At 41.4% G+C, this 144,179-nt stretch overlaps 7 protein-coding genes across 12 annotated transcripts in view; 4 read left to right on the top strand and 3 right to left on the bottom strand.

The window, feature by feature from the left end:
- acat1 (acetyl-CoA acetyltransferase 1) overlaps positions 1–1,357 on the top strand; it is a 4,005-nt gene extending 2,648 nt beyond the window's left edge. Inside the window, exons 10-12 of the mRNA XM_028421315.1 lie at positions 232–296; positions 439–596; positions 798–1,357. Of these exons, the coding sequence (XP_028277116.1) occupies positions 232–296; positions 439–596; positions 798–918 (344 nt within the window). The 3' untranslated portion in view covers positions 919–1,357. The remainder of the gene's footprint in view (positions 1–231; positions 297–438; positions 597–797) is intronic.
- Positions 1,358–2,472: 1,115 nt separating this feature from the next.
- On the top strand, positions 2,473–7,367 carry tmprss2 (transmembrane serine protease 2). Its single transcript, XM_028421504.1, has 14 exons — positions 2,473–2,574; positions 2,729–2,777; positions 4,143–4,341; positions 4,908–5,000; positions 5,100–5,216; positions 5,300–5,429; positions 5,610–5,726; positions 5,807–5,847; positions 5,920–6,088; positions 6,184–6,353; positions 6,428–6,523; positions 6,592–6,734; positions 6,821–6,973; positions 7,262–7,367. Exons 2-14 carry the CDS (start codon positions 2,763–2,765, stop codon positions 7,271–7,273), a joined length of 1,455 nt encoding a protein of 484 aa, XP_028277305.1. The 5' UTR covers positions 2,473–2,574; positions 2,729–2,762; the 3' UTR covers positions 7,274–7,367.
- A 15,421-nt stretch (positions 7,368–22,788) lies between these two features.
- dscama (Down syndrome cell adhesion molecule a) lies at positions 22,789–89,742 on the top strand. 3 transcript variants are annotated; one of them, XM_028420975.1, is made up of 33 exons: positions 22,789–22,918; positions 37,533–37,850; positions 37,974–38,123; positions 66,853–66,999; positions 67,488–67,766; positions 67,886–68,161; positions 68,514–68,810; positions 70,078–70,353; positions 71,460–71,738; positions 71,894–72,013; positions 72,547–72,726; positions 78,790–78,986; positions 79,196–79,292; positions 79,407–79,535; positions 79,765–79,932; positions 80,452–80,522; positions 81,209–81,452; positions 81,765–81,911; positions 83,288–83,443; positions 83,802–83,935; positions 84,032–84,185; positions 84,666–84,783; positions 84,880–85,043; positions 85,133–85,231; positions 85,337–85,525; positions 85,608–85,898; positions 86,175–86,351; positions 86,438–86,468; positions 86,555–86,670; positions 86,747–86,905; positions 87,108–87,305; positions 87,450–87,752; positions 88,116–89,742. In XM_028420975.1, exons 1-33 carry the CDS (start codon positions 22,876–22,878, stop codon positions 88,493–88,495), a joined length of 6,087 nt encoding a protein of 2,028 aa, XP_028276776.1. In that variant the 5' UTR covers positions 22,789–22,875; the 3' UTR covers positions 88,496–89,742. The 3 variants fall into 3 exon arrangements, with proteins under 3 accessions (XP_028276776.1, XP_028276777.1, XP_028276778.1); XM_028420976.1 differs by having other exon boundaries at positions 86,747–86,896; positions 88,116–88,495; XM_028420977.1 differs by lacking the exon at positions 87,450–87,752.
- Positions 89,743–93,489: 3,747 nt separating this feature from the next.
- On the bottom strand, positions 93,490–108,603 carry pcp4a (Purkinje cell protein 4a). Of its 2 annotated transcripts, XM_028421857.1 has the most exons (4): positions 108,518–108,603; positions 98,413–98,461; positions 95,713–95,745; positions 93,490–94,263 (listed from the first exon to the last, which is right to left on the bottom strand). In XM_028421857.1, the coding sequence occupies exons 1-4, from the start codon at positions 108,524–108,526 to the stop codon at positions 94,133–94,135; spliced, it is 222 nt and encodes a 73-aa protein (XP_028277658.1). In that variant the 5' UTR covers positions 108,527–108,603; the 3' UTR covers positions 93,490–94,132. The 2 variants fall into 2 exon arrangements, with proteins under 2 accessions (XP_028277658.1, XP_028277659.1); XM_028421858.1 differs by lacking the exon at positions 95,713–95,745 and having other exon boundaries at positions 108,518–108,601.
- A 6,578-nt stretch (positions 108,604–115,181) lies between these two features.
- Positions 115,182–121,688, bottom strand: igsf5a (immunoglobulin superfamily, member 5a). Of its 2 annotated transcripts, none has more exons than XM_028421383.1 (9): positions 121,387–121,688; positions 121,192–121,273; positions 119,836–120,147; positions 118,380–118,670; positions 116,793–116,903; positions 116,695–116,719; positions 116,516–116,601; positions 116,367–116,407; positions 115,182–116,064 (listed from the first exon to the last, which is right to left on the bottom strand). In XM_028421383.1, exons 2-9 carry the CDS (start codon positions 121,256–121,258, stop codon positions 115,978–115,980), a joined length of 1,020 nt encoding a protein of 339 aa, XP_028277184.1. In that variant the 5' UTR covers positions 121,259–121,273; positions 121,387–121,688; the 3' UTR covers positions 115,182–115,977. The 2 variants fall into 2 exon arrangements, with proteins under 2 accessions (XP_028277184.1, XP_028277185.1); XM_028421384.1 differs by having other exon boundaries at positions 121,490–121,688.
- A 6,154-nt stretch (positions 121,689–127,842) lies between these two features.
- Positions 127,843–130,721, top strand: LOC114446750 (non-histone chromosomal protein HMG-14B-like). The gene is made up of 6 exons (XM_028422560.1): positions 127,843–128,040; positions 129,479–129,505; positions 129,650–129,679; positions 129,764–129,805; positions 129,896–130,003; positions 130,083–130,721. The coding sequence occupies exons 1-6, from the start codon at positions 128,023–128,025 to the stop codon at positions 130,128–130,130; spliced, it is 273 nt and encodes a 90-aa protein (XP_028278361.1). The 5' UTR covers positions 127,843–128,022; the 3' UTR covers positions 130,131–130,721.
- Positions 130,722–136,515: 5,794 nt separating this feature from the next.
- slc37a4b (solute carrier family 37 member 4b) lies at positions 136,516–142,198 on the bottom strand. Of its 2 annotated transcripts, XM_028421497.1 has the most exons (10): positions 141,970–142,198; positions 141,020–141,376; positions 140,005–140,237; positions 138,765–139,011; positions 138,169–138,321; positions 138,004–138,089; positions 137,813–137,926; positions 137,682–137,744; positions 137,470–137,608; positions 137,220–137,386 (listed from the first exon to the last, which is right to left on the bottom strand). In XM_028421497.1, exons 2-10 carry the CDS (start codon positions 141,165–141,167, stop codon positions 137,220–137,222), a joined length of 1,350 nt encoding a protein of 449 aa, XP_028277298.1. In that variant the 5' UTR covers positions 141,168–141,376; positions 141,970–142,198. The 2 variants fall into 2 exon arrangements, with proteins under 2 accessions (XP_028277299.1, XP_028277298.1); XM_028421498.1 differs by lacking the exon at positions 141,970–142,198 and having other exon boundaries at positions 136,516–137,386; positions 141,020–141,167.
- Between the last annotated feature and the right edge of the window lie 1,981 nt (positions 142,199–144,179).

Below are 144,179 nucleotides of genomic sequence, written 5' to 3'. Positions count from 1 at the left end.
CTGGTCTGCAAGGTCACATCACATTCCCTTCGACACATTGTGCCACATTACAAAGACAAATCAGTTAGATTTCTACAAACGTCAGGATAAATTTAAAAATATTTTAGCAGAAACACTCTCACTGCCTGAAGCGTTTAAAGAGTAGTCTGCATATTTGCTTTAATTTGCTTGTAGGTCTGTTAGTACACAGTCAGCTCAATAGTCTGTCTGTTTTTTGTTTGTTTTGTATAGCTTTTGCAGATGCAGCCGTTGCACCCATTGATTTCCCGATTGCTCCTGCATATGCTGTTCCAAAGGTGGGTATTGAGTGAGGATGTTAGGGGGCCTGTTGCTAGACAGACACTCTTCAAAAATAATCACAGAATGACATTGTTTCAGTATAATGTGGTATACTTATTTCTGTCTGATGTCTGATGTGTCTGTGTGCCTGTCTGCCAGGTGCTGGATGCAGCAGGCCTGAAGAAGGATGATATTGCTATGTGGGAGATCAACGAGGCCTTCAGTGTGGTTGCGTTGGCCAACATCAAGATGCTGGATATCGACCCAGCAAAAGTAAACATTAACGGGGGAGCTGTGTCACTGGGACACCCCATTGGGTAAGCAGCTGCAACACAAAGACGCTACACTTAAAACTGAAGGTCTTTAAAAAGCAGCAGTCGGATTTCAGTCAGCTGTCATGTACATATTCCTTCTTCAGTTCTTGGAAAGAGTAAGGACACCTAGGTTTTCTAAACACAAGTACCAGGACTATCCCTGAAATATCATATATTATAATTCATTTCTTTCTCATTTGTCAGGATGTCTGGGGCGAGAATTGTGGGTCACATGGTGCACAACTTGAAGCCGGGACAGTATGGTCTGGCAGGCATCTGCAATGGAGGTGGGGGAGCCTCCTCTATTCTGATCCAGAAGTTGTGAGACGACCTGATATGAAACCTAATTAGACATTCTGTGTTTAACTGTGTGGTGACTGGCTGCTGGTTCCAAATGGTGAAGACGTCTGTAAACACACACACTTTACTGTGAAGAATGCTTCTGTTACAAATGTAATACCAGTGGCCTTCACAAACGGCAAAGTACGACTGTACCGTCATGACCTCATGACTCCACCCTTTTGTTTGTTCAGTTCAAAAAAGATCAATATTTAACTCTGAACTCAGATGGTCAAATAAATAGTAATAGTAAATAAATAGTTTTTATGAAAGCAGTGTTTTGTTAATGGTCTTCTGTTATTGGGGGTTACTCTGGTTTTAAATGGGCCTCTAGATTAGCTGCAATTTCCCTTTTTATGTTGTGCCTATCTGTGTAGTAGATTCATTAACGTTAATTTAATAAAAAGTCTCTTTACATGCAAATAGATTTGGTTTTGGCGACTGAATGTTGTGAAATTTCTGCTGTTAAAAACCAATAGGCAAATATATGAAGTCTAGATTTTAAGATGAATATGTTGAAATCAAACTGTCACATCAATTATTATCAAAACATGAACTTTGTACCAATCTTTTTTTAGTAGTTAAGTCTTAACCCTGTAGTCATTGTTATCAAATTTAGTGTCACCTATGAAAAGGACTGTTATTCATTACCTGTTAATACAGTATGATCCTTAATGGGTACCCACAGGAGGATTTATCTGATCTGTTAACATTTGCTATTGTTTATTTATTGTTTTGAATTAATTACTTCCTCTGTTACTGTTCTGATTAAGCCACATACATCTCACTGTGTCACATCGACATGGCATGTATTCAGACATTGTTAAGCAATACAGAAAAATGTCCATAAAAACTCTGAACTGTCATTTCTTCTCCATATGTTTCCTATGAGTGTTCTGTGTTTCCTTTATGAGAGGCAGGTACGCTTATCCTAAAGTGTCATAAAGTGTCCAAGTGTCATGCTGATGTCACTAGCACATGATCTACGCCTTGATGATGTCTTCATCCCCTCTTTTTTTTCCCTGCTGCTTAACATCATACCAAACGCGGAGTTAAATATTGACAGGGTATGAAAGTCCTTCACTGATCATTGATTATTTTGTATCCATTCATTAGGAAGTTACTGATTAAACACATGAAGCACATCAAGAGGAGTGTTATAATGTAAAGACGTTAAATTAGAACTCTGATCTGACCTTCATTGTGCTTTGCTATGAATGTTCTGTAGGAGAATAGTGAATAGTATTGCTTGTATTCTGTTACAGGAAAGGGAAGCTTGTGTGCCATTTGGTTAAAGGGAACTTTGCATAGAGAGAGGAGATAGATGAGAAGTATATTTAAATGCTCTGTTTGCAGGGGACAATTACATGTACAAAATAATACGATGTGCACGATCGCACTGAATAATGTCCACACATTTATCAGAAACCCTGACGAGGTGTGTGAGCCTTTCGTCGATACCTGTCTGCATCTGCTGTTTGCCTGGTTCATTTTTAAGTGCTGTATAAATAAAGTGACCAACACAAGGCAGGGCGGTGCACACAGTGGGAAAGGTGTGGCCATGGCTGATGATTACGTGAGGCAGAGGGAGAATCGCAGCACACTGAATCAGAGTGAACAAGGAATCTGAGGGAATTTCAAGGTCGGTGGAAATCTTTCAAACAATCTGAGGTTGATGTTTGTGTGCTGAAGCACTTCTCTAACCGATTTATTTATTCAATTAGTCATTTTTGTTTATTGCTGCGAGTGTTATAGTGTGTCGAGTAGTGGAATTTATTTTGACCTTTTTTTAACAGGTTTGACCAGAGTCCTTCCTCAGGTAGTTTCACTATGAATTCTAAAGAGGTAAGCTCAGGTTCACACAGGGGCGTAGGAAGCATTAAAAATGTGTGGGGGGGGACACCTTCTGTGGGTGGGTGGTGAAAAAAGGTACATCAGTATATTATGAAATATAATATAATAATATGAAGTAGTTGCGATTTCCTGTGGATTTTAACAGGTTGTTAAACTATTTTAAGATTAAGATTAAGAAACCTTTATCAGTCCCACAATGGGGAAATTGCATACCCAATTTACCTAATTAATAATACCTAATTTCATATTATAATTTACCTACAGAAAGTAAACACTTAATGACTATTTCAGAGACAGATTCAACAAAAACTCGGTGACAAACAGAAACTAATTCCAAGTGAAACAACAGTTTTGTCAAACATACTGGTGCTACTACACTAACAGCCTCCATATCTGAGGCCTTCTCTCATTTACAGAGACAAAAAACTGGCAAATCCCATAGAAAAATGAACCAAACTGCTTAATGCAGATAATACTGAAACACTAAAAATACTAACTTACAAAAAGATGCATGTCTTTATCTTTATTTGCTTATAAAACTACTTAATTCACAACAAACCTTGTGGATGTGTTTATAATGATGCCCTGCCTCATCTGCTACATCAGTGTTTCCCTGTTCATATAATGCTCCACTGTGTCCTGACGGTCCATCACATGTGTTTTATTCTTGCTGATAAGAATAGGAGCAGGTGGCTATGTGCACTGGCTAGGCGAGGCTGAAGCTAGCAGGCTAACAGGGGCTAACCTGGCCTTATTACAATATGGGTTAATGCTGAAAACAACTCTAACTCTCAGTGTCTTTGTTGGAATCTACTCATGTCCATTGTGTGTGGGGAGGCAGCAGAAAAGGCAACAACATGTCGTCAGACAAATAAAACCTACTAATATCTACTGTAACTGGAAGTAAACAGCAGCTTCCTCCCAACTTTTCTAAGTTGATTTAACATCAACCTAACGTCTCCTGGGTCCATGTGACAAACAGTCAGGCTTCAGCATGAGCTGGACTTTGTGGGATGACACTGACGTCACCTCCTCCAGCTTCGACCACCGACGGTTCTCTTTACGGTGTTTTACGCTCGCTCGAAGAAAGCCACTGGCTTTGTTAGGTCCGTTACTATAGTAACGGTATTGCAGCGCTGTGGTAACCACAGGAAAACATGGAGTGGATTTTATTCTCTTATGAACCAAGTGGAACGGAGTTTTTCACGAGCAATCGAAACAGCGTTAAGTGGAGTTTCCTGCTCACTAAATGTGGACACGTCCCCCTCTGATATAATGGACGCCTATGGGTTCACACTTGAAAGACAACTTAACTCCATTTTACTCATCTGAAAATAATTTCTCCTCTTCCTTTAGGCCAGTATTCCCATGTATGACAATGTATGTTTTCGGCATGAAGAAGGCACAGCCCCACCCCCTCCGTACACTTCTCAGCAGGGGGTGTACCCTCACCTTCCTCAGCTGACCCCCAGCCATGTCACAGGGACCCCCGCAACCATCAACACCCACCACACGGGGATTCCTGGATCACCACATCCTGCAAGACACAGGAAAGGTACAGTGATGTTTGATTTAGTAGCAATTCTTTTTATTAGTTTATGTCCAGTTTTAATAAGCCTCTAAGAAAAGTAGAAAACAGACAAAACACACACAAGTTCTTTGTCAGGTGTGTGGGTTATGAGGGCTAAAATAGAAAATATAAAACTGCAGTTACAGCCAACGCTTCATGTCTCGTGAATCATAATTATATAGTAATAATAGAAGAAATTGAATACAGTTGTTGACCATCTGTACATCTCTCCATTGTCTTATCTGGGGTTGGGTCACTGGGGCAATGATGCCCAGACCTCCCCCTCCCAGGCCACTTCCTTGGGGAGATATTGAGGTGTTTGTTACCAGGCCAGGCCAGCGTGTCCTGGGTCTGCCCCAGGGTCTCTTCCTGGTTGGACATGGAGATGTAGTGTAGCCATTTGAATAAAATGTTGCTGTCATTCAGTACATCATGATTCAATATGTAAAAGTTTTCGTGTCATATGTAAAAATGTTTTAAATAGAATAGTAGTTTGCATGTTATTTTTGCTTATTGTTGTAAATACTCAACACTTTCCTCTTTCTCTACAGAGACGAAGACACGGCGGTGTAGATACACCCTGTGTGCTGTTCTTTGTGTGCTTGGTGTCCTGGTTGTGGTTGCGTTTTTGATCTGGTACTTCTGTAAGTGTGTGTGTGTAACACTGTTTTGCAGGACTTTAGTTGCCATAATACTAATAATAATAATGCCATAATACCTCACAGTAGTACTTGTGTTTGCAGTGTTCTACCAGTGTTTAACGGGAAAGTTGTGTAAACATGATGGGAAGTGTCTGAGCCTCTCTCAGTGGTGTGATGGTAACAGGGACTGTCCGGGTGGAGAGGATGAATCTCAGTGCTGTAAGACACTCACATCAAAAGCTTCTACGCACACATTAGCATTTGTGTTTTTTTCTTAAAGTGCTGTTTTCTTTGCTTTACAGTTCGCCTTCAGGGGACCACCTTCATACTGCTAGGATACTCATCTGACAGCCAGGCATGGATGCCTGTCTGCGCTGAGAACTGGGATAACAACTTTGGCAGAGCTGTGTGTGAGCAAATAGGCTACGAAAGGTGCTAATTGTGTAAATAATTCCAAAATTGAAAAATCTTCTCTTCTCCTCCCATAATGCATCCTTTCAAATCATTGTCATTTGATATTCAAATTTAACTTCAAAAGAATTATTGACAACAAATAAAATCTGTTTGGGTTGATTCAGAAGAAAATGTACTCACCAATAAAATCTCCCACAGGCAGGATTATGTGTCCTTCGGCCAAACCAGTGCCGGTTCTTTGGCCTCTGAAGGATACATGAAGCTGAAGCCTGGAAGTACAGCTGGATCACCAATACTGTCACAGTTTACTCACAGGTACACATCTGCACCCATCACTGCGGAAAGTGGACACAGTTCACAGTCTTAAATCATCTTTGTCATCCTTTCCTCTTCAGCTCACGGTGTTTAGCCAATGCGGTCAAACTCACCTGTATAGGTATGAGACTTAACGTTTGTTTTCTCTTTGACCTTTGAAATGACGACTGATGCTGATCTCCTCCACTCTCAGGCTGCGGCGTGAGTTCATTAGCTCCCAGTAGTCGTATCGTGGGTGGCACAAATGCTGTAAATGGAGCCTGGCCGTGGCAGGTCAGTCTCCAGGTTAATTTCCGCCATGTCTGTGGAGGCTCCATAATCAGCCCATACTGGATCCTGTCTGCTGCACACTGCTTCCAAAAGTGAGCCCTGCACCTTCACAGCTGTTTCTTTAGAACTACTACTTAAAGGGACAGTTTACTCCAAAATAATTAGTTCAATCTTCTGTTTTCCATAGTGCGTTGTCCGACCCCACATTATGGAGGGTGGGCTATGGTGATGTGAACATGGCCAGACTGAACTTTGCCAATAGTGTTTCCAGAATCATCAATCATGAAAAGTTTGACCCAGACACGAACGATAATGACATTGCACTCATGAAGCTCAACACTCCTCTGACTTTTACAAGTAAGTTACATTACATGTAGTGTTTTACATAATTTAGTGACCACAGTTGAAACTCATACATGTTTATATCTCAGGCAGCGTGAAGCCGGTGTGTCTGCCAAACATTGGTGTCAACCTTTCTGAGGGACGTTCGGCCTGGATCACAGGATGGGGAAGACTAAGCTCAAATGGTGAGCAGAAATGCTCACAGAGAATAGTGCTCTTAATACTGGACTGTATTAACTGTTTCTTTCCTCAGGGCCATTACCTAACATACTAAATCAAGCCCCGGTGACCATTTACAGCAGAGAGACCTGCAACATACCTCAGGTGTTAAATGGACATGTCACTGAGACCATGATCTGTGCAGGCAAGCTGCAGGGAGGAGTGGACACCTGCCAGGTTAGCCTGAGCCTGTCACAGTCTCAGACATGTGCAAACACATGCGCACGCTGACATGAGATATTTCTCTCTGTCATGTGTTGCAGGGGGACAGTGGAGGACCCCTGGTGGTTAAAGAAGGAGACGTATGGTGGCTGGCAGGAGACACTAGCTGGGGTATTGGATGTGCTTTGCGGAACAAGCCAGGGGTCTATGGCAATGTGACCTACTTCATCAACTGGATACACAGACAAATGCAGGTACAGTATGCGCTAATGTATTCATCTGTGCAAAAAAAATATGGATGGATATAGCCTGGTGTTTTGACATGCGGCATCTGACATGGTGGTAATAGTAGTCTCAAAGAGGTGATGAATAGAAGGACTGCATCTCTAGTGTGTCAACACCTGAAGACTGTCACCTGATTGTGTGTGTGTGTGTGTGTGAGAGAAAAATAGCAGTGTAGGTAGTTTGGGCCATGTCTTCAAAATAGAAAAGTTGGAATTGTCATCTTGATAAAATGTGTTTTTTCTCTTTAATCTCCACAGAATGACTGGTGATGGTGTTCCTATGCTGTATTACACTTTGCACTTTGAATCTTAAATTTTGATCAGTAAGATTTTCTTACAAAATAAAACCCAACCATATTTTTAACTCCTTTTTTTATTCTGTATTTGAATAAAATGAAGATCTTTATTTGTGGAAAATAAACAAATAGTATGATCAAAAACACTGGACTGACTTCTTATTTGAGCTAATGTGACAAACATGGTCCTGTTGTGTTGTGCCTTTTGGCTGATATTTCAGTTTAGTCATTGCACTGCTGAGGACGGACCAGCAAGCTCAGAACACTGACTGAACATTGACTGTGAGTCACTTATGACCTAACCAACAGCTAGCCTGAAACTCTACTTTATTATGGCAGGAATCATGTCTATGTAGGTTAGTTACTGACAATATGGAGTCAGCCATGGGTGTGTCTGCACGCACCAGGAAGCAATCACCTGCTAATAAACATGGCATGCTTTACCGTCACTGACCCATTTCCTCAAACTGTTTCTTCAGACTGAAAAACCTCTAACCTGTATGTTTTTAGTACTCTCTACATGATAAAAACACTTTATTGTTTTACTCTTTGATGCGTTATTTCTGAAAAGAAACTTTATTAGTGCAGTATAACATAATAATTAATGTGATGTTTATGATCAACAATACCGGAGTACTCTGTATTTGAAGGGAAAATGACTGTGATAAAGAGTCAGGTGAACACTGTCGGCTCACAATATAACAACAAAATGAAATCTCAAGCCAGGTTCAGGATAAGGGCTCAAAAATAGGCCAATCACATGTGATTACATCTGATTACACTCACTACCAGTAAGTAGTCACAATCAAGTAATAATAAAAAAACATAGATAGATATGGATAAGCTCAACGCGCAGGCTTCTCATCAGCCATATCATTTTACTCGTTTTCCATGTGTCATGGTTTAACTGTTCGTTGTTTATAAAACAACGAACAGTTAAACAGTATATTTGCTTTGGAATAATGACTACACAGAAGCTATTGGTTTTTAAACAGGAAATAAAAGAGGAATATATATATATATATATATTTCCCTTTCCAGAGATGTTTCATATTACCTTTACATTTAAGGGGAAGGGAAGCATATTATGATTGCATTCCATTTTAACTTAGACGTACTGTTGTTTTCAAATCTCTCTTTGAGCAGCTTGGTTGCAGCACCTCTTACAGTGCTTTTCCAAAATGACTCTCACAGTAGTTCTAGTTCTTGTCATAAAAAACACAAGATTATCGGAATAACATTTCCAAGTTCCTCATGACTCAGATAGGTTCTTATCAAGGTTCCAGATGCCAGGATAAGGTGTGTACATATGCACAACATAATCAAGACACTGTAAAAACTCTTTTATAACTATGACACACACACACACACAATTAAAAGTTTGCAGTTCTCATTGGAATATTTAATCAAACAATATATTTAAACACACAGTGAGGTGTCACCACTTTTGTACTGACCAGATTTGTATGACATAAACTTGCTTTATGTTCCACCATTTTATATACATTTTCCATTTTAGAAATAAATAAAGAAACATAAATGGGAAAACACTGTCCAGTTTATGTAATTCACATTCTGTCACATTCACAGATTTAAGAATCTACTTGTAGTACGTGTAAACCACCAGCAGGTGTCAGTGTCGCAGTGAGGGCAGTGTGACCATATCGCCTTAGAAACAAACAAGTTAATGCGCGCGACATCAAGCCGAAGCTGCGTGCAGGAGCAATGGCTGAAACACTGCCCTCTACTTAGAGGTAAGGTGTTTAACATGACTGTTTACATGTTTGAACCCATGTTGCATTCTTCATACTGTATGTTTTGAGGACACAACTTTTTCAACTGTTAGCAAGCTAGCAAACAAGTGTGGTCACTAGTAGCATTGGTGGAAAAACCTTTCCATGGCAGACATGTTGATTACAGGATATGTTGTGAATGCTAATCAGAATTGCCTTAAAAACATGACAAATGTTAATAAACAAAATACCACACAGCATTTTTAATAAAAAAAAATAAAAAAAGTAAGTGTTTAATTACCCTGCACACTGACACAGGTGTTTTAATTAAACCTGGCTGATTAGAGCACAGGTGGATTTGATTTTTGCTTTAACTATGGTTCACTTCCGTTTAGATGTTACCGTGTTGCTGTGCTAGCTTACTGGCTAACACAAGTGAATTGAACAGCACCAGGTTTGTAAAGTTATTATTATTATATCCCCATTTGCTGTGACAAGCTTCAAATGTTTGCTGTAAGTGTAGGTGCAGCTCATGAACTAAATACATTCATTATGTGTAAATGTGTGTGACATTGATCTATTAAGAGGTAGGAGTTATGCCATATGTAGATTTTAAATCATGAAATTAATGGACTAAACAAGCCAGCATTAACGAAATTATTTTTTTTGTTTCACAGGGAGGATTATGAGTGCTGTGGTGTAACTTCAGGATAATGCTCAGTTAAAACCCGAGCCAGCAGACCTACGATGACAAGCCTGAACTCCTCTCCGTGTGACCTGAGGTGTGTTGCACGATAGACCGGTAGGAATTCTACATTTTTTTGTGTAATGATTTTATTCACTTCAGCATTTACTCATCCCAGATTGTGTAGTTCAGTTGACAGTTTCTACAATTATTCTATAGCTATTCTATGATAGCTAGGATATTTTGCACAGGCATTTATTTTACTCAAAAGAAGACCAGACAAATAATGATATATTTCTAGAAAATGATCACAGTAGTTGTGTTGTGGCTGTATGTTTTTTTTTAAATAATCAGGAATGTACACAGGATGCAGCAGGATTTTTCATTTCAATTCCAAACACTGAGCTGTTACTTTTGGATTCACTTCAGATTTAGATTCAGTGATGCAGGCTTAAACTCGTTCATTCCAAGTGCAGTCATAGTTACCAGCAGTTTTTGTAGATTTTCGGCATACTGTGATTAGTACACTATACCTGGGGCAAGAGCACAAACTTAAGGAGAAGGTGTTGAAGAATGGCACATGTGCATGTTTGTCAGATATTACTGCTGTAAGTTTGACACACAAACCACTGCCTTCGGACAATATACGATTGTTCTTAAGCCCTGTGGTCTATACAAGGAGCATGCTGAGCATGAGATGTTTTCTTTTAGTGGCTGAAAAATATGTGTCAGTAAGCACTTCCCCCACTAGTGATCTTGAGTGTTGTTGTTTTTGAACTGAAAGTGCAGTAAAAGTGGTATTGGCACAGCTGTTGTCTCTGTAGTACCAGCAATTTGCCAGCAGATGTCAGCTAAGCTGTGCATCATAATTACAGTAACAAACTCCCTAATATGACATGGGCTTTTTTTGGAGTGACAGTGCTACAGCTAGCATAAAAAAGTACCATTTGTTGTTGTTGGTTTTTGTTTGTTTTTTTTGCTTGCAGTGTGTAACATCCTCATCCAAAACAGAATGGACAAACAGCAAACACTGGATCACAGTGGCAATTGAAAGGAAATTATAATAAAAAACTTATATTTTGTATGGGAATTGTTTCAGATTTTTGACTTCTGTTAGAGAAGAGGTTCAGATATAAAATACTCAGCTAGTATTATCAGCCAGAACCAAGTTAGCACACAAGTTCTTTTATGTAATTTTTTTTTCTTTATATATATATTTGTGTTCTGAGTCGTTGCAACACCCCTGATGTCAATGTATGTTTTATTTTTCACATATGGCAGCTCCTCTCTTCTCCCCTCCATGCTCCTCTCCATCCGCTTGGCTGTCTAATCACTGTTTGGAGGTTGGCTCAGTAGTTGGCAGATGCTCAATCCCAGAGCCTGCATCTGCTACCTGTTTGTACCAATTAACAGGCCCGTGATACTGCTCTGACACCTCTTCAATGGGTTAACAGATGCCACAATTAGCCACTCATTTGAATAGCTGCCTGCTTAGCATGAGGACCCTTGTTGCATCATCTCCAACTGTGGGGAACCGCCTTTCATCTATTCGCCTTTTTTCTTGTTCCCTCTCAAATGAGGCGTGGGAAGGCCAGGGAACCCCGGTGTGTTGAGCAAACAGTCTTTTCACTAGATCCCTAAATTAGCTCTCCAGACTCACTGTTGTAGCTAAAGGGTTGACTTTGCATGGCAAAATGCACAGCCTAGGTTACAGAAGAGGGGGTGCTCTCAAAATTGAACCATTTTCAGGTTGTTGGACTTGTTGAGAACGGGAAGCCAGTGTCCGGCTCAGGAGATGTTGCCAAGTGTGTGTTTACCAGGACACGTGTATCAGGCATGGCTGTTCAAACATGGGATGTTTGGTCAACCTAACATTACATGTTAGCTGTTAAGAGATTTTTTCATTGTATACAGAATGACACAGATCCTTGAAAAACCTGTCTTCAAAAATACTTTCACATTCAGAAAATATTTTTGTTTATTATTTATCAGCTTGTATTTGAAGTATCCCCTACAGTATTAAAGGTGATGATAAAGTTTAATTGCACTTCATCACATTTGGTCACATCAGCCAAAACTGAAAACATCATGTGTTGTTTCTGATTATTGATTAACTTTGATTGATTTTAGTGTGAATCTCATTTGCTCCAGATTTTTCTTACCTTTTGGAAGTGGATATGGCATGCACATATATGTTTTACAATCTATGAGTTTAAAAATATTTATGCATCTCATTTTGAAGATGAAGGCTTCAGATTTCTCATGTTCAGTAAGTAGAAGTAGTACATTGTACAAATTGTCTGCAATAGAATATACACACAGTATGGGTCATGTACAATGATAGATGATGGGACATAACATCTCTCTGCAAGTCAATGTAAAATGTTTTAATTGGTATGATTTAAGATTTTTTTCACAAGTCATTTTTAGGTAAAACGGAATTATTAATCCATTTTGAGATGTGTCAAGAGTAACAAGATGTTTGGATAATGATGGCTGCCAGCCTTTTGTTTTTTTTTGAAAATCTCTGCCTAATTAATTAATTTAAACCATGGCCTATGTGCTGCTGTGAAAAGCAGCTAGTGACTGAAGAGGAAAAGTGTTGACATTAAGTATGAACCATGGTGGGTGACGTGTAACAACAAAATGACAGCAGTGTTACTAGGGGCTAAGTGCTAATCTTGGGTGGGGAAAGAAATGAATTCACAGAGGATAGTTAACTAAAAAAAGAGGCTTACTGGTGTGATTCTGCCCTAGTTCTCACCAACACTTCGTTAGTGTGCGAATGTGATTTGTAATTCTGTGTGTGTGAGGGTGTGTGTGCCTGTGCACGTCTAAGCTTAGAAGTGCAGATGTGTACTGCTGTGTATGTGAGCATGTTACTGTAATCCTGCCTGTGTGTGTGGATCAAACCACATGTGTCAGTTCTGCACAAAGAGTATGATCAATGCAACATTCTTGTGCAGCCAATGAGAAGAGAGCCCTTGTTACTGGGCAGTTATATGTTTATTCTCCCCTCCTCCTGTTCTTTCGCGAGGTCGATGTCATGCGTCAAGCCTTATAGACTCTCAGATCAGCATGAGTCTTTACGACACACCAGGGTTCTGCGGTTGTGATGAACATCAGCACTCTCACTGGTTTTGTAGGTCAACCAGTATTGAACTACAGGTGCAGCTGCTTTTTTTTCACACAGAGCAAAGGTCGTATAGAAATTTCTGTTTCTGTTTGATTCCTATACTTCTAAAGAAAGTGTTTTATTAGCATTACTGTGTGAGTGGGATCCAATAAAGTGGATGAATGCCCCAAAGTTTGTACTGCTTATAAAAGTACTTATAAAAGTCATATCGTTGTATTTTGAATGCCCTTGCTGGATCCCACCCATCTTAAAACATGTAAACATGTCTTTTCCAGTATTATGTTTAATCTCCCATTAATAAACACTATGTTAACTTAATTATTACAAAGCTTACAAAGCACGTCATGTGCTTTCACTAAAGGCAACCACAGCGTCCCCTGTGACCACTGCAAACCCTTTCCACCATTTTCGCTTCATTTATTGTTTATCAAAAAATATATCAATGAGTTTTTAACTTCAGTTTTATGTTTTGTATAGCTCTCCAATGCATTACCTTGACAAATCTAAACCATGGAATTAATACTGCAGTATTATTATCAGAAAACCAGAGGTGACAATACGCCTCACAGTTACAGTACTTAAGTACTGCAGTTTTCAAGTGGCTAACAGTATCGTAACAGGCCCACAGCCGCTGCCATGCTTTTCAGTTTGTAGTTTTAACTTGTATGTTGTGAAAACAATTTTTCATTCAATATTAAAATACACTTTCTTTTTACTACGATTTGTATCTAAATTTTGTGTGAACAAAAACACAGCCTGGTTTCAACAGTCCTGGTATCGACTGGTTTTACATTCCACCACATGGGGGCATCAGTCCTCACTGACTCAGCTAATGAATTCTGCATTACTGATGAGCTAAATGTTGAGAAATCCTCTTTACTAGAAGGGTTAACGTTAATCTTAACAATCTCTTTTCACCCTTTATGGAAAAACCATACATGAAAAACAGTAAGGATAAAAACATCTGTCTGAATGGTTCAGACTATACACAAGATGCATAACAAAAGGATTTACAAGTAAGACAGCTAGTTACTGATACCAGCATCTTCTGCATAGTAAAAACATGTCTGTCTTATCCTTATCTTATCCATTCAGTAAGCCACAGATTTTTTTTTGTTGTGAAATGTTAAGGGAAACATTTAATCTGCCTTCGGAGATGTGGATTCCCAGTTGTAATATTTCAACTAGAGCAGTTTTTCCTGAGATAAACGTTTGTTTCCCAAGTGTTCTCTTTTGGTTGGTCAGTGTAGTATTGCTGTTGACAATTTTGTATTTAGGTCAGTGTGGCCCCCTCAGGGTCTGACAAACCACTTTCTCCCGAGTCCCCATGATTGACACTTTTTCTTATAGCAAATGAAGTCCTTCTCCTCCGGTTTTAAATTCTTGATGAGTAACATGTTCTAAAATACAACACTAAATGCTGCCGTTTGTGCACTCTCATTTGGATATTCCTGTATACCATTTAGTTACTCCTGAATACCACTAATAATACTATTAATAATAATGAGTACAGTAAACTACTAATCTGCAAGTCTGTGTTGTATGTATCTATTTATTCCCTGAATGTAAATCCTTTCTTTGTCTAATGTACTACAAACAGACATATGTCCCCTCTGGGTATGTAAGATCTTGGAGACTGCAGCATCACATGACCCAGCCAGCAGAGAGGCTACCTGTTGTCCTCTGTGCTTCTTTCTCTCCTCACCACTTCTAGACAGCATGGTTTTAATCAGCAGCCAAGCAAAAAGCAGAATTACCAGGACATCCTCTAAGAACATAATGCCTGTCTTAGACACTGGGCATCTGGTGGCATTTCTTCGTGGTATGGTGGCTACAGGGGAGGGGGTCGAGGTGTGGGGAGGAAGAGGAGGAGGGGTAAGGAAGGGAGTGGGAAGTGAGCTTTAGGCCAGGATTAAAGGGGAGCTGTGAATAGGGGGAAGAGCAGGAGCAGAGATGACCTGACCACATGCTCCATCCGTAAAGCGCTTTTCTTCTGTGCTGGCCCGCTGCCCTGGACATCCAGTCCAGGTCAAACTTAGAGCCCCCACTGAGCGATGCCCCATGCTGCTGTCAACAGCCATTGTGTGATCTGCAGGTCTGCTCAGTCAGCCAGTCTGATGTTTCATTCAGGGGAAGGTCTTGGCCAATCTTCAACTTAATTCTTGACTCAGCAGTAAAATGTTGTCATAATTATAAACAAAGTGCATTTTCTGTGACCAGTAAACTAAGCAGACATGTACAGTAGCTACTGCCAGTGGTGGAGCATCACTACTAAAGCTGGGGCCACAATGTTAAAATCTGTTGGTGTGTGAGGGGTACAGACCCGACCAGCCTCAGTTGCATTCATTTAAACATGTTTGAATTTTTTTCGGGCCGAGTTTTGATGCAGTCGTGTGTTATCACCGACGCAAGTGCAAACGTGTTGTCAACAGCCAATGAAAATAGAGAGTGAGACACGGGAGACACCGTCAGAAGATGACAGGAAGTAGCAGGAATATCAAAACAACGATTGACTCCTCCACTACTTGATCCAAACCCATTTTTTCTTCTTGATGTTTTTCGAGCAGATAGCTGCACAGACAACAGCAGCAGCGAGCCAGCTGTCGTCAGTGTTTGTTTATTTCTTTTTCTTTGAGTTTTGACGGTTAGCAAACAACAAATTAACGCATTACCGCCACCAGCTGACAGTAGGATGTGCTTGCTGCGTTCAGTTGGCTTTAGTTGGTTTGATCAAATATCTGTGATCCCTCATCAGGAGCAGTTGTTCAGTGTGTGACCCCCATCATACAAACCTGCTGAAGCCAGTCTGTTAGTGTGTCCTCCTAGTCTTTTCAAAATCTGTTAAAGGTAGGGTAGGAGATTTGGAAAACTCAGTGAGAGTCAGCCAGATTTCAAAAGTAAACACACACCCCTTTCTCTCGGAGCTCACCCCAAAGCCACGCCTCCAATCACATGGACCTAAAGAGAAGCTGCGGTCTGTGACTTCGGCCATCATGCATGTAACTCTGGTGCGCGCAGAGCAGGAAGAGAGTGACAAGCAGCCAATACTCCGCGCAGGGTCATCCTGGAGGATTGGCTGATGATTAATATTCTTCGTTTTATGTGAAACTGCCAAACTAATCGGTTGCTATCGGATTGTGAAGAGAAGTTACACTAATTTAACAAAAAGTGCATCAGAATGAAATCTCCTACCCTACCTTTAAGACTGAGGAAGTCAAGTAGTGTGTCCCTAGCTTAAGTTGTAATCCTTACTGATTTTTGAGATTTTCATCAATGCAATGTATGAAAGAAAATAATTGCTTTTTAGACTTGCAACAATGTCACAATCGAAAATAACTGTTTTCACAATTAGTAATACTAATTACTACTATACTACAGTCATCCTTGCCCATCACTATGCACTATGATGTGAAAAAATAGGTTTTAGAATTAGACACATTTTAATATCTTACTGTGTATAACAGTAATTCTTGCCTACTTTCTATATTCAAGGAAAAAAATTGGACAAATTCTGATTGCTCTTTAAATCTCAGTGCCTTACCTCAAACCCACATTTTCTTTGGCTTTTTCTTCTGTCTGATTGAAGTTATGACAACACAGCTGATTAGATTAACCATCCATGACCTTTTCATTTAACCTATTCACAGTCAGGCTAAAAATTGGGGAAAAGCATTTCAATTAATTAATTCCCTTTGCTTTGTATCTACACTGTCTTTTGAAACTAGTATAGACTGCAGTGTTTAAAACCCCATCACTGTCTCCCATTTTCCTCTAAAAACTCAGAGTACAAGATTTTGCACAAGGTGACTCTCGACTCCTGACAGGCTTTCTGTTAAGGAAACATTGACGATGCCCTGGGGCAGATCGCCAGCACCATGGCCAGATGGGAGCCCCAGTCTCTACCTGCCATCCCCCTCCACCCGATGCCAGTCCCCTGACAACCCCCTGCCATCTGTGCCGACCTGCCCCTAGCTGTCAACAGCTCAAGAGCAGGTTGTGGTGCTTTAGCTGACAACACAGCTGTGCAGATGTTGTCAAGGCAAAAAGATCACAATGGCAGCAGCACCAAGGCTAACATCTGTGCTCCCCATGGGAAGAACAGAGCATCACTTTACAAGAAGGCAAGTTTTTCTGATATTGTGTCACAATGAATTGACAGACGGGCCACTTAACATCCTGTGTGGAGTCATCACTGCTACTCCTGGCTCATAAAGGCCATGGAAAACCCTCACACACAGCCCCCATTGCATAATAACGTGTCATTTCAATAAATATGTTATGTGGATTAACTCCAGATTAAGACACTGTAAACTAGACTAAGCAGATCAAAGAGATTTGATCCTGAAAGCAGCCGAAACGCATAATCCAAATATTTTTGTTTCTTATACCAGCATCCTTTACATTTTTTAATCTTTATTGGAAGTGAACCTGCTTTTACACTTGACTCCTCTGCTGTTTCCCTGTGTAGATTTTTTATGATTCTCCTGTCACATGATGCTAACCCCCACCTTACCCTTCTCGTGTTGCTTGATGCTTTCTCTGGCATGTGTCAGGTGTAGCCCTTCATTACCACCCTGCTGCTTCTTCTGAATTGTGTTGCACGCTCACATGTGTGTGTGTGTGTGTGCATGAGAGAGAGAGAGACCACTGCGAAGAAGGGAAAATGAATAGAAGGACTTCATACATTTTTATGACCACACCGATAAGGTCAGTCATGTGCTGTGGTTACTAAGCAACACTGCCACCCCTTGTTGGACAGTTACGGACCAGAAGAGTCAAACTCAGAGATGTTTACTATTGCTCTGTCATCCATTCTCTGGGTTCTGTGGTCAGTGTAATATCACAGCCACTGCAAACAAACATTGCATCATATTATGGAAGCCTTTATGGTTTAAAGCTCTTCTGATAATTCTGTTGCGACAGATTCTTCCAGCATGTTTGGATAATAAGTGCATATTAATACAAAACATTGATTAAGAGTTTATGATATTTGTGATGGAAATCATCTTAACAATGTTGATAAAATATCGTTTGACCTTTACTGATGTTAGCAAAAAAGCTATGAAATCCATGTTATACAGCAGGAATGATATATCCAGCACTGAGTGTTTAGGAGCAAATGTAAAGGGGTGAAACTCAGGATGATTGATTGAATGTTGTGGTGTGTCCCAGGCTGATAAGCCCAGCATAATGAGGTGACTTGTAAATGTGAAAGATATCTTGTTTAAGTATTTAAAAGGTTTTAGCAAAATAAAATTCTCTTGAATTGTTGGAAACAGTTTCAATTCTGATGCACGGACACAACAGGAATGTCTTGTACTATGATAAGGATTTCAATCTTGTGAATCTTAAATGATCAGTTACATTTCTGCTACATAAAATTAAGACCCTAGAATAACCTCTGGATGACCCCGCTGTCCACTCAATTAGCACTTGACAAGAAAGCATTGAGCCATAAAGTGCAAAGTAGTCAATGAGTGGAATCAGGGAATGGATCTGTTAAGGTATGCCATCAAGAAACTCTGCTCTGTCCACTCAATTGGTCTCTATCTTAAGGCAAGATGTTTACAGGAACCAATAAGTGAGACTTGGTGTTTTTCAACATGTTTACCAGGGAGGCATGAGTTATTTTGGTCCTGTGTTCTTTGAACCAGCTACAATACAAAGAATAACTAGCTAAAGCGAATTAAATGCCTGTCTGATTGATTAGTACTGCAAGAATCAATTAACATGAGAAGAACATTTTTGGTTGTGGAACATTGCACATTTAAGGGATAGTTTTATTAATGTTTTTACATGAAAATGATTTTAAACTGGATATTTTTCTCTTTTTTTCCTTTCATTTCTAAGTTCATAATTTATAGTAACCTCAGTGGAGTATATTGCATCCTAAGCTGATCGTACTGTTTTTGTGTGTGTGTTCATCAGCAGCATCAACCGATTGATATCAACAATTTCTGTCTGTCTGTCTGTCTTGATGCTTGTATTTGTTCTTAGTTGCTTTTACCGTTGAGAACTTTCTTGTGTAACCCACACTGGGGTGCTTATGGCACATGTCTTTTAAGCAGACACAGCATTTTCCACTCTTAATGGCAAGAATAACTCTCAAAGGAAACATGATTTCCCCATTTCTTCATTCTGCAGACATGTCGACTCATTAAACTTGGATTGTGACTTTGTCTCATGTTCTGTTCAAAATTTATGGACGGTGAGTAGGATTCAAAGATAATCTAATAAAATAGGTCTCAGGATGTATATTAGACTGCTGTTCTCCATTTCTACCTCATAACATGGTTTGAATTATTCAGCAGTCTGACCCAGTCTGCAAAGATACCTCATTCCTTTTGAGTAGCAGACCAAGATGACCCTACCATCACAGGCCATCTTGAAGAAATTATCAAACATATGTTCTGTTGGGTTAGTTAATCAGACTCAAATCGATCTCTAAAGACATTTGGACTTAAAAATAATTTTACATTTAAACTCTTTATTCAGTAATTGTTGATTAAACGCTAGGCAAATCTCTTTTTCAGAGTGTACCATTGCCTGTAACATTACTGTGCTGGTGCTGACCCTTATTATGTTCTCTAGCAATGACTGTTTTGCAAAAGCTGCAAAGGGGAACTACTTGTGAGAGAGATGGAGTAGACGATAAGGACACATGTTATGATACTAGCTCTGGAAAGTTCCAGACTTGTGTTTTAGAAACAGTAATGAAAAGATTTTAATGTAGAATAGATGTCAATACCATGTACAGCCCAAATTATAATATGCAACCTGTTTTGATAGCAAAATCTAAACGACAGAAGGGTTTAAGGAGGATTATACCTTTTATTTGACCCTAACCTCACAACATATCATGGAGTTAAAGCCGGGATTAGAGCAATAAGGACTGAGCTTTTATTACAGCCAGCAATTTTAAGCCAATCTCTGTACACAAATCATCTGTGGGATAAACACTAAAGACAATTATTTAACATATGACTGGATGATTAGACAAAGCAAGTCAGTGTCATATACCATTGTGTTGCTACAATAGTCTATGTTTTGTTTACAAGTGTGATAATAATAATATTAGCATATGGCATATACACTCCTACACACTTATGCAGCCCAACAATCCTGCCATGTTCAAACCTTTGCGGTCTTGAAAGTGTGAATGTCTGACAGATACTGACATGAAAACCAGATTTTTGTGCAGATTCTGATTTTTAAAGGCTATGGTCCTAACATTTTGATCAGCCTTTATCAGTTTAAATGAAATAAATTACCTACTAGATTTTGTTTCACTTGCTCCTGTTTCTCCTCTTCTTGAAACCTGGTTTCAATCCAAAATACTTGTAATTTTTTATTGGTCGTAAGATTTTGATCAGGAATGTATTTTGGTGCTAGGATTATACTTTTTTTTAAAGAAAAGTCAAATTTGTCTCTTAGCTGTTATTTACTTTGTGTTGGTGAAAGTTCCTGGTCATCCAGGTCATTTTTATCCAAGAGTCTGATGCAAGGCAGCTGGACATGTTAGAGTTCTTTGAAGATGTTTTGCTCGTCCTCCACGCAGCCTTATCCTAATCAGTTCTGTTTATTCCAGGCACATCAAATAATGGTTTAATGAAAGTGAGCAAATTGTGATAAGTTGGAATTCATTTGACTTTTACTGAAATCACTGCAATGTAAAAACAAAAACTAACAAACTAACAAACACTAAACCAACAGAGGCAGAGAGTGAGAACTTTGTCTGTTTCTCTGGCTACTAAGAGACATGGATAAGGAAATGTAGTTCACATATTTTCAGACACACATCTTCCTCAGTAATAATCTATTTGAAAAGGGCAGTGGGCAGTTAAAAGTGCCAGACTGCAGATCAGTGCTGCGAAGGAGCAGGTAGAGGAAGAGAGGAAGAGGAGGTATTCACATTACAGTGAACACAACACCATAATTGGATGAACAACAAACCCCTCCTTGCTGCTAGAGGCCCAGGAGACTGACAGGAAGGGGATTAGGGAAATCCACAAACAAACAAAAATACTTAGTATACAGTGTGTGAGGAATAGGGCATGTTTTCCTCCCTGTTATCTTATTTTGGATGGCTGGAGTCAGTGAGAATAGTCGGTTTTATTTTGGGGATGCCTAGCTGCAAGCACATGCAGTGGCCAGACAGGCAGTGACAGGTCCTGTATTCCTGGTGCAGAACATGTTCATGTGCAGGTCTGATGTGAATGCTTAGTCTAAGAGACAGATACTATATCTGGGTGGAGGCCTAAACCCTAGATTTCCTTGGAACGTAAATGGGCCACGCTAAATTTACAGTCACATGGCATTAAATGTCACTGCAGCTACTATTGTCTCAGTGTCTCAAAAAATCATTTCACATTTAATGCATTATACCAATGTCACTTTCTTATCATAGCACCATGTTTGAAAACAGAAAAAAATAAAACAGGAAAATATGTATCATTTGTACATTCCCTTTTCATCTCAAGATAGTGATCATTTATTAACGTTATCATTGTCAAGCATTTTTTTCTCCCCACAGCAGATGCTTTTTTTTTAAACATTATCATCTTAAAGATATGTGCTCTGAGCTTTTCTTCCTCCCATAGACAAAGTTTAGTCCCACTCGGTTTGAATCGAAGTGGACCCATGCAGGGTGCTGTGGATCTCTGACATGGCTGCTGTTTGATGCCCCCTGGTGCATCACTGTGTCTGTGTGGGGAGGGAAGGGGTTAGTACTTATATTTGTCAAGGTCAGTTAATGAATGCAAGGAAAAGGCTGGCAGGGTCCCCAAAATGCCCTTGGGGCTCATAAATTATACACAAAACACATTAAAAGACACGATTTGATCTCCTCCAATTAAGATAATTTAGCTTTTTCCCCTTCACCAAATGCCTACATTGCATCCAGTCAGGTGTAGCCTACATCATTCCCCCTCCCTGCCTCCATCCTCCAGCCTGCACCACAGCTGTGCCAGAAAACCAAACCATAAGGATGTCCATTGGTTAATTCTGTCTTGCTTATGTTAATGTACAGTTGTCCCACTCTGAGTTGGGAACCTTGATCCGTGATCTCTGTGATACAAAAGAAAGAAGGATTTTTAACGCTCCTTCAGAGGCTCAGCTGTGCCCCCCAACCACCCACCCACCTCTGCACCTTTAAGGCAATGGGGAGGAAGAAAAGCGGATGCGGAGAAGGAGGCGAGGGTTTATTCCACAGTGCTCTGAGGCAGGGCAGGTTATAAGCGCAGGGACCAGTGTGCGCAGTTTGTGTGTGCGGCTGCGGGGGGAAGATGCGTGTGCTTGTTGCTCGCCGGACGGAGAGAGGCGGCGAAGAGAGAATGAGTTACCAGCGCAGCTAACAATCAACCCATGCGCTCTTTAATCCACGAAAAAAATCCAACTTTTACGCATTTTTTTCCTATATACCTGAGATGACCCGATTGGCCGTTTCCCCTGCATAGACTTATTTATTATTTATTAATTATTTTCTTTATCTAGATTTTGGAGGCTTTTTGTTTTTTTGTTTTGTTTTGTTGTTTTACTGAGCCGAGAGTTGTTTGTGCTCATTAGCAGTTTGTCCTATGCGTCTCCAGCCTCTGACTCAGCAGCAGCAGCAGCAGCAGCGGCACAGCTCACCTGGACCGGAGCGCACCGAGCCGAGCTTCCTCATGTTCCACTCACAGCAGCGCTCCGATACGGGGGGACGGCTGCACTGAGGCCCGGTGCGGTGCGGTCAGTCCAAAAGGGAGGGTAGACGCACAGTTGTGGATCATACACTCCCGCTGTACCAGGAGACAATCAGCAGCAGGAAGAAGCTCAAACCTCCTCCTCTTCATCTTCTTTCCAACGTGAAGGATTGAGAGAGCGAGAGAGAGGGAGCGAGAGAGAGGGGGGGAGAGATATTTGCAAGCTCCCTTTTCTTTCATTGCAATTGACTTGTGAGGAAATAAAAGGGAGAAATAATAAGAAGAAAGAGTGCAGGAGAGAAGAAGAAAAAGCATAAGCTTGGATATTGAACGGTTCGGGGCATGTGGATATTGGCTCTTATCTTTTCCCAGTGCATCTTGAATGGTAAGTGATGCATTTGCGCACATCCAACTTCAACTTTATGTTAATTATCCTCCTGGACCGAGCGTACATAAAATGTTCTGAGTAATGTGGGAGCATTTCTGCATTGAAGACGTGGTTTATTTATTTATTTATTGTCCTGAAGAATTGAACGGAGAACAGGCTGTTGCTATGTCCTGTCACAGGCAGTGAGGTTTGTGGTGGGGGGTTGATAAATGCACACTAACCTTAACAAAGCTAAAGTAAAAACGTTTAACCACTCATGCATATCTATTATTTAAGAATAACCTTCTATAAATAGAGAAAAAGAGATAAAAAAAAGAGGGGGGACGTATGTTGAATGGTGGGTGCAGCAGACACTGCATAAAAAACAAGGAGATTTTATTAATATTATTTTTTTATATTAGTTTAGCTACAAAAATTTGTATGGAATCCTTTGCTTAAAAAACCTCAGTTATTTTGCTTTATTGTCAGAGGCTTGTTCTCTTTCACTGAACTGCATTGGGCCTCAGTATAGGAGCATTTTTCTTCACCTCCTTCATTTTAAAATACCTAATATGCATATTATTAGTTTTCAATCACACTATTGCTTATGAAAAAATACATTTTAGTTAATAGTTTTGTGATAAATAAATGTTTACATGTTCACCTGGTGTAATCAGCATTTGTTGGTTTAAATCTCAAACCTGCCAGTGAATTGGATTATACCATCTGAAAAATAATTTCCTTAATGAAACTTAAATATTTTATTATAAACATAAACATTGATTTTCATTTTCAGAAATCCTCTCATAAACCACAAAGTATATTGACTAAAATGTGATTTTTTTGAATTTATTTTTAAATAAATATATTTTAATATTTTTAGTTTTAATAGAAACAACATATAAGTGTATGTTTGGGAGCCTTCAGGTACATGCATTGAGTATTTCCTCGAAAAAGGATTAAAACGGTTGGTTGTGTTTTTTCCGGCATTGCACCCGCCATATTAGAAGCACAGACATGGAGTCATTTTGGATAGGGAAAAAAAAGAGACAAGCCCTTATCACCCTTGCCCAAGTGCACATCTCAAAAAATGCAGCCAGATCCTGTTTTGTACACCGAGAAATCCTCAAAAGATAGGCTTAATAGATGGCGTTTGTGTCTTTTTGGACTGAGGGTGAATTTTTACAGCGAATACAAGAAGTGAGGAAGGGTGGGGGGGTGACAGAGAGGAGGACAAGGGGCTGTGGGGTAGGGGGTGGGATATGCTCGTGTTGGAGGGCAGAAATCAGCTTGAAAGAAAATTGAGGTATTTTTAAGATCTTCTGAACAGCAGACAGAAGTAAAAGGGTTAAAAAAATCTAAAGTGGACACAATGTGAACTGAGAATAGAGGCTGATGCGTCAAGCAAAGATGACAGGAAAACCATTTTGTGGCCATGCTGAAAGGGTTAGTAAAGGCAGGGGTTATTTATAGGGGAGGAGAGAGTAAAAGCAAATACTCTTGGAGCTGAGGCAACACAATTTCCAGAAACAGACAGGACACTGATGTTGATTTCAAATCTCTCTCAATGCTGTGCTGTAATCTCTGTTTGCTTAGCGCGATTCATCGCTTTGCTTGTGAATGGCTTTTTTCTGTGTCTTTGGTCCAGGCAACAGCGTTGCAAAATGGCTGCTGCTAGAGACATCTACATGGAAACTTTGAATGGCAGCAACAGCACTTGTTATTGTGATGAATACATTTGTGTCTGCTGCTGATGCAGTGCTCTTCGTATCAAGAGACTCTGTTGATTTGACCGAGACCTTTTCTATTGATTCAAAGCTTTGTGGCAGAAATTACAATTATGTTATGACAGTCCTCTCTTTATATATTTCTTTTTTTCTGTACCATACTAAATTCACAGAGACGGAGAGTAAAAGGACTGTGATTGTTGATCTTAGGCAGTGTTGTGTCTGCTGCATGTGTGTTTTCAATGATTCAAACTACCAAAATAAGACTTAATGAGCAGCTTACATTGGAATGGCACATTTTGCACCTCTTTTAGACATAAATATGTAGCTTCCTGAAATAAAGGCTTTTAGAGCTCTGGTCCAGTACAGGCTGCCGAGGTTGTCTCTATGGAGACCTGGGTAATGAGTGTTGCTGCAGTGTGGGCTTTGGGCTTGAGAAACACTGCACTGTGTTCAGGTGACCCAGGCAGTCCTTCCTGATAGATCGTAGGCGGTCAGTGTTTTCTGATAATAGATGTGTGAGTGCAGCACTTGATCCGTTCGAAAGGCCTAATCATTGAAATATCTGGTAATTTAACTTTTTATCACTAGATGCTGATATAGATTTTTACATGTGGACAGAAAAATATTCAAAGATTACAACTAGAACCCATCTGTTCAGCACTGCAGATACAGCTTTCCTGTCATCATTTAGGAAATGTATGTAAGGCATTTTGCTCTGAATTGCCATTTGCCAGTTTGAGGACACATTTGCAAGCTCATCAACAGTAGATATAAACAATTCACTGCTGTAGAGAGTCAAATCTGCCATAGAGTTCACTCAGTGGTACTTGAGCTTATAAAGTGCTCTTACAAAAGTGTCTATTAAAATCTAAATGGAACAGGAACAACATTTTCCAGTTATGAAGAGATAAAATTAGGGAAATGGCATAATGTTGTTTTTGCTGGCAGGGGGGATCTGCCACATGCTCAATTGGACACTAATAAGCTGTGTATATTTACAGGAAAGCTCCTCCGTTGGGTCTTAGTCTCACTATGTACATTTTTTTTTAGTTTACACCATCATAACAGCAGATTGAGCTCAGCAAACTGCTGGATCCTTCACACTGAATAAGAAGTTAGGAGAATTAGAAGATACAAAACATCAACCCAGGCACAGTATTAACATTGATAATGTGAGATTGTAGTGGTGTGTATGTATATATATATATATATATATATATATATATATATATATATATATATATATATATATATATATATATATAGAGCTCATAGCACTGCAGCTACATAAAAAACATACAAACACCAAATTAAGAAAAAGTTGTTATCCTAGTTTGTTGTTGATGATAATGTTTTGAGCTCTCTTGTACTGTGGCTATCCAGAATTCCATTTGTTTGAATCCTAAATATTGCAGAAATTAACAGCAGATATCGGAGGCTTTGCCCAGGGGGCTGCTGAGGTGGGCCTGTGACATGCTGTGTGGTTTGTTGTTGGTCTTCACAACAAAGACTGGACTATTTGGCTGTTCCAAAGCTACATTGGTACAATGTACCATGGTAGGTGGTACAATGGTACCATTTCTTTCTGGCTGAGATGGACAGAACAGAGCTGCACTGTGTTGTTTTTTAATTGCATATTTTTCTCCATTTGATGTTTACCATTTCTATCTGCAAACAAGGATCTATTTGATATTGGTACATTCTGAGAGTTTGTTTTTATTAAAGTGGATTTCAATTATTTGATGCTCCTGTGTGTGTAGGTTTTTTGACCAGTTATCACCAGTCAAAACAGCGTCTCTTGGAGGTCACATTAGGGCCAGTGGGAAACTAGGTCTGTGCAGACTCGTGTCTTTTTGGTATACATCTGTCACTTCACATAGAGCCAAGATGGGTTGACAGAGTCACAGCAACACACATCAGCAAACAACAACTGAGCTCACATCCTCGCACATTAATATCAGCACACCAGTCAGCACAATGTAGGCCATTGCAAACAAGGTTTTAAAATGCTGTGTGATAACGCTTTGTAAGAGTGTATTATAATTGTATAATGTTTAGTTCTGATCAGAGCTTCTCCAATTACTGATAAATATTTGTTTAATGACAGCATTTAGTTCATGTGTCTAATCTGATATTTCCAATGTGTGTAAAATATCCAGACATTTAGTCACCATAAAATTCAATATCTTCCAAAGGTCAGAGCATAGCTTTTTCCTTGACTTCATATTTTTTGTCATTATTATTACTACTTTGTTCCAATAATATATAAGCCATAGTACTGAAAGGTATTAGGGATCTGGTGTTTTTGTAAACTCTCTAATCACTCAGTCATTTGTCAGTGCCATTAGGGTCAAGATTTTTTTTTGTCGCTCCACTGTGTGTGCTTGCGCTAAGCTTGGCTGTTCAGATGAGGGTAGACTCAAGCATATGTTAATGGATGCACATTGAACTGTTAAAGGTTTCATTTAACCCAGACCAGAATGCTTAAGGAGATGATAGTGTGTAGTGAGGCAGAAAAAGAGGAGGAAGAGAGGGAAAAGAGGGACACAGAGTCGGCTTCTGTTATGTGGTATCTGAAGCTCAGTCATATCAAATCTGCAAGGTTTTCAATGCAGAAACAAGATATTCAAGGAAATTTCCAATATATTAAGCAGAAAACAGACTGAGTTTCTGTTTTTCAGTATATATTTATCACCACAATATATATTTACTGGTATAAGTGATTGAAGTTGCTTTAGCCCTTTGTACTCAAACTGTGTGATTAAAACTGTGATAATACAAATCTTCATGACACCTTTTCTCTGTTGAGACTGACGTGTAGGATTTTTAATGTCAGCAAAACATGAAGTTACATTTAATAAGGTCAGATCAAAAGGGTAATATTTTTTTTTAATTTGGATTGTAAATATTTATAGACAAATCAAAAATTGTTTTAAGTGCATATCCAAATCTGGCATTAACTTGCAGCATTTCTGCAGCATCAAATGGATGTCAGAATTACATATTAGTAAAAATTCATTTTGGATGTCACATCTGATTTTATTTCAATGTTGAGAAATCCTTATGATAGGCAAAAACATGCAGTTCACAGTCACATGGCACAGGCAAATTGGAAAAGCACCTTGCAACAAAAGACATCCTGAAAACAAAACAAAACTGAATTCAGAAAGTAGCACAAAAAGGACGCTGGGACACAAGTGTGAGAAGTTTTGCTAAAAAGGCAGATGATGACTATATATCTATAGAGAGGACATGGTTAGTGAGTCCAAGTCAGGTGACTATGGTTTTATTTATTAAGTTTATGTTAAGGTATGTGCTTAGAGTTTACGTAACATCTTTAGACTCACTTATTATTTATTTATTTATTTCTCTTTTTTAATCCACAAACCGAGGCTAAGTGCACTAAGTGCATCGGAATCAGGTTTGTAAGATTTGGGTCCAGTTGAAACAGTTCCTCCTGTTATATTTGTCTACAAGGAGTGCAATGAAGCGGATGTTTTTCTTGACTAATGTTTTGATTATTTGTCTGTGCTGATGTGCATTGAGCTTTCTGTGCTTTATATTAAAATGAGGATGGGATTGGCTGATGCATCACTAAAGCATCATGACAAAACATGTCGGTAACACAGCATTAGTGACAAGTAAACTAAGTAAGCATCGTGGTGTTCCCAGCTACATTGATGACTTAACAAGGCTGTGATTAGTTGTGTTATTTCTGTCTATAGCCTGTCATTATAAAATAGGGCAGTAGGTTAATGCTGTGATAAGGCAGGTACTTCAAGATGTGAGCTAACTTTTCCAAAAAGAGCTTTTTGCTCTTTGTTTCTTTTGGATCTCACTAACTGGGGCAGTTTTAGTGGTGGATAAAAACGGGCCGACTAGAATTAGTGTTGTTTCAGAGTACGGTAACTGAAATGCATGCACTACTGACTTTAATCCTGACCTATAACAATATGCATAGTATTCTACTCCAGTACTACCAGATGCATGGTTAATTCTTCATTCAAACCATCTAACTATGAAAGTCTGTGAGAAAATGCAATATCTGCTTTATAGTCTCTCTGCAGACTTCAGAGGTTATGATAAATGCACAGATATTAAAGTGTTGATAGAAGATTCTACAGAGATTTGTGCAGCTGTTGTTGTTGTTGTTGTTGGATTTGAAGATATTTGAAGCCAGTGAAACGGCCACAATATCATACTTTATGGAAGTGATTTCTGTTATAATTATATGTGACCAGAGTGTGGAGGTCAGAGGGGTTAAAGGATGTTTTCAGTCCGGAATTTGGTGTGAGCACTTGTCCTTTACACAGTTTAAATCACAATTTTATGTCTTTTTTTTTGTAAATAGAAACTGTTTATGTGAATTATTTGCACAAAGGCTGAATTGTATCAAGGTTAGTAGAATATTTCAGGTACAATACTACAACATTGCTAACTTTTCTAATACATTATAAAAATACAACAGTATTTTTTCTTTTTTTTGTAAATTATTTTAGCAATTTATTTCAGTATAAATAGGTTGAATTATAGTAAAGTAAACTAAAAAATAAAAACTAAAAACATATCTTTGAAGAAATATCAGCTCAGGGCCTCACTGGAAATTTCTTCCCTAGTGGCTGACTGTGAGACGAGTTCATTAGGCATAACCAGACTATGCTGATTAGCATTCAAACCAGCTCTGTTCCTCCAGCCCAAAATGTGTAACATTTTCAAACATTCTGGCAAATGTTTCATTAAAGTGTTGCTAGCCCCCAGCTCCATTCTGCTGCAGTCTTTACTCTATCAGGCCTTCCCCAGAAGCGATTATGCTAATTGCTGTTTGATCAGATGATTAAATTATAATTTGATTAATCCTGGGCACTAAATGCTCTGAATACATTGATGTGTATTTTTCTGCCTGGCTTGCTGGGGCCCCACTGTAACCAGGCTTCCCGTCTGATACACATGACCCAGGTACAAATGCAAGGCTGCATTGAGCAGTTTCCATGTTCATAAACATGTGTGATATTCTGTGTTGATGCACTATGGTCTAGTAATCATGAAAACATGATGTAAAAGTATGTGTGCTGACTGAGTGCAGCTCTAATGCAGATAGCTGCCTTTGCTATCTGCAACCAACCAATCAACCGTTGCCTGTTTCTGTTACACTCAATTGAGAGTGTATCCATCATCTGTGTAGTTGCGGACACAGCCAAAACCAAATGATTAGTCTTGTGTATCCTTACAACACAAGGGTGGCTCATTTAACTTGACTGTACTCAAGTATCTTCATTGAAAAATAATTAAGGTGGTGTTGCATGCAAAACAATATCCACATTTCAAATTGAAAATACACCCACACGTACATATTCATATCAAATAGACTGGTTAACTACCATCTGTTTGCATTGGAGGACTTTCTCCTGCAGTGTGGTTACTGAAAATAACATACTCAGAGAAAATGGTGGGCTGTGAGAGGAGTGGAGGAACGAATGAGGGAGAGAGTGTTGTGGGGGTATTTTTTTCTGTGGCACAAGAGAATGGCTGTAAGCAGAAAAGCAATGATGTCTAGTCATCTGACCCACAATCCCATTTAACCTCAGGACTTTGATTTGCCCTCCACCGTCAACTGCTAGCTCTTTGTTTCTCTGATGCAAATGGCATTCACTCACAAAGCAATTAAGCCATGTGTTTTTTTATTCAGTGTATATTAAACACATTAATGCATCAATTTAAAATATGTGTTTTAAATGAATACATTTGATTACGAACAGAGATGCTGAACATCCTGCTACTTAAGTAAAGATTTCCCACTCCTATCCTTGTTCTTTGATTGAATTACTTTCTGTATTGCTTTTTTAGCAATTTTCCAGTCTTACATAAACATGTTACTACTTGCCCCTAGTCATTAATAAAATTAAGTAGAATGTATTTATTAAACATGTGATTAAAAAAAGAGAGATGTCTATTTACGTGCATTACATGTTTTCTTCTCAGCATATTCTTTTTATTTACAGGGAGAATAAAGGTAACCCCTGTTGTAATCTTTCTGTATACAGTATATTCTCTATAGGCTCTTGAGCTGTGCCAAAGTGTATGTAATGTACAGTAGATGATCTTCAAGCTGTCTGGCTTCCTGCTCCAGCTAATCTCCTCGTCCATTCCTCCCTGCTGGGTTTAATGCCCTTCCTCTCAGCGTACCTGAGATCCACTCTCTTTGTCTGGCAGCTCAGTCAGAATTGTGTCGATGATATAGCAAGCAGAGGTTGGTGAAACACAAGTAAAACTACTTTTCGTAGTCTAAAAGCATGCACAGTGTACATCGTGCTGCAGTATATTACATGCAAAATTAGGTCAAGTACTGGAGAGCTGTGCAGAGATAGAAGTCTGTAAAAGGGCACAAGTAAATAGAAATCCTTTCAACGCTTCACAGTGTCAGCACCTTATTGAATTATGGTAAAAACCTGATGTCACCAAATTTTAACATGTAAACCCATTAACCACCTTTGTAATGTCAAAGACATTTAATGCCAATGTCAAACAATTGGACTGTTTTTGGAATACTGTATGTACAAGAAATACTTTTATTTGCATTCTTAGCATAGACCTAAGACTAAACTGGGCCTAACATTTCCAAAGGTTAAAAAATGCCTCTAAAACGTATTTGATTACCGGTGCGTGGTGTATCATATTTGCCATGTTTACCATTGGAAACCATTGGACTCTATATCAAAGACATAGATGATGGACTAACAGGCAGACCGTTGTCAGTAGTACTTGAGCAGAATACTATGCATATTGTTATAAATCAGGATTAAAGTCAGTAATGCAGAGCTTAAGTGGATGAAATATTGGTTTAGCATTAGCTAAACCTCAACAGTGCTAGATGAAAACTAGATTTTCCCTCTTGGGACCATGAAGGTATGTTGAAATTTCATGACTACCCATTTACTCGCAGTGGTCAGGTGGAAATGTTCCTGACTCCAAAACTCTGGGGAGTGACCTTTGTCTACATCAAGCTCTGATTCACACTTTGATGTTCATGTGGATTAATATTAGAAGTTTGGCACTTTGGGTAAATGCTGTTATTTCAGTGATGTGTTACTTAGGAGGTTAATGGAGCATTGAGAATGTCTCACACGATTGTTTCTTTTTCTCCTGCTTTTCAGATTAGTGTCAGTGGCAGCAATTTGTTTACTCACTAACAAGAGTTTCTCCTTTTTGCCATTGCTGTATTTCATTTGCTCTTGTCTCCACTATCTCAGTTGATTTGCTTTAGTTGTTCATTGCCAGCCTTGTGATGTAACTGATTAAGGTCTTTATTGTACCCAGTATGTGGGAACTCCCTCCTCTTGTGTTAGCGCTCATGTAAATGAGTGTTCATATGCATCAACTCTCCACTCCACAGTGACTATTTCTCACCCTCCAGAGAGTTGACATCAGAGGAGGATATCATTGGTTTTACATAGTGGCTGTGTGGCACTGAACACACTGCTCAACATTATTCATGAGGGCAAATTGGGCACCGGTGATTTGGGAGAATGAAGGGACTGTGTTCTTCGATCTGTGCATCTTGGCTCAACACAGCACTTCTCTTTATCGCTTATTGTGTAAGCCCCTAGGGCAACAGAGGAGGGGTTGAGGTAGCGAGGGTGGAGGGGGTGTTAGATGCTTACTCACTGTCATCATGAGGCCGTCCCGCCCTCCACCCCATCTCCACCCTTCCCTTTCCATCTCTCTTTCCATTCCCCCAGCCCCCACACTCCCCTCCCCAGGCGCTCTGCAGAGCTCCGCTTTAATTACCTGCATCGCCTGCCATGAGCTGTCAGTGTGGCTCAGTGCTTGTTTGCCCTGGTGGAGTTGCCCTAATGTCTTGATGCCCTGGTGCCCACTGTAGCACCACAGAGATCTCTGACCTGGTAAGGGCCACACTGTGGCTGAAAGCCAAACAGTCTCCATTGTTAAATACATCAGCAGCCTTGGGCAAGGCAGACATGTTGGGCCTAATGGCTAATTCAATGTGATAAAAAAACATGGGAGAAAGCACAAACAGGGTGTTGTTGCAAAGCCAGTCAAGCAGGATAACATGAAATAAAAAGAGCATCAATTCTTTTTTCATTTCAACACGAAACATAAAGCTTTTGTACACTTTCAGAATGGTTGATTAATGATGTTTGGTTGAGGTAAACACAGGCTAGGCAAAAATCCCCTGACACATCAATGGGCTAATGCATGAGCTAATGCATAGGCCTATTTATGTTGTGTGTTAGTGGGACCTTTATTGATCAGACATTTACTTAAATAAATTGCCTGGGTGATTCTGGAGGCAACCACTGATCTTCATTGTTAGAGTGAAGGGGTGTTACTGAGCACAGAAAACAGGAAATATCAAACGCTTTTAAATAAGTAAGGATCTGCTTTTTTTAGGTACTGGAGAGCCCCTTTTTTACCTGTATGTTGAATGTGTAAAAATAAATGTATTTCCACTATTTTTTTGTAATGGTGGCAGGCTTGTCTAGCCAAATTGCTGTCTGCATAGACTCTTTGCTGACTCGTCTGTCAACCAACCCATGTCAGACTCTATGTTCATAGGCTTCCAGACATTAACAACCCCCACCTCCCCTTACACACACACATCTTTCTGACATGCCAGCATGCACTCTCCTTGACCGAAGCATGTCTGGTGCCCTTGAGGTCCAAATGGAGTAGCAGTGGCTCCACAAAGAGATTGCATGAGGAGTCACCTGCAATCCACTATTAAACACTTCACCATGGCCTTTAACCAATAGCTGCTGACATCTAAGACTGTGTCGAGCATTATTTTACACACAAAGACAAAGACACCCAACAGGAACCCCCACACTCCTGCCCTCCTCTGAGAACTGCTAAGATAAGAAAGGAAAAAACAAAAAAAAGGGTCCATTTATTATACATGTCTGATTCATAATTAAGCAATATCACTTTTTCCTCTTTGTGGTTTGGCTCAGGGAAAACTGGTACGGCATGTGGTGGCTTTTAGCGAGAGCATGTGTATGTGTGGGCATGATGTGCAAGGGAGTGGGTTGGTGTTTCTTTAGAACAATATTGTAATAGTATTGGAAGCCAAGGGAACTGACGAATTAAAATTAAGAATATTTACAGTATAAGTGTTTTAGGTATTAAACTAAAAAACATCAGCATGTAATGTGGGGCAGGACATAAAATGATGAGAGAATAGTGTAACGGACCAATTACAATTTTTAGGTCTATTGAATCCACAGATAACGCAACATCTAAAGAATGCTATTTTAAAGATTGAAAGAAGACGCACTATCGACAGGGACAGAAATCCTATGAGATGTGGACCAAAGTGTTTCAGACTGCAGCCTTTATCTGACTGACTATCGATACGGTCCACATAAATCTTTCATCTCTCGTTCCAAGATTGAGCCTGCACTTGTTTTGATCTCAGTTACAGTATTATCAATAGATCCTCAAAAGCTTCAGCCCCTCTACAAAAACAATGTATTACAGTATCTCTGAGATGTGCATTTTTATGTGTTACATCTTACTGTTTTATGACAGGCGTTAATGAGATTATTTAACGGTGGTGTACACAAATACACTTGATGACAGCCAGCAGCCTCCCACATACCATCTCCCTTTGCTCACAAGCACACATTAATGCACTGTTAATTCACAACTGGATACTCAAATAATGTGGTCTAGAAATACAAATGATCTTTATGCAATTTTTCCTTTTATCAAATAATTAACATTGAGAAGTCAGAGAGGATTGTTGTCCAAGCAGGTTAAGAGGGATTTTCAAAGTAAACCAAAATAAATATCAAACCAACAATCCTCTTTACTCAATAACTAAGTAAGAATGTGTGTGTGTTTGTTGTTTTCTGTACATTTAACTGCGCCTCACTGCAGGCAAGGTCTGGTGCAGTGGATGATAAATACAGATCAAGAGAGGCGGTCAGTGAACAGCAGGCTCCATACATTGTGTGTGTGTTTTTTTTTCCTTTTTTTTGCACCTGTTTCTGTTTGTGAAGGTGGAGCAAGTCTGAATGTGAGAGGCAGGGTCAGAGCAGTGTGAAGGAGAGAGGAAGGTTAGTGAAGAATATTAACAGAGCTGGAAGTGAGGTGCAGAGAAAAATGGAGATGAGGAATAAAAAAGGAAAAATTAGTTCATATGAAGGAGGTTGTAAACTAAAGTGGGAGCATGCCTTTGACCTGTGTCATGGCATCTCTCCCTCTCTCTTTCTTTACATTGTCTTTTGATTTTTCTCTGCTAATAGCGGCCTGTGTGTCACCGTCTGAGTGCTTTCCAGTTTTCCTGCCTCCCCACTCAGCCCCTACCCTCGGTTTTCCCTAGCCTTGTGCTGAAAAATAAATGCATACCCACTGTATCTGTCTGAACCATTGGGATCTGGCAGTGTTTTACGTCCATCAGGCTTTCACATCTTATAGAACCAGGCACCCAGAAATAGGTGGTGGTGGAGGTGGTTGTGGCTGGAAGGGGGGAGTCCTCAATTTTTTATGAGTTGGTGCAAAGCAGATTGAAACAAAAGCAGTTAGGAAGCAGCCTCACCTTTTTTAATTACTCAGTCACCTTTAAAACATGCTCAGATCAGAGGCTGTTCTTATTTAGACAGTGATGTCTACCTAGGGAGGTGAATGAATATGGATACATTATTCAGATATGACTAGATGATACACTCTGAAAAACATCCAGGTTCCATCTGTTGTAATATTAGTTTTTTCCTTTTTTGACCTGTCACTGTGATTGACCATGCAAATGATAATACCGAACCTTATTGAACCGATATTTTGTTGCAGTAAAGGTTTAGATTATGTACCCCTCGATAATGCACTGCACTTTGTGTGTGTTTTCATAGAGCCGTGAGAACACACTGATATTTAGGAGATGATTATTAGAAATGCATGCAGCTGCTAAGCCAGTATGTCTGTTTTGGAAGCAAATTAACTGCACTGTGGTGAAACAGTCATCTACATAAAAAAGTCTAGCTCCCTGCTATTCATAACAGATGCTGAGATTTTATGATTATCTTGATGGCAGATTTCCTTTTTGAGAAAAGCACTGACAAGCTGTTACTCTGTGTGATTACATGGCTGTAAATTAACCCTTGAGAAGTTCCATGTATCAGTACAGGTGGGGAGCAATTGTAAATCATGTATTATGTTGGAATTACATGATTTTGGTCTGTCGTTATTTTCCTGTATGAACACTGGATTTATGACACTATATTAAAGCTGTTTTACGATGTGTCTATACTGTGTTGAAGAAATTATAATGAAAGCAAGAGGATTGGTGGATGCAAATGTGAGCCAAAGTGAGCAATCAAAAAGATGATTATGAAACTGAAACAGGGTTAGGGTTAGGATGATTAAAGTTAAATCTGAAAGTTGGCAACACAAACAGTGTTCTGAGGGAAACTTATGTTCAAATCTTTGCATGGCTAAACTGGCAATCGGTTAAAAAAAGATCCTTTACAACTGAGATGTGCATCATGGCTCTTCTGCCTTTTCCTGCCACCTCACGGATAAGCAACTAGTCTTGTAGCTGTCGACAACTAGAGTTGTTCCCCTTTCAACACCTCTAGGCTTGGCCCTCTGAGTACTGCATGTGTGAAGTGAGTGCAGCTAGAAATGTGCAGAAACATGTGTACACCACGTTGTTTGTTTGTCATAACAGGTTGAACGACCAGTGGGTGGAAGTGGCCGGTGACTTGAGAACGCTCATTAGGAATTTATGAAGCGCTAAAATGTTTGGTCTCTGGGGAGGGGGGATTGGCAGCTGTCGCACAGGCAGGCAGGCTCACAACAGGAAGAGGGATTCCGCATTAGCGAAGACCAGAGACTGTGGAGATGCCTGAAATATTTACAATAGGTGACTGACAGTGGCTGTTCATAAAATAGCATCACAGCATCGCTGAGTGTTTGTTCTTCACAGTGTGGAATTACTATTGCAAAATAGGAATTGTATATATGTTATTTTTTATGTTTATTTATGTTGTTCACCAACCTGATGTCTGGTAAGAAAATAATACATAAGTGCAATGGTCAGTGAATGGTTGTCAAACCTGATAAAACTGATCACAGTTTATTTTGCACTGGATATATTGAACAAGCCCTCTCCCCTTACTTGGGATCCAGCCAGTAAACATATCTTGGCTGTGTGCCTACAGTGTACGTTGTCCATTAGAGCACAGTGTTGCATTGACAATTTTTATCTGGAGCAGTAACTTACCTCATGGGAAGTGCATCACATCACATGGAATTGCTTTATCAGTTAAGATGACTAAAACATCTTCTGCTGCACACTATGTAAATGAACATGAAAAACGGACTGCAGACCAACTTTTTGGACTATGTATTTTACTCTAATATATCAATTTTAATTATAGAAACTGCTGTTTGACAGCACAGCAACTATATACTCATTATAATGATAAATCACTTATTTACTCTTTAAACATGTTCCAGGAAATGGAAGCTGTGACAGCTTTTAATTCTGTTGAGAGCATAGTGTAGATGCAGAATAATTTGTCATGATAGGAATGGTTTATTGCATTTTCAAGCAAATTTGTTTAAAATGAATTGATTATCAAAACAGCTGACAAGTGCTGTCAGTTTTAGTGTGTCTTTTACATCCTCTGCTCCTCTTAAAGGTCTTTGCTGCATTGTCCTCACAGACAACAGAAACACTCATGCAACCTCCCTGTACTGCAGTTGGCACGAGCATAGCAGTTAGCCCAGGGAAAACACACTCGGCCTAAATTCAAACAGACATGCAAAGAGAGAGAAAAACCCTCTGTCAAATGTAGCAGGAATCACATTCAAGCTTGATAGAATGTAAAAATATTGTAATTGTTTGACTGACACTTCTGTGTTATATCTTTTTCTCCTTGCAGTTTTCTGTGAAGATCTACGTTCCAGCTTATATTTTGTCAATGCATCTGTGCAAGAGGTAGTGTTTGCCAGCACCACAGGGACATCGGTGCCCTGTCCTGCCACAGGCGTGCCCCCTGTCTCACTGCGCTGGTACCTGGCCACTGGCGAGGAGATCTATGATGTGCCAGGGATCCGCCATGTGCACCCCAATGGCACCCTTCAGATCTTCCACATCCCCCCTTCCAGCTTCAGCAAACTCATCCATGATAACACCTACTATTGCACAGCTGAGAACCCCTCAGGGAGAATCAGGAGCCAAGATGTCCACATTAAGGCTGGTCAGTTTTTCTGCTCATTGTCCTTTGTAATTCTCCCATTTTTGAGGATTTTCTGGTCGTTGCTTTGTGCTAGTAGTTTTGCATCTTATACCCAACACACCTTTCTGTCTCCCTTCCTCCTAGTCCTACGAGAGCCCTACACTGTCCGAGTGGAGGACCAGAAAGCCATGAGAGGCAATGTGGCGGTCTTCAAGTGCATTATCCCTGCCTCAGTGGAGGCCTACATCACTGTTGTGTCCTGGGAGAAAGACACAATGTCAATCAACGCTGAAAGTAAGTCGTGGCATCTTTTTTTACTAGGTAACTAGCTTCAGTGAACTTAGTATATGGAAGTTTGATAGCAATGTCTTTTTCTTGTTTTGTGTTTGTGTAGAATTCTCATAGTACATTAACATCATATATTAACTTTGGTGCCTCAGTAAGACAAAGATTAACATTTCTCTTCCTTCCTTCATTATAATCTAACTGTGGTAGAAAACACCTTAAGTAAAGCTTATGGCACGAGCAGAAGCATGGGTGGTCAGATGACTAGCTTACCAGCTAACCAGGTCCACTCTGTATGTGCGAGTGTCTGCATTTCTGCATCTGTCTGACCCAATGACAGTGAGGTCCTGCTACTGTTCCTCTGCCCAGTCTTCTACGAGAGCACAGGCTGCCAGCCATGTCACTTAGTCTCAGTGTATTGACCCATTTCTCTGGCTGATAGGAGGCACTGCAGCACTCCGATCATTCAAATCACTTAAATGGAACGCTCGCCTGCGTGATTGTTTCCCAGCCCTGGGGGGCAAGTTCACTTTATGTGGGGCATTTAGCAAACTCAATAGACAAGAGCTAATGTCATTTTGCTTTTGGATGGAGGGCAAATGCTAGCCAGCAACTCCTTTATTGTTGACGTTTCACATTTGTCCGCTGAGGCGAAATTGGCCATGTTGAAATCTATAGCAATCTCTTAATTGTCCATAAATGGATTTGCTGCAAGCACATTTTTAGACATGGGCAAATACAAGGATTATAGTGTATGTTTTTTCACTTGGAAGCATCTGTGTTTTTTATACTTATCACAACTCTTTTAATTATAATACCGTTTGGCTACAGGTTTGAGGGCAGTAGCCATTTTTAATAATCTTTGATAGCCTTTTTCATTTGCTATTTGATCTTTAACAGAAAAGTTTCTGCACTGTCAAAACAAAGTGTTTATCTTCAGCCATAAAAATCATTCCATCTGTAGTCATCAGCCATGTAAACGCTGTCAGAAAAATCATCCAGCTACCAATCCACTGCTCTTCTCCATGCTAAATAATGGATGACGGAAGCCTATGAATCCATGAGCAAATGGTCTTTATTCACGTCTCAGTGCACGCATCCTACTGACGTACCGTCCATTCCCCTCTTTACACACATTTTAAGTGCACTTTGTGTGTGTGGAAGTTACTGTGTACACTGACTGCACAACGCAAGATGCTTTAACCCCTCATCTCGATGACCGACCTTCAGCATTTTAATATTTAATGAATAAAAATAATATCAACACTTGGGCTTGAAACAAAAAACTTTGTGAAATATAGCTTTTCTGTCTTTGACATGAATAATTAAGTGTGTGCTCTTCAGTGCGGAAGGTGAAGCATGGTGTGCAGTGCTGTCAGACAGGCCTTCTGCTGGTCTCTGGGCACTGGGCCTTTGTGAGTTGTTGCAGGGTAGACCAGCAAGCACCACTTACAGAGTCCTGGTGTCCATTAGAAAACAATGGTATTTTTTGATGAAAAATGCATTCCAGTCAGGATATTCAGTAATAGCAACAATGGAGTATAGTTGGCTGATGCAGTTACTATTTATTGCTGTGGGTGACATTTTAACAGAAATACTGCAGTCTCTTCAGGTTTCAGAGTCAATTTTTTAGTTTTACTGAAATGTATTGAAACTAAATGATACATTGAAGAACTGGCAATCAATTTAAAGCATTTTCAAAAAAATGAAGTTTATATTTCTGAATTTGGGAAATTTTTGCACCTACCTATTTATCGTTATAAGCATTATCAACATGGGTAGCAAAGAAATCCTTGGTCCTTTTCAAACAAAAGCTTCCAACTGTCTGGACTAAGTGAATTCCTGTTATTGTTCAGTGCAGGGAGCCAATCAGCTCCAACTCTGATGATTTATGGATGCACGAGAGAATTCTGCCAGTGCATAAAAAAGGCTCTTTAAAGAAGGCCCTGCTGGTCTTTGGTTTGTATATTGATACAAAAAAATGTTGTCACTTCCTTACTTCACTGGGAAGAACATATTTCTAGTATACTCAAATAAAGTGATTTTGTAAAAATTATAACAAATGTCACTATACTATTGTTAGTTATAGGTGCTACCATGCAAAGCCCATAAAGCGTGCTCAACCTGATTGTACATTCTACCCACCATTGTGTGCAGCTTCAGTGCTGGCAATGTTTTCCTCCCTTTTTTTAGATCCTAATATAGACATTCTAGGAATTAATAGATTTTTATATCATTAATTTATTTTTAGGGGGTTTAGTTATCACTAAAGGAAGGAGGATGTATATGGGAGAATAGAATAGAATAGAATAGAATATGCTAATGTGTCCCTGGGCAGGACACTTACAAGCTCTTTGCGTACATTTAAATAGGTAGAATAAAGTGCTATATAAATATACCGGTAGGTGTTTTTAGAATGGCTGGTGCCAGAGATGTGTGTTGATGTTGAATCAACTGTAATAATAGTCGGCCAGTATATGCCTGGGTTAAAATACATAAACGCAAGACGATCATGAAATCATCTTGAACCTGGCTTTTTGGATGTGCAGTATATCTAGTGGATACCTGCTTCCTGCAGGGTTCCTTTTGGGGATGTGTTGTGATTGACTGGGTCTGGCTGCAACTGTGTTGCTGTGCAGAGCCATTCCCCAGGTGCAGCCTGTGCTGCAGTCACTGAGGAGGCCTTGTAGTCATTTGCCTCGGTCTGATGCTGCCTGTTCTGCATTCAGCAACAGTAGGAATGAGAGGGGGCCGACCCCCCAGCACTATACTGCAGAGACTTACACACACACACACAAAAACACACCCACACGAGGGCTTTTTTTCATTCAGCACACGAGCTAAGCACAAGGGCCGTTGGCCATCACACAGATTCTCTTTGCTTTGCTCACCCCTCCCTGTTTTTTTTTTTAATTTGTCCCAGCTTATCACTTTCTCATACATAAGATTGTTAACATCTACTGTAATTGTTTGTTATATATCACATATATTATGCAATGCATTGAATATATAATATAATATATATTAACATTGCGCTCCTTTTGGATTTGGCTTAGTGTTGTAAATTTAAGATTATTGCAGATTGCACATTTTCAGTCTGGCTATTTGCTGAGCCATCTTGTACATTTCACAGTTTCTTTCATGTTTGTTGACATTTGAGATGTGTATTGGAGTTATTTCTGCAGCTAGTCTCAATCCCTGCACCCATTGCCGAGAGGGAAAGGAGCCAGCCACACTATGTTGGTTTAATTGGTTGTTTATAATGGGCCTTTGAAGTAAATATCAAGAGTTACTATCAAAAGGCTGCTGGACTTTATCATGCATTTCCACAGTGCCTACTGTTTTTCCTCTACTCCTCCATTTGAAGGCAGCTACAAAGCCTGGCTGGCATGAAGTCCAATAGACATATGTGAGTGTAGGGTCATTTGTTGATACAAGCAAAACTAAGTTGACCTGAACATCGATAGTGACAAGGAACTCATCCATTTTTCTATGGACACACTTGGATAACCCTGAGGTGTCCTTGGACACAGATGTGGGTGCCAACACACAATGTTAAAATATTTTCACGTTACATACATTTTTCATTGACATGCAGTTGGTAATATGTGATTTATGTACATTTAAATTATTTCCGAGTTTAGAGCCCCAGTGTTGTCCTACTGTAAACATTTGTGTAGACGGCAGGATTGGATTTAATCCCTTGCCATACTGTTTGTTGTAGCCTACAGGTATAGTGGTATAATGAGTAGAGAGCAGCCTTGTAGCTTGCTAGCTGTCAGTTTTGCCCTTTTTTTAGAATGCATGTAGGAAGTGCAGCCATTGGCGCAGTGCAACCTTGAGCTGGGGACTGGGGAAGGTGGTAATGGTTTTACTGGTCCCTGCATGGTGAACATGTAGACAGAGAAGGAGGGGAGGTAAGAAGAAGTGAGAGAAGCAAAGGATAACTGACTCTCTCTCTCTAGCTCTTTTCCTCTCCCCATTCCTCCCTCACTCTGTCGACAGGCAGGGTTGGGACTTTGACGTGTGACAGGCTGGATGTAGAGGCTTTTTTACAGCATTCGTCACTCTGTCTGCCCATGATTGGCTAGAGTATTGTTATTCACACAGAAAAATGGGTCAGGTGGCCTGTGGAGAATGGAGCGTTTGTATGGACGGATGGACGGACAACACAAACACACACATACCTACACATGCATCCCACACAGCAGGATTATACTCTGCTGCAGAGCAGTTCTGGCAGATAAATAACAGATAAATGAAAATAAATCCAGGTTATGTGGTAAGCGTCTCTCATGTTGAATTCACTGTGTCCTCTCACAAGCGGCGAGCTGGTTCTCTCCTCACACCCAGTGGCAGGGGCTTAGCGAGATAAATAAAGGGTTGCACTGAAGGGAAGAAAAATGGGAAGAAAATCAATACCTGTGTGCATGAATCTGGCTGCTGCTGCCACAAGGCATTATGGGAACACGACGGGAAGATATGCTTGGGCTGGGCAGTGTGCAGGCAACATGATAAGCTTGAAAAAGCTGATGAAGGTAGATAGATAGATAGATAGATAGATAGATAGATAGATAGATAGACAGACAGACAGACAGACAGACAGACAGACAGACAGACAGACAGACAGACAGACAGACAGACAGACAGACAGACAATTCATGTTACCTTACATTGCAGTGTAGCAATGTTATAAATGCCCTATCACAACATTACAGGTAGGAAATGTGGGTATATATACTAATAACACGCTTACGCTCTATGTGCTTACTACATCTCTCCACACAGTCTGCTGCTCCAGCCGTAGCCTGAGATTGACAGAGATATTAATTACATTGGCTGATGCCCTTTCTCTCTCTTCACTCCACTGGCGCTGCAGTGATCACACTCCCACCTCTGTACTGTGCTGTTTGCTCACCAATAACCGCAATTTGTTCCTTATTAAACTCTAGAGGTTTGGAACAGTTAGAGTGTTAGATGGAGGTGGTGGCATGTGTGCATGTGTGCATGTGTGCGTGTATGTGTATTCACACCCATGTATATTTGAGCGCAGGCAGGGAAGAGGAGGAGGAGGGTTCGTGAAGAGAACTAAACAGTGCCTAATCTTTGATAAACAGTGAGGTCTCCTTTGTGCCGCTTCAGTTTGGCACATCATCTCCAGGCTGCTCAGTGCTGTGCTGGGACAGCTCATGGCTGCTGCCTTTCCCGCTTCGGAACCTGGATTGGAGCCAGGTCATGCATGGCTCCCTGCCAGGGTACAGATTAGCTATAAGCGCAACATGAGCTAATCGTGGAAGGAGCCACCAATTAATTGGCATTTAGACATTCTGTGGACTGAATGGACCTGAGGCTGGATGTTATCAGTGGATCAAAGTGATTGCCATGGATGTCACTGGCAGTTAGATGTACTGTATGTCATATGCTGGAAAAGAAAGATTTGTATGTTAAATACATCTTTCTTATACTGTAAAGAAGTGTAAAAGCTGAAGGAGATGGATCAGGGTTGTTTGTGTATGCTCATTTGTTAGAATTTTAGTGCACTAAGGTCACTAAGATCACTGGGAAGATGTCAGGAATGATGCAATCCAGCCTTTTATTTCAGTTGACAAAATGCTTGTTGCAATTTTAGTGCAGAATGAATATCACAGCCAGTTTCACAGTGACACAAGTTTGTATACAATGAGGAGACATTAATTTGCTACAGGACAGTGATTTGCAGATCTTTAACACATCATTATTTTGTTGTAAGAACATCAGAGGCAACTAGAACATATCAAATCTGACTGAGGCAGCGGACATCGGAGTCATTCAGTGGAAAGCCTGTCTTACATTAGGCTCAGTAATTAAAAAAGGAAGATAAGGTGATTCCCTATACTTTTGCATCACAGAACATTTTTAAAAACAAAAAAATGTGTTTGATTGTTTACAAAGACTGCCTGAAATTGCAGTGCTGTAGGAACCTGCAGAGAGACTTGTGTGCATACAAACATTCGTGCTTGAGTGTGCATGTGGTGAAGAGAGAGAGAGAGAGCGAGAGAGAGGAAAAAAAGTGCATTGGTGTGTGTGTGTGTGTTGGTGTGTAGGAGTAGAAAAAGGGGGAGTTGGCTGTGAATGGTTGCTCTTATCGCGTGCATGCAGCTGCTGCAGTGTCTTTGAGAGACAGAGGGGCTGTCCATGCATGCCACTCACTCTGCCTATTCACAGACACCCTCCCTCTCTATATCCCTCACCCTCTCTTTTTCTATCCCAGTCTCTGCTGCATTTTATAGCGAGGAAGCAAACCAAAGGAAGAGGGTTAGAAAAAAACCATGACTTGGGCATTAATACAGACTCAGAATGCAGTGGCCCTCAGTTTCAAATTCTTGCTGTGAGTCTTATAACAAGGGACAGGCAAGAAATTAAATGTCATTGGACATCACTGCATTGCCTTAGCTGACGTGTAAATGTTTGGACAAATGCACACTGGTGTCCCCCCTTGTTGACACAAACGTTTCAGTAAATCAGGTCAGCTAGACTTACATGTAGCTTGTACTATTAAAGTAACATTATTCACAGCTTTCCTGAAAAGAAATTAACTTACACTAATGTTGTGAGCAAAGTAAAGTCATAAGAGATGCCAGTGTGGACAGGAATTTCCGAAACGAGCTGCCATGGGAAATCACCTTGACAGATGGCTGTCTTGGCAGCTGAAGTGATTTCCTCAAATAATACACATTATATGCACAGTGCATTCTGGGATTTGTAGACCCCAACGTTGATCACCTTCTACCTATCGTTGCCCAGATACCCTGTCATCTATCACTACATTCCTGCAGCAGTATTTTTTTAAAGGCTTTATGTAACCTTGACCCGGGTTAAGGAACGGTGCAGCAGATGGTGGGAAAAATGTTTAAGAATCAGTTTAGAGTTCAAGACTGGGGAAAGACACGTGCGTTTTATTTGTTTAAAGAGATTTTTAAAGAAAAAAGATTCTTCTTCAATGCAGTATTAGTTTAAATAATAAACTACTGCTAAACTGCATTATAATTACACCGAATTGTGAATACAAATGTGTATATACATTAAAGAAATAGTTGTACTAAATAAAATTTAGTAAAATAAATTATAATAGAATGCTCTTTTAGTTTTTTATTTGTATTTTTTATTTACTTTATTAATTTTTAATTCTCTGTAAAGGCATTGCGTTTCAATCAATACAATAAAATCTAAAAGAAAAAAAATGTAAAATATTATTGGATAAATATTTTATCCATTTTCCATTTCCAAAATTTTCTATGCCCTCAAACTTCCCATATCAAAAACATTAAAGTAGTATTTTCAGTTGGTACTGCCAACATCCAATGCTTTTTGTTTGTCAATGGTGAGAAAAACTAAACGCATGAAAAGTCATTTACATAATCCAAGTTAATCCATAATGTAGAATACAGACTGAGTTATCTAAAAATATCAGAAAGTGAAGGAAAAATGTTTAGTTAGCATGTCTGTTTTTTCCGCAGTTGTCAGTCTTAGAATTATTGTTACATATCTGCTTTTACTGGTGTTGCCCAACCCTAAGAACCCTAAAAAAATATAAAATGCAGCTAAAAATCAACAATTCTATTCTTTGTATGTCTAAAGACTGTCGAGTTTATATTTTTTGTGTGTGATTTGTTGGATGAGCAGGGAGGAACCCCAAATAGATTTTTCTCTTGCATACAGTAAATAGTCATGTTGTTGCTGAGGGCCTGAGTTGATGCTGTCAGCTGCACCTGATTGGCTGGAGCTTGCTATGACGCGCCATGTGCTGGGCCAATACGATTTGCTTGGGCTTTTTTTTCTCCACCCCAAATAAATTGCCTGGAGAAATTGAACAAAAAATTAGAGAAAGGGAGAGAGAGCCTTTCATCTAATTGAGGAGCTCACATTAGCTGTGGTGGGAAGATAAGCTCCTCTCTCTCAGCAGCTATTAAGTGCACTGTACGCTAGCCAGTTTCTTTTGTGTGTGTGTGTGTGTCATCAATGTTTCAAGTGTTTGTGAGGTGCATGCTAAAAAGTAACTGGTGTGTATTTTTGCGTGTCCCAGGTGTGTCTACCTCCAAAATGGAAACCAGGTCATGTGACCTTGAGCAGTAGGCATTTAGACGCACAGGGAAAGACGCACATCCATACCCACACACACATTTTGGTTTTGTTGACACCTTTTAAAACGAGCTTTGCATCGTCAAATACTCATACTCAGTTTTAAGCATGTATTGTCTGTGCACCATAATGTGAAATGACATTTTTATGTCTGTATAACAAATATATATCTACAAAACTCTACAAAAGCCCTGACACATGTTCTTTTATAATTAAGTTAACAAATCTCTCTCTAAGTAGTATCTATGTGTATAGTATAAATATAAAGTCAGTTGTCAGAGTGTTAACTAATGTGCAAGACATATGTTTTAATTGACATAGCTGCTAAACCTCTGCTTAGATTTCTCTTGTGGTCTGACTGTTAGGGTATACATATTCCTGCTGATTACTGTCTCCTCCTACCCCACCCCCAAACCAGGATTAGATTTCTACAATCTAATCCTGGTTTGGCGGCATGGAGGGGTGGGATGTGGGGTCATGCTGCAACCCCCAAATATGTCTTGGTGTGATGGTGATGTTGTGGGACTCTTGAAGGCGGTAGCAATTTAAGTGGTGTTGTACAGGCGATTTGTTAATCCTCTGTCAATAAGCATGAGGAAAAAGAGAGACCGGTAAAAGGTTTGCTCTGTCTAGGCTGCAGCTGCTGCTGCTCCTGCTGCTCTGCTTTACTGCCTCTTTCAGTCTGAGGCAGCCATTTTGTGTCAGGCTGTGTGGTAGAGCAGTGAAGGGTCTTGTTTCATATAAAAGAGAAGCTAATAATATAAACAAAAGAATTGTCCTTAGCTGAAGCATCTTTTCACAACATTTTGTAAAACCATACATTTTTAAGGTAGAAAAGGCCATTTAGATAGTGTACAGTAAAATTATGCAGAATGCTTGGGGTGCATCAGGTATTCCATATCATAATGTCACACTCCCAAAAGTGCAAAAGATGATAGATATAAAAGTTTAAGTTGTTTATTTTATGTTACAGTATTATGAGGTGAGCATAAGAGGGAACATATATATCCCCCCACACCTACCCACTCCAGAGGCCGGTGCGTTGCTCATCAGCTACAATCGTTCTCCTGGAGCTCAAACAGTTCCTTATCTGTGTGAAAATAGCAGTGCTGTAGTAGCAGTATTGTATGCCCATGTGAGGCCTGAACAAACACAGCATCTATGTAAGTGATCAGTTTGCCCATTCAGAGGCCCCATAATGGCCTGCTTCTTCTAGCCTTATTTGCTTTGTGTTTTGTGGGTTGGGTGTCTGGCAGATGGGCCATCAGGGATTATACCTGCTAACGAAAAGTGGGTGGAGGGATGGGTGGAAGTTATGATGTGACCATGCAGACGCCATTGACAATGGTCCAATAAAAGCATAGGACCTATGTGTTTTGATGTTTGGTTTGTCTTACTGAATAGGTTATTTGCTATTGACTGTATAGTTCCTGCCTCTGGCCATTCTTTGTTGTGAAGTTTATTAAATTGTATTGACTTTCAAGTTATGAGGACACAATGAAAGAATGACATAATAATGAATAAATGAAACAATTGTTCTAGCCATGTTTTATACCGTTATAGCCTGTTATTATACATATGTATACATTTGTATGTTTGACACACTTGACCTCATTCGGTAATTGGTCAAGAATAGGTTCAGTGGATGGACTGAGTTATATTTATTTTTCTCCAGTAATGTTGGCCAGGTACTGGTCAAAGATACGTAAGGACCAGCCTTTCCAGTGTGATTACACAAGGTCTTTGCCCAGACAGGATGTCTTAATCCCTGACCACCCTCCACCCCACCCACACCCAAACGCCACACACGCACTGCCCCCCTTCCTTCCCCCCTTAACATATGGAGATGGGAGGAATTAGCACAGTGGAAGAAAATAAATGAGTTAAACCAGCCAGCAGCTTAGATTCCACAATATTCGTTCCTGGGTGACCCTCTGAGTTTCTTAGAAGTGATGCACTTGTGTTGTTTGTCTTTAGTAAATAAAACACAGCAAAAACCAAGCCGTTTTTACATATGAATGCACACTTTAGTCTAATTTTATCATTCACAAGCCCTTAATCTACATGTATTTCTCTGGACACAGGCAAAGAATATTCTATTGTTTTTAAAATGAACAATGTTTGAGACTGCACCACCTAAAAAGCCAAGGCCTGACCCCGATGGGCTCCTCATGTGACCCCACCCCAGATTCAGCCCAGATCTTGTTAAATAGGATTAAGCTGGCTACCTGCCATTTAGTGGCTTGGACAGGACCTCTTATCTCCTGTCTTCAGATGGCTGCCAAGAACAACATAATGCACACCGACCTACATTAAACAATGCCACATGCAGGTTTTGTGCTAGGCCTATATCTCATGGCCATAGAAGGTATTGTCTTCCTTATGTTGATTTTAATGGCTAAGTGTAGGTTACTAGGCCACTTACATGCCTAATCGGGACCTAATGACTGGCCTCATGCTAAAAGGCATTGAGTCGCAAGCCAATTAAATGTTTTGATGCTGGCCATGGCCAGTCATGTGTGTAAGTTTGTGTGTAGCCATTGATCTTGCTAGTCTAGGTTCTTATCTATACTAGCATGCATATATGCTTTGTCTAACATGTCTTAACTCCCTGCCCCAGCACACCAACCTTTATTCTTATACACAAGGGTTGCATATCTATTCAGTAGGAGGGGACAGTGAGAGAGACACTAGAAAGCCATGGATACCATGTCCTCTACAGCACATAGTAACAAGTCTCTACCATCCACCCATACTCTCCCTCGAAGCAGAGACACCAATTCAGTGGCGTAAGAGGCTTTGTGTTCAAATCCCCAGTTGATCTTCATAAAGTTTGTGTCTTACAATTAAGTACAGATGGTTTGCAGCTGGTTGTAAGGCTAGTAAATAACTTGGGCCTCTATTTTCGCCAGGGATTTGATGCAGTAATCCCTCTCTCTGACAGTTTACCAGATTCAAATCAGTCTGGGCTTTGCTTTCCTTCCTCTACTCCTTCAACAGCCACCCCCCCCCCCCCCCCATTCCATCAAAAGCTTCTTATCCTCATTTCTATACGCTATCATTTAGTAGGAGCACAGAAATTACATGATTGTGTTTAAGAACGTTGTAAGAATGTTGGTGATGCAAGTCTCTTGCTCAGTTACCTCTTAAAACTGACTTAAAATAATTTAAGGACAGTGTGGGTCATAAGTCAATTGCTAATGGGGGTCCAGGAAAATAAACAAATGGCAGTTTGCCATTGCCATTTTGTTCATTCTTGTAAAGTCCATTGCTGGAAACAGAAGTCCAAGATACACTGTATTCATTTTTGGTATATTGCCTGCTTTGAGGTTCCAAGTAGAAAATGTATAGCTTAGCATTCTACTGTTTCTTCATTGCTGATATAATGCATGCCAGTCTGCATAGAAGACCCATGTAAAACAGATCTCTCTCCTGGGATGGTGCCGAGGCCCAGAGGAAGGCAAACTAATGAGGACGCAGTAGCGTCGCTCACACATTGCGGCAGAGCTGTGATCATCAGTTGGTATAAAGCAAACACTCCTGGAAACAGCTTGACCCTGGAAACCTTGTTTTCCCATCCCACCATTCCTATTATTCAAATATATGTGTATCTTTATATCATTATTTATCTGCTGTAAGTGGAAGGAACCAGCACAGCAACAGTGCATCTGCATAAAACAGTAGCTAACTGCCCTGGAAGCGCCTCGGGATACGAACAGATGGGAGTGTTTAGCAACCTTACCCTCTTACTCCTCCCACCCACAACACATACACACACAGACACACACACACAGTTACCAAAACCCACAGACACCACCCTCCCCTTCCCTATCTCTCCTCTACCCCTTTACTCCCCGTGCACCCCTACTACTTACTACCCCCTGCCAAATGTTCAGTTAACCTGTCAGTTCTCATTGCCCAAAATTTAAGATGCCATATGCCTCACTCTGACTTCTAACCCTCCACTGCCGCTCTTCCCTGTCTCCTTCATGGTGACATGAAAGTCCTCCTTGAAACACGAGGATGTCTCTACTCTGCTGTTTGATTCAGAATGCCTGCCTGAGATCACAGGGATTGCATGCGTAGCTTGTCTTGTATAATGAAAGCAGTCACTTAGCATTACATGACACAGCAGTAACATATTTACCACAGCCACACTGACAACAGTTTTGATGATGTATCTGAGTAAATACAACAAATATTGTTTGATGAAAATAAATGCTGTGCCATCCTTTGTTTGTAATATGCAGTGTTATGAAGGGGAAGAATGACTGATGTGTGCAAAATCTAACACAGAACTCATTTGGTCTCATCAGATGGATGCTAGATGAATGGAAAGGTTTTATTTCTCACTGAGAGTGACTGATTGTTTTAATGAATATTTCCAATAAACCAGCTAGCCCAAGCATTTCCTTCATATAACATCTCATAACAGTCTCCTCTGCACACTCTGGCTGTCCTGTCCAGTCAATTTCAGGCCATTTGCCCTTGCACAGAGGGCAGCTCCCAGCAGGCCTGGCCATAGTGACAGTTTGTTGTTGTTTATAAGGTCATCCCCACTATAGGGGGCAGCATATTCATTACACCCACCCCATGGCTCTGTTTGTCTCTGGCAGTCTGTTTCTCTGTGGGCTCCTGTCATAAGGTCAGAGGATACTTACTATCATCCCTCTCTTGTCTTCACAACAGGCCAGAAAAGTCACAGTGCCTCTGGAAAGAGTAAAAAGGTTAATTGGCATCATCAAAAAAAAGTTTACATTGAGAAATAGGGGAACACCTGTAATAAATGAACTGTCAGGAGTGCAGATAAAGCAAGATGTGCAGAGCAATGATTAATGGATAACTTTATTCACAGCAGTCAATCAGCATCTTTTTTTCATCACAATTTATGCCAAATGTTAAAGGAATTTGAAGCCAGCCATACACACAGTGTTCTTGTTAAAATGAAATGTTTGAAAGGGTAAAAAGGTTCCAGCATTAAATTGGTAAATCTAGCTTTGATGTCTCTTATACTGTTACTGTTAACATTTGCCATCATAAGTAGTGCCTGCTAGACAAAATAATATGGATTAAGTTTCAGGTTGTATTGGGATCATTTTAAAGCTCAGGTCATTGGCCAGGTCACATAATATCAGTTATAAAATTCCACCAGCAACAGACCTGAGCATGCGGTGTGTTTTGAAAGCGAGACAGAGCATGAGAGAGACACAGAGTAAGGAAGTGTCTGGGAGTGGGAGCAGCAAGCTAAGTGCGGTTGTTAGGAGGAAACGCTGACAGTCCAATCCAGCACAGCGACCATTCAAAAGACAGCTCCTTTTGTTTCTGCCTCTCTTTCTTCTGCCAGGGTAGAAAAAAAGATGCATCCCTCTGTGCACAGTAACCCACTGACACCTCCCTCTGATCTGCCTCCTGCACTCTACCTCCTCCACCTCACCCTCCCCTCACCACCACCCTCCCTATCTTCTACTACATCGCTTCACCAGCACTCTCCACCTCCTCTCCCTCGCAGCTCTATCTTTCTCTCTTCCCCTCCCTATGCATATGCCAATGCCTAAGAGTCACTCTCCTGGTTGCCACAGTAACCAGCTCACCTCTCTTCCTCTCTCTGTGTCTTTCTCCCTCTCACAATGCACCTAAACAGGAGAATCTGTCTCAGTCTGAGACAAGAGAAATTTGGAGTCATATATATATATATATGCTGTTGCGCAATTGTCTTGTTTCTACAGTTTTTTTTTTTGTTTTTTTTTTTGCAAGCACACAGTACAGTGCAGACAAGGCAAGAGAGAAAGAGCGAGGAAAAAACAACAGTAGGAAATAAAGGCATGAAAAAAGAATACCACATGTGTACAAAGGAAGTGGCTCTAGAATGACAACCTATTTTTTTCCTCCTATATTTACAGCTCCAGTAGCACCACTGCTAGCCAGCAGTCTCCACCTGCTCTAGCCATATTGCCCCATCCCCCCTTTCATTTTAGTCCACCCACCTCCTTCACCCCCCTTTTCCTCTGCCTTGTCATTTGTGAGTGGTAGTCAGGTGGTGATGGTGGTGTTGGAGTGTCTGCCCGTAAAGCTTTCTGCTTTTGACCATTCATTCAGCACCTGAGCACCCCCCTCCTGTCTGCTTGTCTGTCTGTCACTGTGTCTCTGTCTCTATGTGCCCAATGCCCAATTACACTCTCATTACCTCCTAATTACTCTGGACACAACAGCAACTGGTAGCACAATCACAAAGAGAGCAGAATGTAAATCAGTTACATTCATTCTGACATTATTTGTGGGACTTTTTTTCTCTCGACTGGGTGGTGGCATGTTAAATGCTCCCCTGGTGATTGTGGTAATTTAGAGCAATATGGTAATAGGGGTGCTGATGGCTATTTCTCCTCTCACCAGCCACTGTTTTTATCCTTCCATGAACTGTTGTCAGCTAAATTACATTGAAGGTTTAATTGGGTATTTTAGATCACAAACATCACAGATGAATGACAAAATGATGAATGATAAAAATCAGCTCAGTGATCATTGATTATCACTTTTCAGAGAATGCATCATAAATTGGGGCCTTCATTGGCTCATGCAGTTTTAATGGTAAGCTAAATTAGAATAACAGAGGCGCTGTCTTTGATAGACGAGCCGTCACTGAAGGGCTTACATATCTTTTATTTGTTTGTTCAGTTTAAACATGCATAATAAATATATATTTATAGTTTAATCATGACCTGCATTTATTTTCTAGAAAGTTATTATAATTATTATTTTCATTTTCATATATCAAATATGGTAATTGCTATGTTAATATATTTATATTTCAGGCCTTTAGAAACTTTCTTTATTCTTAGTGACTAAACTGTACACATACTGAATCTGTATCTATATGGATGCTCAATATTTGACGTTAATTCTGGCATACCAAACACCAGATGTGTTACTGTAAGCAAATATGATTTAGGCCCCAAAAACAAACCTCAGTATCTTAGATTGATCTTATATATTTGTTACTAAGTAAGCTATTGGCAACATAACACACCAAAAAAAAGTATTGATAATGAGTTTACTCCTTTATTACAAGATTTAATGAGAGAGAAACATTAAGCCAAAGTATCCGCTCATTGTTTACTTTTTCCAGATATATTAAATGTGCATATTTGAGGTGAAATAAAATCTATTGATATTAACATTATGTAGATAATGTAGATAAACAAATCTGTCTATTTAGTCGCCTCACAGATTCTACCCAATGCCTCTGAAAACCTTCCTGATATGTTCAGATTTCTTCCTCAGTACCCTGATTTTTGTAAGGTTTTGTTTGTTTTTATCAAACAAATTGCAGCTTGTCTGCCCACACATTAGTGCTTGAATTGCATAGTTGATCATTTGCCAGACACAACCCACCTCTGTGGTGAGAACTGCACACCTTTATAAGTTGAGAAAAAGTAGCCATAAAAAATACATGGAAAGCTTTCTCCAGCTAAATCCATGTTTTTATCCTTCCTTGAAGCTATCATGCAGCCAAATTTCCTCCAATTTAGCTCTAATTTAGCTCAAATATTTTAGGATCTGGAAAGTAATATCAACTACAGACCTTTGCAATTACATTAGATTTAATAGACATTACCTCAATTCTCCCTGGATTGTGTTTGCTAAATAGTTTATTATAAATATAGTCATATATTCGAATGAAATTAGAAATCAAGTTCATTGCCCAATATAAGGAAGAGAAAAATATATATTTAATATATTTTTATTGAGATATTTAAAAATCATATTCCCATTTCTCTATCACATGTTCATGTCAGGAGTAAATGGGATAAGTATAATAGAATCTCCAGTGTAATGCAATGTAAATAGAAGTGGAGCACCTGTCCAAATTGTTCATTTAGTCTCCAAAACAGTGATCCTCCACTTGAGTGTGCTTCCATCCATCCCTCCTCCACCCTTGCAGGCTGGAGTCTGGTGTTTATGGGCTTCCTCAGCAGGCGGGGTTGTTTAACGAGGGCAGGGGGACAGTGTGGCACTAATTGCTGTGTGTGATTTATACCAGGCTGGGACCAGGCAGGAACACAGGCAGACGATGGTACTCTGAGAGCAGCTGCTTCGCCCAATATTTACTTAACCCTCCGCTGGCGGGCCTGGCACTAGTGCCACTGACGATGGGTCTGTGGGGAGTCATTTCACTGCTTAGCACTATGTACAGCAGCAGGGTTTGGGGACTGACTCAGAGTGAGATTGTTTGGAAGTGTATTGGAGCAATTAGAGGCAAGAATGTGATTGGTCTCCTGACAATTTAGCTAGGCGGAAGTGTTGCCAAGTGATATAATCACAACTATTTGCAAATACAATCTTCAAGACATCACTATTTTATTTTTATTGTGGATGATGTATTTGCAACTGCATTGCTGCTTAAATGTTTGTGACCTTTAGAAGACTGAACAGCCATGATGTGCTGTCACTGCTCTGCAAAAACAACACTGCTGCCCATCTGCAGTTTGCTGAAGCTCATGTAGATCAGAATCAGGGGAAATTCAGATAAACCTGCTGGGACTGCTGGGAAAACATTTTGTTGACAGATGAGATCATTATTTAGCTTAAATGAGAGACCCAATGCTAGGAGAAAGAATGACACTGCATTTCAGTTAGGGGAGGAACAATTCATAAAATCCACAGTTCGGAAGTCACGGTTTTTGGTTCGGTTCGATGTACATTGTTGAGGTGTTTTTCTACTTTTAACACTCTGGAAATACCATAGATCAGCATAAAATATATATCCTAATTATCCAACATTTATATATTTAAGAATCAGTTCAGTGTTTCCCCTACCATTATACAGGATTAGGAGGTCTATTTTATTTGACCAGCTCACAGTCACACCCACTGCTCGTTGAGAACAGTAACTGCATAACGAAAAGTCACCAAAACAAGTCACTAGATTTGTTGCTAGTTGCTTTTGAAAAAAAAAAAGATTCGGAAAGTTGCCAAATTTAGTGAGAGAGTCGCCAAGCTGGCAACAGTCGTCTCCTGCTGTGGTAAAGAAAATGCCTCCCTGCATTACTTGATGCAAACGCCCCGAACCGTGGCACATGTACCATCCCATGCCTAATTTCAGTATATATACTTATCCATCTGATGGTGGGGGTGGTAAAAGGTTTGGGCCTGTTCTGCTAAGTCTGTATCAGGATGATTTGCCAACACTGATGGAACAATGAATTCTGAATGATCCTGGTGAATTTGACAAGGAAATGTTTGTGAGCTCAAGGCAAAGTGGCTCATGCTGCAAGACAACAACAACCAAACAAGTTGTTCTACAAATGAATTGTTAAAGAAAAAGTTCATGCTCTGAAATGGTCGAGTCAAAGTTCTGACCTTATTCCAACTGAGATGTTGTGGAAGCACCTGAAACAAGCAGTTCATGTGAGAAACCTCCCAACATCTCAGACTGTAGCTGTTCTGTACTGAAGAACGGCTAAAATTCCACCAGGCCATGTTTATGACTGATCAGAACCTTTAAATGTTATTGCTGCACATGGGGACACTGATGATGCTGGAAGCCAAGGCTGACATACTTTTACTTACATTATGTGATGTTGCATCGCGGACTTAAGTACATAATAAAGTAACATGTTTCTGCCACATTTGTTTGATTGGGCTCTCTTTTTTACCACTATCAGGACTAAAATTTGGCTAATGTTTTGAGTCATATTTATGCAGAAATAAAGAAAATTCTACAAGGTTCATAAACGTTTGAGCAGCATTGAATATTATTAAAATAACGTTGACTAGTGGAACTTTGAATGTGATCCTATATTGAGCATTTGCACAGTTCTCACTCTTTTGTCATGTGTTAGCTATGATAGACATTTCCATCTCATGCCTGTCTGCCTGGCTCATCTGGAGTGATAGTCTGAGACATCTTGGGGTTTGCATTGGCAACTCAATTTGTCACACCTCAAATAAATTAGCAATGGAAGGTGTAAAAGTATGTTCTTGTAATCAGTTCAAAAACGTAAACACATTCTAAATAGTCACAGCTTTAATGAGACTGATGAGTCATTTACACTTTAGAGAAGCAAACAAACTCAGTCAATTAACAGCAACACGTGGGACCAAGAAGGAGAAAAAGGGTAGAAAATAAAAGAAGCAAGCCTGATTCTGTCTCCACAGCAACATTGATTGATATTCTTCAGGTGGAGCAGCTGTCAAGCGCCCTGACCACTGCAAGCTAATGCTCTGCAGGGAGAGGGGGAAGGGAGGCGAGGGAGGAAAGGGAAACACCAACAAAAAGGCACAAAATGAAAAGCAAGGAGACAGAGGGGACAGCGACAAAGAGGGAGATAGGCAGGGCAGGGATATAAATCTGAAATGTGATTATATAAGGGGAAAGAGGAAATGTTTTCTTACAATGATTTTGAGCCATTGTTGGAAAGGTGGAGGCTGCAGTGAAAATTTGATTACATGGTAGTCAAGCCATCTTGTAGGAAGGCTGTGACTCCATTCTTACATTGAAGGCATGGAAGGAGTGCACAGTGTGTGCAGTCAGGTAGTTAAAGACTGATGTTTGTTTACATTTACATTTTGGGACTAGGATATGTATCACAAAGTGTCATGTTCATTCAGTGAGAATGTGAATTTATCAGATCTTACACAGTCCTCACCTCCTACCCAATATCTGTCGGTCTCTGAAATCCAATGTGTGCCACAGTTTTGTGTCCAAATATGTCTGTGTGTGTACATTTTCTCTAAATGCATGCAGTTTAGCCCTAAACACCCAGCTACACTAATAAATGAATGTAAGTCTAGTGAATCAACCTTGTAATTTAATTGTTGTTACAGCACATTCGGAATCCTTTACAAGGATGGTAATCAAAACCTAGTCCTGCTGAGAGAAGAGTGTGCACCCACAGGCCTGCATCTTAGAGATCATGCCAAAAAAATAAATGTTCTGTGTTTCGTGTTTGAAGGATCATTTTTGTTCACCAGAAACATTGAAACAAGTAAACATGGCAAGCAGCGTTTGGATAATGAGCTTAGTAATCAGCTGTCATCTAGTAGTATAAGTGTAATGAAGGGCCTCTTCATTACTGCTAGCAGTGCTAGCACCCCAATCCATATAGGGAGCATGATTTGGTTGGTGTGGTCAAAGAATATTTGGTGTTGATAATAAAATACAACAACACAAAGTCACTGAATGTTATTATTGAATTGATTGGAACTTTTGCTGGTGGGTTGCTGTGCTGCCTGGGGGTTTAGGATGTAGGCCTTACCTGTAAAAAAAAAACCCAAAATAACAAAATATTTGCTAAATTAACTTTTGTAGCATATGATTGTACTATGTGTTGGTTTGTTTCATACAATAATTGAAATGTTCTAATTGATATGGTAGAGTGAATGATTGTGTGTTTGATCACGTTCCTTTTGGTTGTAGCCAGGTGTATCCAGGTGTAACAGTCAAAAGAGTCCTGCTGGAAGCAGCAGGTATTTAAAGTTCCAGGCCAGAGCATTCAGGGGAGTGTATTGGTTTGATGAGGTTTGTTTCTAGGGCTTGTAATTGGTCACAATCAAAGTTGCCAAGGATGAAATCAATTGAAATTCTCCCAAATAAAATGCACTCTGGGATGCACTTGTGGTAGCAAACTGTGGCTTGTACTATTGTATTGGTCTGAACAACTCCCCATAGAACACACCAAATACACCAAAATATCCAGCATCATACACATAGAACACTATGAATGGGACCATTCTGTATAATCAGTACTTTCCCTTCTTCACACATTTTCTTCACAGTACTCCCTTACTGTTTCTTTTTTTTATGCTCAGTATTGTGGCTTTTGAGTATTTGATTATTGGGTGTTTGATTTGACAAGGCATTTGACAAAACATTATTAGTCCTAATTGAAAACAAGCATTTTTAATTATAATGCAATAAGTTTCATATATTTGATATAGTTTTTATAAATGATACAGTCGGTACCAGGATAATGTCAGTTGATTAAATAAAATCTTAGACTAAGTTGATTTTCATTTGAGATTATTGAAATTATCCTACTCCATTGACAGAGTCTGACCCCCATTTTATGAAAAATGTGGTTTCACAGACTGGAAAGCAGAGTAAACGCCATGTCAAGATGTAGTTTCTACAGAGTTGTAGATGGAGGCTGTAGCTCGAGGCCATGATCAGACAGGGTGACTCATTAGAGAGCAGCATTCTGTCTCTTCACTTCCATCTGTATAATCACTGTAATGTGGTTTCCAGCTTTTTCATTTATAGACTTTCATGCTCACAGCTCATCAGAGAGATTTTAGCTTCCATGTTTTTTAACTAGTTACATTAGTAAGTAAAATTACAGCTTGATTCATTAATAGATCTATTCTCAATTCATATACAGTGCAAAGAAAGAATGTGCAAAAATATGTGTGCCAAATTGTCTTTATATTACTTCAGGTGTTTTGACAGCCTGTTTTCTGTCGTAGTATCTCCATTCACTGAGCCTGCACACAGGCTGCTTGTCGTTCATACACTGTTGTTTATGTTCAGTAGCCAGGTTCAGCACCATGGACAGCTCTACCCAACATGTTTATCAGGGGAACCAGGTTTTTGGGCTGGAGGAGATTTGAAATGCACATCTCTGACAATAAAGACTGGGATGCTGTCATTGCATTCCAGGGATCCATAATTATTATTTTTTTCAGGAATTAGAAATAGTAAAGGACATTGTGTACACACCTGAGTATCCAAATGTTGATGTTGTTTCGCTATAGATGCAAAAGCAAGTTAGCTGGTTCCAAACCTATATTACCAGCATTAGTTTAGAGCTAAATGTATCTACAACCTCTGTACGTATTCATTATTCATATTTAGCTTTGTGTCTGCTGTTATTTTCAACTGTGCGGTTTTCACATTCTGAATCATTCACTTTAACCACAGAGCATCCTAAGAGCAACGTGCCTTGGCTAGTAGCAAGATTTCCTTGATAAATTGATGAGAGGCAATTAGAAGTCATGCAGGCATGTTCCTGCTTATTTGCTTCATATAATATTAACAACATTATTAATGTAATACTTCTGCTTTACTAGTAATATGATATTTTACCACTTTTGCTGAAGTAAATGATCTTCCTGAGCCAGAGGCGACACTGCCAGTGAAATCTTCACCAGCTTTCCCTGAGTGCTCTTTTACTGACAGAATGACTGTGACAGATGATTTGTTTACATTACCTTTCCTATAGAGTTACAATACAATTATTGTTTAAATACTATACATTGTACAATTTAATAGTGCCTTGTCTCTGGTACTTATTATCCATATCTCAATCCTTTGATGAGAACATTGAGTCATTAACTTGCCCTCCATTTTTTGTTCACAGCGGGGGTAAAAGTGAATGTCTGTCCCATCCTTTATCAAGCAGTGACCACATACGCCATAGCATCCTCCCATTCTCTTTTTTCTACTCCTCTTTCTCCCATTGCCCCCTCCTTCCCGCCCCTCCTCAGTGTGGTTCCTGAATATTTAATAAGCCTGAATTACTGAGGCCCTCAACTGTAATGACGGGAAAATCAGACAATTAAAGCAGAAGGGCTCCGGCTTTAAGTCTCACCTCCCCCAGAGGAGCCAGAGATTATTTAAAGTGGCACACTGTTTGATTATCTAATCCTCCTCTTGGCCCCTCTGCTTTACTCGCAGAGCAGCATCATCGTCTGCTCCACTTGCCACTGCAAATTACCATAAAACACCAATGAGGGCCGTATTTAAGTCCTTTTCCATAAACACAAATGTGGTGCCATGAGATCTCAAGGGAATGGCACTATGGAACCAACTCTTTTAGTCAGGTTATCACAGGTTAGCAAGGGCTTTAAGGGTTGTCTTGTTCTCCCTAGGAAATATAGTTGTTAACATTGCTGAGACACAGTTTGAAAAACCTGTGTGTGAACAAATAAATGTGGATCAGTGATATATAATGTTTGTTGCAGTTGAATCATCTTCTCCTGGTGACAAAAAGGCTCAAACTTTCCTTTTTTTCCCTTTCAATCCCGAGCTTTCATCGAGGATGAGTAAAAGCAAAACAGAGAGAAAATATTGCACGGGACCTACCATGATAAACTTGACTTAGTGCATTGCTCTTTGAAGCTCCGGGTCTGGAGACAGGCTTGTTTTTTTTTTGTTTTTTTTTTTGCTTCTAACACAATGCCTGTTTTTGTTTGAGGTTGGCTGACACATAGAATTCTGACAGTTTCACTTATTATCCAGACACAGTGAAGAATTGTGATTGAGTAGATAGTAGCAGCTTCCTTAAAGCCTGCCAGTGTAACACACACACACAGTGGTTCTCACAGACACAGAGATGAATATTCATGATTGTACAGCTGAGGCTGAACACTGGCTCATTTAATGTTGGCCAGGGAGAGGCCAATGATAGCATTGTAAACACACGACCATCAGGGGTTTAATAGCTCAACTCCAGTACTGGCTAATTAAGCCACACACACACACAGATTCCCCTCTTTCAAAGAGTCTTACAAATTAACTCCAGTCTTTCACTGTTGATATTTAGATAAAAATATCTGTATGTGGAGCCAGTTTGCTGAGCATAGCAAAATTGAACAACATTGATGAAGATGCTGATAGCTGCTGCCACTGTTGCCTTTACATTAACTCGACATGACTGGTGTTCTACATATGCACATTCATCATTCCACTAACATTAAGACCAAATAAATATCCAGTATATTTCCATTAACAACACAAAATCTAATATAGGTGAAGAAGTACCCCGACACCTTGTGTCATAGATCACAAATGACCTCAATTTCTTGTAGTACAATATGCTGTAGACAATATCTAAAATCTCTGTGCCTTTTAACATGACAGAGGAATGTGGAGCAACGATGAGGCTAAACGCCTCGGGGTTAAGCTTCCCTGTTGCCTCCTGATTTGAATATCGTTCAATGTCCATTTGCATCTAGTTTTAATAGCGGTTTATTCAGTCAAGCAAAAGATAACATCTTTATCTGTGGTTGACATATGAGGCCGTTAGCCTGAGGCTAACGTGTGTCTAGTTAATGAGCAGAGGAATGCGCCCGCTGATTAGAACCGGCAATACAAAAACTCAGCCCCCTTCTCTGACTCAATTCTGTATCGGGCAGATCGGTCCTAGACCCAGATAGGCTGCTTCACGTTTGTATCCAGGTGTGAAGAGAAATTAGGGCAGGGGCTTGCTTTCTGTGTATATGTTCCAGTATTTATATAAGGCCAAATGTGAAAGAACCAAAAAGCACTTTAAGCTCTTTGTGGAAACAAACAAAACTTGGTATATATGTTGTGTGATTTAATGTGAAGGGTGTTAAGATGTAGCATGCCCAAAAACATAAACTTACATGCATATAGTTTTCTTATGCCCAATTTATTAACCAGTGACCAATGTTTTATTTTCATACTTTATGTCTATGAATGAATCAGTGTTATTCTACTGTAGTAACTCATCACCAGTGTGTTTCAAATGTCAGTATTACATTTGTTTTTAGTGGTGAAGGGCAAAACAAAACAAAATAGATAACAGAAAAACAACAACTAGATAACTAGATAATGGCAGAAAGGAGATTACAGTATTTTTCAAATATTCTTTTTCTATCATTGAACATTATTTATGTTTCTGTTTCATTCACAGCCATGAAGGATGGCTTAAGGTTTGTTTTAAATGCTGAAGTAGTTAAAGTCTATATATATATTGCTGTTGATGTTAGGCTTAGTGTTAGAGAAAGTAGTTGAAGATTTCCTCGGAGAGGAGCTAAAAATATTCAGGGTCTGCACCAAGCAGGGTGTTATTTATCACCACACACTGTGACATAAGTAGGAAAAGTCAAGTCTATCTTTTAGCCTGAAATCACAAATCACAGATTTACCTAAGGCACTTTGCAAACTATGAAATGTACATCCTGTATCCCTAAAGACCCTCAAAGACAAAGACACTTGAAGGAGGAGTGACACTTGCAATAAATGTCTGTGTAGAGCATCATAGTTAAATGATATTGTAAAATCAGACTGTTTGATTTGAGTGCACATAAATTCATTCTGTCTTCACATTGCAACATTTGACTGGAGAGTATGTGTCTGTGATTCCATCTCCACCATTTACAGTACTGGAAATATTGCTGTCTAAGCGAATGGTAGCCAGTGTGTTGCCATGGTAACTCCAGCAGCTGTCAGTGTGCCTCCTGTAAGAATGACAGATGATTTTTATTAGAGGAGCTGTAAATTGGTGGGGTCCCCCCTCTCCATAGAGATGCTTATCACAGTCTGATCAAACTGGAGTCACTCTGCCAATAACTGTGACCGGGCCTAATTACAACACAGGCCCTCCTGGGCTCATCATACACTCATTATTACTCACAGACTACACCAGCAATTCTGGCGCCAGTCACTGTGTGACATTCTCCTAGTGGGAAACGGTGAGGCAACACATATGGTGGCATTATGCCTGTTGTTTTAGTTTATTAAAAACACAAGAGTTTGTAGATTGTATTCTTACTGAAAGGGAATCAAATTGAATAGAACTGTGATATTACAACATTTACTGTGCAAACATATTGGTGCATGATGTTTAGCATTATCACTGAACTGGCCTTAGGTGTGTATGTAATGTAAGTACGTCCTTCTGTGAAAGACCTGTCCAGGGTGTCACCCTGTATTTGACAGCTGAGTTTCAGCACATGTGAAAATCTACAATATGAAATAGGCATAGCTAAGGGACAAATTCATTTTTAGGCTGAATGTAGGGCCCACATTAAAGACTTTAGCTATTGGTTGGTTGATTAGTCTGCAAGTGTGCAAGCAGCATGGATTATCTTTTTTGTTTAATTATTATTATTAAGCTGCATGACTTTGAATGGCCAAGGTTACAGTGACACCCCAGCTGTCTCCAGGGACCACACTCCACTCACTAATACACTCCAAGACAGTTGCACAGTGGGGACACTGCCAGCAGAGTGATGAGGAAGCAATTTTTGTCTGTGTTGTTTAGCTGACTCTATTGGTTTCTTGTAAGTGGCGTCCAGACTGGTGGTGTTGATCAGGTCAAATGATTCAAAGTTCTTCAAAGAAGCACAGGTTGAGGTCTTCAAGGTCAGAAGGGAAATTAATCTGACTGTTATCCATAGTTAACCAACGGGCATAACAGGATCTGTAGCATACATTTTCATAGGAAAAATGGCATATATGCAATATTTTGATTAAGGTTGTAAATATATTTTCAAGTCAGTATATACTTCATGTATATTTTTAGCCTATACCTTAGCAGCAGCAGATATAATATTATTAACATGAAAAAGACGGTGTAAGAAACAGAGTGGGAAGTGATGGGTTCTTGTTGAGATCTGTCAGACAGACAGGGCTGACACTTTTTTTGATAATTGCTCTGCCTAGCCATGATCTGAATTAGCATATGAAAGTTATGTCTTTTTTTTCCTTCACTGAGAGTGCAGAGCTCTAAGCTAATTTGTAAGTCATTTTAGATGACAGAGAGTGGTTGTATCCCAGAGGTGCTCTTTCCCTCTTGATCTTTTATTTTTTTTTCTCCCTGTTTCTTCACCCCCTCCTCATTCAGTCACATCTTTCTGCCACTCGTGTCTCAATTATTGTATATTGAAATGACTCAGGGAGCTAAGCTAACTCTCAGTTAAAGTGCATGTTTTGGCACAGATGGTCTCCCAGCAAGCACAGGTCAAAGTGCTTAACTATTTCTCCATGTCACCTCATCAGATATTCGTCTCTCAGTGGTACACATTTAGCCTAGAGTAAGTAAATGCCCTTGGTGGAAAGTGTGACAATATTTTAATATTAAATGATTCTCACTGTGTCTTTTGGTTTCAGATGATAAACTGCAAAGCCTCCCAGTTTGAATGAACAAAGAGTCTACTTGCAGACTCAGTGTGGCTTATATGGGGATTAATTCAAGCTATTGAGTGTGGGTCCACAGAAAGAGACTTGTGTTTGTAGCACCAATGATGCCAAAGCAGCTGGTTGGGCCTAGAAACGGAAGAGAAGACGACTAATGGTCTAGCAAGCCACCTGGCGTGAAGTGAAGCCATAGTTTCAGAAATATACACTAATTTGACCAGGTGTGGACACAGACACATGCTCATATATCTAGCATGCTTAAGTGCAAGAACAGTGGAGGCTGTCTCTCAGATGATGTTAGTATGCAGAAGGGGGAGCAGAGAGGAGCAGGGAAAAACGTAGTGGAGCGCCTCAGATCATTAATATTGACCGTTCCTCAATGCAGCTGTATGCAGCATAAACGCATTCACAACTGCTTACATGCACACATGCATAGAAACATGTATCCTCACACACACTCAAAGACCCCATACAGTGGAATAACTGCAGTGGTATAAGCATTCAATGTTGTTCATGCCAGCTTGGGATTTGGTACATGCAGCTTGCAGGCTTTCCATGTGCCTGTCGGGGTTTGATGCTTTGGCTTTGTCTAACCATCCAAACACATCTCATGTTAGGTTAACTGGTGACTCTAAAGGAAGCATAAATGGTGATTCACGTGAACACTATGTGTCTCTTGCTGGATATAGAGATTATATTATTTTAGCAAATAAGTTGTGCCTTTCTGTTTATTGCAAATGTAAAACTATGCCCCTTAGTAACAATAGAGTTTGCTAGTAAACCAGAGATGTGCACATGCTGGCATGAGTAAGTTAGATAACATAATCAGTGCGAATATGTGCCTGCATTTAAAGTACAGGCTCTTACGCCTGGCTTTTTGTTACAGTGACAGGAAGTCGGTTCTAATGAAAGCTCCTCTCATTCATAAGCCCGTCAGTTTTCGATGCTAGACAACTTTCAGAGGGAAAATAGAAATGGCAGCCTGCGGCCCCCCTTCCTTTCATATCTGCTGTCTCTAAATGGTTCATTTCCTTGAAAACAAACTGCATTTGCAACCAGGGAAATTTAAATTTGGTGTTTTGTGGCTTGCTCTGATGTTAAGTAATTAAGGACTACAAAAACAGACATGCACCTGCCCCATCTCTCTCATTATATTGCTGGTTGTCTGTCATATTAGACCATCGCAGCCATAAGATGGAATAAAAGGGCTTCTTCTGAATATCAAATCCATGGTCTCTCATTTCTAACTAGGTCAACACTTGTTACAGTAGCACCTTCACTGCCCTCCTCTGTGTATTCCTCCCTCTCCTTCTCAGTTTTCTCCCCAATTTCTCCTTGTCGTCTCATTCATGCCTTTCTTATTCCATCACCACTGTCTGCAACCATAAGACAATCATATGGTTTCCTTTATTGTAGTAAATGTTTTGTAATCCAACTTTGAAAAACTTTGTGTCACATTACTAATTACAGTGATGATTGAGCTGTAAGTTCAAGCTTCATTTTTCAACATTTTTCATGATTTGAGTCATGCACTGTGCATAGACCTGTACTAGCAGGCAGCTTGAGCAGTGTTTAGGTGTCATGGTGAGGCTAATTCAGATAATTTAACACCCCATAAAGTCTGCATTATGATAGCTCTAACAACACAGCTAGTATCCCCCCCCCCCCCCCCACCTTCAACAGCCTCATTTGATCCTGTCCTGGATAGGCTTCTCCATCATTTGTGACACAAAATACCTTGGAAGCCACCAACTACAGCAGCCATCACTTCTTATAAGCTCAGACTACCTCTCTCTACTTCCATGTGTTCACACAAATTAGCATTACATTAGCATGATATTAGCACATCCGACCTGCGCAGCCATGCCTTATCAAAGCGCTCTGTGATCCCTGGTTCCCTGCGCTTTAGTCTGGAGCATAAAAAAAAGAGAGAGAACCTGAGAGAGAGAGATAGAGAGTAGAGTATTACCCCCAAGAGATGCAGAGAGAGAGAGAAAAAAGAGAAGAGAGCGATGAGCTACATGATAACGAGCTGTGTTACACTGCTACACAACACACAGACTTGTCACTGCGCCTCAGAGCTGTGCAGAGCTAAATGGGCTGCAGCAGATGTTTGGTGACTACAATCACACAGAGCTGCGTACCTCACTTGACTTGCAAATATTTGCTAAGAGACTTCAATATTGGATTTTCTGTATTTCTTCATTTAGAATGTGTAAGATAGTGATTCTAGTGCATAAAAACGAATCCAGTCAAGTTTCTGCTCCACCACCTATGACTATAGTGTGGAAGTGTAAAAAATGTTAGTTAAATACTTTGGAAGAAATAAAGGGGCAAGTGACCCTATTTTTTTCACGTCTCAGTTTTTGTTGGTATTAAGAAAAGGTGCAGTTTAGTTAGTAGGAATACAGAGTAACATATTACACCACACTGGTATTTGTGTGTGTGTGTTAAGCATTTTATCATTAGCATGTGTATATGTTGGGCTAGTGTCTTTCACTATGCCAGGTAAAAGGGCTTTTCCAGATTACATTTTAGATTACATTGCTGATTGACCAGAAGCAATATACAGTACTTATAGGTCACATAAAGCTGACATATTTGGTAGGGCCCACAGGCAGTTGGAGCATTTGTGAGAGATATTATTTTAAAAGTATTCGTTAAGACTTGCACTGTAACCATTTTAATAGCTTTATATCAAGAATAGCTAATGAGTCTTATTTGTTGGTGTGTTTTCAGTGTCACGGTTTCTCATCACATCCACGGGTGCCCTGTATATCCTGGATGTGCAAATGGAGGATGGGCTGTATAACTACAGGTGTATGACACGCCATCGGTATACAGGAGAGACTCGACAGAGCAATAGCGCCCGCCTCATTGTCTCAGGTAAGAGGAACATCAGCGAATCCCGTTTTAAAAACAGTATATATCACCAGCCTTAATAAGAAAACCAAAATAATGACAGGAAACATGAAAAGACAGGAATCTGTTCAGTACAAAAATATGCAATTGGCTTTTAACTGTTATGCTGCTCAGTTCTGAAAAAAGAGAGTACATAACAGACCATATGGAGATAAATGTGTGCTTATAACAAACATTTAGGTCAACTGAATAAAATAGGGGATGACAGGACACACACTTGAATTAAAGGGAGGATGACATGTGATAAAGGTCACCAGAACTCTAGCAATTTGGGGGAGGGTTTCAAGACTGAAAATGTCCATATATTTTTCTTCAACTGTTTAAAAGGACATTCAACAGCAAGAAGTATGAAAGACATAGTCATCGTGTGTTATCCACAGACTTTATGGCAGTATTATTAGGATAAACAATACTTCTACACAATCCCCTCTCAAATTGTAACACCCCTGCAGATCCCACCAACTCAGCGCCCCACATTCTGGACAGCTTTGAGCGTCGTGAGGTGATGGCATCTCATCGAGTGGAGCTGCCCTGCAAGGCCTCTGGTCACCCTGCACCCAAATACCGTTGGCTAAAGGACAACCGGCCGCTGGAGCCAGACACTCGCTTCAGACAGAGTGTGACAGGCCTGCTGATAGAGAGAGCCCAGCCCAGTGACACAGGAACATATGTGTGTGAAGTGTGGAATGGCTACGGCAATGCTGAAGTGGTTGGCAGGTTACTGGTGAAAGGTCAGTACCCATGGGCTGGGAAAACTGTTTGCTGCTACAAACAAACATACAAACAGAAAACAACAAGATTAAAAATGTTTAATTAAAAGTATCCACTGATCGATTATGTTCCTATACAGAGCCCCTGAAAGTTGTGGTGAGTCCGCGGAAGGTAAAAGGCAGTGTGGGAAGCCAGGTTTCACTGTCCTGCAGTGTAACTGGCTCTGAGGAGTACCAGTTGTCCTGGTACCGCAATGGAGAGTTGATCTACCCCAGTAATAGTGTCCGCATGACAGGCCAAAACAGAGAGAACCTGGTCATGGCTGGTATGGCCAAAAGTGACGGAGGAGCCTATCAGTGCTTTGCGAGACATGGCAAAATGTCTGCCCAGGACTTTGTCCAAGTCATACTAGAAGGTAAGAACTCAGAGCTGTGTGATTTTAGCATTGTAAGAATGTTAAAAGAAATGGATTTTTGTGCAGGTTCAAACTCTGTGCCTCTGTGTATATAGAGGCTAGTCTATGTTTATTGAAGAGGCTCCAATAAAGGAATATTATTGCTGATCAGTCATGGAGCCAGCAAAAGAAGCTGTTTTAATCTGGTCCACATCCTGACTTTGTTTTTATTACAATAACATGTGTTCCTGCCTTTTAAAAAGATTTTTGTTTAAAATGCCTCAGATCAATTTTTATAATCATTCATTATGAGCATGATTATTGCAAGGTAATATAATATACAATGCCATGTGAATCTCATCCCTTTGTCCAGATGGCACCCCCAAGATCCTGGCTTCATTCAGCGAAAAAGTCTACAACATCAATGAGTTTGTATCGCTATCATGCACAGTTAAGGGCACACCAGAGCCCCGGGTAACGTGGACTCTGGACGATGAGCCGGTCGTACGAGACAGCCGCCACCGCATCTCCCATTACACCAATGCTGAAGGCCACGTGGTCAGCCATCTCAATATCAGCCAGACCCAGGTCCCTGATGGTGGGGTGTACCGCTGCATATGTAACAACTCAGCCGGGACAGTTTCCTACCAGGCGCGAATAAACGTAAGAGGTGCTTGTCAGATCAACTCTTCCAACACACCATCACATATACACATCAGCATGTCTTGAGTTATTCTGTTCTGATAAGTTTTTAATTGGCGACTTTAAAATGGGTCCAGATGTTGAAAGAGTGCCTGATTAAGTTTGTTGGGAGGTTTTCAGATTTTTTTTTTCAGATGATTGCTAGTTGTAGTTTCAGTCAGTTATTTTTTTCTCGGTATAGACAGGAACCTCCAGTAGCAGCTTCTCCTATCATCATTCCCTTGTGTCAGCACTATCTCATCTACCTCTGTGCTTCCTAACAAATGCCTGCTGATAGTTTACTGTTAGCACCACTGTTTGAGTGTCATTTGCTGTCTACAAGGATGTGGTTCGCTGGATGGCGTTGTCATGTGGCACTCTCATAGGGCACTCAGGCTTTCTCTGCTTGGTGTGTTGCCATTTGTATTTCTCTATTGCAGAGAGGGAATGGTACTTTCTGTACACTGATGGGTATAATTTGATTGTGTTCATTCGTGCATGTTGTTAGGCTAAATAGAGTGATCCTCTACCCCTTAAGCAAGGGTTCACAGATGCCGATTGCAGCCAAGCAATGAAGATAAATCTCCACAGGTGCCATTGCCGAGAAAGTGTAATGACTGTTTCTCACATCGTTGGCTCCCTAATCGTGCTAAAGAGTGTAGCAACCAGGATATGCTTGTGCTCAAAGTACACTAGAGAGCATAGTTAAACTGTCCTCTCCAGTGCTTTAAAGAGAAGCCTAATAGTCATTTCCCTGACAGACACTGAGCTATGGAAGCCCATTGGTTATTCTGTTGGTTTTCACAAGTGTGTGCGAAAGCCTGCAACATGAGTAATAGTTTTGATAATAGCTTCATGAGTAGAGGAAGGGAGTATTCTTTTCTAATGCTTGTTAGAGGCAATCACAACCAGTACCAAAGAAGTGGGAGCAGAAGGTAGTATTCACTAGTTTCAAACAAAAGGGTACATGGATCCCTGGTGCTGACGGGGAAAACTTAGTTGATGTAGAGGCAAACCGAGCAGATCACCTGCAACGATTCTGATCGTTTTTTTTTCTTTTTTTTGTTGTTTTTCTTTCTGTAACAAAACCTAATCAGGCAGTCTGAAAATCCCAGTCATTAACTGAAGAATGAATCAAGGCATGTTAACTTTGTGGTGTCTTGAAAACACACACAACGCAACACAACTATTTTTTGGACCACCCCCCTGCCTCAAAACCATTTTAAGAGAGTTGTCTCTCCAATGTGTCCTTCAAGGGCCTGCCAGCATCAGACCAATGAAAAACCTCACTGCCATCGCTGGGCGGGATATGTACATTCACTGTCGGGTCATTGGGTACCCCTACTACTCCATCAAGTGGTACAAGGACTCCAATTTGTTGCCATACAACCACCGGCAGCGGGCCTTCGAGAACAATGGCACCCTGAAGCTGTTTGATGTGCAGAAGGATGTGGATGAAGGAGAGTACACATGTAATGTGCTGGTGCAGCCACAGCTATCCACACACCAGAGTGTCTATGTTACTGTGAAAGGTATGTTTCAGTTATACAGCACATAGCCCACTGTTGTACAGTAAATAGCAGATAGATGCATAACCACAAATATTCCATTTTGATTAGCACTAATCTGTAATGTAAAGAAATCAGCTTAAGAGTTCTTTCACTGGTGCTTTATCCTTAATCTCTCACTCAGTCTGTAGGTATAAAACCTTTCCATGCAGTTCACATTTAGGTAGAGTACATTCAAAAGGTGCATTAAGTCATCACAGTAGTATCTTCCTTTCCTTGTTACAAAAGAGACAGATATGGGATATTTGTAGATCCCTCTGTAGAAAAAAAGTGATCTCAAAGGCATCACTGATAGCAAAGCACCATTTCCATCATCCTGGCCAGTTTATCTGGAGCTCATCTGAATATGCAGCGGCGCTGAGCTGAGCCAGATGATGATAACCTCAGATGGCTCTCTTTTTTCAGTGACGCTGCATAATTTGAAATGTCGGATGGGCAAATTCCCCCCCTCCTAGCGGGTCTTGACGTGCTAACAAGTGTGCGAGGGGGAAATCACACAGCGTAGACAAAGCTATGCCGCTATTGCGCCTCGACTAATTTGCCTCTCAGCTGCTTAGCATTCCACCGCTGCCGAGAGGGAATCCCCAGGAGCCTATTATGCCTATTTTGCTGTGAATTAAATAAGCGCTGAAGTGCTGCTTATTCCAATGTTATTTTAAATCATTAATTTTCCAAAGCATCTGGTTCTCACGATGACTACAGTGTCCCTAGAGAGCAAAAGAGAGAGTGAGCAAATGTGCAATATGCATGCTGTTTGAAAGAGAAATCAGCTGTTTCATGTGGAGAAAGGTAATAAAATATTTCTTGCATTCCTGCAAAATGACAGAAGAATGTTTTGACATGGGAAACAAGGTGATAAAGAGAGAGTTGTGACTAATGAGTTACTATGGGAGTGTTTTATGGAATAATTTAACAATGACACAGATGTCTTTTGTCAGTTCACATGCACATGAGTGAGAAAGGTTGTTGAGCAACATTTGCTAAAGTTAAACCTTGTTAATGGGCACATTACCTACATGCCTGAGGCAATATAACTGAGAGTGAAAATCATTTACATGTCTGTTTCACAGTCCCACCTACCATCCACCCATTTGAGTTTCCCCGGTTTTCAATCGGCCAGCGAGTGTTCATCCCCTGTGTGGTCATGTCTGGTGACCAGCCTGTCTTCATCACCTGGCAGAAGGATGGCCGGCCAATCCCAGCAAGTCTGGGCGTCACCATAGACAATATAGATTTTACCAGCTCGCTGCGTATCTCCAACCTCACACTGATGCACAATGGCAACTACACCTGCATTGCACGGAACCAGGCTGCCGCTGTGGAGCACCAGAGCCAGCTCATTGTCCGAGGTGAGGAGGGAGGAGATGGGTGAGAGAGGCAGTGCGAAGGTGATAAGGAGAGAACAGTTCTAGGGACCACACATGAATCTGAATACAATTATGAGATGACATATATTTGAATTTTAGATTACAAGTATAAATTAAATGGCTTCTTTACTTGGCAGTTCCTCCCAAATTTGTTGTGCAACCTAAGGACCAGGACGGAATCTATGGAAAAGCGGTGATACTAAACTGCTCGGCAGAAGGCTATCCTGTTCCTACAATACAGTGGGAGTACTCTAAAGGTAACACCTACATGTTACATACAACTATATACACAAATGTCCTTTAAGGATTATGTTTGATTGATGTTTTATTTTTTTTTAAATACTTTCTTTGTTTTTTACAATAATGCTGAATTGAAAGATGAGTTTGTTTGTTTATCCTACGGCAAGCTAAACCTCTCTGGTAGATAATAAAATATCAGCACAACGTAGTGTCCACAGCCTTAGGGTTGAATGCATAAAAACACCAACCTCATGTCCAAAGATGAATAACAGCAGCAGTTCAAGGAAGAGCTTTTTTTTATTTCTCTGGAAAAAGGAAATATGTGTAAAATTGTATAACTTCAACATCCCATACTGGACACCATGGGTTGTTTCCACACTAATTTGAGATCATCCGTTTTAGATTGGTTGCCATTCTTGATAAGAAAATAATGTAGATTTTGAGCTGTGTGTTTCTGTTTCTGTTTTTGTGATAGCTTAACACAATATTAACTTATGAGTGAAGCCATTTTTGGACAGTTTATAACTAATTAACCCTGTTTCTCTGGCAGGTGCTGGGGTCCCACAGTTTAAACCCATTCCCCTTAACTCAGGCTTTCGCATTGAAGTGTTGGTCAATGGCTCCCTGCTCATCAAGCACGTATTGGAGGAAGATAGTGGCTTCTACCTGTGTAGAGTCAGCAACGATGTTGGGGCTGATGTCAGCAAGTCCATGTATCTCAATGTCAAAAGTAAGTCACATGGGATCACACTTCCTATAAGAACATAATGATGTTCATGCTTGATTTTATCTTGTTGACTTTCCCTGCGCATGCACTGGCTGCTTGTACTATCAAGGAAAAAAAGTTGCCACACTAAAGCCCAAAGGTTACGTTAAGTTAAGGTTAAGAGTTGAACTGAAGCTGGCTTTTTCTGAGGTACTCAGGCCATCAGCAAGATGCATTCATGGTACTTGCTCTGAGCTTTCTGCTCGAATGAATCCCACAAAAGCATCGCACACACAGCCACTGTTGCTGCATCTCTTGGAGAAAGTGCAGCATTTATCTGCTGTTTAGCCCAGGACTTAGCTGCCCTCCATTAAGTCCTGAATTCTGCATGTAGGCAGGAGCTGCCATGTGGAAAAGAGGGCTGAGCAATGCAAGGCAAGTCGGAATAGGAATGGGTTATCCATGTCTATTCTCCTCATCTCCCTGCTTATCCGCCCTCTCTCTTCTCTTTAGGCTTCTGCATATATGCAGACATACACATTACATTTTATTATTATTATAAAGCATTTAACAAACCATCAAAGTAATATGTCTTATCCAAGTTAGAGATGCTAAGATGCTAAGATATATATATATATATATATATATATAAATCTGAGCTTTTTACAAAAATGTAAAGTTCTTTGAGCTGATGCAAGCAATTGCTGATTTGAATGTATGTGTGCACAGTCTGTGATCTCCAGTTGGTTTATTGTGGCTTGGTGCTCATTTTGATCAGTCGCTGCTAGATGAGGCTTATGCCCCTGTGGCTCTTATCAAGCCAGAACAGAGTACTCCCTGCTGAGTGTCTCACTGTCTGCCAGCCATAGCTAAATAAGCTAGCACTGCTTTAGAACCCTTCTGTCTGACTGCGGTCTGTCACACTCCTTCGTAGTCAATATATACTAGTATGTCTTTTAAACTGTCATTTGTAAAATCTCTACCTTTCACTTCCTTTCAGGTTTCAGCTGTAAAGCTAGTTTCTTAGTGGCATTTTTGCATTTTCAAGTCATCTTACTCATGTCAGTGATGGCATTGGCTTGGCTCATTGTTTATTGACTTGTTTATACACAGAAATTACAAAATTTAACAAAATTGTGTGTATTTCTGTTATCCCTCAGGTGCATGCTCTTGTTGTTGTGTCTGTGTCTCTTGTCTGTAAAAACCTCTATTTCCCTGGGTACCAGGAGAACCACACCTCATCTTATCTCCCCTGTGTGTGTGTGTGTGTGTGTGTGTGTGTGTGTGTGTGTGTGTGTGTGTGTGTGTGTGTGTCTGTGTGTGTGTGTGTGTGTGTGTGTGTGTGTGTGTGAATGTGAGTGCTCATTAACCCTTGAAGCTTCTCCCTGTGCCTTAGAGGTACACTGCAGTCCACTATAACAGTATAGTGTATGTCATGTTCTGTACACCCTGTGCTGTTTTTTATGTTGTTTATTCAGGCCAGCCTACACTACTTGAGTAGTAGCGGCTACTTAAGAGGCTTAGGAGCCAATTAGGAAGGCACACAAGCTGACGCATGCTGAAGTACTCACGTGATGGATAGTATGATCTTCGCTGTGTATTATTGGCTGTCCAAATGTGGCTTGATGTATCAGTAAACAAACGGTGAAAAATCAATTTTTTCAATCAGGATCTCCGAGATGTATAGTAAAGACACAATATTGTAAAGATACTATCAGGTCATATACGTGACACAGGTGAACAAACAAACTCATAAGCACATACAAAGACATACATTTCACACAAAGGCCTGCACACTTTAATGCAAAGACAAAATGTTAAGGCACAGATACAGTGCAGTGCAGTGCAGCCATTACAAAAGAATAATGGGCCAGGCAGCTAATGCAGTGCTTTAGAAAGATCCCACTCTGCCAGGCTATTGTGGTGGACTCCCTGGGAAATGAATTGCTGCTATTGTGATGTCCTAGCTTGGCACTTTCATTGTTATGGGTGTCTGTGCATAGGCTAATGTCTCGTCATAATACACCATGCATCATCCAGTATGAACAGCACCACTGCACTAACAGCCAGTCAAATTTGCTTTTACTCAGTGCACCAGGATTAAGCTGCACAGCTGTGCTCACATGGACTTTAATGTTTATTTTTCATTCATAAGCCTCCTTGTAGGAGTAGTACTCAGCTTTTGTCTCACACTGGTTGCAGGTGGATAATTAAAAAAAATGATTTTATGCAATTTTAAGTCAAGCACCTGTACCACCAAAACAGATGCAATTCAGTCAATTCATTACCAATCCACAGCGGATGCTATCAGAGACAGTCAACAGCCACTCAATGTTTATCAGGTCCAATTAAGACCAATCAAGCCTATTAGACATCATAATGTCTGCAGACACAGTGATGAGGGCAGAGGATATAATAAGGCTTCACTGAAGAGCAGTGCTAAATGGTCTTGTGGTCACTGAGTATGCTGCCAAGCACAACGTCCTTCATACAACCAGAAGGAAGTCCCCTTTATGTCTTTCATCTGAATTCCTTGTGTGTTTAGTCCATCTCTGCACAGAGCCCACCCAGTATGCAGGCATATATTTGGCATCATGCTTCATGTCCAAGTCAATTGTGCAGCAAAGAGAATTATTTCAGTACATTGCATGCAGCCAGTGAACCAGTCATCGTTGTGTGATCACCACAACCATCCTTCCTACCTCCCCCCACACCACCTTCACCCAGGCCATCTCTTCCCCAGAGCCCACTTACAGTGTGCCCCCAGGGCAAGAAGCTAGATGCGTCTTAGCTTGTTTTCTCTTGACTGGCCCTTGTGGCCTCACTGAGCTGGAGTGCCCTGTGTCTCACACTGGCCTGCATGGCAACCTGTGTACGTTCACTGAAATGGGTGGGACTATGGTGAAACCAGAGATGATAGACATAAACATAAATAAAATCAGAAAAGAGGTAAAATATTAGCAGCAGCAGTTTTTTGTTCTAACAGAAGGAAAACTGAGGACGTGGAGGATCAGTTTATCAAGAAGATAGTGCCCCCTAGAGAAATGTATACTTAACCAACGGAAAGGATGACGGCATTACAGTTGAAATACAAAGTGTTTGTTAAGTGCAGCACAAACAGAATATATCTCAAAGCAACAAACATGACACAATCAATTAGTAAAACAAAGAATATCAAAGATTTTCTAAAAGCACTGAATGATAGCATGGTTTTCTTTTTGCAACTTCTAGGGTGCAGTTTGATCTTTTAGTCCTTTTTGATTTGCTAATAGTAATTAATCCACCTTAAATGATGCCAGAATAAATGTATTCCATTTTCATCACCTCTCACATCTCATTGAACCTTTGAGATGGTCTGACTGCTTTCTTTCTTTGATCACAGATGAATAGCCCCACACTGAAGTAGCCATTCACCTATAATTATGTGTTATTACCATTCTCCTGACTCCACTATTTGGCTAATTTTGTTTTCCACATCACTAACACCACCAGTTAGAGACATTAGAAACATTTTCTTTTTGCCTTTACTTTTATTTCTGCATTGCGACATTCAGGGTGTGATTGTGTAATCATCATCATACTCCTGTGGAAATCAATGGCAGGTCCATGTTCTATTCCTGTCTACTAGAAATGGCCCTTTTTCGAAGAGTAGAGCCTAGAGAGAGAGAGAGAGAGAGAGAGAGAGAGAGAGGGAGAGAGAGGGAGGCGAGGTGGGGAGAGGAGAGGAGAAGAGAAACTGTCCAATGCTGGTTGGCATGGTAACCTGGCCAGGTGAAAGAGAGCCTGGGAGGAGGAAGGGAGGGAGTAGGGGGCTTTTGTCTCAGGGGAGTAGCCTATCAGCAGCCAGCCTATCCCCCACAATCCCCTGCAGGCTTAAGCGTATCATCACTGCCCTCTGGGTTGCTGTGGAGGAACAGGGTTCTCCTCACCTCCACATAAAAAGACACATTGTACTGTGTAGTAAACATGCACTATATGCTTTGCTGTGTCTTCTCTGGGTTTTCCAAAAGCTGATGTTTTCCTCCTCAGCAACATATTATATTTTACCGACACCTAAGTGTGAGTGTATTAGATTTGTTGTTCTTTGTTTCAGCATGCAGCTGCTTTTTAAATATACCTATCTACAGTCGTCTCTATACTGGACAAACAACTATAAGATGCATTAAAATAATAGGATAGGATTTAAAAATAAATTGTCAGTAAATCTGATATTTACTGTGAAAGTGGACTCGCCATTACCCCAACCCCCTTCCCCCCTCTCTTTCTCTCTCTCCCCTCATTCTTCTCAGTGGTTCTGCTGCCATAATTCTGCTGGATATTAAAGAAATACATCAAAACAACAATTACAGGGCCACAAAGTGTGCCTGAGGGCTGGCTCATCTGGGCTGCTCACACATAGACACACAAATTGGACGTGTCTCATCTAAGAGCCTTATCATGTTGCATAGTTGGGGACATATTTGCTTTTGTGTTTCTGCCTTATTTTACAACAGCTGTACAATGTAGTCAGTTTGATGCATGCCACATACTAACATAGTGATTTTATATGCATGCACCAATGTCAATAACTGAATTAGGAAAATAAATGCATTCATAAATAAATCTTATTTATTTATCTTAAATATGCTTCGTCTGGCCTTGCAAATCTGACAATAAACCTGTTACAGATGTTTTTTGTCATAGGATATGATAGAACTTTTCCTTGTCTCTGCTAATATAATACAAGGTATATTTTTTCACTTTATTTACTCTGTCATACTGTGGATTTTTCTTTCTCTAGTGCACCAAGAGCTGTATTTGGGTGTGTCCAGCAGATAGGAAGTTCAGCTTCTCTGATTGGCTGTTAGTTCAGATGACCCCTGCCTCACCCCACCCCCTTACTAAACGTGATTGGTCAGCTCTACTCTTTCATTTACTTACTTACTATTTATTTAGTTTTAGTTTTTTTTGCGTAATATGTGTTTTACCAATAAAATCTATATATATATATATATATATATATATATATATATATATATATATATATATATATATATATATATATATATATTATTCAAAATCAAAGCTATGAATCAGCAGTAACTGCTGATCTAAAATAGATAAAAGGTCAATTATGTAGCTGTACTTAAATATGCATCTCCAAAGCCTGTGTGCTAAAACGACTTTGAAATTTACAGTACAGACATCCTATGCACACATAACACCGACTCTGCCTCAATCCATTTTCTCTTTTTTCTTTTTGTCGCCTAGCGCAGTATTCCACTCTGCTAGGCGTGTCAACAACACCACCCTGTACCACCTCTGAGCCACTTGCATTGCAAAATGAAAGTAACTGTGCTTTAAAACGACAACGTTTACATAAAGTCTGAGCAGTTATTTCCTTCCCCTCCTTTTTCCAAATTTGTCTCACAAAAAATTCATACTTGTCATGCAAAATAAATCAGTGTGCTTTTCCATAGCCGTGCCCCAAATGGCTGCAGAGTGAATAAGAGATGAGGCTTAAATGTTTGTAACCTCTTGCCTGACACGTCCCATCACATCAGTGGAGTCACATCTTATGTGTTTGTGTGTGTGTGTGCGTGTGTGTGTACTTGTGTGTGTGTGAGAGAGAAAGAAAATGAGAGGAAACACACATGTGCATGCACAGGCTTGCCTGTGTGTATGTGGGTGTGAGACTGTGAGCATCTGGGAGTAGAGGGTCGTTATACACTCTGATGTGGGTGTAATGAGCCATGTATGTCGTTAGTGTGCGTTTAGTGTGGTGTCTTCAGAGTGTTGTCAGAGCATCACTGTACCATTTAGGACCCTCTGAAACAGGATACAGACCAAGGCCTCATGTTGCCTTCAATACAACATGTTGTGGACAGCACATTAAAAATGCACAGGACATCTATGGTGTTAAATGTAAACTGAGTTGTTGCTGTCATAATGTAGTACATGTCCCAATGGTTACATTTAGGCAATAAGATTTTATTGTGTTTATTAACACTTTTCATGACAGCCTGAGATTTAATCTTATGAAATACCAGTATTGTCTAGAAAAAAAAAAGATTTCACCTTTTTTTCTCCACCCTATTTTTAAAACAGTCCCCGCTATGATCACATCCTACCCCAACACCACACTGGCCACGCAAGGTGAAGAGAAGAAGATGAGCTGCACAGCCCACGGTGAGAAACCCATCATGGTGCGCTGGGAAAAGGAGGAACGCATCATCAACCCTGAGACCAGCCGCTATGTTGTTTCTGTCAAGGAGGTGGGAGATGAAGTCATCTCCACCCTGCAGGTAGGCAACTGTGGAAGTGTAGAGTTATACATTTTATTGGTGTTGGTCACCCAATGTTTCCCTTCCTGTCAATTCACTCTTGTGAGGCGACCTGTCTCATTCAAATTACCAAATTCTCCAATAATTCAACCACTTGTTGGCCTCTGCTAGAATATTATCCTTTTTGTCAGTTCAGTTCTAAAATCATGTGATCCTATTGTATCCACTAGATCATGCCCACAGTAAGGGAGGACTCTGGCTTCTTCTCCTGCCACGCCATAAACTCCTTTGGTGAAGACAGGGGAATCATACAGCTCACAGTCCAAGGTATGTCTGTACCTAAATAACTGTTTAATAAAAAAACCAAGAACCAAGAACAGATACTTTCTCACCAGTCCAACCCCACAAGCTCAAATGTGCTGTTGACGTTGTGCCTTGTAGAACCCCCAGACCCCCCAGAGGTGGAGATCAGAGAAGTGAAAGATAGAACCATTGCACTGCGTTGGACTATGGGTTTTGATGGCAACAGCCCAATCACTGGCTTCGATATTGAAAGCAAAAACAAATCAGGTACAGTAATGCTTCTTTAGATGGTATGATTTTGAGCACTACTTATTTTACATAGTGTGTGTTGAACACATTTAGTCATTTACAGAATCATGTGAATTGGGGTATATGATTTATCCCTGCAATCACTTAGTCTCAGCACTTCAATACAGCCTGTCCGATGCACTTAGCTGGATTTGACCTCTTCCCTGACTTCAGTAACACCAATAAACCTCAGCCTCTCCCATTTCAGCCTCCTGGGATACTGCTCAAAAGACCAAAGATGTCTCACCTCAGCTCAATCAGGCTACCATCATCGACCTACATCCCTCGTCCACCTACAACATCCGTATGTTTGCAAAGAATCTGATCGGCAAGAGTGAGGCCAGCAACGAGCTCACCATCACCACTGATGAAGCAGGTGAGAAGGACATCATGGAGAATCACTTATTCTTCTGTCTGTGTCCATCCATAAGCAAATATTCATTCCAAGCTGTTTTCTGTACAGAACTAAATAATACATGCACATTATCATTTTATTATCTACATTGTTATATTGCAGTTACCTTGACAAGAGTATATCTAACAATGCATCAGCAAAAAAAACAAGACAACAATCAGACATGTGTGAGTGAAAGATGAGGCAAAAGGCTGACTGAGTCAGTTCTTTACCAGTATTGTGACATCATCCCATTGGTGCTGTTGCATTTTTGAGCACATGCTGACCCTGTGCTAAAAGCAGAACTTTTCAATTAGCGGCTTCAGTAGTAAATGTCACACAGCAGTCAATAGGCTGAAGCTGGCCCAAATTACCCACATGTCCCTTCGTCTACCCCCCAACACCCACAGAGCAACCACCTATAAATACAATCACACTCTGATCTTTGAGACAGTTGTTGGATGTATACTGTTGTATAAGATTTTGTTTATGTGACCTCAGCTCCTGATGGACCACCTCAGGATGTGCAGCTGGAAGCCCTCTCCTCTCAGAGCATCCGAGTCACATGGAGGGTAAGTTAATCTTGCCCTGTGTGTTTTAACAAATGAGCATGTACAATTAAAGGACAGCCTCAAATATCCAATCAGAGCTGTACTCTTCTGCATTGTTGTGTCTTTGAACTAAACATTTAACGTAATGTGCAGATGCTCAGCAGCAAGTAGTGTTGTTAGTCTGCTCATCTCTTAGGTGTTGCTTGGTTTAGGCAGGATATTGTTGGAAGGCAGCATGTTGTCGCAGTTTCAGTAAATGTATGTGTCAGGAGCACAGTGCAGTTTGGCCATTTTAATTCTTTGATCTGTCACCCAAACATAGCCCTAAAATGCATTTAAATACACCTTCAAATACACTGAAAAATGATAAATTGCATATTTACTCTAAGTTATGAAATGAGAGAAATCCCTTTGAGGTGCCATTTCAATGCTGTATTGGTGCTATATTGACCAATTGAGTACATCATGGTGTATGGTGTATTTTTAAATGATTTTTGGCATAAAGAGCGCTGCACATTTAATTCCACAAACCAAAAGGCTTTTTATTTTTAAGACTTGTTAGGGCCTTAGGACAAAAAAAATACTCTAAAAAAGCTTAAAGCTGTTGGTGTACATATACAGCATTAATTCATTCATGTCTACAGGAGATAAAAGCACTGAATAAAAAAAAAATAAATAAATAAATAAATCCTTTGCTTTTTCTGCAGGCACCCAAAAAGCACCTCCAAAATGGGGCCATCAAAGGCTACCAGGTTGGGTACAGGGAGTACAGCTCAGGTGGAAATTATCAGTTTAGTGTGATCAGTGTAGAAACCACAGGGGACAATGCAGAAAGCCTGGTGCTCGATAACCTGAAGAAGTTCACCCAATATGGAGTCGTGGTACAGGCCAGCAACAGTGCGGGGACAGGGCCATCTTCAACAGAGGTGGCTGCTACCACACTGGAGGACGGTAAGAATGTGGTTTTAATTTCAGTCAAGTTGTGGTAGTTACCTTCAGAGTTGAATTATTGTACAGTGGATTCTGAATGCAATTAGAAACATGGTATATTATCACTGTAGATGTATTGACACAGAATTACTTATGCCTTTGAAATGCAACCAGCATTACACACTGCTGTGATCAAGGCAGACAGCATTGCTTTAAGTTAGAGCCACTTGTGAGGATATATCACAACCTAGTGGACAACAGTGTGTACTACCATTTGTTGTTTTCTGAGAATATACTGTTTTCACATTTTGTCTCCTGGTTCTTTTTCCTCAGTCCCCAGTCGTCCTCCAGAGAATGTCCAGGCCACAGCAACATCTCCTGAGGTCATCTCTCTGTCCTGGCTGACCCCTCCAAAAGATGCTCTAAACGGGAACCTGCTGGGCTTCAGGGTCATCTATTGGGCCAACCTACCTGATGGCGGTATGCATACCCACTGTTGCATGCATGTTTTGTAAAGTGGAAAAATGAGCATAAATAATAGTCATCAATTTATTAAGTACATATGAGCAAAGTTCACTGAGGTGGCTCTAACTTGCACTGTTTATTAGAAAGAAAGCACATATACATCATTAAATGTACCTAAGTACTTAAGTGTCCTAAAATAACCTTAAAAGAAATTAACTTAAAGACAAACAGAAAGTAATAATAAAAATAATAATGTGAATCTATTACTTGCCAAAGCATAGAACAGAACTTTGTCATTTTGATACACCCATATAAATGTTTAAAGTGTCTTGATAAATATTTCTGGTGTCTCAGTACTAGCCAGAATCTGCCTGGTCCTGTGGAAGCTAGACAGCCTGGCATGGCATTGTCACATGCCTGGTGTGTGTCAGTGCAATTGGTTGTGACAGCATGATTACCTTTGCCCCCTGCACTGTCACATCATGTTGGACTGCCCATAGAACATAAATGTTTAAGACTTGACAGCCAGGGCTAGTTTGCTTAGTAACAGCGAGTGGGTAAATGTGCAGTGTTAAGATTAAATATTACATTTGTCAGTGTTTTCTTACATTGGATGCGAGCATAATACACACATTGGTCTGATACATGATATATATCATGGTATTTTTGTGATGAAAGAGTTTACTCCTTCCCACCACTGTATCAGTGACATGTACAGTTCATCAGTGTGAGAAAGCCAGCAGAGGGAGATGCACGTCCAATCTAACAGTTTGATTTATAGACTTTTAGACAGTGACCATGTCAGGATTATAATCACTAAGGCCCTTGTGATACATGCATTCACATTATAGTTAGTTCCATTAGTGATTTATTAGCCACTCGTATTTTTCTCCTTCTAATAACACATTGTTACACATATATAATATGTTGTGTTCTTTGAATGTTGTCTTCAAAGCAAAAATATTTCAATTTTCCGTCATATACAAAAAACTTCTCTACTCTATGATAAAATGTCTGCACTGTTAGTATACCAGGTATTCCTGGCATGGTAATTGCTTATTAAAAGTCAGCGAAGAAGAGATGCAGCTAGTGTTGCACAGGAGTGAATTGGAAGAGAGCGCAGGGAGAAGAAACATGAGGCAATGACACAGGGAGACATTAATAATTCAGAACCTAACAGCTGACTGCGGCAGGTTGCCAGTGAAGGCCTGCCTCCACAGCAGACCTTGGCTGCAGGGCTGTTCAAACTTGACTTATTATGTCATACCCTGACATTTCTTTTTGTGTATCCAATCTTCTGTGTGATTTATTTAGTCTTAGAAAAGTGGCAAATTGACCTGAGGTGAGCTGCATTTCAAAACCTTCTCACCCTCCTGCTTTCTGCCCATCAGAGCTTGGAGAAATCAGGAATGTGACAACATCTAAGCCCTCTCTGGAGCTGGATGGACTGGAGAAATATACCAACTACAGCATCCAGGTGCTGGCCTTCACTAGAGCTGGTGATGGAGTCCGCAGTGAACAGATTTACACCCGCACCAAGGAGGACGGTAGGAAGAATAAGTCAGAATGTGCTCGATTCGAGCTTGTATCGCAGAAGTTGTTGTATAGATATGCTGCGATGTGTGCTAAAGTCTAGGATTCACTTGCAGTATTTTTACTTAAAATGGCACTTTATCTGAAGCAATAATATTTTACCGCGCTGAAAATGAGCCAGCCTCTTAAGTATAATTGTTAAGAGCAGAGCTGTAACTCACATTCATTAGCAGTCAGGCCTGTAGAATGTCTTATGTGGCCATCTGTTATGTTCCTACATAAAGAAAAGTAAAATGAGCAATAAAAGTCTTATGTGTAATAATATTACTTTAATGTAGCAAATGAATCAACTAAAATGTCTTATCTATTCAGTGCCTGGTCCTCCGGCGGGTGTGAAGGCAGCAGCTGCATCCAATTCAGTGGTTTTTGTGTCCTGGCTTCCTCCTCTGAAAGTAAACGGCATCATCAGGAAATACACTGTTTTCTGCTCCAACCCACACCCCACGGTAAAACATGACGTGACAGCAAAGCACTTTAAACCTGCAGTTATTGGCATGCTTTGTGCACATTGAGACAGTACTGGATGTCTTTTCCTTCTATAGGTGAGCAGTGAGTTTGAGGCAGCCCCAGATGTGTTCTTCTACCGCATCCCCAACCTAAGCAGGAACCGGCAGTATAGTATCTGGGTGGTGGCTGTCACCGCTGCAGGTCGTGGAAATGCTAGTGAGATCATCACCGTCAAACCCATGGCTGAGGGTAGGTGGAGCTGCTCCGTTATCAAAAATGAGTGTGATTTTCCCACTTTACCAGGAGGCCACTTCACAGCTTATTCCCAGTATCTCCTTCTAAGCAGACAAGTAGAAGAGCACCCACTGAATGTAAATAACCCTGCATTTGGCCCTGTCAACACTTTACATGCTTGCTGAAAGCTGATAAGCTGATTGCATATGTTGATAGACTCCTCTGTGTCTGGAGTCAGGACCCACTGCTCCTATCAGGACTGCCACATTATGCCTGAGGTCCAGGTGATGGATGTCCTCGTCTCCTGCTTACACTGTTCAGATAGAAAGAGACACACCATCACAATGTGGCCTCAGAGCTTGTAGCCTTGACCCAGTGAGCTAAGGAGTACAGAAAAGATGAAAGAACTGTTAAACTGTTCAAATTATTTCTCCATCTGAAACACATAGAAATGCACCTGTTCTTTTTGGTAAGATCAAACATGTGATTTTACAGCCCCAGCTCGGATCCTGACCTTCAACAGGACTGTAACAACTCCTTGGATGAGGGACATTGTGCTGCCTTGTAAGGCAGTGGGTGACCCATCCCCAACCATCAAGTGGCTGAAGGAAATGTGAGTAAAATACAAACACAAAACACAATCAATGTTGTAAAAAAACTGAATTCAGACAGGCTGAAAGCTCGGAGCTAATTGTCATCTGTGTCTCAGCAATGGAACCCCAGCACCGGTTGTGATTGATAGTCGACGCAGTGTCCACGGTAATGGCAGCCTTGTCATCCGCACAATAAAAGCAGAGGATTCTGGGAACTACACTTGTGTTGCTAGTAACAGCTTTGGGTCAGACAAGATTGTCCTCAACCTGCAGGTTCAAGGTGAGACTAATGAATGACTGCATCTACATTCACTGACGCCATTTCAGTTGTAGATCAGAAGCTAATCTTCTTTGCTTTCATTCTTCTAGTGCCACCTGACCAGCCTCGCCTCACTGTGACCAAGACTACCACTACTTCCATCACCCTTTCCTGGATTCCTGGAGACAACGGAGGCAGCTCCATTAGAGGTTGGGCAGACCCCATGATGTTTTTTTTTTTCGTTGTTGTATTATTTTGTAACAGTGTTATACAATAATGTATTGACATTATGTGCCTATCTCTGCTATCGCTAGGCTACATTCTGCAGTACTCTGAGGATAACAGTGAGCAGTGGGGTAACTTTCCCATCAGTCCCAGTGAACGCTCTTATCGCCTTGAAAATCTTAAATGTGGCACCTGGTACAAGTTCACCCTCACGGCACAAAATGCAGTGGGTCCCGGACGCATCAGTGAGATCATTGAAGCAAAAACACATGGCAAAGGTAGGAAGAGTTTTCTCCGGAGACCCCCATAATATTTTTGAAAATCCCTAAATCACTCATTCATCCTTACTATCAACCACAGAACCTCAGTATTCTAAGGAACAGGAGCTCTTCACCAGCATTAATGCCACTCGGGTGAAGCTTAACCTAAATGGCTGGAATAACGGTGGATGCCCTATCACCTCGTTCACCCTGGAGTATCGAGCCGTTGACGCGCCCACATGGACCACGGCGCAGCGCACCTCCCTTACCAAAAGCTACATCTTGTACGACCTGCAGGAGGCCACCTGGTACGAGCTGCAGATGAAGGTCTACAACAGCGCTGGCTACGCTGAGAAGAGAGTCAAGTTTGCGACACTCAGCTATGACGGCAGTGAGTTCAAACTAGTAGCGGGACACAATACATTTTCCACTATTTTTTTCATTAGGAACAGAGGCACTTATGTCCTTTTTACGAGTGAGAAACAGTGTCAGCACTTAGCTGTGAAGGATGAGTTTGCATTTTGTCATAATGGGAGGCTTGCAGTAAAACACTAAAATATGTTAAATTGTCATTTAGGGGTACATATCATTGGGTTTGCAGCTTAATGTCTTATTTTAGGTCGAGCATCAGTGTCTGTCATAACATTTTCACACGACCTCTGCACAGGTACCATTGCGCCTTTGGTGAAGGCACCCAATGTGAGTGAGGACAACCCTAGTGGCGGTGAAGGGTTAAAGATGATGGTAACCATTTCCTGTGTGTTGGTGGGCATTGTAGTCATCTTCATTGGCCTGCTGGTGCTGAGGAGGAGGAGGCGGGAGCAGAGGCTCAAGAGGCTTCGAGGTAAAGAGCGCACAGTGACAGTCAGGTGTGCAACATATGCAAACATGTCTTCGCCTGTTCTCACACATAAAACACATGTTTTTCAGATGCAAAAAGCTTGGCTGAGATGCTCATGAGGTGAGTGCCTGAGCCTGTATGTATTCAGTATGCACACAGCACATTCTGAGCGAGATTTAACAAAGTTCCTTGTTTTTGTTCCTAAGTAAAAACACACGTCCAGCAGAGCCAATTAACAAACAGCAACAGACACTCCGCATGCACATCGACATCCCCAGAGCCCAGCTTCTCATCGAGGAAAGAGACACCATGGAGACTGTTGGTAAGCTGCTGTATACTATAGGAGCCTGCACAGAGAGATGCCGAGGTGCTGATCTGTTTTCCTGACCTCCCCACAGACGACAGGTCCACTGTCTTACTGACTGACAACGACTTCGGGGAGACGCAGAAACAGAAGTCATCCACAGTCACCCACACTGTCCACTACCAGTCTCTTTCCCAAGCCACAGGTCCACTGGTAGACGTGTCTGATGCCAGACCAGGAACCAGTAAGTCCAGTACGGACTCTTTTTTTTTAACTTCAAACAATCTCTACATGTGCTTTGTTTCCCATCAGTTTGTTTATATTTCTCTCCCATGCCGTGTCTGTCTACATGCCATAACTCCCCATTTCCAACTCTGAGCAGAATAATTACAGTTACTAATTCATTAAGCTTATTGTGTTCTATACCTTGTATAAACACTCCTACACATTCACAGACCCCACTGCCCGTCGCACCGCCAAAGCTGGCCCCGCAGCTCGAAACCGCTACGCCAGCCAGTGGACCCTGAACCGCCCCCACCCCCCTGTCTCTTCCCACACTCTCAGTACTGACTGGAGGCTGCCCACTCCCAGAGTTGCAGGCTCTGTTGACAAGGAGAGTGACAGCTACAGCGTCAGCCCATCTCAGGACACAGGTAAACCATATATAGGTCCAATAAGACTATAATAACCTATAATAACACTACACCTTTAACAAATATTGAGAAGTTACATTCCACTAATTCTGCTTCCACTAACTCTTGGCACTAATCCCTCTACTAATGCCGGACCATGTGCAGATCGTGCACGGAGCAGTATGGTGTCAACAGAGAGTGCATCCTCCACCTATGAGGAGCTCGCCAGGGCCTATGAGCACGCCAAAATGGAGGAACAGCTCCGCCACGCCAAATTTACCATCACCGAATGCTTCATCTCTGACACTTCCTCAGAGCAAATGACAGCAGGCACCAACGACTACACCGACAGCCTGACCTCCAGCACACCATCCGAATCAGGCATCTGCCGCTTCACTGCTTCCCCGCCCAAGCCTCAGGACGTCAGTCGAGTTATGAACATGGCCGTGCCCAAGGCCCACAGACCGGGTGAGGTTATGCTGTGCAGAGAGGCCACGTTAACCTTTACACAATCACTGATGCTCATAACATCACACATCACTTCTGCTGCCACTGAATTTAAACTAAACCCGACATCTGATTAACACCAAGGATGAGTCCAAATAAACAGATACAAAGTGGATTTGAGTTGATGATTGTCTCAGTTAAGGATTAAATTGTTAAATCAGTCTGAATCTGAATCTGAATTCAACACAACAACACACTCAAACTGAGTTAGAAATGATATATCTTGTATAAGCAGTAGTATGATGAAGACAAGCAGGATTGTTTCATCCTGATGAAACATGAAGGAGGTTCTTCTTTTTACCTAACTGATCTTTTGTCCTGCAGGGGGCGAGTTGGTTCACCTTCCTCCATACCTGCGCATGGACTTCCTGTTAAACCGAGGCATGTCCTGCTCGGGGTCATCCAGGGGTACAGCTAGTGGTGAGAGAGCAGCCATGGGTCAGGCCTGTCTAGAGCCTCAGAAGAGTCGCTCACTGAAGCGGCCATCTCGCATGGCACCTCCAACACCCACAGAAGCCCCTCAGGCCAGCAGGGACCCAGTGGCACAGTGGCAGCCTGGCTCCGCAGCCACACTCCCTCACAGAGAGGGCTCAGAGCTGGCCCAGGCTGCCAAGCTCAGCACCTCCCAGGAGTCCCTGCTGGACTCGAGAGGACATCTCAAACAGAGCAGCAACCCCTACGCAAAGTCCTACACGCTGGTATAACAGCAGGGGCACCTAGGGCGGGACTAGAACTCACTCTAACACTGGACTTAACACTCAAGTGCAGTAAACTGACTTTCACCACACAGTTCTGTATATACGTCCCCTCCTTCCAAAGGCGGGGTCACTTTTACTAATCTCCTTTTATTTATTTTAGAGTTTTCTTTTACCTCTCGTTTGTATTTCTTTTTTTGTTTGACTTGAGAATAAATTCACTCTTCAGAAACAACTCCAGCGGGAGATTTGCCAAACTAATTAAGTAACAAGGGAGCATTATTTATTCTTGTTAATTCTTTATAATTAATCAGTGATTATCAATGTTAGTTATCAGCTATTAATAATTAATTATTGATTACCAAATGATCTACTTTCAGCATTACTATAATGTTTTCATAAAAACCCGGACATCTTTTTTTCCTCTTTCTTTTTTTCTCAAGTGGAAGATGACGATTTGGAGTCATTTTTTTCCTATGGAATATCCTTCTGAAACACTGAATGAAACTTGGGAGAAAACTTGGAATGAAAGCAATTGACACTAGTCCAAACTTTTCAGCTGCTCACAAATTGTTACTTTTTTGGAAGAAAAAAAAATCTATTTCCTATGGATGCATGGGGACTGACCAATTAAAAGACAATGAGGATTATGATCATGGCTGGACAGCCCAGTCAAGCATTTTGTCACACTATGAAATGATCCAATGTGAAGATTTATTATTCTTATTACTATAAATATATATATAAAAAGAGAAATCACTTTTATTTGTGGATATTACAGGGAAGAATTGATTTGGTTAATAAAGTCCTTAGTCATGTTTGCACATATCTTGTTTTAATTAGGAAATGGAGTCTCTGTTGATCATTCTCTGTGTCCCATTCTCTGATGGTGCAATATGAAAAAAAGATAAGAGAATTATATGAAAACTATTGCTCTATACTGTACTGTAATGATGAAAATAACTATGTTGTGAGTATACTTACAGGGCCGGACACACTCCAGTTTATGTATTCAGGTGTAGTTTACCACTGCTTGTTTGCCAGGGTGGTAAATGATGCTAGCTAGAACAGGGAGGGTTTAGAGAACTAATGGTTTGCACTTCACAACAGCCCAACTCAAGTGTGTCCAGATAGATCCCCCTATTCTCAGTGCACTAGGTAGAGTCTTCAGGACTCTCACTCTCCTCAGTAGATTTACTGTTGCTGCATTGCAGTGATACTCCTCTACAGGGAAAAATGTGACAATCCAGCAGAATCCCCCCAAAACCAAACCTATAATGTCTATGGGAAATATCTAAAAAAAAAAAAAAATGTGGATATACGTTAGAAGCTGTTTTTTGTTCCTGTCTGCCCTGGCCCATTTCTGTTCTTTCTGTTTTTTGAGTTTAGCCTGAAGGGAGAGGAGTTTGATCTAAAATGCTGTGAGGTCATAATGTCAGTTTCTATGATTAGTTTCTATGATTAACTGTTTTCATTATGATTATACATTTTAACAAAAAAAAAAATGTCACTTTTTATTTTTAACATGAGTGTTCACCATGGTGGCACTGGAATAAAGAGAAACTAACACAAAGGTTCAAATTTGATTAATAAAATGGCTGTTCCCCAAAATGTCCTGCGCAGGTTTGACTGATGACGCACGCAGAGCAGGTGGAAGCACTGGTGGTCCAGGAGGTGCCTGATTATTTTGTTATTGTAATAACAGCGTTGAATCCCTGCAGCGTCACTGGGCTCCATGCCTGCAGGTGGCAGTGTTGAGTTGCTCTAATCCACCCCTTCAACCATCTTGCAGTGAACGTGGCCCTGCAGTGTGAGCAGTGGGTCTCTGAGGTCGCAGCAATGTGGAATGTTTGTACAAAACAAGCATTTTTAAATCAAAAGAACATGTTAAACAGAACAAAAAGACTTTTTGGTGATGCATTTTGTTGTTTGTCTTCTCAGTGCATGTTAAGTGAAGCCCCACCCCTCTTATCCCAGCAGCAGGTGGTTCAAATGAATGAATCGTTGAAACCTGGATCAGAGATCTCAAACATCATGTGTCCAAGGTAACACAATAACTGCAAAAGAGTACACATACATATGGTAATATCTAAAAGAAAGGACTGTACTAGCGGACATGTAAGGACTAAGGACATGTCCGTAGCATGTCTACCTTTAGTCCTTAAGCTAGACCGATATCATGGGTCTGTCCTAATGTCTCTGTGTGTTGTTCAATGCTAAGAAATGCTCCTTGGGACAAGACTATGTTCTCTTAACGCATGCATTAACATCTGTTTAGCCTGAGGACGTTAGTGGAATTTGCAGCTTTTATCAGGCTTATTAAAAAAAACATAATTGGGGTAATTCTTTTAATTCTAATATTACCCAACATCTTATAAAATTGCTGCCAAAAATTGTGTGATGCAGTAGATGTGATGTATTAGAGCAATATCATAAATGTGTGTTTCAACATGTTGATGAAGATTCTCAGTCATCCAGGCCATCATATGTAGAGAAGATTGAAGCAAGGCGTCTGGACTTGTAGAGTTTTCTTGGAGACGTTTTGCTGCTCATCCAGGCAGCTTCATCCGTTCATGAACTCACATTTCAGTTTGTTTTTTGGATCGTTAAGGTTTGTATGCAAAGCTCCTCTGTCCATGTGTAGCTCAAATTGCTCCTGTGACATTGCATGTATGTGTCCAATTCCATCGAAAAGAAACTGGCCACTGAGCAGTGGTGTCAAAATATTCACAGTCATTACTTAAGTAGAAGTATAGATGCTAGGGTTTAAAAAGACTTCTTTAGAAGTTGAAGTATCAACTCGAGCTTTTTACTCAAGTAAAAGTGTAAAAGTACCAGTTTCAAAACTCCTTAAAGTAAGGATAAAAGCTTAGGCTGTGCCACGGGCCTACTCTGCACTAACACCTCGGAAAAAAAAAAAATTGTATTTTTTAACAGCCACAGTGATTATAATATTAATCAAATTTTGGATGCACTAGGCGTTTCAGCCGCATACTGTATATGGCAATAGAAAAAGAATGCATTTTAGTATAATGCAAATACGTCATGTGCAGGTGCGATGGATCCCGTACCAACCAATAGGGTGCCGGAATGGTACTTCTCAACCAACCACAATCAAATTCGCTCCATCAGGATGGTGCGAATCATCCAGATGTTTTTTAAATAATAAACAAAACAGGAGTAACAAGTCTATTTTAAAAATGTAAGGGGTAGAAGTAAAAATTTCTACTTAAGTAAGGTAACGCAGTATTTGTACTTCGTTACTTGACACCTCTGCTGCAGAGAGTAGTTCCATTACCTGTCACTGCCCGGTGGCTCCTCTCTTCACAGCTGCCAGTGTGTGACTCGGCTGCTGTGACCCATGAATCTTTCTTCTGCTAGGAAACCCTGAACGACTGGCTGAAGCTTCTGCATCAGCCTCACATGTGCCTGTAAATAGTATCTCTGGTCTTCTATCACAGGATATGAGGGTTACCAGGAAGGCGTATTACTCAACATGACAACTATATTTTCCATCCACCTCTGAAGTCCACAACAAATGAAGCGTGGTGACAGAGACTTAGCTGGCGCGGTTAATAACAGCTGTCATAAATAAGGCTGAGGCTGATCAGCCCGAGAAATATGAAGCTGTCCTCGGCAGTGCTGGGGAAATGATGGTGAACATGTAAAGTAATAAACACAGAAGCACGTCCCAGCACAGATCTGGAGCAATGAGCAGGGTGCCAGGATGAGACAGCTGGTGTTGTTGATGCTGTCGTTTGCCGATGATCACTGAGAGACGTACACAGTTAACTACAGAATAAAAGGTTCATCTGCAGCAGGCAGACACCACGCTGGTGAAATGCCTTTACCTGAATCCATGTCCTTTGCAGCATGGACTTTTGATGGAGACATGTTTGATTGACAGGTGTCAGTGGCTGATTGACTGACTGAGATGGAGCTGTTGTATAAGTGTGTATGTTCTGTGCATATGTAGCCATATCTTAAATCACTCAGAAAAAGAGCCTTTCTTACACTAAAAACGTCCACCACCCTACCTCCAGCCTCAGAGCATGGTTTCCATGGGAACAAGTTAGTAATAATACCTACAGATAAGTGGCACAAAATGAAAAAAGGGAAATCACTGTTTCTAATTTGTGGTTTGTGGAGGGAGCACTGAGAAAGCAGTAAGGACATTGTCTGATGTTTCATGACATGTGCTGACGCAGTCTGACTCGCTGTCATAGCAGTTTGAGTGCTTGAGTGAATGAGCTGATGCATTGGACATCATCTTTGTGTTTTTGATTAAAAAAAATCACAGCAAGCACAACAAAGTGGTTTTGTGCAATGGAAGACATTAGAGGTTGGACTATTAGTGAGACCTAAATTATTGTCCAGCAACATATCATATTGTAGAAGGGGGTGGGAGTAGGTTGTAGTCTGGTCTGTAGAGGACTTCCTGTTTATCACAAGGTGCTGCCCCTGTTGCCTAGCAACCTGCTGTTGGCATTAATATTTAAACGTTTTACTCTTCGGCTGTGCAGGTTCACTCTGTACAGCCTGATGTACTATACTGACACTTAACTGTTGGAAGATAAACTAGTCCCAAGACACCAGCTGATCATGATGTTTTAAAGCTGTCTCTCTCAAACTGAGAACATCAGTCCACTGTGTGAGCTGGAAAAACTGGCTGCACTGTGATGCTGTCAGGGTGGACTTTGATTTATATCTGACTGTGACCTTCATTAAGAACACTCTGCTTCTGCCACACAGTAATCAGCCTATAGGTTGATTACTGTGTGGCAGGAGCAGATGAGTTATACAGCTGTTGTTACAGTCCTGAAGGTAATAACTTTAGCTACACGTCTGTTTTAGGTAGATAAAGCTTAAAAGCCTGAATCCTACCTCCTCCAGAGATCTCAGACTTTCCATTATCACAGTGACAGCAGCAGAGAATGTTACTGTATGAAAGTTTTCACGTGCAGTTTCCACAGACACACTACAGATTATGACAACATGGCCTTTCTCTTGTCCTTTATTTCTCTGTGTGTGCATGTGTGCCAGTTCGCATGCATTAGTGTGTGTGTGCTTGTACAGTACACGTATGTGAGCCAACTCAACCATGACAGTGTTAAAACCACATTTGGAAGAAGGAAAGAATCACAAGCACGACATCTAGAGTCTCTACAGAGATGCACAACAGGTTCCGGTGAGACAACATGACACAAATCAGAGACACTGGTTTGATTTTAGAAGCATGGGTCACACTGTGGTGACAGCATGGGGTCAGTTTAGGCTGCTGTCAACAGACCTACAGTGGAGCAAACATCTGGTGGATGAAATTATAACCAGGGGTGAAGCCAAGCTTCCTGTCCTCCTTATGGTGAGACGATCAGTGTTTGACTTATTAATGTCTGCCGTATATTACAGAGTGTGACTGAAGCTACGCTGTGCAGTGTCACTGAAGTAAAAAACTCAAATAGCAAAATACAGGAAAGATCAAAATACAGACACATAGATAATGTATCATTTTGGAAAGTTTTTCATTACACATAAAGATCCTGTTCACCCCCCCACCACCCCCACCCTTTTCAGTTCATGACGGTGCAGTTTGATTGACATGCAAGACCAGGCCCCCACATCAGGTCGCGGAGACGGCGCCCCGATCTACAACTTCACATCCTGCTTCTTTTTCTGGTACTTCCTGAACTGCGACTGGATGGCCACAGCCGCCTTCTCCGTCTCCGGGTTGTCCATGTCGATGTCGAAGTCCTCGGGCAGGTTGCTCTTCTTTTCATCTGGAGGAGACAGCAGAGCGGGGGGGGGGGGGACAGATGTGTCTCAGAAGCTCAGGATTCCTCAGACATCTGTGAACTTTATTGAGTGAATGTTTTAATTATGAGCTTCAGAGTCGGTGATGTTAAGCACATGCACAGAAAAACACAATCAGAACACATCGGTTCTGTCCACTGAGCTACTTTTTTATAATCATATGCAAACTATGACTCCATAAACCACAGGAGTTCCCCATGCTCTAAATGATGTTTTAATAAGTGATAATTACATTTGAATCCCTAGGAGCTGACATCAATTCACCTAAAATATTTCTCTGCTCTATCATTTAATGACACCCATTCATAGTCTGCTACTTATTACTATTATATATAGAGTTCCACCTTCCCATAAACTGTTCCTTACAGTGTCCACAAGGGGCGACAATGATCCCAGCCAGGTAAAACAAGGTAAAACAAGCTTGTTATCACTTACAGATTCTACTCAGACCAGGTGCATACAGGTCACACACGCAGCTCAGCGTACATAAACATGGAAACACTTTTATATATTGTCAGAGAATGGCAGAGAGGAGTGTAGTTAGCATTGCACGCTGCCATCATCCATGAAAGCAACTATGTTGCATGTATCTCACTCATCGTTGTTAAATGTCAGAGAGATATTAGGATTTAGAGAGAGAGGGGGAGAGAGGTTAGGATTTATTTCATAAACACAGATTTATGGGCAGTTATGTTAATTATAACCTCATTTTCCATTGTTGGGCAAACGGAGGAGAAGCTCTAAAAACCTCCAGCCTGTCCTCTGCGCTAACGCTTCAGTCAGAAGACATGCAAGGTAAACAAGGTGTTCTGGTGTAGAGCTAACACAGTGACCTCCTTCATGTCGGGCGTAAATGTCACTACAGGTGCCTGGCATTCAGTTAAAGGACAGTACAGAAGCCCACCTCTCGACACTGAAAGCTAACGAGGAGCAGATCCTCACAGTCCAATGGAGAGGACGTCAGTTATTTATGAAGGGGACACAGAGACAAACGCTGCTAATTTAAAAGGACACTTCATGTCCAGATCAAATATTCATGTTTTTTGTGGCCTGCAGTGCCTTGGAAAAAAAGGCAGAAAATCTCTACAGCTGATATCTTCAGACTGTTGCACTGAATACTTGATTTTTGGAGTGAACTGCCCCTTTAAAAATACGTCACACTGACAAACCCACACCAAATGTGTCCAACAGAGGTCAGTGGTGACTCAGGATGTGTTCTAACAAGTGAAAAAAGGATTTGGTTCTACTGCCATAAAACACTTCATAACTTACTAATACAGAGAGGGGAGTTGTTTGTTCAGGCATCACAGTCGTCATGCGGGACCGTGCTCTGTGCAGGACCGTGCTGGCTCGCTGCGGTGTGCTGAAGGAGTGCGCTCTAGCATAAAAGATGATTTTTCCAAATAGCTACTTACGTTTAGATGGGACCTTTTGTTGACCTTGAAGCCCTCGGATGACAATGAAAACAAATTCATATTTCATGATTGCAGAAGCAACACACAAACCTCCCTGTGTGTGAGTGTGTATGTGTGTGTGTGTATGTGTGTGTGTGTGTGCGCACCCTTCTCTCTCACACACACTCACACACACCTGCTCCACAGGGTTGATGCCCTTTACACCACAGAGGGACATCACACTTTAAGTGGTGTGTTGTGCTGCAGCACGAATGAATCACAGTGCTACAACAGATGATGGGATTATTTCCATACCAGCTTCCAGAAAGGTCACATTCAAATTGGTTCCTGTGAGATTTAAGGCGCCCTAAGAGTATATGGACAATGATGGATGAAGGCACGCTCACACCAGTGCTGAGCAACGAGACCACAGAAAGGTGACCCGCGAAGCAGCGACTGTCAAAATATAAAACCTGCAGTGTGTTCCCTCAGACCGTGAGCTGCTGCGGTCTGAAAGGGTTACTCATTGATTTTCATGTAGACATGATGCCCTTCCAGTCAATCCCAGCACGAAAATCCTATTCAGGATCACCTGGATCTTGACAAAGCTCAGCGTGTAGATATCTGGGAGGGATGCACAGTATGCAAACCTGCATCCTGTGTCCAAATGTAAGAAAGTGTAACCTTTACACACAGAGAAATATGCATATGCAACACACACACAGGAAGGAAAACATGAAATAGTTCAGGTCCTCTACAGGGACCACTCTGTATCCATGTGGTCTGCATAACACAGAGCCTGTGTAACATAGTATCTATACAAACACACACACACCGTGCTGAAACAATCTTCCCATGCACCTGTATATTAGATGATGATACATAATCATTTACTGTCATAAAGACAAAGTAGTGCAGAGTTCAGTATGGTGCAGCTGTTTCTTTTTGATGTTATGATAATGTTATGAGCGCTGATCGTGTAGAGTGAATTCAGTAACTCTTTTTACTACTAGGAAAGAGGAGAAGAAATGGGCAAATAAATGCAATTCACACCTCTATCAAATTCAATTAAGTTTCCTAAAATCCCTTCCCGACCGCTGCTGCTGGGATGTTTCCCTGTGGACCGAGCCTGAGCAGCAACACACTTCGTCATCCCAGAAGTTGGGACAGAAATCCATTTGAACAGGGGGTCTTTACGGTGTTATCAGCAGCCCCAGAGACAGAAGTGAGGTGACACGTGGTCTCCAGGTGCAGAGGGAGAGCTTAATGTGCTGAATATGGCTTCAGAGCCGTTTAGCAGTGAATGGGCTGCTATTAACCTTCTGCATCCATTGTGTGAGGAGAAGGTTGACTCGAAGAAGCGCTGCGCTCTCACCAATTCCTCTGTGTATCGTTTCATATGAAACCTAATTTAGTCAACGTGCAGCCAAGGTTCATGCTCTCTGCTTGGAGCCAGCAGAAAGACACAGTGCTGAATATATGCTGTTCATGAGAAACTTTTTTTTTTTTAAAACCACACATCTGTTAATCCTGCATGCAGGAGAGGAAAGGTCAGACCCGCCGTCATTCCTCTCACCTGAGCTCAGGTCATGAAAAGACATTCAGTGGTGTGAGCTCCATTACAAACAGGCTTTTGTTCTGTAATTTTGCCAGAATGGCAGCTCTGCATTTACCACTTATGAATTTCAAATGATCCTGTCAAGCACTGTGAGCATAATTTTTTACTCCAGGGATTTGAATTATATTATTAACAACAATGCCATGGCCCACTTTACAAACTTAGTGTTCCTGTGAATTGCTAGCATGGCAGATTGAGCTGGTGTGTTTCTGTTATGCTGTAAAAGCAGAAAAAAAGTCTGCAGTATACATGGAAATCTACTGTGGAACGCACTAACTCTGGTACACAAGGCTCCTTAATCTGTGTTATTGGTTTGTAATTTACAGGATTGTAAAATGTGTGCTGTTATTTTCAGCAGAGCAGAGGTCCAGTTCACCTCCAGTCATATTCACTGACCTCCAACATTTGGTGAGTTTATATATTTCATTTTTATTCCTCTGACACCTTATTTCTGGATATTATTTCAAAAACATGACTGTAGAAGTGTCAGGTTTAATCTCAGGAGCTGATACACGCGTAGCCCAAATTTCAGGGCAAAAGTAATTGGACACTGTTCACCAACAGCTGTGTGTGTCACTTTAACTTACAATAGTAATAGAAGCATTAAATAAAAAAATCCTCCTCTGTCACCATGATGGAAAGCACCTCCTCACCTGCTTTGGCTGCCAGTGGGACTGACACACTGGTTCGTATTGAGGAGGAATTGATGGCAGTCAGCTGAAGACTAGAGACTGACAACCAGTAAGAGCCCGAGGCAGTGAAGGCCTGTGAGAGAGAGTCTGCTCGGGCTGAAAACTCGAACTTCGGGGGTGAGTTAAAGAACTGTGTGCTGCAAGATGGCCCATAGTCCAGCTCCATTATGCTACTTTATATTTGTACTCAAATATTAACAGCTGTTTGCTGGATATGCAGTAATGTGGATGAAAACACTTCAACATATATAAGATATAAAGACACTAAGTACATCTTCTGAAATATAATCCATTTTTTGTTACTAGCTCTAAGATGTGAGCTGCTGTATGGCATCGTGCTGTGATTGACATGCATCAATATCCTGCACCTTCCTGGTGGATGGTTGTTCTTTCAGATGATGTTAGACATACCTTGGCCAGCAGATGGTTTGTTCCCAGCCATTGCTGCAGATGCCTGTCTCTGCAAAGAGAGAAAAGAAAATGAAGATCAAGCAAAACAGACTGAAGGCATGTTACATACTTTCTACTCTGCTGTGTGTGAGCACAGGCAGGAGGAGATATGTTGATCTATAATCCATGTTTCTGCAGCAGAGGCGCGCTCTGGCAGCTCCCGCCTGACAGCCTGCTGCTGTTCTGCAACATTACAAGATGCACGCAGCTCCCAGAGTAAGACAGCTTCACTACAGGCTGTGAGAGGAGAGGCTTCCATTTGTTTGCTGTGCTGAGAGATCATTTGGCATCACAGAGGGCTTCAGTTATCAATACAGCCACTGTACCATCTACCATCAGCCCTCCATCCCGCTCATCTCAGCCTGAATTATTAATCATGTTCTTTCAAAAGATTTCAAATGCCAATGCACATTTTGATGTGTGTGACTAAAATGGGAGACAAAAAGCAGAGACATAAAGCAGACATCTTCCTGGCCGTGTCCCTGCTGCCATCACCAGAGCCGCTGAAAGACACTCTTGTTTGGCATGGCAGCCATTTATTTCTCTGTTTACACACGCTAATCAAAGTGAGTCCAAGCCGCTGGGATTCCCGGCACCACGCTGACTCTCATCTGATTCTTACACCTCCACCCCAGGGGTTGGGACAGGGACAGCTAGCAAGCAGACGTCCGAGATTGTGAGTGTTGGTCCAGGATGACAATTAAGACACATACAGCGGAAATGGAATCAGATCCACTGCAGGTCACATGTTTAAGAGGTGTTCCCATCTTTTCCATGCTTTTAGTCATCCCTCTCACACTCCACAGCCTATGAGAGGAGCTTATCCAAGTTCAAAGAGTTAGATTTCTCTCACATCAGGTCACATTTTAAAATATTCAAACCCATCATGAGAGCGCTGGAAAATCTCCCCGATCACACCAAGAGGAGGCGTAGCTGCTATTTGCGTCTGCAGTTGTGGTGAGGGAGATTATTTTTGTCTCTAACTGTGATTAAAAAATCATATTCTCACACAAACACGGCCTGCTCCTCCATCGTTCTCTCTGCCTGGATACAGTCTGAGCTTACAAAGCAGCCCCAGTCCTAATGTGCAGGGGGGGGGCTCTCCACACATTACCCCATTTTGCCCACACTGCTCCATTTCTTTCCCTGCCCCAATGGTGGTTTCATCTCCCTGATTTCAGCACATTATTTGCTTTACTGTGCCTAATAAATGAGCAGAAAACAGCAAGAAGAAGGGCCTGCATTGCAAATTCATGTGAGGGTTTTCAGGAGGAACGGCTGAATTTCAAATGAGGTGTTTGTTATGGTCCATCTCAGCCTGGCCAAGCTTCATTCCCATCACTTGCACACTTCTAGCAGTTAAAAAGGCTCTGTTGCTGTTTGCCAGCAGCATCTTAACAAAGGACTCAGAAAGTACATGCAACTGATAAAAAATGAAACAGCAGCTGTCACTGTTCATTTATAGAGAAAGTTAATGAGAGTTATAGAAACACATTTACAGTGCGGTCACCATTCCCCCCGTGCCATGAACTCATGTGATGTGGCCAAAGAAATACATGTTCACACATGTTCAGTTTCCAAGGGCTAAAATATGGACCTCGTGTTAGAATTTCTCTTTTATGTAGGAGGGGTTTGATTTAATTACCATTTTGTTATCCTCTGCTTCAGTTTGGTGTATTTGCTTACAGTACAGTAGTTGCAGTGTTTGTGCTGCTGATTTAGTTGTCAACAATCCTCTATGTTCTAATTCCCCCTCATATTGTCTTAACGTGGCAGGTTACTGATGAATATGTCGCCTTCAAACACCCAGTACACATGATGATGCAGGAACATCAGGAACATGGGTAAATCTGGGTCAGTCAGTGATTCAGACTGGTGCATGGAGGCATGAGCTGTCGGCGTAGCACAGAGAACTCCTGTGAGTGTCCACTTTTCATTAACCCTCACACCTGTCGGCTGTGACCTTGACGTGAAGGATCAGGCGTGACACGGGGGCTGGCAGGGGACTAACACTGGCAAAGGAGCAGGTGCCACCCGAGTGTTTGGTTTGTATAATTAGAAAGAGAAGGAAAATGGGTGTTTACGTAGACCTCAGTTAGAAAAAGTTTGTAAAAAAAAAAAGAGCGATTCAAGTGGAAAAGAAGTTTTGAAGGGTAATTTGAAAGATGAGATTTTGTCATAAGCCTCTCAGGCAGGTCACAGTCGCAGAGCTCTGATGACACAGGATTCTTTTTAATCTACATTTGGGAGCAGCCAAATGGGCCCTAAATATTTTTCATCTGGGCTTTGGAGCCGCTGGTATTAACCTGCTGAATACAGACAGGGTTAAAAGATGTGTGATGTAACCGTATGCCAGGACTACTCATGCATTAAAGCTGCATTAGTAGTATTTAATGTAAAAGTTCCTCCCTCTATTGTATGGGTCCAAAAGACAGAGAACGGCTCCCTGCCGCCGAGAGCCCAGATTTCCCACAAATTAATTTGGGAGCGGTGAGGAAATCCTCACAGTGCAGCAGATGTGATGATACAACACTGTCTCCTAAACAGAGGGGAGCTGCTGCTCCGTGCAACAATTACAGTGAGCTGTGCCCACTGGGACACTTCCATAGTACAAGATTCAGCTGGTTTCACTGAGCTAATGCCTATCTGTTAAATGAATGGCTCATTGGATCAGTTCATTCAGTTCATCTGAGAGATTCTTAGTCACACTTGGTTTACTTTGTCCTAACAGTGCATTCATTACATAAATGAATGAACACATTGTTCATAGCTGGGGCCATCATCCCTATGTATTCACGAAGGACTTATTAGATTATCTAACAAGTCAGTTGATATGCCCTAATGGAAGCCATATGTAGATGGGCCATGCAGTTCTGCCTCCATCCATTGTACAGCTGCTGCCATGTTGGAAAAAGATGCTATATTGGAGCCAGAGTGTGTGCTGCAGAGGCCGAGAGCTTCGTTTGGTCTGTCCCATCTAGTAACGTAAAGGAGGTGGAGCTTATGTCTTAAAGTGCAGCCAGCCACTAGAGGGCATACTATATGTTTTGGCCAAGCGGCAACCTTCGGGGCTCAAAGCTGAAGCCCGTGCGGAAGTGTCAAAACTTGTAATTCACGCCACAACTGCTGGGGGCTGGCTCCAAAAGCGAGTAAGTTCCCATAGACTCCCATGTTAAAATGGCCGACTTCACAGCAGAAAAAAACATGTTTACAGCCTGGTACAAATAACCACAGATGATAGGTTCTCTTCTAGTGTCAATTGTACGGGGGGTGAATTTTTTCTCACTCGTTTCAATTGTATTCGGACTTAAAATTACACATAATTATGGGCGTTGCCGCTTGAGTGACAGACAGTTGACGTATCACAGCGTGAGTTTCCTGCTTCCACGATCGCCCGCCCCCCTAAACCCCACTCGTGCTCCCCCTCTTTGTCCATATTTGGAGTTTTGGCGGACGTGACGCTGCCAGCATGGCGGCGGTCATCAACGTCCCGGAACCTCCCACTGAGACTCAAAACGGCTCTTCAGAAACAAACAAGTGACCTCACGGAAGCGCTGTCCATAGTTTTTACTGTCAATGGTTTTGGCCTCACTTTTGGGTCAGAGTGTCCGTATCTCTACAGTCAATGATGGAAGCATGAGAACAGGGGGAGCACCACAGGAGCCGCTGAAGAGGTGAGTATGTTTTGTTTGCCCAGTCATCACCTGGTAATGTTACATCATTAATTCACTTATTTAAGGTTTATAAGATTGTATAAGGATCCCTCCCCTGTGCATTGTTATACCTAAATCTACAGCAATACATCAGTCAATGGCACAACTTATATATATTCAATATCCATGCTTTAAAGCTCAGATTCAGTCCGCACACCCTGCTCTGATTTAGTGCAGCACACATGCTATTATAATGGTTTCATAGTCCAGACTGCAGCAACAACACTCAGACAAATCCCGCTCCATGCCTGCCAAACAGCACTGTGCCTCATTAGGAAGCTGGACAAGTTTCTGATCATGACTCTCGCACACCTTCGGTGCCAACACCACGCTGAGCTAAACTGAACCCTACACGGTGCTGCTGGCTGGTGTTTGAGCAGGGCTTGTGTGCAGTCTGTGCAGAGATGTCGTGCCGTCACACTCCCTGAAGAGGAGCCACCGTGTTTGCTTGCTCCCAGCCCCATATGCTGGAGACAGAGGGAGCTTGACAAATGGATGGCAGTGATGATAATTACGCCGCTAATGATGATGTCCTTCTGTACGGCGTACAGTATGTGCCTCGCTGTCTGCCAGGCTTGACTAGTGATGTACAAAGCTTGATAAATACTAGAGATTATTATTTTGTTCCCTGTTGAGCTGCAGGAACAGATTCCAGAGTGATACAGGACTGTATGTGTGATCCATGACAACACAACACATATTATATTATTGTCTACACTGATCAATGTTACACTTATGTTTTTTATATTTTTTGACTGCTGGACCATGAAAGTTAGTGTCACTGCAGCCCATGTCTAACTTTACAGCACAATCCATCACAGCCTCATACTGCTGAAAATAAATGTTACATTTTACTTTAACCCCCCCCCCTTGCTAAATGAGATATTGGCACAGCATGTGTCCTGGTCTATAGTTTAGTTGTATTTTTGTCTTTCTTTTCTGGTATGAACTATTTGATGGTGCAGAATATATCAGCATTAATGATGATACCAGCAGCAGGATTTCAGCAGAAACTCAAACATATACTACAGTCTCTAAAGAATTGTTGTTCGCGGCCTGCTTTGCTGTGTGGCGCTCACACCGCATGTTCTCCCATACTAATTGCATAAACCCCTGGTTGGTGTGGACATGGAGGAGACTGGTAAAATAAATAAATTACCTTGCCAGTGTGTGTGTGTGTGTGTGTGTGTGTGTGTGTGGTGAGGGGGCTATTTTTGGTTCTTATGGCAGCGTGGGCACCCCAGAGAGAGACTCCATGCTGCACTCAGGATCTATTAACAATTTAGCGAAGAGACTACAAAACTAGGTCAGAGACAGCTCATCCCAGCACCATTACAACTGTGTAGCAGCTTCCACACCACCAGACACACTTTGTGATCGACTGAATAAGCAGCAGCGATGGACAATACTCACGTAGAGCTGTGAGAGCGTGTGCTTACTGTCATTTACTGTAGAGAATGTCACAGCTGTTGATCTAAGACAGCTGTTGATCTTTTGTCTTTATGGTTTTTAAAGGACCAGACAAGCCTAGGAGCTCACAAAAGGAGAATTTCATTGCTCAGTGTAACCTTTGCTGTGCATATGATAATGATATGATAAACTTCTTGAATCTTGAATTAGCATGTAAGCATGCACCACCGCGCCGCCCTTGTTTTAAGTTAAAACCAGCTATTACATAATAATGACTTTGGTGTATTTCCTGAGTCAAATGCGCTGAATCTGTGTGCAGGAAACCATCGAAATCACAGTAAATCAGCTGTCAAAATGTAGTCGCACGCTCCAGCACTGCTCTGTAAATCTGCCTCCTGACCAGTTGCCAGAATAAAAAGATGAGACTCAAAGGACAGTGGAGTACTGAACTTTTTAAATGCATGAGAATTACACAAATATTTGTCAATTCTGTGCCCACAACACTCCGTAGTAAGATTATTTATGAAGACAGAAATTGTCTCTATTGACTGAACCGACAATATTTTTCACTCCTTTCTGGGCACATGTTAATCAGGCCCAGCTTCAATGTGGTCTGTTTATTTAAAACATCACTGCTTGATGTCTTGTGTTGTTTTGTATCCTGTCCCCTACTGGAAAACATCTTTCTCACATAAACATGCACAAAAAGCATCACTGTATTATAAGTAAGGAGCAGTCTGCTAGCAGCACAGCACAGTTGTTTTCCCCAAAAAACATTAGCATGCATTAGGCTGAGTGCAGCCCCCCCAGCAGCATTCATCAAACTCTACTCAACATGCCTCTCTCTCTTTAGATATGTTGAGGGCGTAATTAAAAATGAAATAAGATCATTACCTGCAGAGTCAAACATGATCAGATTGATGTTATTACATTAGCCTGTAACTCATATAACTGCCAAACATTCTGTGCAGACCAACATAAATGTTACATTTTACGGTGAACTGTCCCTTTAACTGATTTTTTATATTTCTAAGGTACACTGCAGACTGAGTGGGGTGCTGGTCTCGGGTGTATTACAGTATGTGCCGGCAGAATGTGAATGTTCTCCCTGTGTGAGATTATGTGCCATGTCCCCTGAGAAATGATGTGTGACATTTTAAGAGCCTTGGGGGTAAGGTTCTCTGCAAAAGCTGATAATTCTACTATAGCTCTGATGATGTCTTGGCACTTTAAGTGTAATCTGCTCTATTTTCTCCCATGTTGACCATTCACATCTCTGATGTTTGTTATTTTCTATCCGCAGAGCCTTGCAGAAACCAGGATTACCCCCCCAAGCTGCAGGGTTACAGCCAGCGAAGCCTGCTGACAGTTTAGATGGATTACAGATTATTTCAGTGTAATCTCTGTTCATTGTTTAAAGCAGGATTAAGGTCAGCGAACACGCCTCACAACAAATCCCGTAGTATTGCAGATTAAAATGTGTTAATGTTTAAGGTCAAGAAGTGAGTAAAGCGTCACGTCTGAGGTGAACTTTGATTTGTTCATGAATTACAGAAGCTTTTTTTCCCAATCACCACTTAGGTCCAGATCTAAATCACTCTGTCCGTCAGCAAAAAAGGAGTTTTAAGGAAAATCCATCCCTGACCACTTTTCCCCACTCAGCTTGCGGTCTTTTTTTCACATTGATCAGCAACTTTTAACACTCTTATCTCATTAATTTAATAAAAAGGGCTTGAGTCCACTTTGGATGATGAAACAAATGGCTTTGGCAAGTAGCCACCCATAGCCGCCACTCTCAGTGTAATTAAAGTATGGGGTAGGTGTACACACAGACCACTTAAATGTTGATGCACTGATTGAGGGGCTGCTCGTCTGTAAAAACAGGATGTCCCCTTTTTAATATTTCCTATGGCCATCTTTCAATAATTACATTTTCTGACACATTTTAAACTGATGACTAAAGAAATGCCATTTAATTATTCACACACACACACACACACCCTCCTCTCCAACTTCAACATACTGAAAATGATTTATCACCACAAAGATCACTTTGCATTCAGAACGCCAGTCAAAATCTAATGTCAAGCAGCACTTAAGCAAAGCGCGCCGCAATTAACCTGCAGCAGAATTACAGAGGCATTACAAGAAAACATGTCCCCCTTCTGACTGCAGACTCATGTGCATTAGCTTCAGCAGCTGGAGTCGTCCACTTAAAGCTGTTAAGGAATACATCTTACAGCAAATTGATTCTGTGTTGTTAATATGAGGGTATTTGGAAAGCTGTCAACTGTCTATGGAGTTTCCTGTATGAAGAGAAAGTATTAGCAGTTAGTGCTCTAAGGCAAAATGTGTCACATACAGCTGCATGGCTTCACACTGTACTGCTGAAAATAGCAGTTTGTGTGATAGATGTTAATGGACACCAGTTTACTAAACCAAAGTAGTTTTTGTGTTTACACCTAACCAAGGAGCGGCCGCAATGAAAACAGCAGGACAAAGTGAAAATCAGAACTTAAGTGCAAAAAGAAAATAAATAAATAATGGCTCTTAATGTGAAAGGACTCTGGATAACCTCACAGAAAAAAGTACTCCCTGGCCAAAAGGGGCACAGCATTATAAATCCCATATGTGACAAATGAGAGAAATGGTTAATCAAGCCAAACAACAGTCATCCTCTGTCTGTCTACACTTCATCGCCCCCTTGCTCTCACCGGGCTCAGTGCAGCTGCTGTGAAAGTGCTAAAGTGCTTCCTTAGTTGTCACAGTGCTTACCATCACGTGACAAGTGAGATGTAGCTCAGATGCTTCTTGAGATAAGTGATAGACATCACAGCACCTTTGCAGATCTCAGCCCTGTTATGTTGACTGATAGAAATGATGACCACACTCACACATGTAAGAAGTGTACTCTGATTACTACTGAACTGGTGGGTTCGGGTAAAGACTTCCTGCTCACTCGGTGTCAGTAATGTCCTCACTGATATCTGAAGTACCCACTAATATGCTGTGCAGCCACCGTGATGACAGCCATCCTGTTTGCACCTTTGCCTCCTGAGCCACCAGCCTGCTGAGTGTCGTAGGTTCATCTCCAGGAAAAATCATTATCTTTAAGCTGAAAATCTGAAATGTGACACTGACACATGGGGTCAACAGCTGGCTGAGGCTTCTTCACCTCATTAGAGGTTTGTTGAACTATACCTGAGGCTTAAAGAGAAGAGGGATACGTGTCCAGATCATTGTGTGAGCCTAAGTACACAACAACAAGCAACTAGGTCACACGAAGTCAGGCTCCGGCTGATGAGAGACTGAAATATTTGGACTTAAAACAACTTAGATACTGCTGCAGGACTGTGATTGGCTGGAAAAACTGTTCATCGCTATGGTGACAGGCTGCATATTTACTACAGGAGGCTGCCTGATGTTTGTATTGATTCACATTGACAGATATTGATTTGTAAATTCTTACCAATCCTAGCAGCCAAGATGTTAGGTGGTGTGTGTGAGTGCTCTCTGGCTGTTGTTCAGATGAATTGTAGTTACAGTATGTTTACAGAAATGCTTATCAATAATGTTCCGTCTGAGATGAAATGATCGAGAGCCTCAGTGACTGCTCTGTAATGAACCCAGCTCTCCCTGTCTTGTCTGTCCCAAACTGGACATGTGCTGCTGGTGAGAATGTTAATTATCCTGATGAGATTGAAAACTTTGTGGAGGCCTGAGCAGAATGAGGGTTAAAAAAAAAAAAGAAGAGAAGCAGAGTGCGGAGCCTGCCATTGATTTTTATTTAATTATTCATTCAGAGCAACAGACTCCAGCTCTTTATAGACACATGAATCCATCACTGACACGAGATGCAGCTGGATTTTCCTCTGCGTTATGTCTTATTTATCAGACTGTGTAAGCAGAGGGTAAGGGACAACAGTATGGCTGTAATGTGTGTAAACAAAAACCATCACAGGTCTGCAGTGACAGCTGGTGACAGTTTATGTGTTGTGAGAGCACTGATCAAGAGGTAATACCCCATCCTGGAACAATTACCACAGCAATCAATTTCACTCTGCCTCACTACAGTCTGCTAATGCAGAGGCAGATTAAAAGCAGGCTTACTCTACGTCTTATATACTTTAGTCAGCCCCGGTCCTTGGGGGTGAACCCACTCGTGATAAGGTCTTATTGGAGCCTCTGCTCCCCCCGTGCACACTGTAAGAATGTTTTATTTCTCCCGCTTAGCAGGCAGCCTTGAATAATTCAGTGACTATAGGATGTGCTCTTTGCCAGTGAAGCTTCTGTCTTCTAATCTGGGCTCTGACATAATCCGAGACTCATTATCACTCTTAAATTGTGATGGTGAAATGATTGTTTTAGTTCCTGCTGGGCCGTGTTCACCTGTCTCACAGGACAGCCCCCCCCCCCCCCCCCACACACACACACACACACACACACTGGTCTGGCTGTCATTTGAAGTTTGGGAATCACTCTGATCTGTAGCCCATTATCACCCCCTCAGAATAGGTCTGTGGGCACTCTGCAGATGAACAGCAGTCATGGAAACAGATGCTCATGCTGCACCTGTCAGGTTAGATTTATTAGATTAGAGTCCATGCATTGATGAAAATATATAATTATTAGTAGTTCTTACTGACACCTGCAGGCAGGCGGTTGTAGAAATGTGAACAAAATTTAAACAATAAGGTGTAAATGCAAACCCGTGTTTCTCTCCAATTGTGTAGTCATACAAATTCCATTCCACGGCTCTGTAACAGCGCAAACTATCGACGAGTAAGCTGGTCTGACTTCAAAGCGCAACAAAGGATGCTCTCATCCATGTTGGACCTGCGCGTCAAGCGCCTTCCTTCTCGGCTGCTCTCTTAACTTTACTGTTAAATGCATAAAATAGGAGTGATTTTTGAAATCAGAAAGGCAGTTTGAAGCGCACCTACCTCACTCATGGCTGCGCTGTGAGTCTCTTCGTGGATCCCTGTGGTCTTGCTATGCGCACCGGCCAACTGACTGAAGGTACACAGTCCTCTCCAAGCTCCGCTCCGCGCGCGCACGGGCTGCTTTTATAGCGCGGGCGGGCAGCCCCGCTCTCCTCAGCACATTTCCATGAAGCCAATGGGCATGGGTCTCCTCGGCTCTGGCTCCACGCTGAGGACCAGCCTTCTTTATTTTTAATCATCATGCAGCGCGCTTCTGCCATGTTTCTGCTAAAGCCTGACGGATGAGGGAACTATATGCAGTGAAAGTATTAAGCATGTTTGACACTGATCAACAGAAACACAATGCAGCTGGCTGGATTCACTCCACACATATTTGTAATATTTTAGTCATTTCAATATTAGACTGCAATACTTTGACACTATAGTGTGGATGTCAGATTGGTTGTGGAGGAGCAGAGTTAGGTTTGCTTGTTATAATAGAAGATGGTTGTGGAGCCAAACATAGCACATCAGCTCACAGCACACCCAGCGTGGAGTTTCATGTGTTTACTTATTACCCAGCAGTGTTTCTGGAGGTGATGATGAAGCCTGATGGTACAGTAGCAGTGAGTGCCTTGCAGCAGTAGAAATTAGATGACTTGTTATTACATAAAATAATACAGTACGACATATCTGGAAGGAGGATGGAGGAGTGTAAAGTGCAGGAGCAGATTTTCTAATGATGGTCAGCACAAGAAAGGAAATCAGTCCAGAGTTTCACATCTCTCAATGTCATCAGGACATGAGCTTACAGAGTAGAAAAAAAGGAATGATTACATTTAAAGGTTGTAATGTCCAAACTCCAGCAAATCCTGAAGACCAAATAAATACATATATATGTATATGTTACAGCCCCTGAGGTTCCAAATGCCCCAGCAGCCATCTTTCCTCCCTCGTCACCTCACCTTCACCTTGGCCTCTTGTCTGCCTGTGATAACGCTTGATTGTCTCGACATTACCATGTGAAGCGGCAGCTTCTCTTTCTGTCCTCTTCGTGTCTTCCGCTGATGTTGAGCTGGCTGATTATATGGTGCTGCTGACTATTTACTGGAAGCAAATAAATGTTTTTTTTGGTTTAACTTGAAGATACTACTTTTCATGTTGACATAAAAACCATGTGGAGGCTGCACACATGATCATTTTTATTATTATTATCAGCAAATCCAATTAAAGTGCCTCTCCAGGGGGACGGTGTGCACATCGGGGGATAGAAACGCTGAATAAACTGTAGTGGCCACATTCATCACAATGAGAGAATGTGTCACCCAGCTACAGTACCACTCTTTTTGTTTGTAATGGTTTCTGACCGCAGTGGAGTTGTAAAGCACAGAGGAGAGAAGCTGTAGCAGTGTTTATCATCTAAGAGCTGTAGCACTTGTTTTATCTTTGCACAATGCAGTTACACCAAATAGTTTTATTGATTTAGTGAGGGATACCCACACAGTATTTTTCCATGTGTGTGTTTGTGTCATTAATCAGGCTGATTTTGCTGTACTCTAAATCAGTCATGTTTTAATCAAAGACCTGAGCTGCTTGGAGATCCACCAGATTCAGAGTCCCCCAGGATTCATGGTGGGAGACTAATTGATCTGCACTCACTCTGAGCATTGATTTATTTGGACTGTCTACAGACATCGACTTTCATCTGCTATTTGAATTAAAGTACTGAGCAGGGCCCAGGGAGAGTGTACTTATAGCTCACATCATTATAACAGAATCATTATACCATTTTCTGTTTGTTTTTACATGATTCATGTGTTAACATTAATCTGCACCGTTTTGAGTTTATAGTGAAGGATGTGGAGCTCCATCTGCTATACTCAGTTCCCACTGCTAAAAAAAAGTCATTTTTTGTCACATTGTTATGATGTTAAGTCTTTGAAATCATTCCTGGACTGATGTTTTGCTTTAGCAGAGATGCATTATTCTATTTTAAGCTGCTCGGGGTCTTTTTGTGCAACACCACAAATAGAAGAAAGACTGTGGGATTACTCAACAGAGGACAGCCACTTCCAGTTTGGAAAGTTTGCACTGCATTTGGTTAACCATTCACTATATTGTACCAAATACTGTTAATTGACTGATCACTGTTATCTGTCTGTAATTTTGTAATTTTCCATTAATAAGAACCATTACATAATAACAAGCCAGTGGATTTATATTCCTACCCTCATCTATGGCCACAAGCTGTGGGTAGAGAAACAAATGAATGAAATTGTGAATGCAAGCAGCTGAAATACGGTAAGTTTCCTCTGCAGGGTGGCTGGACTCTCCCTTTGTAGGAGGGTCAAGAGCTCAATCATCTGGGAAGGGCTGCTGGCAGCCAGGTGAGGTGTTGCAAGCTTCTGGTTTGGGTGCTCTCTGGACACCTCCCTGATGAGGTGTTTTGGTTAGTCCATCCAGGAGGAGGACCCTGGGCAGACCCAGGCTGGAGGGATTATATCTCGGCTCGCCATGAGCTGGAGAAGGTGGCCAGGGAGATGAGCTATGGGTTTCCCTGCTTAGGCTGCTGACCCTGATAAGTGAAAGATGATGGATGGATGGATGGAAGGATGGATTTTAGCATCTTTCAACTCGTTGTTTTGGTTTTCTTCCCTATGCTGATTGGAGTCTAGGAAAACATAATATGACATCTGTATTTCAGTCTCTGAACAGTCTTACTGTTTTTCTCGTCTCGTCTCTGTTTATGGGAGTGGGGTCTGTTGTTTTTTTCAGACAAACCACATCTTTACATAGCACTGTACCCTGTTTTTCCCTGACCTTAACCAGTAGTTTCAAATGCCTAACTCCAACCTGGATTGAAATGAAGGTCAGCTGCACTGCGTGGGCCATGGCTGACCCCACCCCACTTCCTAACGTGGTCTTAGATAGCAGCATCCATCCATCTTCTGAACCTGCTTTGTCCTGTAGTACAGGGCCACAGGGAGCTGGAGCCTACATGTTGCATGTTACCATCTGAAACCAAAATTGATTAAATTTGTTACTGAATCATAGTTTAACAACTCTGCTCACCTCCACTATCTGCCTGCTAGTAAACTGTCCCTGTAGCTCAAGCCCAATGAGTCATATCCCTGCTTTGTCTGATAATAGGTCTGACTTTTTAACAACCATTTAATGCACATTTTGTGGATGGACTCACTAATCACCACATGCGATCACATAAAACAATAGAGATGAACCTGCTGGAGATTGTTCTAAAAACACACAGCCTAATGATCAGACCCTGTTTTCATATAGATGGGGAAAAAAAGTCAGGCGTGGGCAGTTTGTGCTGCACGGTCAACACAATTATGGGAAAAACACATATGTAGGCCTGAACACAAATTAAGTCATTAGTACTGCTGGCAACAATCAAAGGCAATCACAGTGCTCAATCACAGTGCTCTGTTAATCTGCTGGGAATGTGACATTCCCAGCAGATTGATTGAAGCCGTCGTTAAAAGTACCTGTGATAGATAAAAACACTAAATAATGATGTAAACAAGGGGGAACTGCTGCATGGCTGACCAGGATCCGCTGTAATGAGTCAGAGCGCCTGTTTGTAGACTCACTGTTCGTGCTTCTTGAATGGGGGATGTCTCATTATAGTTGTATGATACAAACTGTTCAAGATTCAGCATCACATTAATTGCAAAGTGTTTCAATAATAAAAATATTTAAAAATTTCATATAAATAAAATGAAGCAGCACACAGCAGGGGACAGCAGGGGGAGCATATATGTATGGAGGTAGAATGCTGCCATCTTTTATACACCTGTGCTTTACCTACTATGACAACCGGGGCTGTACAGAAGCTTAAAAATCTGAAATCTTAATGTGTCGCCTTCATATGTTACATTGAAATGAACAGGTGGTCTGTCTGTTAACAAAGGATCAGTTCCTTTGAAACCGTGACTCAGCATGCAGTGTCAGGATGCTGAAACCAGCTCTGAGGCTGGAATGCAGCAGCGTTTAAAGTTTAATGTTCCTTTCCTGTGAGAACATGTCAGGATGTCTGCTGTGATTATCCTGGATGAGTGGTTATGCTTTAAAATAGGGGAGCAAACTCGAAAACATCAGGAACAAATTTCCCACATGTTTTGGATGAGGTCACGAAATGAGCACCGATGAGTTAGACTGAGGGTGAAAGATTATGCATTATGAATCAGGACAGAATGTGATAATATTATTAGTTTATTCATTTATTATAATAAAGTGGGGTAACAAAATGTGCTCTCCCTCATTCCACCCAGATAGTGAGTGATTGGATCTGTACCCGGCACAGTAGTTGGTAAATGTCCTGACTTTTTCAGGGATCAAATCTGCAAACTCTTTCTAAACTCCAGACCCACTCAACGTATTGACAATCTGACAAAGTGGCCACTTGAGTGTTCTCTCTTCGCAAGCTAAGTTCCAGGGTTATCCATTACCAGATGCTGGGCGAGTACGCCTTCTTCCCATCGCTCTGACAGTCAGCCAGCTTCTTTCTGCCTCTTGTGATTCCACTGAGGCATTTATAGCAAAATAGCTGCTACCTCAAGAACAGCTATTTTTAGAGCTGCTTCCCTAAAGACAGCTTTCAGGATGAAGTGGAACTTCTTTTGTGAGGGAAAGGGTCTAAAATTGAATTGCGACATTTGAATTGCAAATTAGATCAGTCAGCATATCCTGATGCAGTAAATTCCACCAAAAAAACATAAATATTGTAGAGGGATGGATGCACACACTCATGCACTTATTATTGTTAGAATTACACAAGTACAGTACGTCTGCATACAGTGCCTTCTCTTTGTGAGAAGCATCTCTATAGCAACTCTATTTGACCAACCTTGATTTCTTTTTATTCCTAAGGCCTGCAGTTCAGGGTGATTTATGATAGAAATACTAAAAAATAAGCTGTTCAAAGAGCTTCAAAACAAAGGTTATTTGTCTAAGATGCATGCAGGGAGGCAGGTCTTTCTATGCGCAGATGGCAAAAAAAACTGATTTAACAGCTGATTCTCACAGAGTTCTAATCAATATCAGCCAATATTTCACAGTTCACTTCTGTCTGGTCAACATGCAGCACTTTAGTGTCCATTATGTCCTGCCAGTCGGCGGGTTATGCCAGCAGGAGGTGTGTGTGTGTGTGCCATCCCTGCACACAGCCAATTTGATGATGGAAGTCTGCTTTGGGAGATTAATTTGCTGGCCCTTCCTTATGTAATGGTAAAACTGCTTAGGGAAGGGCCCTGAAAGCCAGCATGGCTTGACAAGCTACACTATATATGGCTTATCAATAGTCATTACCATGGCTCTATTCATTATTTTTATTGGTTCTATTCATTAACTCTTTCAGACACTGCCGGCCTACAGCTTATGTAATTATCTATAAATAGGAAGAACCAGCATAGCTCTGTTTTTCTCTTCATCAGTTTGAATCACTATGCTGTAAATTAGAATAATGGCATTAAATGGACAGAATAAATGACTATAGGCGTCTGCCACTGAAGTGTTACTAAGCAACATTTGCGGGGAAAGTGGGGAAAATGAAACGGGAGACTGAAGAGGATCTTCTTTCATATTTATACAATTTCTCCCATGTAAAAGAAGCTAAATGGAAGAGAACATTACTGGAACTAATGTGATTTCCAATATGGAGACATAAACAGTGCAGGTAATTGGATTGAGGGTCGGGTTTCTCAGACTTGAAGGAGCAGACTGTAGAGCCTCAGTCCACATCAAGGCACTCAGACAAACACCCTCGGCATGTAAACACTCCACTGAGAGTCACACCATCGGTCAGATTCATGTTTTATACATATAATTCAAGTGTAGTATCCACATATGGGGCTAGTAACGACCTTTCTAGTGGCTGTGCCTTGACATGCATTACTGCTGACTGGTCAAATACAAGCCTAAGGATATCCAAAAACTGTGTAAGCATGAGGTCACACACTTATAACCAAAAAGCTGATGCTCCAGATCTGTATCCCAGACTTTCAGTGAAACAAGTCACATTTAATTACACAAATTAAGCAAAACTTAATTAGCTCGGACTGATAATGATGTCAGATATCCGATCTAGGGTGAGCGATGCCATCATTGGCTTGTCTGCTGGTGCATCTTGCCAATGAAGTCTATTTGTTCCCATGCTCAGGTCGTTTAAGTTCATTCGCATCAGCAGTGCAAAGAACAGTCTGAGTCTACACTACTGAGGTAGCAGAGCACTGAATGTGTGTGTGTTGATGATGTCATGCAGCAGTTATTCTCAATGGTTTTGTCCTCAAACAGCTTCCTCGGCGCAGGGTGTACGTCTACAGTCCAGTCAGAAGCTCTATTTGAGAATCTGATCATTTAAGGATTAATGCTGTAAAGAGCACATAGTCCTGATTTATCCAAAAATCCACATCATAACCTTAAACCTCGTTCTACTGTGTTTGAGCAGAGGCCAAGTTGTCCAGAAAAAAATGATCTCAGAGTTGAATCGAATCAACATTTCCAGGGACAGCAAATAAAAACACTTCATATCAAATGTTAGTGTTTCAAACAGTTCATGTGTACCTGAGCCTTTAGTGTTTGACCCCATTTGATCCAATGAACACAACAGTATTTTCCACTGAGGCAACTTCAACTGTGCAGCAGGAATGAGTCCTAAAACCCTGACTTTTATTTGTTTTACATTTTATTCAACAAAACCAAATACACACATACATGTTCCACTGATTATGTTTTAAGTTCATCTGGTTTTAAAAGATGCTAACAAGTGGCTAAATGGACTACAAACTTACTTACTTAAATTACAAGTAGTACCAAAAAGCTCAACAACAGCTTCAATCATTAATATAAGTACTCTTAGAGTGTGCATACCCCTGCTCTGCAGAGACCTACGGTGCCATCACATTACCCTGGTGACTGTGTTGGTTGTGGCTCAGTGATGTTGCTAGCTTGGAATCAGCAGATAAATGCAGAAAGACATTATTGTCTGGAACCTCTTCATCTTTCAAGGACATGATTTTAAAGTGTTGTGTTGTTAACTGTTTCCAATTCATTCATCCATCTCCCGAACCTGCTTTGTCCTTTACTACAGGGCCATGTGGGGGCTGGAGCCCCGATGAAGGAGAAGCCGGGTACACCCTGGACCCTGAGATAGTGGAGACTGCTCATATGTGTGAGAACAATGTGTTCATTCCTACTGATTACTGTTAAAACAACATCTACTGAATATCATTACAATATTTAATGTGAATTGTATATAAATACATAACATATAAACAATGTAGAAATAATGTTTTTTTAACCAAAATATTTTCCTTTGTGATTCAGAGAGTTTAAATTCTACTAAAGCCTCCTCAGCGTTATGTTGATATGTCTTTGGGCAGATCCAGTCTGCTGTCCTGCCTTCATTAAGTCAGGAGGTTTAAGGTGCTGTGCATGTTTGAACCCAGACTCGTCGTCTGTCCTCACACAATGGTGACATGTCTGTGTTTCACAAACCCTGAGTCACACACAGTGTTTTCTGCCTGGTTGTGTATCACCAAATCAGGAATCTGAAATAAAGAAAAGACATTTCTGCAGCTAGAATGGTGCGATCACATGTAACCAGCCTGTCTGAGTTATCAAACTGGGATTACTAAAGTATCTAAAAAAAAAAAACTGGTTGCTTGAATAACAGATTTGTTTATTTTGTTGTTGTTGTTACTTTAGTTAGCTGAGGGATGGAGCACTAATCATGAATGACATGTAGACACAGTATTAAAGATGATATATCCACATGCCAGTTCCTTTGTTAGAGATGACCTACTATATGACCGTCTCTGTCTCATTGGCTATGTCCTCTAAACATATTTACCTGGTAAAAGCCACTGTCATTAAGTTCACTGGGAGCAGCACCTGTAAACAGACAGACAGAAGCATGGCTGGATTAGCAGCTGGGAACATGGACACAACCTGCGGTAGCTTGTATGTATGTGTGTGTGTGTGTGTTGCCTTCGGTCTTACTTGTCTGTCCTTCCACCACATATGCTTGGTTCACCTGTCCCTGTCTCTGTCCCGCAGCACTCAGCTGGCTCTGTGTCTGCACTCTTCTGCTCCACACAAATTATGAACAGTAATTTCACTGCATAACATGTAAAATTAAAAAGTATGACCAAATATTTATCTTTGTGCCGTCTTCTTACCTCATTTCATCTTGGTAGCTGGTTTCTAGAGAGAAGAGTGAGAAATTCAACAACAAATCCAGCCTGTGGTGATTGTGGACACACAGAACAGATCAAACCTTTTTCTTTCCTGCGTTTGTAGCAGAAGACGATTCCAATGATGAGCAAAACCAGCAGAGCAAAACCTCCAATGGACACCACCACAGCTATGAGCACCGTCCAGTCAGGTACTGGTGGAAGAAGAAACACCAGCTCATTACTGTTATAATTAAATCAAGGGAAATGTTTCAAACACATTTGTAGTTCTGTAATATATTTTATTTAAATGACCATGTCTATGTTCTGTGTTCACACTGAAACTGTTCCTGTGTAAACTGCAGCTGCTTTTACTGCATGCGCTCCAAGCTGTCTGTGCTATGCTGAAACCGTACACTCAGGGTTATTGCTGTTAATGTGATTGCTATACAGCACATGTTGAATGGGTTTTTTATTGAATTAAAACCAGATTTGATCAGATTATTCTTCAGTTACCAGGTCATACGTTCATATCGAGAACACAGATCTATTTGTGGATTCTCAACCATTCATGAGACGCACTGCACACGAGACTAATGCAGCAGAGAGGTATTGAAGAAATCATATTAGATCACTCTGAAAACACAGTCAGACACATAGGGATCAGTTAAGAACCTGAAATGTGCTTTCTCTGTTTTGTAGATCCAGCAACAGCTTTGTTTCCATAGTTAACCTGCATTTATTATTATATATTAATATTATGTTAATGTTGTCTATTTTTATTTATTTTCTAAAACAACACTTCAGCTGTTTGGATAGCAAGGTAAATCTGTGACAATACTATTAACCATTTGTCTTCTATTGTTCCCTTGTTGAATGCAGCTGTGAAGCTGGCTCCTCCCTCTAATCAGCAGCGGGATATAAAGGTCACTGAGGGCTCCTTGCATTCTGTTGTCTTGTGGTTTCTCTCTGAGAGCAGGTGTGTGCTGAAGGAAGAGATGGTTTTGGTTTAGTTTTGTAAATTTAATTTATTTTGCATGTCATTAATTGGGTTTTTGTGCTCTGTCTAAGTGTTTTTGGGTTGTTCATTTTTGTCTTCACAATCACTCTTTGTAAGCATTTTTCTTTCAGATACCTGGGGGCTGTCTTTAGGACTAGGTACCTGTGGATTATACACTCCTGATAAGACCACGGTAATATTACAAGTATTGGAATTTTGCTCCGGTGGATCAACAACAGGCTGTCAAAATGCAAAAAGCAGGAGCAAGAGAAACAAAATCTAAGCTATTTTTAGCCAATACTTAGGACCAATACTTGGTCAGATTTTGATCAGGAGCGTATGAATAAAATAGTTTTTAAACTACACACATGGCAAACTTGTGTGTCTATACTCAGTATTGAACTGAGATGGTTATATGTCACTCTCATGTGATGTTGGGTTCTAAACTTGATCTTAAACACATCCCTGCCACACATCCAAAATGAAAAACCTGAGGTTGTCCACTCCCTCTCAAACCTCACTTCTACAGCTCCCCCTGGAGGCACAACGTGCTCAGTGCACCTCCACACAGTGTGGAGAAAATCTCCCAAAGAGAAGTGAGGATTGTGATCCCAACTCTACAGAACAAAATGTGCCCTGTATTCTATGGTAAACAATAGAAAGGCTGTGTGAAGTCTTTGTCTTCTCTTACCAACCACCAAGTGGACAGAGCTGGACACGGGGCTTGTTAACGTTGACACAGTTGCCAGACATGCAACAACTGTGTTGCTGACTGCCTGAATCTTCAATATACTGATGGAGTTGAAGGAATCTCCATCTGCCAGGCTGGTGGTGTTGTACAGGCTGCTTTTCACAGGTGTATTGTTTAGGGTCCAGGTGACAGTGGGTGTGGGGAGCCATGCAGTCATCACACACTTGAACTCCGCCTGCTGGTCCTGCTTCACCGTCACATTCCCGCCTGTGATGCTGACCGTACCGCTCTCTGAAGATGGAGAGAAAGCAGTCGGGTCCTGATTAGCAGCGCTTCAATATAATCAATACATATTCACAGCAGGACTGGGGGTCAGATGTTTCACAGTGAGGTTACTGTCAGATTCAAATTGTTTATCGAGGGGAGGAGTGTTTTATTTATTCTATAGTGCTCTGTAAGGGCCCAGTTTGAGTCTGGTTATATGGAAAGGGTTCATTTTTGTCATTGTAAGCTGGATTCCCCTGAATTTTATTAGCCTGTGCAAGAAAAGTCCAATTTTAATCGTATCCTGAGAAAGATGTCAATTATTTGATGGATTGTTTTGACATGGCTTCAAATTTTTGTTTACTTATGCACACTCTATGGCACTATAAACCAAGGAACACTGATTGTTGTACTTCTTGAAAGAATTAGCTTCTATCTGGGCAGTAAAAGAAGTAAAACACCTGTCTTTACTGTGGCCTCTATTATGTAGTTTTCTTTGTTGATTTCTATTTTTTTATTTCTAGATGATGATTATTTCTTTGATTTGATTTGATTTGATTTGATTTGATTTGATTTGATTTGATTTGATTTGATTTGATTTGATTTTTATTTATAATTGGTAAAGAATCCATTTAGTTTATGACGAAATCAGATTTTAGGTTCTGGAGGAGATGATGAACATTTTTATAGGACAAACGTGTGGATTAAGTGACAGCAGTTGCACAGAGCTTTAAATTTAGGACTTAGAAATAGTACAAATACAACCCCCACCTGCAGAGTATACTGAACCAAATGTTGCTATTCTCCAATCAGACAACAAACATGCACACGTACACACAATAAGCCACAGATCGATTTTATTCCCACCTCTTGTTCCAGTGTGCAGGTGAATTACTTTAAGCTGAGTCTACATTTCCAGGCTAGTATTACGTGCAAGGACTTTGAGTTGAAGTCAGAAGCTGCTGAGTCTAACTGAGCTCACTGCTGCCCTCCAGAGTCCATACCTCAGACTACACCACTGTCACAGCTAGTTTCAATGTGTTTAGTATTGAGTAGAAATGATGCAATTGAAGTACATGAGAGGTCAAAAGGCAGATTACAGCAGGAATATCTCTATTAAAATATCAAACCAGACAGCCCATAAGTCATTTATGTATATATTCTTAATCTTCTGACAGATTACTGACCGCACCTTGTACATAAAGCTGTGCTTCCTTCTCTCCATAGTCCCCTTGTACAGTGCAGATGATCTTCCCAGCCTCGCTGCGGGTGGTGTTGTGGATGGTGAACTCCACCCTGCTGGGGTCACAACTGGAGCACACAGAGGCAGAGAAACCATCTGAGGATGAGATGACACTCTCTGGAGTGAGGGTAAGGACCAGTAACCCTCCAACTTTCCAGGTCATGACTTTCCATTTCCCCTGCACTGTCGCGTTCAGTTGGGCAGTAGAACCTTGCAGCACTGTTAAATTCAATGGCAGCAGCTGGAACTGTTCAGGAAGGGCTGGAAATGAAAGGGACAATAAGGATATTTTTTACATGCTGTAGATGAAAGTGTGGTAGAAATCACTGCTACTTTTCATTTATTCACTGCTACATTTGTCAGCTGCACATTCATATTTTTCCCAAAGGTGCTCTACCCTTAGATCTGAGGTCAGTGAATGAAATCAAGTCTTTGTGATTACAATGTGACCTCCTGACCTCTGTTTATGCATTACACACAGCACAGACTACGTCCATCAGTTAGCAGGTGTATAGGTGTATTGTAATGATAATGATGAATGAATTTAAAGGCTTAAGAAAGAAACCATTTAATAGGCACATAGTACAAATGGTAAAAGTAAAACATGGGTCACTGCCTTAAATCACTCAGGAAACTTTGTCTGACCTTTGCTTTCACTGAGGACAATAGGGAGGCATGCTGTGTGTTACAGGAGCACATAAAGCTCTTTGTTCTAATCAGCACTTGAGACCTGTTTGAGTTTGCTCAGGGTACGTAAAACTTACAATAGACACTGGTTTTTGTGTTGTTGGCTTTTGACAAGAGTGAAACTCAAACACAACATTAATCTGGAGTGATCCTCCACATGTCCAACATTAAAGCTGGCTCAGTAAAATATGTTTCATCTTTTAGAAAGAAATGCCTTCTTCTGTTCCTGTAACAGCTGTGCGGACTGAACAGGACTGTTTACATCGTGATCAGAATGATTTTTCTCCAAGACAGAACCAAGGGAAGTAAGACCAGAGTATATATATGTACATTTTATTTAAAAAAAACAGTTTCTGTTTGCTGCCTAGAAACGTAGAGAGAGTAACGTATGATTGAACATGGACCATTACTGCATATAGACACAGGACAGGCAGCGTCTGAAGGCATTTATGGAGCCAGTGGTAGAAAGGGCAGCAATTATATTGGAGAACGGGTGGAAATTGTAATCGTTGTTATCAAGTCCTAAACATTTTTTAAAACCTGAAAAAAGTTAATTTTGTCCCTATATCTAACAAATGCAGGATTAAAGTCTTAAATAACATCATAAAAAATGCTGACCTTCTGCCGCACACAGTAATGCACAAAGGTGAAAGAAGCTTGCGCCTAATTTCCAGGAAACAGTCATGCTAGTGTTTTTAACCTGAAAGATAAAAGAGACAAAACCGCAGTGAGAAACAACAACATTTATACAACCATTGTCCTCTAAGGTGAAAACACTCCAAACAAAAATGACACATTTCCTCATAATGTTACCCTTTGAAGGTGTTGATCCTGAGCATGAAAACATATCCTAGTATTACATCGTTCCTCCGCTGTAGCTGAATAAAAAACAGCAGCTTTGGTCAGACAAACTTACTGTGTAAGCGCCGACTGTGGTGTATACAACGGATCAGAGCTTCATTTCCTGAAACAGCAGGTAAGCAGCAGGACTCCACCTGTAGCTGTGGAAGTCTCGCAGGGAGCAAGGTTCACACCTGGCCACTGAAAGTCTGCCCTTATCTACTCAGCATACCCGTCACTGAGTCATAACGTCCCAAACGGCTGCTCGCTGTGGGTGTGAGGCCGACAGGGTTTCTCCTGCTGATGGGTGAGCATACAGTATTAGTTATGGTTTTCTCAGTGGTTTGATGTGGGTGGGGCTCAGCTTAGAAACCGCTGATGAAGCTAGTGACACAAATGTGTCCCAGCTGTGCCCATCCATATGTTATCACATCCTACATTGTGTTTAAGAAAGGCTGTAATAATCATTTCATTCATTTGATTGACAGGTAATGGCACTGATGTCTGGAGGTAAACATGAATTTGGGCAATGCTCAACACAATATAATCCTGCCTTACAAATGTCAGTCACAAATGTAGCATATGTTTTGCTTTGCACTTAACATGTGCCACTACTGGTTAGCAGGTTCCTTCCGCTGTATGTGTGGGTCACGTCTTTATTGGCTGGTTTGAAGGACGAGGTCTTCAAATCACACTCATGCCACATGCATTACTCAAGCTCTTACAAAAGATGGCTGTGAGGGAAGAGCCACCACTTAAGAGGTGTTTGTGACAGCAGCTGCCGCCTCTCCGGTCATGGGGTCTTTTTATGGACAGGACCGTGTGCTCTGAATGCTCATAAGGAATCCCAATGTGCCTGACTGTAAAAATCTGTCTCCCAGTGATCAAACAAAGCCTGTTAGAGGGCTACCATGCATGTAATCATATTAGTGACTCAGAGTTGTATCTCTATTTCCACTTGAGTAGTGTCATAATTATCTCTACAGCATGTTTTAGTATAACAGCACTACAACACAAATGTAAAAGAATTCACTACTACAGGTCCATCAGTGAAGTGTAATGTGTAGCTCCTCCACACTACACACAAGGTGGTTGATCTTACAGCCTGTGAGCCTGCCAGACTCTGATCAGGCTTATTTCTGACAGCAATGGAAAGCAGCAGGAGAAATGGTCACTTTTTACATTGTAGAAACATAATTACTATAACAAGCACCAAGGCAGCAAACATGATCCCTGCTGCAGTCCTGATACTAACCTGACCTTTGACCTCTGGGTGCTCATTACAGTGAGTATTTCTTTTTATGCAGGTTACTTACAATGCTGACTTTCACATGGCTGTGAGTAAAGATAATCACAATTACTAAGATTGTAAGTTGTAATTTCATTATTACATCACCTTTTTGCATACTCAATTTGTCGTTCCAGTGGCAATTTTAGGTCATAAATAGATGACAGCACACTGATGAATGAAGGTGGGAAGTTTGAACTTAAACAAGAGATGGCACTCCTAACGGTGGTCTGTGGATGTGTGATATATTTTGATATTGTTAGTAAGATCATCATCACAATCATTAAGGTCATATAGACTGTTTATTGTAACAGGCTGATGTTTTGACTGGAGAACACAGCTGTAGGTCTGGACCTGATGCTGACTGATTCATACAGAATGATGTTTTTCGATTTTGACCACTAAAGGTCACTGTGGGATTGTGTTCCTCATGTGTATGTACATTTTCTATATGCAGACATTCATTTTTTTGCTTGTTAACTTAATTTTAAAGATAGGGTAGGAGATTTCATTCTGATGCACTTTTTGTTAAATTAGTGTAACTTCTCTTTACAATCCGATAGCAACCGATTAGTTTGGCAGTTTCGCTTTAAAACGAAGAATATGAATCATCTGTGGAAGCTATAAAACACTAAAAACATCAGCCAATCCTCCGAGGCACACCTGTGCGTAGAGTTGGCTGGTTGTCACTCTCTTCCTGCTCTGCGTGCACCAGAGACGTACGTGCATGATGGCCGAAGTCACAGACTGGTTGGGAGGCGTGGCTTCGGGGTGAGTTCCAAGAGAAAGGGGCGTGTGTTTACTTTCAAAATCTGGCTGACTCTCACTGAGTTTTCAAAATCTCCTACCCTACCTTTAATTAAGTGTGCCTTTTAATGTAATGGAGATATTTCTGATTGGTGTCAGTGCAGGTCCTATGAAAAGGTATATTAAACATAAAATATTAAAATTCTAAACCAATATTTAAGTATTAAAACTAAGAGTATTGATAATACTCTGAAGTAAACATGCTGAATAAAGTACCCCACATTTGGATCAATAAGCTCACTCTCCACCACTGACTGCCTGAGTTATCTGAATTAAACACTTAACTGTGTGTATTTCCACACAGAACTGAATGTTGTGGCCAAAGACCGATTTTCTTTGTGTAAAATCTGGTTAAAACATAACATCCATCTACTGCAGCAGTTAAATTGTGACAAAAGGCCTTTGGGGGAACACCCTCCTGATTAGCACATATCATGTGATGCAGCTGGGAAGCCGAACTCTTCTGCTTATAGGCTCCTCAGGCCCACGGTCGCCTTTTATTGAGGTTAGCAGTATAGTACAAGCTGGAATGTCTCCAGACACAGCTGGTATTGTATAGGCAGAAGCGAGCAGACAACCATGAAAAACAGGAAGTAGATAGTGGGGGAGGGTCAGCAATAGCAGCCCCCTGATCCCCCTGCATATGGCCTGCAATGGAAATAATTTGGAGGCCTCCTCTGCCACCAGGGCCGCCGTGTCACGGATCATCAGTCATAATACATCACACACGCTCATCAGCTACTCGACTTAACCATCCTTTTGTTTCACTGCATTAGTTTCATACAGTGACTTCAATAACACGCCTCCAAGTGGGACAAGATGATAACAATATGACCCCACAATACACTACTTTCCCGACAAAAAAAGGCACGCCATCAGAGCGTGCATTAATCGCCATTGTGGGATTTGTTTTTGTTGTGTCAGCTGTTGGCTAATCAATGGTTAAAGCCGGCTAAGGTTTATTGTTAGTGAGCTTATTAGGACGTGTTGCCACTGGACAAGCCTCCGCCCTCTCTCACATGTAAATTACAGTGTTAAAAGCAGGCCATGGGCACTCCACTGCAACACATTTCTTAAACAGCATTTGAATTCTGGGGGACATATATACACACTGATTCACTCATTAATAAACACTGACAGCAGAGAAGAGTTGCACTGCTGAGCTTATTAAAGCCCATATGATGCTGTAGTGTGGACTATAATGCCCATCCTTATGTCTTTGTGGGCTCATGCTGTGAACTCTAGTGGTGCTGGAGCCCCTCTCACACAAACTGGTATAATCTGGCTTTACACACTGCTCCATATGGGAAGGCTGCCATTCGCTGCATGGGAGAAATCCACTTAGTAAGAGGGAGAGGGAAAGACTCAGCCTTTCCTTACATCCAGCTGATCCATTCCCAGTCATCTCTGTCACATCTATACCTGCCAATAACATGTACTACAGGATGCATGCTTGTTCTTGCAGGACAGCAGTAAAGTTAAATAAAAGTGCGTTTATGCATAACGTAGCCTCTTATCTGTTTTGACCCTCGTATATAGCAAGATTTAACTCGTGCATGTCAGAGAGAGGAAATGAAGTTGCCCTCTGTCAAAGAGGCTTTGGATGAGGTCACCTTTACCTTCATCCTGTCACCATCTCCTGAGGATTATGCCCACGCTTGTGTTCCAGTTACCTCCCAGAACTAAGCTATTTGTGTTTGAAAAACAACTATCCAAGAGGTGACTGTGCATTACTGCCTTTCTCTGGGAGTTTTTCAAATATTTGCATTAACGGTCCTCCTCCACTGTGGCCTGCGGTCTGGTTCCCTCCTCCCACTCTTCTTACGACTCCAGAGGGAAAATGAGAGGGAATGAAAAAGGAGGGAAAAACAGCAACAGGCAGCAGCTGTGATGGAAGGGCTCCTCCATACTCTACACACAACAACAGCATTGTTATCTGAGACTACCTAATGCCTGTTCCCCTCCCCCCGCCCTTCCTTCAGTTTTATCTTCAGTCATGTATACAGTATATGTTATATAGAGAGACTCCTGCAGAGACATTCTTGTCCTACAACATGCTGATTGTTGTGTCTTGCAAACCCAGTTGTACGAGGCAAAGCTTTGTAAGTTGATAAAGTGGTGGCAGAACTTCCATGCTTCCATGCATTCATGGAAAATGATGTTGTAAAGCAGACACAACGTTGGTTCTGAGGACAAAAATGGATCAACAGGCTGCGATTTCAGTGCCAGAATCCAAAGTCACTTGTAACCTGTGTGGTGTTGTCATCACTTTTCTTTTACATCCTTACTAAAACGTTCGTGTGCATTTAGTATTAGTTTAGCAGAGCCAAAAAAAGGGCCTCAGGTTCTTCACAGCAGTGTTCCTACTCTTCTTCAAAGAGAAACAGCACATTTCTCTTGTGGACAGAAACTTGTTAAACAGGTTGGTGTTGTTCAGTGTTAAACTTTTTACTCCAGCTGTTTGTGGGTGTGTGTGCGTTGTTTTGAATAACAACAAAGCATACAGGCACGTAATATTATTAGCATTACTCCACTGCTGAGTGGGACAGTGGGGTAAAAATCTGATGTCCTCACCATGACAATAGTAGCAAGCATCAGCATGCGACCCAGCCTAATTGTTTGTTTACACCTCTGTGCCCACAGGGAGTACACTGAATCCTTTTATTTGGGCAAGGTGTGACAGGGGGATGGGCCTCTTGTCTCTCTTTTGTGAATCCTGTTTTACTTTTTTTGTGTAACGTCACTACCCACCTCTTTAAATAAAATTCAGATGAGTGTGTTGTTCAGATGTTTTTCTAAATTTAGCGATAACTATGACTGCTACATGTGCACATGTAGCCTGTCAAAGAAATGAAAGACCAGCATTTGTTAGCAGTAATGTGTGACGTGGGCTGGGGGGGGGGCACTCTAAACAAAATCAGATTTGGTGAGGTCTCGGGCTGCTGTCAAAGGCATCAGTGCAGGAAGTGTCACTTCACTGTGAATCAGGCCTGTTTGTTTAGTTGTTCACAGATAGGAGAACAGCAGCAAAACTATGAACCATGTCACTGGATTATTTCTATATATTTAGCATAGTGATAACAGTATAATGGACTGAATAATGCATTGATTTATTATTGCCAAAAAATGTGTTATTTTTTGAAAAATGATAATATAATCATTATTATAATGATATAATAATTTTAATAATATAATAATTAATAATAATACAATTAACAACATAGACAGCATGGTGACCTTTAATATGATGTGGCCCCTACCTACTAGAAACCATGTAAAAATCCACTTTCAAGAAGAGAAGAGGAACTACAATTTTTGGTATAATATTGCAAGATTTGTGTTGTTTCTTACACACTACAGTGCTTAAAATACGGCCCTAAAAGAGCAAAATAATGTTGAAACTAAGCTGTGATTTATTGTTGAAACTGCTAAGGTAAAAAAACAACATTTCTATTCACGTTTATTATTTATTATTTATTATTTGTTTATTATTTACATGCACTCTCCTCTTCAATTCCTGCAAAATAAAATAAAAACTGCAGAAAACGCATGAGCTGAAGATGCATTTGTGAATTCTTTGAATATGCTGCATGAGCTCCAGCATACACGTGTACGGCAGGAGCAGATTGTGAGAGAAGCAGACAGAGCTCTCTGTGCAGCGCACTTGCAGTTTTCTCCGTGCAGTGCTGAAATAAGAGGTAACAATGTCAGGGTAGTGTCACCCACTCACGGGAAGTGAATGAATGTCTCGCGCAGAAACGTGTGAAATGACTTCAACACAAAGCCAACGCACTTGTTTCCACTGAAGTCATGTTTGGACTGTGTGTTGCAAGTGGAGTGGTGACTATACCGCGAGGAGGTTGCACAAGAAGGAGCTGTACCCTATGCATCCTGTCGCCATTTTCCCAAGCTAAATTACCACGACTTGGCCGGGGGAGCTCACACCCCTCTCTCAATCTGCCAATTCACAAGCTACATATTCTTTTGTCACTCGCCTTCTTGTGCACACAATGGGCGTGTTTTCCCCACATATGCATGAGGAAGATGCACGTATGTAAAGACAAAGCGTTTTTAATGTGCACAAACCATTTTCTGGGCGAGTTGGAAGGCAGATTTAATAACAATTTGCCTTGTTATAGCAGATGGCTGCACAGAAAGACAAATGGCTCGCCATATTTGTTGACTGACGTGTGACGTATCCACACAGGTAAAGGCCCAGATTTGAAATGGTGTTGCTGACCGCGGTGTCGACCAATCAAAGAGCAGCGAGGGCGGGGCGCGGCGCCGTCTATCATGCAGGAACTATAACGGTTTGAATAGGGAGGGAGGGGGAGAATCCAATCCGGTTTCAGCTAGTTTTTCTTCCAATGGAACATTAACGTCTCGCTGCGCTGTATTAGACTGTACGGGCACAGCTTTATCCAGAATATACCACTGTATTTTCTCTGTATTCAGTAACATTTAGCTGGTTTTTTTCCTTTTTTTTAAAAAAAAACACCCCACACAAACCAACCATGCCTAAAAGGAGCAAAGTGAGTAGACCAATATCTTTCATGCATTCAGCAATATCGGATATATAACACACAACTGCAATTTGTTACAGCTTGCTGTCAGAGTTGTTTATATGTTGCTGCAAATGTCCGCTTTGTGTATCAAGTGAATGTCAACAATGCAGCCGAGAGTTTAGCTGCTTATGTAGCGCCTGTTTTGATTTTGTCAAGTGAGCGATTCTTGGTGTTTCTCTTCCGTGCAGTGATTATCTTTGTGCCAAATGCTTTTCCGTGTGCCGGGATTTTTTTTTATTATTATTATTATTAATCTTAGCGCGAAGCATGCACAGTTGCATTTGTCTTTAAAGCGTTTAGTTAGCTGTGCTCGCCTGTAGATGCAGCTTTTCTGCAGAGAAAGTTGGCGGCATATCGATTGTTTTGTGTGTGTGTGTGTGGGGGTCGTCACGCTGGGTGCTGAAGTTTCACTGAGAGGAAATAAGACCGAGAATTAAGTGCTAAACGCAGGAATAACACGTTGTTTGGAGGGAGTTAGTTGGTTATTTATGTTTGGAGGCAAACCCTTGTTAGTAGTTTCCCCCGTTTAAACCCACTTTTAATATGCCTAATTGGTGACGTTGTTTAGTATTGTTAGCATATGTGTGTTTGTTCGTGCATGGCCGCCCTCGTTTGTCCCGGTGAAAAGGCATTTCTTGAAAGGCGTTCGTCGTGTTAGCCGAGTGGCTTTCTGTGTGTTGTCGGCTCAGGCCAGTTGTAGGTTATGCAATGGCGAGCCTCCGTCAGCGCAGCGCTGCTCCTGTTGCTGGGGGTTCTAGTAGATTCTGCTAGCACACCGACACAGTCGCTGAGCATCTCGGAGTGACTCTTTTCAAATTCATGGCGGGAACACTGACTGCGCTGCTCGGTTTTCTCCGGACACTGGCAATCCCATTTATTACCAATGAATGGATGTGTCGTGAGGAGGCGGAGTCCGCCCCCTCCTCCACCGTAGTTTTACAGTAGGCAAATCACTAAGCAGGAGCTGGGAGACCGACACCACGTGACGCCGTTTAAACTACATTATGATGTTATATTACCCAGTCGCACCCTGACTTTTGTAGTCCACCGTGTCAGAGGTCATTTTCTGCTCCTTTTAGCATTTCTCTGGCAGACAGTGTAGGTCCCTGAGGAGAGGATGTGTTGCTAGGTAACGCCAGGGATGTAACTGTAAACAAGCTGATTGTCTCCATGAGATTGTACAATAAGAGTTCAGGTCAAATCTCAGCCAATCACACATCATCTATTCTCAGTTAAATAATATATATGAAGCTGGGCATGCAGTCGTAGCCTAATATTTTGCCTGGAAACGCCCACTTTTCAGTTACATAACTAACACTTAAATCCCCTGTCCCAAACCCACCAACAATTAAACCCACATAGATTACAGACACTTAACCTGATGTTCTGTGTTTTTTCCGCACAGGCAGCTGCAGGAGGAGGTGACTCAGCGGTAAGGAAATATCCTAATATAACACTTTAGATATTAGTGTGTGAAATATTGAAAGTTAGTCTGCACACCCACCAGGGGTCACTAACACACAACACTGAATCTAAATGAAAAAAGGTAATTATCCTCTGTGTTTACTCTCTGCAGCCCAAGAGGAGATCTCTCAGGTTGAAAGATGTAAGTACAAAGAAGCCCAGCCTGCTACATATGAAATATTCACTGCCTTTACAGTGCTGACATAAATGCTCCTCTTTCTCACAGAGACCTGCTCCTGCAAAGGCAGAGCCCAAACCCAAACCAAAGGTGGGGCTTTGTTTTCATTACTTCGGATTATACTTGCTGATCTGAAGTGTTAATAATACCTGGCCAATGTGGTTTATATTTTGTTTGCAGAAGGGACCTGCTAAGCCTAAGAAAGCTAAAGAGGTAGAGAAGGCCAAGCCTGAGGAGAAAGCACCAGAGGCCCCCGCCGAGAATGGCGAAGCCAAAGCTGAGGACGAGGTAAGACATTGCATTTAAACACGCACCATGAAATCCCTCTTCCAGGCGGAACTTTTACACTCTCAATTTTGTCTCACAGGCACCAGCTACAGATGCAGCTGAACAAAAAGATGAGGCAGCAGAATAACATCCCTCAAGCCACGTCTTTTACCAGTGCTCCCTGTACCTCTTTTCTTGTACAATTCAGGGGAATATTTTTATCAACTATTTTCTAAATACAGGTTTTTTAGTAGTTTGATTGTAGAGAACACTTTTTTTTAATGAATTACAAAAAAAAAAGAAGTCAATTTGGAGACGGGAATTTCATCACATCCCACAATTTTACATCACCATGACAAAATGCGGTTATCGTTGTAACTGTCAGTGGGTTTCATTTCAGTTTTAAATGTGAAGGAGGGGAGGGTGCGGGACGGTTTACTGTGTCAACACGCAAGCATGACGTTCACAGGAGCTGGGTCAACAACTGGAAGAGCCTGCCTGCGTGGATTACATTCCATATGCTTTATAAGGGACAGTGTGTGTAATCTGAACTGGGATGGGAATGGAAAAAGTCACAGGGCAACTCATTGTTGTATTGTTTATAATGAAGAACAGTGTTTTAGAAAATTTGTAAGCTTTGTTCCTATTTGTTAACTCTTGTACTCATGCAGTTTTCTTAACAAATCTGATCAATAAACCTACAATCCCTAGTACTGGAGCTCTCCCTTTCAGAACTGTGCATCGCGTGTGTTGGTTGTGTCTCTGTTCTGTGATAGCATTGCAATAAATTTGTATAGCTGCTGTGAAAAGGATTTTCAATCTTTCTATATGCAGTGTGTAATGGTACATTTTAAGGATGGTAAAAATGGAATTTGTTTTTTTAGCCAAGCTAATGAGGTGTATAACCATTGAAAAAAGCTGTTGATGTTGTCCTCTTAAAGGCCAACAAACAAACTACAATTAAATGTCAAATGCATTACCAGCAGTAGCAATATCATGTGGGTTGTAGGTATCTGTATCAAGTACAAGTGTGCAGTTTTCATTTGTTTATAGATGTACCTGTGTAATGATTGTTATCAACAAACCAATAAAAGTCAGTTGGTAGTTGTTAAGCTGCTTCATTCTGAAAACGTTCATTTTCTGAAAATGTCAGTTCCTCAGTACCTGCTACAAACCTGGAAACATGCAGTGATAATGTTCAGGCTTGCTCCCACTGGAAGAGAGGAGGACTGAATGGCTGTGAATGTTTGAATACCAATGTGTTTGCTACACTAGTGAATTGTACCAAATATGATTAACAACTGATATCAGTACTGTATATTGTTAATAGTTATGAAAGCCACATATTAAAGATTAGTAATCAATTCCTAACAGATCTAAATTTAAAACGTGTTTGATGACATGTTTAAAGACAGGACAGATTTGTAGACCAATGGTCCATCATATAGCAAATATTTTACCAGTTAAATAAATAAAAACTAAACTTTGAATTGAAGGTTTTGACCCTTTACTGACGCGTTTCAGCATCAGCACCATGGACAGCTTCACACGAGCTCACAGCTTTATCAGCTGTTTTATATTTTTCACAAGTTTCGCCAACATGTGCCTCAGCGTCAGTAAACAAACTAATAAGGTCATTCGTCTTTACACATCTTTGACGCAGTTGGACAACACAGTTTCTACAGTCTCTCCTTCATCTTCCTGGAAACGTGTTTGATTGCAACTTTTCAATGTATGACTGATTCAGTTTCTGTTTAATGATTTTGGCTTCTGTTCAGAGTAATTCAGCTCTTGTTCCATCATTCAGCTTCTGTTCATACTAATTCTGATGTGTTTTTATGAATTGCATGCAGATTTCATATTCTTAAAGAGTTCAAATAAGTGTTCAAAGCAAAGCTTCAGCTGCTGCAATCAAACTTGCTTTTTCTTTAGGAAATGCTTTTTCTAGTTATTTATATTGTTGTATCATATCTTATTATTTATATTGTATATTAAATATTCAACACACAGACACTTATAGGCTATATTTTTATTTTTTTAAAGTTTTAAGTTTTGTTTTTTAAAAAAGTTTTTTTTTTTAAGTTGTGTGTGTCTAAAGATTAGGGCTTCTGAAGTGTGACTTAAATCTGAGAATTTACTGACTTTTTTCCTCAGAATTGCGACTTTTCCGGGGAAAAAAACAGGTAAAAATCTGAAATTCTTTGTCAACTTTCAGAAGTTGTGAACAACAGCTGATCTCCTCCTCTCTCTGTTGTTTCTGCAGCCTGTTTTTAGCCTTTTCCAGCTCCTGTTTAGACAGCAGGGGCTTGAGGGGTTCTTCCTCGGTGAGGAGTTCAGCTGTTGCGTCCTCCTCCTTTTGGACCTCCTCCTGTCTGAGCCTTTCTTCGCTCTCCTTCACTTGCTCATGGAGAGCTGTGTTTTCAGCCGGCAGGGAGTTGATGAGGCTCTGCTGTCCAGAAACTTCTGAAGAGAGCTCGCCGAGCAGGTTCATATCTTCCTCATGCTCATGAGGAAGAGTCTCATCCTTCTGTAGGCTTTCTTTTGTAGCCTGCTGCTCAAGTTTCAGCTCCTCCTTGTCGGCCTCCTCCTGCTCTCCCTGTTGTTTCTGCAGCCTCTTGTTGGTCTTTTTCAGCTCCTTTTTATACAGCAGGGGCTTGAGGGGTTCTTCCTCTGTGAGGGGTTCAGATGTTGCGTCCTCCTTTTCTTGGTTCTGCTCTTGGTTCTGCAGCCTCCTTTGTTCTCTACAGTACAGGAGTGTGAGGAGTTCGTCTGTTGTGTCCTCCTCCTCTTCTATCGTGTCGGCCTTCTCCTGGTCTCTCTGCTGTTACTGCAGACGCTTTTTAGACTTTTTCAGCTGTTTAGACATGGGTGTCACAGCCGTGGGGGGTGTAACACCCATACTTTTTCTAAAATCACATTTCACCCCCCACAATTTTGGGAGATGTAACGTAACTAAACAGCCGATGTACACAGAATGACATCTGTGAAAGGGAACGAGCGATCCCACAGAGATGTAGAGAAGACTCTCTCTCTCTCTGATTGTACACAAGTACAGGAGGCAACACACATCGGTCAAGTTAGCTTGGCTGACAGACCTTACAGCCAGTCACAGCAAGCTGGCAAGTTAGCGGGTAAGATCGAAACATAAATCACTACGTCAACATCTAGGAGGACTGTGATATCTGTGTAGATATCTGTAGATAATGCAGTGTGATTCAGAAACACTAAGCTATAGCTGTATGCACTGATAGTGATAGCAAGCAGAACATTTAATGTCCTGGTAAAGTCTATATGTCATAAATAAAGAGGTGTGTCAAACACATTTACGTTCAGCTTCAGTCTTGCTCAGAGACCTGTAAGACAGCAATCCGCACTGTGTGGGACCTGTGGGTGGACCAGCTTCCCCGCTTTTACAACCCTGGGCCCAATGTAACCAGGGATGAGCGACTTGTGGGGTTTAGAGGCCGCTGCCCTTTCAGGCAATATATGCCCTCAAAACCAGCAAGGTACGGCATCAAAATCTGGGCTGCCTGTGATGCTGTTTCATCTTACGTAAAGGGCAGGTTTACACTGTAAGGATAAGGCAAATGACAAAAAGGATGTCTTTCAAAGACTTCTGTCAGCCCTTCATCAAATTTATACAGGGAAGCCAGAAGGAGGAGTTGCTGGAAGAATTCAGGGAACACGAGTGGTGCAAGATATGTCTTGCTCAGATACCCGCACCCCCGAAACCTCATCCCCCCACACTCTTATAAAGCTTGCTATACTGTGTAGCAGGACAGCCTGCTGCAGACTGATGTCTGCTTCCTTCTCTGACAGTTTCTTCTCCAGGTCCAGTCTTATCGGTCCTGTGAGCTGCCTCAGTGCTTCATTTTCAGCACTCAGTTGTTGGACAAGGTTCCTCTGTTCCACCAGTTCTGTGCGGATCTGACTGTTGGTGGTTCTGAGGAGTTGCAGCTCTTCTTGCTGTTGAAGGAGGCACTTATCCTTTGCCTCCCTCTCTTGTTTCAGCCTGCCTTCCAAGAAGTTCTTCTCCTCTGCCAGATTGGTCAGCAGGCTGGTTGCTTCCAGGACAGTCTGGTAAGCAGTGTCTAGCTGGCTTTGCAGGTAGCAAAGTTCAGAGGTCAGCTTCTCATATCTGGAAGGACGCTTCTGTTCCTTCTTTTCTTTCTTTGCTGCCATTTGTAGAAACAAGCAAAGAAGGAGTGTAAGGAGAGAGAGAAACAGGAAAAGAAGAGTCAGAGTCCCGCTAAGCGTCCAGTTGTTATTTTCCATGTGTTCCTGGGTTAGTGTAGCAGGTGAAGAAATGTTCCAGTGAGTGATGCTGATGGGTCCGCTCCTAAACTTTTCTTCAGTAGGTGGATAAATGGCCGTGCTGAAATAGCAATTTTTCCCTAATTCTAGAATCACTGTGCTGTTGAATATTTGAAAAAAAGTTCCTGTCTGAACGGTAAATAATCCTGAACGCTGAAATCACAATGCTCCTGGAGTCTTCAAGATGTGTGTCGCTCTCAAGTGTGTACACTTGAACTATAGTAACATACTAAACAAAGCTGCAGCTATAGGCCTGACACGTACATAAAATGACATCATATGCTGTGTCACTAAGGGATATCAGTAAAGAGCCTTTGATGTCAACATTTAAGCCCCGCCCCCTTTACACATGCATACGCTTCTTTTGGAGCCTTTGATGTTAGTTGCACGATTTGTTTTTAGCTGCTGACTCTGGCAAATCTACAGTTCTGTTGCTTTTAGATTTGACACTGTGGACCACGATATACTTTTGACTTGCTTAGAGCATTATGTTGGCATTAAGGGTACTGTTCTTGAGTGGATCAGTTCGTTTTTATCAAACAGAAGTTTCTTGGTCTGCTGACAAAATCATGACCTTTTTAAGACATCTCTGCTCACATTAAGAAACTGCAGTGTGGGAATCTCTTGTAGCTGCGGGAAAATTGAGGATGTAGGTCAGGGGTGTCCAAACTACGGCCCGCGGGCCAACTGCGGCCCGCGGTCGGATTTTCTATGGCCCGCGGCTTCTATCTTAAAATGTGTTGTTTTTGGCCCGCCAGCCAAACAGAGTAAATCATACAAAATCAACAGGCAATTCTTGTTTTTGTTTTTAACTCATTGTGTAACGTTTGCATCATGATTCTCCGAGCAGAACATTATCACTCCCTCTCTGTCTGCATCGTGGTGCGTCACGCGGTGCTGCAGGGCTTGGTTGTTGGTTCCAGCTCTGCAGAGGGCTCGGAAGGTGCACAACACCGGTTCAGAACTTCGACACAATTCACTGCGAGACTAAACATGCTTCTGCATACAACCTGCTATCAGAGAGCGTCTGTACAAGGGACGTTCTCCTAAACTACGGAGCCCCTCTGTGACATGGTAAAAGAAATAAATTGTGGCCACGAATAACATGCGCACTAAATATTGTTATTATTAGTTGTAGTATAGTAGCCCTATTAGAATTCATGGACGGGGTGCATGGGAGCGGGCTGCCCGGCCAGAGAGCAGCCTCCCCGTGCAGCAATGAGCGTCCCTCTCTGGGGAACGTGCCGGAGTACTGGGGGGCTCCAGGAGCGCAGGGGAGTGGAGCGGAGCGTCCCTCTCCCTGTGCATTGTGTCTAATGCTAGAGCCATTAGAGAAGTTAAAGCGACATGATGGAGAGGGAGAGGGACGCTCGTTGCTCCCTGCTGCACGGGGAGGCTGCGTCCTGGCCGGCAGCCTGCTCGGGCCTTTTTACCGGCGGCTGGATAAAAGCAACTCCCCAGAAATGCGAACATTTGTAAACCATGAATTAGTTTGTGCCGTGTGAGCAGACTGTTATAAACTGTGATGTTTTACTGGAGCAGCAGAGCAGTCCCTTTGCTTGTTAACGTTCTCTGTTGTTAAACTGTCAGCTGTACAGAGACGCGGCACTTCTCTCAAAAAGGCTCCATCATTCAGTACGCATCTGTCGTAAGGCACGTCATCACGTTTTTACGTCTCGTTGCCATGCACTGCAAACCTGTGTAAACATTAAATTACAGACCCTTTGAGATCAGCAGAGCTCCCACCTGGTCTACCTGACATTTTATTGATGTCTGCTGCTCCTAAACCAGACCTGCCACATATGATCAGAGCTCACCTGCACAGTAGAGTCAATAACTTGCCTGTTGCTCTGTTATCACAACCACACAGTTTCTGAAAGTTTTAAATTTATGCTGTATATTCATATACATTTTCTGATCTGTTCATCTGAATGCTAAGATGTTATTTTGTTTGTTGTGTAAGATATAACATATTACAAAACAGCATACACAGTTTTTAGTGTTTAAAATAATGACATCGGGGACTGCTGGCCCTCGGAGAGTTTCGCATTATCGAATCTGGCCCTCCCCGAAAAAAGTTTGGCCACCCCTGATGTAGGTGCAAAGTCCAACAAAAACTACTTAAACTTCACATTTATTAGGTCTTTGTAACAATCCATGGATGAATTCCATTAAGACGAGGCACTTACTGTGCACTCATTAATATATTCCACAAAAGCTTACTCTTCAGGTGAGAAATTTAACAGTATACAACCCAGCAGTGCAGCAGCTGTTCCAACTCTGGCAGTGACACCGTGATTAGCTGTCCTGTAGCAAATGTTCCATATTCATCAAAAACATGTCAGATCAAAAAAGCTGACATGGAGATTGCATCAAACTCTTATGCTGCTGCCTCTACAACACAGCTGTGTATAAATGTACCACATACGTCAAGTCAGTGAAATAATCAACCTGTTTTTTTTCCAAATCCGAACGATGAAACGATGACACGTGCTACCACATTTGGGTGTGCAAGTGGTCTAGAATATACTGACCCTTCAGTCAACATGCATCAAGTTAAATATCCTCCACTGAAGGCAGCGTGTGCAATGAGCAGCACATTTTATGTTAAGGAAATCCACCCACAGCCTCATAAACGTTCATGTTTTGTCTTTTCTTTAGCATACAGCTGGCGTAAAGCAACAATCAGGGCTTTGAAGGAAGCACTGAAATGTAACAGTTACGACCTACTGGATCTTTGTGCAGTGAATATGATCACAATCTACATGTGTAAGTTGATGTGATTTCATCTACACACACCCTGAGTATCTACACAACTTATGAGGAAAATGAGAATTATTCTATTCCATAGTAGTATTGTTTGGTCAAATTGGAGTTCTGTCAATGTGCAGAGCAGAGCACTGGCTTATTTCCAGAAAGGACATCAGTCTGTTTTCTCTGCGATCCGTCCCATTTTGGTGCGCATGTTCCGCATGAGGAAGAATCCAACAGTGGAGACGCCCATCAACACCTCAGCTACCCAGAAGGCCATGTCCCAGCTATGCCGTTTGGCAATAGTGCTGAAGGGAAGCCCCGCCATGAAAGCACCCACTGTGACAAACAGAAAGTTTGGTACAGTCATGCAGAAAATGCTGAAACAGCACATTTTAGATTCTTAGCAGGTCACAGCTTACCATTAGCCATCAGAGCTACGACAGCATGAGAGGTTCCACAAAAATTTGAAGGAGCACTTTCACTGGCTATCACTCCGAACAGGGCGATTGGTCCATATGAGGAAAATCCAAACATAGCACCGAGGAAGAGAATCCATATCTGCCAATGACAAAAGAAAAAGTGAAACAAGCTCTTTCTGATGACACACTCCACATGATGTGAAGTATTTTACCTCTTTTTCTGACACGCCAATGAGGACAGACACGGGGTGGATGATTTGGACCCAAAGAGCCTCCTGAACAAAAAAAAAATAGATCTGAATATTTTCAACACACAGTATGCTGATGACTGGAAACAAACTACCTGTGGCATATCAGGTGTGATGGTCACTCTGAAGAGGTACATGGACACATACATGCCAGCCATCATGAGGATGAGCAGACCATGGCGAGGGTTTCCGTGTGTGCCCAAACCTTGCTGGAGAAAAGGGAAAAAAGAGAGAACCATTAATGAGTAAAATTAAACACACAACCCAATTCTTTGTTATTACTTACCCGAGCCACAGCTCTGTCTGAGATGAAGCCTGAAGCGAGGCTGCCTACAAACCCTCCCACCTCCAAGGCACTCATATATGTACTGCCTGTTAGCAACACACAAACCATCAGTAACCATGACCGGTCAGATCATACGACACAAGCAGCAACAATTAAAATGCATACCCATGACAACAGTCTGGCCTTTCTCCTGCATGAGGAACAGCTGTCCCCAGTCAGTGGCTGCCGTCTTCACCCCGAACACCACCAGGTAACCCAGAGACAGCACCCACAGGAAGGGCGAGAGGAGGAATTCACTCAGAGTGCTCTCACTGTTGCCTGGAGAGTACAGACACAAGACACCCGCCATGCATACATCATAGTATTGTTTTCAATTACATGTTTTATGCTCATCACAACCTCCCACACTGCCATCTTCTGGTAACAACAAGCAGAGCCGCAGGCCCTGCGTTGATCTCATGTTCTCTTACAGTAGTTTTATTCATTTTACAAGGCAGCTGGATCCAAAATACATCCTAACATGCTTCAAGCTATGTGCTTGCACTGGCAGTTATAGGTGTGTTTAAGCTGGCAGCGGCAAAAAGCAAGTGTTGAGCTTTTATGCTCATATTTGTTTTTTGTCTGTCATATATTTATACATCTATTCTCTAGAGGTTATTACTACAACAAGGACAACCGGTTGGCTGGATGGCTTATTAGTTCTTCCCTCTCACATGACTTGGTTCACAGGAAGCAGCCTTTCTGCCTTTTATGTTGCTCACCTCCCTTCGCTCCTTTCTTGGCTTTGGCCTCAATGCTGGGCAGGCCCACATCTTTGGGCTCATTTTTCACAAACACCAGACAAATGAATGAAAAGGCAGCACAGAAAATGCCTGACATGGTCAGGATGTCCCTCCAGTCGTAGTATTGCAGGAGCACTGTGACCAGGAGTGGACCCAGACTCCCGGCCAGGTTCATACTGCAGGACAGCACAGACCACCATGTTCCAAACTGGGAGGGTTCATACCACTGATGGAAGAGGAGAGAGAAAGCAGCAGTCAGCATGCACTGTGCATGTTGTTAGTTAATCTCCATTTACTGAGTAGTCATCTTTTATGATAAATATTTGACATCAAAGCTGCAAGCACTCGTGATGTCATCCTGCTAACGACAGCCATAAACATTCCACATGCTGCATACCCAGCAGAGTAACCAGTAACTTGAGAATCCGCTGGGGAAACACTTTAGACAGCCAGGGGCTGATTTATTTGCTGTTTTAATTTAATTACTGATCCACCATGTGTGGATGGAGCCATTAAAGATGTTGCCTTCATTAGGGAGGGAAAACACTTTTGCTCAGACATTCGTGATGATGATTTTCAAATAGTACATAGTACAACATTGCTGTGTTTTGTGCTATTTGGCAAGTTGCTTTCTTTTGACAAGATCTACCGGGAATCTTCTATAAATACACTGACCTGTAATCTGATCCACAAAACCCTGCTGTACACATGCCAGCCTTCTTACTCCTCAGCTTTTAAAAACTACTACTGTTAAGGAAGCTTCTTACAAGCTTCAAGACTTAAGACTTAAAAGGTTTGCTCAAAGATGTGGACTCCTGCAATGCACACCATTCACTGCACTGAGACCTCAGTGGTCCAAAAATATATCCAAAGCAACTCCACGGCTATTTATATCGAGACCTTAGAGATTATAAACTAATCCTGTAATTTCTTAAACCACCAGTATCACTTCGTTTGCCTCATAAAGCTGGCTAGCACATCTTCAATGTGGCCAAAAGTCAGTGCTGTCTGACAAGATTCCTCCAAATACCCCTCACAGCCAACTGCAAACATACACAACATGCCTGGGAGCTGGTGGCGTCCACCCCAGGGTTTCATTTTACCATTTGACTGGTTGCCAAGAATAATCAGTCATCATAAGAAGGCCGCATGCTGATTGTTATAGTTACACGGGAACGGGGACCGTCGCTGTATCAGGTGACAGATAGGATGATACTACCTTGCGCAGCACCTTCCCACAGGGGGGCCAGCCGCAGCCCTGTCCCAGGCCGTTGATGAACCACAGCAGCGAGAACATGGATACAGTGGAGGACCAGGAGAAGACCACGTTGATGCCCCCAACCAGAAAGAGGCCAATGGAGAAAAGCCAGCGGGCACTGATCTGATCAGACAACACACCGCTGATGAACTTGCTGATGGCGTAGGCCATCGTCTGGCTGCTGGTGATCAGACCTGCAGAGGAGCAGAGGGTAAAGCCATTAAAACAGAAATAAGTCTCAACATAGCACCAGTGATGACAGGTGTCTTGATTGCAGTTAGATGGAACGGCATTATTGTTGCTCAGACGTTCATGATCATGATTTTAAATAGCATTCAACATTGGTGTGTTTTGTGCTTTGCATGCTATAATGCTAAACTCAGTTGCTGTGATTAGCACCCATTACATGTATGAATAATGTTGTCATTCTGGGCCTTTAGCTTGTTAGCCTTGGCATTTAGCTGAAAGCACTTCTGAACCTGTTGCTGCATTCTAATTCCTTTTGGCAAATACCGCTATCCTCAAATATAGGTGGTGCTGCATGCACATACAGAGCAGACAAATAATGACATCACAACATAGCACTTTAAAGTTCGACCCTGCTGCACACAACGTTTCTATAAAATGAACAGACATGGTTGGTTTACAGCTCTTGTTTTGTGTATCTTCCTCTGTGCAGAGAATTGTGGCTAAGAATAGCCAGAAAAGTATAGTTGCCTGCATACTAGTGGCAGCTGGTTGTAGTAGAACACCCCGGTGCTTTCATACTATATATTGTGGCACAGCACTGATTCTTTTCCTGGTGCACTAAATAAAATGGGAGTAAGGCCTTGGTGACGCTGTTTCACATCCATGCTTAGCATTACAGGCAGGGAGCATAATCCAGATTTAGGCCCTACTGCATAGTTTTTAAGGAACAATAGATTTAACCGTTGTTTCTTAAACCAACTAAATCAAAAACAACACTCTGTCTTACCCAGATCATCTTTGTCCAGTTCTATCTCTTCCATCACAGACGGCATGACAAAGGAGAAGGTCTTCCTGTTGAAGAAATACAGCGAGTAGCCGATGAACATGCAGATGAAAATGACTACACGGTAGTAGCCGTAGCCTGTGGCCCCCATGACTGCAGGCGATCCAACAAATTTCTTCCAGATCTTTGTCTTCAGTAGAGTTAAGTACGTGGCTCCTCTGGCATCTAGGTTACAGCAGGTCAGTGTGTAGGTATGAGACCAGATGTAGCATGGGCCACACCAGGAGAGGAGCAGCAAACTTTTACTGGGCTCCGTCTATCTGTGTGGCTGCTGCTTGTAGAAGGAAACCTTACACGGGCCTGAAAATAAGAACAAACATTGCTTAGAGCAGAAGCACAGTTTGGATGTGTAATGAGCAGACAGGATCAATAGGCGTGAGGTTAGAGGGAAACATGCTGTCTATAGTTGCCTTTCTTCAGTTCCTCCTGTGCTGCTCACACATTAGCAGATGGAAGTTGAAGTGACCTCCTGCTCAGTATGGAAATGTCAGAGTTGTGCCTTTAACTGGCTTGAAGGGCTCAAAACAATCCTGAAAATATCAGATGTCAGGGAGGTTGGACATGGATCTACATTTATAATATCATATCAGGGCCCTTAATGGCTTATTCCCAGTCATACTTTGCTCTGAAAAGATCTAATGTTATCTTTTACATTTAAATAAGATACTGTAGATACTGTGGTTTGTGGTATCAGTCCAACTCAGTGTAGTCTGGCTGTGGCGGACCAAGTAAGCGCCAGTACCCACATAGCAGCAGTCTCTCTCCAAAATGTCCTCAGAAACTTGTGCAATCAGACATGTGTGCGTGCCTCCGAGCTGTATATTGTACCTAACGTCGCTACACTGCTGCTGTGTTCAGCTGCGGTTTCGGAAAAGCTCTACAAAGCTCGTTACCTTTCATTCGTGTCCCTCTTGCTGATCCCATCCATGCTAGAGGACGCCGCGCGTTCACGAATCTGCAGCTCTAAGCGCGTCCGCGCGACATGAGGGGAGGGTACGCAGAGCCGCGGTGCACGGCCACGGTCAGTGCATCCACTGCGTGCGGACAGTACCGCAGCCATAGACCGTGTGGACTGCAGCAGAGGTCAGTTCTGACTGAACGTCATTGCTCACCACACAGCAGCGCGCGTTTCCGGCATGATCTTAAACAATCAGTCGAGCCAGCAGATTACAGTAATACCAGGCACTGCCTGGCACGATCTACCGTCCACTGCTGCCCTCTAGAGGAGAACAGCTGTAAGCTCCAGTGAGCAGTGCATTCAAATGCCCCCTCTGGTCACTTCATACTATTCCTTCAAATGTAATATGCAAAGTAAAATAAAATGGGGTCGATGTTCTATGTAAAAAAAATAGGCCACAACATACACAATACAGCTGATTTTGACACAAGTCATGTGACAAAAGAGAAACCATTAAAACTAATTTCTAATTTTTTGATTCAGAATGAAAAATTGATCCAATGTTACATTTCAATCATACAAAGTTACAATACAGTACAATACAAAGTTTGAATGTGCATTGACTTCCTAGACCCAGTCGTGAAGACCACATCAGAAAAGGGGGGAAAACGCAAGAGGAGAGGCTGCTGGATCAGAAGATCCCCCCCGGGGTCTAGACCTGGTGGTGGTGGAGAGCTGGAGGGCAGGAGATAGGAGGCCTGAACTGGCGTGGATCTGGTGGTGCTTGGGGTGGATGGAGATGGAGCCTTTTAAATTTCGTGCCTAGCTGTGATTGGTCAGGAGAGGGACAGAAAGCGACAGCTGATTGGTGAGGGAGGTGATTTCTATTAAGCACCTGACTAAGAGAGCGGAAGAGAGGGGGAGCAGAGGAGTGAGGGATAGAGGGAGAGAGATTAGGAAGTGGATAGGGATAAATGGTGAGTGATGGGAAACTGAGTCTTCCTGATTGAACTTACGCTAAGAGCTACATATAGCCTATGTACCTTCAAAAGTATGTGAACCTCAAGGATTAGCAGTTTATGTTCAATTTTAGAATCCATCTGTTCAGAGCTGTTTTCAATGAATGGAAGATGTCAGTTGTGCCCTGTTTTACTTTAAGAACAGTGATCTATCAAAGTCTAATTTTCACAACATGTGCCATTATTAAATGAGATTTCTGAAGGCCTCATATAAACAGTTATGCTCAGTTATACGCTAAAGAGTTTGTACTCAAAGCTATAGATAGACAGACTGTGTACAAATGGAGGAAATGCAAGTCCAAAAGATAAAGCTCATGTAGCTCATGTTCCTGCTGGGAAAATATTTTGTGAATGGATGAGACCATTATTTCAATCAGGAGAGACTATGTAAACGTTTAGATGAGAAACAATTTATTTAAATACAATGAATGAATGAATGAATTGTGCTTTGGCGTTCTAGACCCCGATGCGATGACCGACATGCGAAGGGGGAAAGGACAGGAGATGAGGCCGCTTAGGCAGGAATCCCCCCGGGTCTAGACCTGGTGGTGGTGAAGGAGCAGAAGAGCAGGGGATAAGAGGCCTTGCCCTGATGAGGAACTGGTGGTGCTTGGGGTGGAGGAGGGTTGCCGAAATCGATCTGAAAGACAGCTGGAGAGGAGACGGAGAAATTCTAAATGAATTGCTGAGCGGTGATTGGGCAGGAGAGGGACGGCTCGGCCGCTGATTGGTGGGGGAGTTGCTCTATATTAACCAGCTGATTAAGTGGGAGGCAGAGAGAGAGAAAGGGGCGAGGGAGAAGGTGAGATAAGTGTGAGGAGGATGATGAGGGAGAGGTGATTGGAAGAAGTGATGAAAGAGTGAAGATAGTCTTCCTGATTGAACTTGCGCTAAGAGCTTCATTTAGCTTAAATGAGAGTTCTGGAACAATGAATTCTGAATGATCCTGGTGAATTTGACAAGGAAATGTTTGTGAGCTCAAGGCAAAGTGGCTCATGCTGCAAGACAACAACAACCAAACAAGTTGTTCTACAAAAGAATTGTTAAAGAACAAAGTTCATGCTCTGAAATGGTCGAGTCAAAGTTCTGACCTTATTCCAACTGAGATGTTGTGGAAACACCTGAAGCAGCAGGTGAAAGGTTCTACTAACACTGTATATACACATCATAAAATCAGCACTGTGAT

Source organism: Parambassis ranga, chromosome 14, assembly GCF_900634625.1.
Source record: "Parambassis ranga chromosome 14, fParRan2.1, whole genome shotgun sequence".
Lineage (NCBI taxonomy): Eukaryota > Metazoa > Chordata > Actinopteri > Ambassidae > Parambassis > Parambassis ranga.
Note: the sequence above shows the minus strand (reverse complement) of the source record. Positions and strands in the feature narration are given on the sequence as shown.

Coding starts and splice junctions, on each gene's coding strand:
- tmprss2 (XM_028421504.1), top strand. Junction 5,001..5,099: donor GTTTTTGATCTGGTACTTCT/GTAAGTGTGTGT, acceptor TTGTGTTTGCAG/TGTTCTACCAGTGTTTAACG. Junction 6,354..6,427: donor CACTCCTCTGACTTTTACAA/GTAAGTTACATT, acceptor TTTATATCTCAG/GCAGCGTGAAGCCGGTGTGT.
- dscama (XM_028420975.1), top strand. CDS start 22,876: ATGTGGATATTGGCTCTTATCTTTTCCCAGTGCATCTTGAATG. Junction 81,453..81,764: donor TGCTACCACACTGGAGGACG/GTAAGAATGTGG, acceptor CTTTTTCCTCAG/TCCCCAGTCGTCCTCCAGAG. Junction 86,352..86,437: donor GAGGCTCAAGAGGCTTCGAG/GTAAAGAGCGCA, acceptor CATGTTTTTCAG/ATGCAAAAAGCTTGGCTGAG.
- pcp4a (XM_028421857.1), bottom strand. Junction 95,746..98,412: donor CAAACCATCTGCTGGCCAAG/GTATGTCTAACA, acceptor TTGTCATCCGAG/GGCTTCAAGGTCAACAAAAG. Junction 94,264..95,712: donor ACAAAAGGTCCCATCTAAAC/GTAAGTAGCTAT, acceptor TGTCTCCTCCAG/ATGAAAAGAAGAGCAACCTG.
- igsf5a (XM_028421383.1), bottom strand. CDS start 121,258: ATGACTGTTTCCTGGAAATTAGGCGCAAGCTTCTTTCACCTTTGTGCA. Junction 116,408..116,515: donor TGTGGTGGAAGGACAGACAA/GTAAGACCGAAG, acceptor GTCTGTTTACAG/GTGCTGCTCCCAGTGAACTT. Junction 116,065..116,366: donor ATGACAGTGGCTTTTACCAG/GTAAATATGTTT, acceptor TCTTTATTTCAG/ATTCCTGATTTGGTGATACA.
- LOC114446750 (XM_028422560.1), top strand. Junction 129,680..129,763: donor GATCTCTCAGGTTGAAAGAT/GTAAGTACAAAG, acceptor TCTTTCTCACAG/AGACCTGCTCCTGCAAAGGC. Junction 129,806..129,895: donor AGCCCAAACCCAAACCAAAG/GTGGGGCTTTGT, acceptor TTTTGTTTGCAG/AAGGGACCTGCTAAGCCTAA.
- slc37a4b (XM_028421497.1), bottom strand. CDS start 141,167: ATGGGGGCCACAGGCTACGGCTACTACCGTGTAGTCATTTTCATCTGC. Junction 138,322..138,764: donor CAAGAAAGGAGCGAAGGGAG/GTGAGCAACATA, acceptor TGTACTCTCCAG/GCAACAGTGAGAGCACTCTG. Junction 137,609..137,681: donor TTGGCGTGTCAGAAAAAGAG/GTAAAATACTTC, acceptor TGTCATTGGCAG/ATATGGATTCTCTTCCTCGG.